At 38.4% G+C, this 144,179-nt stretch overlaps 1 long non-coding RNA gene and 1 pseudogene across 1 annotated transcript; both read left to right on the forward strand.

Moving 5' to 3' along the window:
• Nucleotides 1-19,645: 19,645 nt before the first annotated feature.
• Nucleotides 19,646-94,254, forward strand: LOC147913978 (uncharacterized). Its single transcript, XR_015555945.1, has 5 exons — nt 19,646-19,796; nt 32,239-32,479; nt 80,629-80,812; nt 86,408-86,493; nt 93,987-94,254. It is a non-coding gene; the product is annotated as an uncharacterized LOC147913978 (long non-coding RNA).
• LOC101389022 (suppressor of cytokine signaling 2 pseudogene) lies at nt 92,334-93,344 on the forward strand (annotated as a pseudogene).
• Nucleotides 94,255-144,179: the final 49,925 nt, after the last annotated feature.

The raw sequence follows: 144,179 nt of genomic DNA on the forward strand, positions 1-144,179 counted from the left end.
AAAAAACATGCACAATACCCAGTGGCTTGGGACCACAGAGGAAGGAATGATTAGCTTTGCTTTCCTGGGGAGATAGCATTTGAGTTGACTTGTAAAAGTTCTCAATAGCGTTTTCTTGTTAAAGAATAAGACGTGGGGGGCCGGCCCCGTGGCTTGGTGGTTAAGTGAGCGCGCTCCACTGCTGGCGACCCGGGTTCGGACCCCGGGCTCGCACCGACGCACTGCTTCTCCGGCCATGCTGAGGCCACGTCCCACATACAGCAACTAGAAGGATGTGCAGCTGTGACACACAACTATCTACTGGGGTTTTGGGGAAAAATAAAATCTTTAAAAAAAAAAAAAAAAAAAAAAAAAAAGAATAAGACGTGGGAATGTAGAGATTTGTAATCACAGGTAACAGGAGGTACAAAACAGGAGGTACATCCGTGTGGATGGGAGATAGAATATGACTGGGGAAAAATTAGTCTAATTAGATTAAGGTAGGCGATTTATGGACTTGTCTGCTGTAACATGGTACTTGGGCTTAATAGTTGTGTTCTATGTTAGGAAACCATTGAAAATTTAATTTAGTAGGGAATTGACATGACCACTTTCTTATTGTTTATATCAGCTTTCCCCTCAGCACAGTCCAGGGTCTGGCACACCACTTTTGGCAGACTTGGTGCTCAACAAACGTTGGTGGTAGAAGAGGATTCTGAATTTGGTCTATCTGAGGTGGGCAGAGATTTCTTGTAGGTATTTTCCAATTGGAAGCTGAAACACACGTGACAGCCTAAGGCAGGTTTTCTCAAACATGTTTTCGTTATTGGCACCCTAAGGAGTCTTTTTAGACAATTTTTACTTCTAATCATTCCCACAGAATTTGAATACCACAGATATACCATATATATGTCCATGAACTTTGTGTTTATCTATGCTTTATACCTCTCTCCTTCAAGACCCATTTTTGTCCGCCTGGTGGTGATATCATTCCCATTGAGAGTACATGAGTTAGAGCCTCACTAAAAAAATGTTTAGCTGGGGTAAAATATGCATAACATAAAATTTACCATCTTAACCATTTTTAAGTGTACAGTTCAGTAGTGTTAAGTGCTTTCACATTATTGTGCAATCTCCAGAACTCTTATTGTCCTGCAAAACTGAAACTCTGTATCCAGTAAACAACTCCCCCTTTCCCTCTCTCCCTTGCAACCACTATTCTACCTTCTGTCTCTATGAATTTGAGTACTGTAGGTACCTCATGTAACTGGAATCATACAGTATTTTTCTTTTTGTGACTTGTTTATTTCACTTAATATAACGTCCTTAAGTTTCATACATGTTGTAGCATATGTCAGAATTCCTTTCCTTTTTAAGGCTGAATAGTATTTAATTGTATGTGTATACCATATTTTGTTTATCCATTTATCCATCAATGGACACTTGAGTTGCTTCCACCTTTTGGCTATTGTGAATAATGCTGCTATGAAAATGGGTTTGCAAATATCTCGTTGAGATTCTGCTTTCAATTATTTTGGGTATATACCCAGAAGTGGAATTGCTAGATCATATGATAATGCAATGTTTAATTTTTTGAGGAACCACCATACTGTTTTAAACAGTGGCTATACCATTTTACATTCCCACCAACGGTGCACAAGGGTTCCAGTTTCTCTACTTTTTTGCCAACATTTGTTCTTTTCAGTTGTTTTTGATAGTAGCCATCCTTTTGAGTGTGAGATGATATCTCATTGTGGTTTTGATTTGCATTTTCCTAATAATTAGTGTTTCATATTCTTATTGACCATTTGTATTATCTTCTTTGGAGAAATGTCTATTCAAGTCCTTTGCCTAATTTTGTAATCAGGTCATTTATTGTTGTTGTTGTTGTTGAGTTGTAGGAATTCTTTATATATTCTGGATAGTAACCCCTCATAAGGTATATCATTTGCAAATATCTTCTCTCATTCCATAGGTTATCTATTCATTATGTTGAGTGGGTCCTTTGATGGGCTTAGCCTTTTAAAATTCACTTGGTGTTTAGATTTTCCATGGTCTTTGACTTTCTTTTCCTATTTCTTCTTTCTTTGATAACTAGAATGTCGGAATGGTGGTATCCTAACCCTGGGCAAACATTGAGATCCAACCTGGTACCTGGGATTTGGGCCATGGTGGCTTGGGAAAGTCCTAGATACAGGATCTTATGGATTTCTGCATCATCATTCAGGGAAAGGTAGATAATGTCGGTTCATTAAACCCAAGCAGAGCATGATGGGAAGTGTGAATCACACCACTAAACAGACAGATTTTGCAATAAAAAAGGAAAAGAGGCATGAGAAAATTAGAAGCGAAGTACCTAGACTGAGAGCAGACATTCTCTTCTAAATATATCTTTTTTTCACTCCATTTGTTAATGTCATGGGCTATTAACTGTTAGTATGAAGCTGTTTCTGTCTTGTCCACATAATCAAATTGTCAACCTATCTCATTGGTGTTTTCTAGATGGACATCTAGGCGACTTACTTGAGGTTTCCTTGTCATCTAGAGATTTGGTCAGGAGAATCATTTGGAGGTGTGGTCTCCAGTGGACACAGCTCCAGTCAAAGTCCAGCCAGAAACCTAATACCTCTCAGGAAGTGAGGAGATCTTGACTTCACTCTCAATTTATGTATCAACCCATCACCTTGTATGAAGATTAAACTTCTTGCAATAGGAGGGTAAAAATCTCCTCCGTTATTCCTATGGGAGAGAGGTAATGCATTTAAAAATCTTTCTGATGCCAGGACCATAAGATTAATGCTGTAATCCAGTTTGTTATCTGTCTGCTGCGTCTCCGTGTGTCTAGCATAAGTCAATATAGCTTCACTTCTCTAATTGAAATCAGTGTGCTGATGGAGTCTGTTCATGGAAATGAAAGGTGGCTGCCATAATCTGTTGGGAGTTGAATTAATCCTCTGGGAGTGAGGCCGATCTAATCACTCTACTCAGAAACACTGGGCTTGCTTTCGCTTCTGCAGTATACAGCCATGGGAAAGAGGCCAACACGCCATTTGGCTAACCTTTTCTTGAATCGCTTTAAACTCACCTAACATGTCATTGTGAGACTTTTTCATTGGAAAGTGCTATTTCTTATGTTTTTTACCTTTTTATCTGAAGGTGTTCTTAAATTAAATGAGAAGGCCAATTTGCCAGACACATGCTAAACTATCTCTGCCCTATATTTGTCACACTCAGGTGTTATTTATAGAAGTTATGCCTTTGATACTCAAAAGTAATGCTGCTCAGAGAGATTATTGGGAGAAAAATGAGTTTAAATCCTCTCAGAAATCATCTGGTTTTACCCAAATATTCCAACAACAATAACAAGAATAATTTGTTGAACGTATGTCATGACTCAGGCACCATCCTAAACACGTTGTAGGCATTTTCTCATTTTATACTCACAACAATCTCTTGCAGGAAATGCTGTTATTATATATATGTATATATTTTTTAAAGAAGCACTGAAAGTTTAAGAATTTGCCCAATGTCACACAGCAAATAAGTCTCAGAACCACGGTTGAAACTGAAGCAGTCCAACTCCAGAACTAGGTTGCTTCATAAAATACAGGATGCTCAGTTAAATTTGAATTTCAGGTAAGCAATGAAAAAATTTTTAGTATCTTTATGTCCCAAATAGTGCAGGGGACATTCAAATACTAAAAAATTATTTGTTGCTTATCTGTAATTCAAATTTAACTGAATGTACCATGTGGGTTGTTATGTTTGTTTTGTTTTTGCTAAAGCCAGCAGCCCCATTTAGATCCCATGTCCTGAAGTACTTTGCTATACTGCTATTGCACCCGCATAGTGAGGGCACTGAGCCCTGGAAGGAAAAATGTAATGCTTAGAGTCCCACAGCTGATTCATGGCAGAGCCAGCTCCTCTCATCCCCCCCCACTGCTGGAGAGAGTTAGTTCCTGCCTTCTCTTGTCATTTTAGATCCTAGGTTATGATGCTTAGTTGAATGCTACTTTTACAGTATCACAAAACATGCTACAAGGACTTTGAGGTCTTTGTCCAGGAGTAACTATTCATTGGCACTTATCCCCGCTAAATCTCAGTAACTCTTATTGGCTTATATTTGGAACATAGCGGACCTAACGCTTGTTGGAGGGGGCATTCATCATTCAACAAATGTAGTATTCACATATTCATATATATGGATACATTTATTATTTTTTGAGGTCCTTTGAAGTGTTAAATGTTTTGCTGAATTATTTAAGTAATGATGACATCACAACTAGCATAGAGTATCCAACACAGAATGTTGCTTAATAAAGACTCTGTCCTCCTTTAATTCTTTTCTCTATTCATATGCTTTACCTTACAATGATTAAGACATCTGCATTCTGATCCCAGCTGGGCCATTAGAATTTTTAGACCTTGGCAAGCCTCTCCCTGCATCTTAATTCTATTCTCTGTAAGGTGAAAAATGGGATTGGTTGTTTCTCTCCTAATGTTCCTTTTGTCCTTGATATTCTATGGTTCCAGGACTTGAGAAAGATTGGCTCAGGTGTTTCATTACTGATTTTTTTAACTAGCATTGTGTTGGCATTCTGGGATTTGTTTTTGTTTCATTCATGTGTAGGTCAGTCCTTTAATTATGCACTCAACCCTAGGCTGGCTGCTTCCACCAGACAGTTGGACCAATTTGTCTTCTATGTGGACATAAGAATTGTGTCTAATAATTCTGTCATCTCTCCTACAGAGTTCAGCACAATTCTGGGTAATAAAAGGTGAATACAATCATTTCTATTGATTGATTGGTTAATTATTTAATAGCCTGTGGGCACGAACCAGTTGAAGACCCAGGACAATCTGGCCCAAACCCAGTTTTCTTTCCATGGTCTTTGGTCACCACTCAACAAAGTGTCCTAGCCACATCAAACAACTTTCTCTTATTAAATATGTTATGCAATTTCTTGCCTTTGCTCTTTTGCCTGTACTGTTCTATCTGTAGAACTCTCTGTCTTTCTTGGTTAGCAATGGGAGTGAATACTTTACAGTTCTCACTACTTGCCAAGCACAGTTATATGTTAACTCATCCAATTATCTCAGCAACCCAACAAGGTAGGTGATATTCTTATCCCCATTTTACAGAAGAGGGAACTGAGGTATGGAGAGATTAAGAAACTTTTCCAAAGTTGTGTCTTTAGTAAATGATAGCACCAGGATTCCAACCCAGGTGACATTGTTCTGAATGCCATTCTTTTAGCCATTGCACCAGACTACCTCAGTAAAATGTATTTCTACCCCTCTGTGGTAGGCTGCATAATGGCCCCCAAAGATGTCCACATCATAGTCCCCAGAACCTGTGAATATGTTACCTCACATGGCAAAAAGTACTTTTCTGATGTGATTTAGCTAAGGATCTTGAAATAGGGAGAGTATCCTGGGTGATCCAGGGGAGTCCAATGTAATCACAAAGTAAGCAGGAGCATCAGAGTCAAAGAAAGAAATATGACCTTGGAATCAGAGGTCAGAATCATAGAGAGAGAGATTTATAGATGCTATACTGCTGGATTTTAAGATAAAGGAGGGAGCCACAGCTGAAGAATGCCAGCAACCTTTAGCAGCTGAAAAAGGCAAGGAAACAGATTCTCTTCTAGAGGCTTTGAAAGGAATGCAGCCTTGCTGACACCCTGACTTTAGACTTCTGACATCCAGAACTACACAAAAATAAATCTGCATTGTTTTAAGCCACAACGTTTGTGGTAATTTATTACAGCAGCCATATGAAACTGATATGCCATCCTCTAAGACCCAACTGAAAGGATTCTCCTACTGTGAGCCTTTCCCTGAATCTGCAGGGAGAGTTGGCTGCCCTTCCTCTGTGCTCTGCAGCATGTGGCACTCCATAGCCCTTATTTATTATACGTAGTGGTTTATGGGTCAGTTTTATGCACATTGATGAGTTATTAATTTTTGATTCCTCAGCTCCTGCCCTACTACCTGGTGTATAACATAATTCAATAATTATTCATTGATGGACTGGCTAGTCAAATAGCCCAGAGAGTGTGGATTGGGGTCCAAGGATCACAATGAAAGCAGCTCAGAAACTCTGTAGCATAGAGAACAAAAGCTTTGGGGCAGACAAACCTGCATCACTAATAAGCCGTGTGATGTTGGGAAACTGTTCTGACTCCTCTGAGTCTTAGTTTTCCATATGGCCCTACAATATCCACTTTATATGGTAGTTGTCATAAAAATTAAGAAAAGTATGGAAGCACTTGTCAAGCCAGTCATTTCATGAATTACCTTATCTTCTTCTGTGTAAGAGAAAACCAAATTCAGAGCCTTGGTGTGTTGTCACATTGGACAGTTTCCTTCACTACTGTGTCAGCTCGTGCCCACAGCACCAGTATGGTACCAGGCACCCAAGAGGTTCTCACTGAAAGGTGAATGCATGGTGGAGAAAGAAGCAATCACTGCTCTTAGAAAGCACATACTGTGAGTGGCTAGGTAAGGCTTGACTTTCTCTTCACTTTGGCTTCTTTGGGGAACAAGGGCTGAGTCATGATTTAAAGCTGTAGGGTAATGGTGCCTTTGGAAAAATAAAAATAAGACTGTCACAAGACTGTATAGGCAGCGGGATTTGTTTCTGTTTGAGGGGTAAGCTAGAAAATGCTAGTGCCATTTCTGTGATCATGGCTCTGGTGGCTCCAGCAGTCTTCAGGAATATCTATGGGTCAAATGCATGGCAGGCCTGTGGTTCAGGACTCTCCCTACTGCCCTCCCTACTCTCGCCTCCAATGCTGATGCTCTTACTTATCTCTTTAGAAATGAGGGAACCCAGACTCCGTGTGTAGACAAGGGCTGCCTGTCATTGCTCTGTGCCCTTAACAGGCTACCTAGGGAGAACAGAGATATCGAGGGACAATGAGGACAAGAGGAAGCAAAAACTCCTTTGGAACAAGAAGGTACAAGTTGGTGAGAAAGGAGAAACAACAAAGGGGCAGGAGAAGCCAAGAAGCTGGAGTTTCCTTTTGAATGGACCTGTGAAGCTGTTAATGCTATTTTCTCTGTTCCTCCTAGGTGTCTACACTTTTACCTCTGCCTGCCTGGTACACCCATGCCAGTTGCCTTGACAGAATAACTCTTTCTATCATCTCAGGACTTGCCTCTCCTGATCACAACACTGGGTTTAGGCGTCCCTCTACAGTGTTCCCTTGCAACCTCATCCTACCTCACCTCACTGCTTCACAGTTTAGAGCAGTTTGTATGCACACCTATCTACTCCAATGGACTATGGACAACTTAGAGAGAAGCCTATCTTCACCTTCAGTGTTCAATGACCATACTTTCTAATTCTAACACACCTGAAAGAATGAGTCACTTGGAGATTTCTGCCAACACCACCAATATATGTACTCCTAGTTTGGAACTGTTACTTAGTATAGATTATGGGATTAACTGATAGAGAGCTAATGTACTAGATCCTGGATGGAATAAAATATCAATACCAGTCTATCAACATTTATTTGTTGGAATAGGCCATTCATTCATTTATTCATAAAGCAATTCATTTTTTCAATAAATATTTATTAAGCACCCATAGTTTAGGACTCATTTTGTTCATTCATTCATTCGGCACATATTTACTGATTGTCTGTTAAAAACTATGTATGTATTGGTGAATGTAACAGTAATGTTTCTCCTATGGGTATCTTATAGGCTAGTGGAGGAAATGGACAATACAAATGTAAACACACAAATATAAAATTGTAGTTGCAAGAAGTGCTTTGGAGGAAACTAAAAAGGTGCAGTAATAGAGAATAAAAATGAAAGGGTGGTCAGAGAAGGCCCCTCAGAGGCAGTGACAATTAAGCCAAGCATTCTGCCAGACACCCATCTCAGGAGGAACTGAGACACTGCTGGGCAATATGCAAAGAGGTCTACAATGGGATACTTCCTGCCAGGGACAGTTACAGAAAATAGAATGTGGATCAAGAACAGAGAATGGATTACCAACTCTACTAGGCCTGCCAGGAATGGTTTCCCAGAGGAAGTGATGTTTCAACTGACTCCTGGTGAATGAGAAGCATTTTTCTAACCTTCTGGGCAAGATTAACATCTGGTCTTAACATCTCTCCCCACCTTCTGCATTTCTACACTCCAGTTCATGCTGCAAGAAGGCTCTTTCTAAACCTCATGTCTGAATATATAAATCCCCTAATTAATAAATAGTTTCCCATCCTCTATGCAGGAGACAAAGACTAAACAACATAGCATGGCGTATTTTAAAACCAGATCTCAACGTCAACAGCTGTCCCCTCCTTGCCCTCAACCTCATCATTCTTTAGCAACGAATTCTCAGCAGGGCTCCTTCACACATTGATGGTTATCCCAAGTATTCCCTCTGCTTTGGCAAGTTCCAACTTCCAGACTTCTACTTCAAGGTCCAGATCAACTGTCACCCAGGTGACACCTGCCTTCATCCTCCTCTCAGCCCACTCCATACCTAGAGAGAGTTATTCCTTCCTTTCTTTAGTCCTTTTACAGCATCTTGAACCTAACTCTATTTTAGAAGTTATTTCACTAGACTATGATTATTTTGGGGTCTAAATCCCTCGATAGATTGTGTGCTTCATAAGGGCAAGAATTTGTCTAACAATCTTTGTATTCCCAGGCCTAGAAAACGCAGTGATTACATTATAAGTGAACAATCAATGGTTTCTTCTTGAATGAATGAATGGAGAGAAGGGAAATGACTTACTGGGTGAATTTTTATTAAAAAATACAGGCTTAGGGGCCGGCCCCGTGGCGCAAGCGTTTAAGTGCACACGCTCTGCTGCGACGGCCCAGGGTTCGCCGGTTCGGATCCCGGGCGCACACCGACGCACCGCTTGTCAAGCCATGCTGTGGTGGCATCCGGTGTGAAGTGGAGGATGATGGGCACGGATGTTAGCCCAGGGCAAGTCTTCCTCAGCAAAAAGAGGAGGGTTGGCAGATGTTAGCTCAGGGCTGATCTTCCTCAAAAAAAAAAAAAATACAGGCTTAAAGAGTATAGGCTGGCATGAGGACCAGAAGGAAATAAAGACAAAAGAGACTATACTTAACTCTATGAAGAACGTACAACAAAATAGGTAACATTGGTTCCAAATGGCCAATTTTCTGAATTCATACAAGTCATTAAGGCAAAACAGAATTAAGTATTAACCATGTACATCCATGGATAAATCTGGGAATGAACTAGAGCAGCCTTATCTAATAGTTATACAGTGATAGCCATGTGTGTAATGTTGAATTTTCTAGTAGCCACATTAAAAAGGTAAAAAGAAATAGATGAAATTAATTTTAATTATATATTTTACTTAGCTCAATATATCCAAAATATTATCATGTCAACATGTAATCAATATAAAAATATCAACGAGATATTTTAGTTCTTGGTTTTTGTGGTGAGTCATCAAAATCTGATGTGTATTTTACACTCATAGCACATCTCAATTTAGACCAGCCACGTTTCAAGTGAACAATAGCCCCATGTGGCTAGTGGCTACCACACTGGAAAGCTCAGAGCTACAGCATCTGGGTGTTTCCAAAAAGATGAAATAAAATATTTTTTCTCTTTTAATAAATTATTATTTGCCTGCTCATTTTCATTGCATAGGCAGGAAAAATGAATGTTTACTTAAATAGAAGGTTTAATTATCACTTTACATGATTGCATCAATGTGGTTTGCATATGCAATCCAATGTCTTTGGAACTTGTTTTGCAGGAGGTAGGGTTGGAAAAGCAGGAAGAAAATGAAAAGAAGAAATTAAAATTCCTATTCACAGACACTCTTGAAAAGAGCATTAAATTTGTAAGCCCTTCCTAAAAGGTTACCAAGAACCTTAAGAATGTTCATACCTACTGACTGACCTTGAGTCTTACTTCCAGGAATCAACGATCAGGAAATATTTGGAAATGCAGACTGAGATTTAGGCATCAAGATTTTCATTACCATCTTGTTACACAAATTAATATATGGAAATAACTCAAAGTCCAGCATTATCGAAGCAGTAAATTACGGTACATACTTGTAATGAAATATTGTGTTGCCACTAAATTTATGCTTAGGAAATTTTTGATGATGTGAAAATTGACTGTGATATAATTTTAAGCAAAAAGCACAGGAAATAAAATTGCATATTCAATATTAAACAAGCTATACAAAAGGTGCAATGAAAGACTGGAAAGAAATATGGTAAAGTGATAACAGTATCTCAGAATAGTGGAATCACGAGTGACTCATTTTTTCTTTCAATTTTGATGAATTTTACAATTTTGCTCACAAGGAGTGTATACTAGGTCCATAAACAAGCAAACAGAAACACGGAAAATACTTTACCCATGTTCACTTTCCCACAACCACCACAGCTTTAGCGAGGAACACTTCCCCTCACCATTTCTTTTCTCCACACACATATGATGGATCTCCCCTAAGGCTTTGGGAAAGAATGAAGAGAGGAATGGTTTGAGAGAAGGGCAAGCCGTGAAGGCAGCTGAGTGATGGAACAGCTCACTGGATGACAAGATGGGAGACCAGTCTTCTTGTCTTGGATGTCTAATACTGATTGGGAAAATCTCATCATCACCCTGGTTCCCAGTTCCTCACCTTGAAAAGGCGATGAAGAGCATTGAAATGAATTCCTCTTTGCCCCTTCTGACTCCCCGGCGTGAGCCCTCTGACAAAAAAACTTAAGCTTAACACTTTCTCTTCCCTCCCCACAGCACATCTTTTCAGTTCTAGGTTCTCTGATTCTACCATGACCTTCCCCTCCTTCAAAGGATTACACAAAAGGAATATCTGCAGAAATAGCTCCAGAAAAGGACCTGGTCTAATTCTGTATTATGCATCATTCTATAGTGCATTTTTTTGGAGATAGGTTTTGCCTTTACATTATAGGCTTAAATTCTACATTTTCTTTAAGCAAATTAAATTCAAACAAATGATTTGACACACTAGACTCTGAAATCTTCAGAATATTATAGCTCTATTACCTAAAATGGTACGTGGTATGTGGTAGGTTCTTCATATATATTTATTGATCAGAAATGTTCTTAGATTGATAAGTCCCAACAATGATTTAACTTCTGGTCTCTCCTAAAAATTGTGGGATGTAAGGTTGTCAAGCCTCTATGCCACCATAGCCTTATTAGCTTTCAGAGCTTTTGCTCAGTTTACTTCTTTTATTAAATTATTTACTCACTCATTCATTGATCCACCAAATATTTTGGAGGTATTGTGCCAGTCACTACTTTTCAACACCTGTCAACTAGCAGCAGACTACAGAGGAACTTTTGGGCTTAGAATATTTGGGATTCAAAGCCAAGTTCTGCCTCTTACCAGTTGCATGAACTTGAGAAAGTTAATCTCTCTCAGACTCAGTTCCCTTTTCTATAAAATGGGGATAACACTACCTGTGTCACAGGGCTATTATGAGTGTTCCAAGAAATCATCTGTGTAAGTCACTAACCAAGTTCCTGGGATGAACTTGACATTATTATTTTTTTAAAGTAGCTATATTGAAGGTATGTGGAGACTGTAAAATAATTTTCAGAAATGTTACCTCTTGTAATGCTTCCACCTCCATGGTGGGAAGATGTATTATTTTCATCTTTTGCACATGGGGGATTGCATGAATGGGCTAGGGGGCAGAAATATGGGGGCACGGGGACAACAGAACATTGGTGTCACCAAATATGCTCTTGATGCAATGATGAGGTTTATGGCTATTAGTGAGGTGTGTGTGGGGTTACAGTTGCAGAGGCCTTCTGCAAAGTGAAATTTCAGAAGCAATAATGCTCTAAATATGACCTGGGAAGGGAGGAAGTTAACATTTGAACATTTGCTTTGTGCTGTAGCCTTCATTATCACCACCATAATGCTCGACCGCTAGACCCATGTACAAACGAAGAAACATAGGTTCAAAGATATTTGTTTGTACAAGATTCCCCAGCGCCCAAGTGGCAGTCTGGGCTTTAAATTCAGGTTTGTGTGGCTGAGAATCTCATAGTTTAAATGTTAAAGCAGAAAATCTGAAATTGCTAGGCAGGAATATTATAATAAATGCAGACAACGTGTACTGAGCACTTACTATCTGCCAGGAAATTTCTAAGCCTTTTATACTTATTAACTCATTTAATCCTCATCAAACTCCATAAGATATATAACATTATATTTCTCATGTTAGAGATGAGGAAACTAAGGTGAAAGATATTAACATACTTACCTAACGTCGCAAAACAAGGAAATAATGGCAATGAAATTCAAACACAAGCGCTGTGGTTTTGGGATCCTCCAACTTAACCCTAATAGAATATTTTTAGAAGTCAAGCCTCAAATAGGAGTTGACTTATGACCTTTATAATCTATATGTAAATCCTAACTTAAAGAATCTATCATTTGAAATGTAATCGTGCACTACAGTTTTCCAGGTTTAATCAGAAATGAGAATTGGAAAATTTGCGTTTTCTGGACAACAGGGAAAACTAGACATCTATGAAACCATGGCTTTGATTTGAGTACCCACATTCTGATCAGCCTTTGTCTTCATCTGATTTTTATATTTTCTGTGGAAAGAATAGTCATAGTTGCTGGCTGTTGCCTGCGTGGCTGTGCATTTGGAAGGTCTAAAACATACACATTTATCTCCATCTGATGAAGGTCTTGGTCAGCAAGCTGTGGGAAATTCATCTTGTTGATATCCTTCCCTAATTTCACTTGTTCAGGTCATTACCTCACTTCTTAAAATTCCCCTTGCTTTTTTTTTTTTTTTTCTTTCCATTTCAATTTGTTACACTTGGTGAAAGGCAGTTTTAGAGAGGAAGAAAAACCATACATTTGTGAATTTTTGAATGGGAGAGTAACAAAGTTACCATGTTCAATTGTATAGGTTGAGTACTGCACAACTACAGAAGACACCATTTGTATTGTCTGTGATGTGAATAACATTCCTTAGAGTTGTGCAATATGTGTTCATGTATTTACATGAATATTGATGTGTGTGTGGTTAGGATGGCATTCATGTATGAACACGTCTGTGTATGAATATGTGACTAATGTATCTAAGAATTCATGATTGTGCATGTGTGAATTTGTGTGTGTATATGTGTTTGTGTCTGAGTATGAGTTTTGATGGTGGAGTGGGAGATATGGGGCAAAAGAGAATGAATATCTTAATTTCTGTGAGATATATGTGATTACAGCAAGGAGAGTCACATGTTTCTTTTGCCAAAGTGAAGGAGTAACATTTAAACATGTCTTACGGTACGCTGCAAGACAAAGTGCCAAGTCAACGTACTTGGTGATTATCCAAAGTTCCTAAAAATTTGTTCTTTTTCAAAGAATACACCCCTTTTTGGCCTGAATAATATTATTTAATTTTCTCCAGTATGGCAGAATGTTTAATAGGAGTTGCAATTCTGAGCTTTACTCTTAGTTTATGAACTTTTTTCTTAGTCATACTTGTTCATACATATATATTATTATATATATTATATATATATGTAGTCTTCTTATATCTCAGAAAACAGTTATAAAATAAAATCATAAGATTTTTTTTTTTTTAATTTTTTGTTTATTGCAGTAACATTGGTTTATAACATTGTAAAAATTTCAGGTGTACATCATTGTACTTCTATTTCTGCATAGATTACATCATGTTCACCACCAAAATACTAATTACAACCCATCACCACACACATGTACCCAATTATCCCTTTCACCCTCCTCCCTCCCCCCTTCCCCTCTGGTAACCACCAATCCAATCTCTGTCCCTATGTGTTTGTTTATTGTTGTTATTATCTACTACTTAATGAAGGAAATCATACGGTATTTGACCTTCTCCCTCTGACTTATTTCACTTTGCATCATGCCCTCAATGTCCATCCATGTTGTCACAAATGGCTGGATTTCATCGTTTCTTATGGCTGAGTAGTATTCCATTGTGTATATATACCACAGCTTTTTTATCCATTCGTCCCTTGATGGGCACTTAGGTTGCTTCCAAGTCTTGGCTATCGTGAATAAGGCTGCAATGAACACAGGGGTGCATGTACCTTTGCAAATTGGTGTTTTCAAGTTCTTTGGATAAATACCCAACAGTGGAATAGCTGGATCATATGGTAGTTCTATCGTTGATTTTTTGAGGAATCTCCATACTGTTTTCCATAGTGGCTGCACCAGTTTGCACTCCCACCAGCAGTGTATGAGAGTTCCCTTCTCTCCACAACCTCTCCAACACATGTTGTTTCCTGTCTTGTTAATTATAGCCATTCTGACGGGCGTGAGGTGATATCTCATTGTAGTTTTGATTTGCATTTCCCTGATAGTTAGTGATTTTGAACATCTTTTCATGTGTCTGTTGGCCATCTGTATATCTTCTTTGGAGAAATGTCTGTTCAGGTCTTTTGCCCATTTTTTAATTGGGTTGGTAGTTTTTGTTGTTGAGATGCATGAGTTCTTTATATATTTTGGAGATTAAGCCCTTATCAGATGTATGGTTTGCAAATATCTTCTCCCAATTGTTAGGTTGTCTTTTCGTTTTGTTGATGGTTTCCTTTGCTGTGCAGAAGCTTTTTAGTTTGATGTAGTCCCATTTGTTTATTTTTTCTATTGTTTCTCTTGCCCGGTCAGATGTGGTGTTTGAAAAGATGTTGCTAAGACTGATGTCGAAGAGCGTACTGCCTATGTTTTCTTCTAGAACTTTCACAGTTTCAGGTCTTACATTCAAGTCTTTAATCCATTTGGAGTTAATTTTTGTGTATGGTGTAAGGTAAGAGTCTACTTTCATATTTTGCATATGGCTATCCAGTTTTCCCAACACCATTTGTTGAAGAGACTTTCTTTTCCCCATTGTATGTTCTTGGCTCCTTTGTCAAAGATTAGCTGTCCATAGATGTGTGGGTTTATTTCTGGGCTTTCGATTCTATTCCATTGATCTGTGTGTCTGTTTTTGTGCCAGTACCATGCTGTTTTGGTTACTATAGCTTTGTAGTATATTTTGAAATCAGGGAGTGTGATACCTCCAGCTTGGTCCTTTTTCTCAGGATTCCTTTAGCTATTCAGGGTCTTTTGTTGTTCCATATAAATTTTAGGATTCTTTGTTCTATTTCTATGAAAAATGTTGTTGGAACTTTGATAGGGATTGCATTGAATCTATAGATGGCTTTAGGAAGTATGGACATCTTAACTATGTTAATTCTTCCAATCCAAGAGCACGGAATATCTTTCCATTTCTTTGTGTCTTCTTCAATTTCTTTCAGAAATGTTTTATAGTTTTCGTGTACAGCTCTTTCACCTCTTTGGTTAAGTTTATTCCTAGGTATTTTATTCTTTTGTTGCAATTGTAAATGGGATGGTATTCTTAATTTCTCTTTCTGCTACTTCGTTGTTAGTGTACAGAAATGCAACTGATTTTTGTATGTTGATTTTGTATCCTGCAACTTTACCATATTCGTTTATTACTTCTAAAAGTTTTCTGGTGGATTCTTTAGGGTTTTCTATATATAAAATCATGTCATCTGCAAATAGTGACAGTTTCACTTCTTCCTTTCCAATTTGGATCCCTTTTATTTCTTTCTCTTGCCTGATTGCTCTGGCTAGGACTTCCAATACTATGTTAAATAGGAGTGGTGACAGTGGGCATCCTTGTCTGGTTCCTGTTCTTAGAGGGATAGCTTTCAGTTTTTCACCATTGAGGATGATATTAGCTGTGGGTTTGTCATATATGGTCTTTATTATGTTGAGGTACTTTCCTTCTATACCCATTTTATTCAGAGTTTTTATCATAAATGGATGCTGGATCTTGTCAAATGCTTTCTCTGCATCTATTGAGATGATCATGTGATTTTTGTTCTTCATTTTATTAATGTGGTGTATTACGTTGATTGATTTGCGAATGTTAAACCATCCCTGCATACCTGGAATAAATCCCACTTGATCATGGTGTATAATCTTTTAACGTATTGTTGTATGCGATTTGCTAGTATTTTGTTGAGGATTTTCGCATCGATGTTCATCAGTGATATTGGCCTGTAATTTTCTTTTTTGTGTTGTCCTTGTCTGGTTTTGGTATCAGGGTAATGTCAGCTTCGTAGAATGAGTTAGGAGCTTCCCCCTCCTCAATTTTTGGAAGAGTTTGAGAAGGATAGGTATTAAGTCTTCTTTGAATGTTTGGTAGAATTCACCAGGGAAGCCGTCTGGTCCTGGACTTTTATTTTTGGGGAGGTTTTTGATTACTGTTTCGATCTCCTTACTGGTGATTGGTCTATTCAAATTCTCTACTTCTTCTTGATCCAGTTTTGGAAGGTTGTATGATTCTAAGAATTTATCCATTTCTTCCAGATTGTCGAATTGGTTGGCATATAGTTTTTCATAGTATTCTCTTATAATCTTTTGTATTTCTGAGGTGTCTGTTGTAACCTCTCCTCTTTCATTTCTGATTTTACTTATTTGCGCCTTCTCTCTTTTTTCTTGGTGAGTCTAGCTAAAGGTTTGTCTATTTTGTTGATCTTTTCAAAGAACCAGCTCTTGGTTTTATTAATTTTTTCTATTGTTTTTTTGGTCTCTATTTCATTTATTTCTGCTCTGATTTTTATTATTTCCCTTCTTCTACTGATTTTGGGCTTTGTTTGTTCTTCTTTTTCCAGTTCCTTTAGGTGCATTGTTAGATTGTTTATTTGAGATTTTTCTTGTTTGTTGAGATAGGCCTGTATTGCTATAAACTTCCCTCTTAGAACCGCTTTTGCTGTATCCCATAAATTCTGGCATGTCGTATTTTCATTTTCATTTGTTTCCAGGTATTTTTTGATTTCTTCTTTGATTTCTTCATTAACCCAGTCGTTGTTCAGTAGCATTTTGTTTAATCTCCATGTATTTGTGGCTTTTCTGATTTTCTTCCTATAGTTGATTTCTAGTTTCATACCTTTGTGGTCAGAAAAAGATGCTTGGTATTATTTCAATCTTCTTAAATTTATGGAGACTTGTTTTGTGGCCTAATATGTGATCAATCCTGGAGAACGTTCCATGTGCATTTGAAAAGAACGTGTATTCTTCGGTTTTTGGATGGAATGCTCTGTATATATCTACTAGGTCCATCTGTTCTAGTGTGTCGTTTAAGGCCAATGTTTCCTTATTGATCTTCTGTTTGGATGATCTATCCGTTGGTGTAAGTGGAGTGTTAAAGTCCCCTACTATTATTGTGTTACTGTCTATTTCTGTTTTTATGTCTGTTAATAATTGCTTTATATATTTAGGTGCACCTACATTGGGTGCGTAGATATTTACAAGTGTTATATCCTCTTGTTGGATTGTTCCCTTGATCATTATGTAATGCCCTTCTTTGTCTCGTTTTACAGTTTTTGTTTTAAAGTCTATTTTGTCTGATATGAGTACTGCTACCCCAGCTTTCTTTTCATTGCCATTTGCATGGAGTATCTTTTTCCATCCCTTCACTTTCAGTTTGTGAGTGTCTTTAGGTCTGAAGTGTGTCTCTTGTATGCAGCATATATATGGGTCTTGTTTTTATCCAGTCAGCCACCCTATGCCTTTTAATTGGAGCATTTAGTCCATTGACGTTTAAAGTAGCTATTGATAAGTATGTACTTACTGCCATTTTTTAACTTTTTTTTTTTTTTTCCTCAGTGTTTTAGTAGTCCTTCTCTGTTCCTTACTTCTTCTATACAGAATTGATGGTCACTTTAGTTTGACCTCTGTCTGAAAGCTGTACTCTTTAACTACCCTCCTCCCTCCTTTTATGTTTTTGATATCATATCCAACCTCTTTTTTGTGCATTTGTATCCATTATGTTCTAATCGTGGAAATAGATAATTTTTCCTATTTGTGGTCTTCTCTTTTCCCCTTAAATCAGTCCCTTTAACATTTCTTGTAACCCTGGTTTCTTGGTGACAAACTCCTTTAATTTTTGCTTATCTGGGAAAATTTTGATCTCTCCTTCCATTTTGAACGATAACCTTGCTGGGTAGAGTATTCTTGGCTGTAAGTTTTTTCCTTTTAGCACTTTAAATATATCATGCCATTCTCTTCTAGCCTGTAAGGTTTCTGCTGAGAAGTCAGCTGATAGCCTTATGGGGTTTCCTTTGTATGTAACTTGACATTCTCTTGCGGCTTTTAGGATTCTCTCTTTATCTTTAATTCTGGACATTTTGATTATGATGTGTCTTGGTGTGGGCCTCTTTGGGTTTATCTTGTTTGGGGCTCTCTGTGCCTCCTGTACCTGGATGTCTGTTTCCTTCCTTAGGTTAGGGAAGTTTTCATCTATTATTTCTTGAAATAGATTCTCTGCCCCCTTGTCTCGCTCTTCTCCTTCCGGGACACCTATAACACGGATGTTAGTGCGCTTGATGTTGTCCCAGAGGTCCCTTAGACTGTCCTCACTCTTTTTAATTCTTTTCTCTTTTACCTGTTCAGCTTGGGTAATTTCTTCTAGTCTTTCTTCCAGCTCACAGATCCGTTCTTCTGTATCCTCTACTCTGCTTTTGAGTCCCTCTAATGAGTTTTTCATTTCCAGTATTGTATTCTTCATTTCTGATTGGTTCTTTTTTATATCCTCCATTTCTTTGTTGACATTCTCACTGAGTCCATCTATTCTTCTCCCCAGATCAGTGAGCATCCTTAACACTCTTAGTTTGAACTCTCTGTTGGGTAGGTTGCTCATTTCTGTTTCACTAAGTTCCTTTTCTGGGGTTTTGTCCTGTTCCCTTACTTGGAATGTATTCTTTTGCCTCTTCATTTTGCCTCTTTCCCTGTGCTTGTGTCTACGTATTAGGTAGGTCAGCTACGTCTCCTGCTCTTGGATAGGTGACCTTATGTAAGTGATGGCTTAGGAGGCTTCCAGTGTGCTTCCCTCAGTTCTCAATGTTCCAGGGGTGACCCCTATGTGGGCTATGTGTATCCTTCTGCTGTGGCCTGTTTGCCCTCCCTGTAGGCACCCAGGGAGGCTGAGTTATGCTCCTGGCCAGCTGTTGTAATGCTCAGCTGCTTGCAGTTGTTGTGGGCCCTTCAGTCTCTTTATCAGCTGTGGGGAGCCCCAGCACAGTTGGCTGCAAGTTCTAATACCACATTTGTGTTGCAGTATTTCTTTTAAGTGAGTAGGCCCCCACCGTGGCAGGTTGTTAGGCTCAGGACCTTACAATTGCTGTAAGCCTCTAGCCTATTAGGTCTCTTGTCAGCTCTCTGAGGATTGCAGCTGGGTGGGGCTGCCCTCAGGCACAGGAGCACCCAATTGTTTCAGGTTTTGGAAGGTGGAGCAAACCTCCTATGTGGGTCTTTGAGAAGTACAAGTCTTCTGTGGCTGAGAAGCCCTGCCGCCCACAGGTCCACACACACAGTCAACACAGTCCTGCCCCGTGTGAGTGCCCCGACCTCCCCAAGTGGACCCAGTCTCTCCACGGCGGGAGCCCCACACACTCTGCCACCGCCCCACACTCTCCACCCGCTCCTTGTGCACACCCTGCCCCGCTCAAGTCAGCTCAGTTGCCAGGCTGCAGAGAATCCAGTCACCAATCTATGCAGGCCCACACGTTGCCTGAGGGCTTGTTGTTGGGTGGGGCTAGTCTCTAGGGTGGGCTGCCTGCCCTGGCTGAGCTGGATTAAATCGGTGCTCTAGCGGGTGGAGCAGACCCTGGGCTAGCAGGTCTCAGGGAGAACTCCAATGGCGTCTGTGTCAGCACGCTCACACCAGGCCACAACAATGGCCGCCGCCAATGTCCCAGTCCCTGGAGAGGTCTCACCCCTCACCGAGATGCACTCAGGGCCTATTAGGTGAGTCTCTTGTCACCGAAGCACTGTGCACCTTTCTTTCTCGTGATTTTAGAATGCTTTCTGGAACGGGTGAGTTTATGCGCGGGCCCTTTAAGAGCCAGTTTTAGTTTCTTTGTGAACCGGGTTTTCTGGGGGTGCTACCCAATGCTTTAGTAGCAGGCAAAGTCAGATATTATGCCGCTGGTCTCAATTGTGCTGGGTCCACAAAATGCCCACAGCGGGGGCGCTCCCCGGCTCAGGGCCCCGCGCCTCCAGGGAGGCTGCGTACCTGTGAGCTGCTCCCGGCGGCCGTGAAGCTGGCGGCTTGTGAAGGCGGCGTTTTTCCTCTCCAGAAGGGAGTCTCTGCCTCTTCCACCCCAGTTAGGATTGTCCGTTGTTGCAGGAGATCCTCTTATCCAGTTTTCAGTTCTGTCTCAGGGGTAATTTTTCCAGGAGTAGTTGTAAATTGGCTGTGTCCACGGGAGGAGGTGAGTTCAGAGTCTGCCTACGCCGCCATCTTGACTCCGCCCCTATATCAAAATCATAAGATTTGATGTGAAGCCTTTCTTAATTTATGACAAATCATAAAGACAGAGAATACTAAATTTCTGCTTTTCTTCTGTATTAACGTATTATTAATTCAGTTCATTCATTCTTCAATAAACATTTATTGAGCAGGGACATTCTTCCAGGAATTGTGGTAGATGTTTGGAATACCCATACTCTCCTCAAAGTACTTACAGACTATAGGCGGAGACACGTGCATAAACAGACGTTAAAACAAAATGCATGGTAAGACAAATTTGTGACTTTAATACACTCACATTCTAATTGGGAGAAGAGGCTAATAAAGCATAGAAATTCTAATGGGATAGGTACTACTTTTGACCTGTTTGTGGGGAACATCCAATTCCATCTGGGTTTGACAGTCTGGAAGTCTTTGTGGAAAAGATAACTTTTTGTTTTATTGTGTTTTATTTTATTGCGATATAATTTACAGCTAATGATGTTTACCCATTTTAAGTGTATAATTTAATGATATTTTGTAAATTTACTGAGGAGTGCAACCATGACTGCAATCTAGTTTTAGAATAATTCCATTTCTCCAAAAAGTTCCCTGGTGCCCTTGTATGCAATCTCCACTCCAACCTCAAGTCACACACTCATCAGATTTGCATTTTATGGGCATTTAATATAAATGGAATCATATAATGTATCATTTTTTGGTATATATCGTGTTTCTTTTATTTAGCATAATGTTTTTGAGGTACATCCACATTGTAGAATATAGTAACTTGTTACTTTTTCTTGCTGAATAATATCTCCATGTATGATTATACCACATTTTGTTTATTCACTAGTTGATGGACATTCAGATTGCTTTCAATTTGAGACTATTATGGATAATGTTGCTATGACCGTTTGCCTACAAGTCTTCTGGAGGACATAGGCTGTTACTTTTGTTGCGTAGACACCCAAAAGCAGGAGGAGTAGAATAGCTAGATCATTTGGTAATTTTTTAACAGCTTTATGGAGCTATAATTCACATACCATAAAATTCACCCTTTTAAAGTATATAATAAAATACATTTTAAATTTAGATTTTTAAGAAACTGCCGAATTGTTTTCCAAAGAGGTGGTCCCATTTTACACTCCAACTAGTAGTACGTGAGAGTTTCAATTTCTCCACTTCATTGTCAACACTTGGTATTGTCAGCTATTTTTTTATTTTTTATTTTTTGGTTTTTGTTTATTGTGGTAACATTGGTTTATAGCATTGTATAAATTTCAGGTGTACATCATTATACTTTTATTTCTGCATGGATTACATCATGTTCTCATGTTCACTACCCAAATACTAATTACAACCCAACATCACACACGTGCCTAATTATCCCCTTTGCCCTCCTCCCTCCCCCCTTCCCCTCTGGTAACCACCAATACAATCTCTGTCTCTATGTGTTTGTTTGTTGTTGTTATTATCTACTACTTAATGAGTGAGATCATATGGTATTTGACTTTCTCCCTCTGACTTATTTCACGTTGCATAATACCCTCAATGTCCATCCATGTTGTCACAAATGGCTGGAATTCATCGTTTCTTATGGCTGAGTAGTATTCCATTGTGTATATATACCACAGCTTCTTTATCCATTCGTACCTTGAAGGACACTTAGGTTGCTTCCAAGTCTTGGCTATTGTGAATAATGCTGCAACGAACACAGGGGTGCATGTATCTTTGTTTTCAAGTTCTTTGTATAGATAGCCAGCAGCGGAATAGCTGGATTGTACGGTAGTTCTCTCCTTAATTTTTTGAGGAATCTCCATACTGTTTTCCATAGTGGCTGCACCAGTTTGCACTCCCACCAGCAGTGTATGAGAGTTCCCTTCTCTCCACATCCTCTCCAACACTTGTTGTTTCCTGTTTTATTAATTATAGCTATTCTGACGGGTGTGAGGTGATATCTCATTGCAGTTTTGATTTGCATTTCCCTGATAGTTAATGATGTGGAACAACATTTCGTGTGCCTGTTGGCCATCTGTATATCTTCTTTGGAGAAATGTCTGTTCAGGTCTTTTGCCCATTTTTTAATTGGGTTGTTATTTTTGTTTTTGTTGAGATGCATGTGTTCTTTATATATTTTGGAGATTAACCCCTTATCAGATGTATGGTTTGCAAATATCTTCTCCCAATCGTTAGGTGGTCTTTTTGTTTTGTTGATGGTTTCCTTTGCTGTGCAGAAGCTTTTTAGTTTGATGTAGTCCCATTTGTTTGTCTTTTCTATTGTTTCTCTTGTCCTGTCAGATGGTGCTTGAAAATATGTTGCTAAGACTGATGTCGAAGAGCGTACTGCCTATGTTTTGTTCTGGAAGTTTCATAGTTTCAGGTTTTACATTCAAGTCTTTATCCATTTTGAGTTAATTTTTGTGTATGGTGTGAGGTAATAGTCTACTTTCATTTTTATGAATGTGGCTCTCCAGTTTTCCCAAAAACATTTGTTGAAGAGACTTTTCTATTCCATTGTGTGTTCTTGGCTCCTTTGTCAAAGATTAGCTGTCCATAGATGTGTGGGTTTATTTCTGGGCTTTTGTTTCTATTCCATTGATCTGTGTGTCTGTTTTTGTGCCAGTACCATGCTGTTTTGGTTACTATAGCTTTGTAGTATATTTTGAAATAGGGAGTGTGATACCTCCAGCTGTGTTCTTTTTTCTCAGGATTCCTTTAGCTATTCGGGGTATTTGGTTGTTCCATATAAATTTTAGGATTCTTTGTTCTATTTCTATGAAAAATGTTGTTGGAACTTTGATAGGGATTGCATTGAATCTATAGAAGGTTTAGGATGTATGGACATCTTAACTATGTTAATTCTTCCAAACCAAGAGCACAGAATATCTTTGCATTTCTTTGTGTCTTCTTCGATTTCTTTCAGCAATGTTTTATAGTTTTCAGTGTAGAGACCTGTCACCTCTTTGGTTAAGTTTGTTCCTAGGTATTTTATTCTTTTTGTTGCAATTGTAAATGGGATGGTATTCTTAATTTCTCTTTCTGCTACTTCGTTGTTAGTGTATAGAAATGCAACTGATTTTTGTATGTTGATTTTGTGTCCTGCAACTTTACTGTATTTGTTTATTACTTCTAAAAATTTTTTGGTGGATTCTTTAGGGTTTTCTATACATAAAATCATGTCATCTGCAAATAGTGACAGTTTCACTTCTTCCTTTCCAATTTGGATCCCTTTTATTTCTTTTTCTTGCCTCATAGCTCTGGCTAGGACTTCCAATACTATGTTAAATAGGAGTGATGAGAGTGGGCATCCTTATTTGGTTCCTGTTCTTAGAGGGACAGCTTTCAGTTTTTCACCATTGAGGATGATATTACCTGTGGGTTTGTCATATATGGTCTTTATTATGTTGAGGTACTTTCCTTCTATACCCATTTTATTCAGAGTTTTTATCATAAATGGATTCTGTATCTTGTCAAATGCTTTCTCTGCATCTATTGAGATGATTATGTGATTTTTATTCTTCATTTTGTTAATGTGGTGTATCACGTAGATTGATTTGCGAATGTTGAACCATCCCTGCATCCCTGGAGTAAATCCTGCATGATCATGGTGTATAATCTTTTTAATGTATTGTTGTATGTGATTTGCTAGTATTTTGTGGCGGATTTTTGCATCTATGTCCATCAGTGATATTGGCCTCTAATTTTCTTTGTGTTGTCCTTGTCTGGTTTTGGTATCAGGGTAACGTTAGCTTCGTAGAATTAGTTAGAGAGCTTCCCCCCTCCTCAATTTTTGGAAGAGTTTGAGAAGGATAGGTATTAAGTCTTCTTTGAATGTTTGGTAGAATTCACCAAGGAAGCCGTCTGGTCCTTGACTTTTATTTTTGTGGAGGTTTGTGATTACTGTTTCGATCTCCTTACTGGTGATTGGTCTATTCAAATTCTCTATTTCTTCTTGATTCAGTTTTGGAAGGTTGTATGATTCTAAGAATTTATCCATTTCTTCCAGATTGTCCAATTTGTTGGCATATAGCTTTTCATAGTATTCTCTTATAATGTTTTGTATTTCTGTGGTGTCCATTGTAATTTCTCCTCTGTCATTTCTGATTTTGCTTATATGAGCCTTCTCTCTTTTTTTCTTGGTGAGTCTAGCTCAAGGTTTGTCAACTTTGTTTATCTTTTCAACGAACATGCTCTTGGTTTTATTAATTTTTTCTATTGTTCTTTTAGTCTCTATTTCATTTATTTCTGCTCTGATTTTTATTCTTTCCCATCTTCTACTGATTTTGGGCTTTGTTTGTTCCTCTTTTTCCAGTTCCTTCAAGTGCATTGTTAAATAGTTTATTTGAGATATTTCTTGTTTGTTGAGATAGGCCTGTATTGCTATAAACTTCCCTCTTAGTACTGCTTTTGCTGTATCCCATAAATTCTGGCATGTTGTATTTTTGTTTTCATTTGTCTGTAAGTATTTTTTGATTTCTCCTTTGATTCTTTCTTTGACTCAATCATTGTTCAGTAGCATTTTCTTTAATCTCCACATATTTGTGGCTTTTCTGGTTTTCTTCCTATAGTTGATTTCTAGTTTCACACCATTGTGGTCAGAAAAGGTGCTTGGTATTATTTCGATCTTCTTAAATTTATGGAGACTTGTTTTGTGGCCTAATATGTGATCAATCCTGGAGAATGTTCCATGTGCATTTGAAATGAATGTGTATTCTTCAGTTGTTGGATGGAATGTTCTGTATATATCTACTAGGTCCGTCTGTTCCAGTGTGTCATTTAAGGCCAATGTTTCCTTATTGATCTTCTGTTTGGATGATCTATCCTTTGGTGTAAGTGGAGTGTTAAAGTCCCCTACTATTATTGTGTTACTGTCTATTTCTGTTTTTATGTCTTTTAATAATTGCTTTATATAATTAGGTGCTCCTATGTTGGGTGCATAGATATTTACAAGTGTTACATCCTCTTGTTGGATTGTTCCCTTGATCATTATGTAATGCCCTTCTTTGTCTCTTTTTACAGTTTCTGTTTTAAAGTCTATTTTGTCTGATATGAGTATTGCTACCCTAGCTTTCTTTTCATTGACATTTGTTTGGAATATCTTTTTCCATCCCTTCACTTTCAGTTTGTGAGTGTCTTTAGGTCTGAATTGTGTCTCTTGTATGCAGCATATATATGGGTCTTGTTTTTTTATCCAATCAGCCACCCTATGCCTTTTAATCGGAGCATTTAGTCCATTGACATTTATAGTAGCTATCAATAATTATGTACTTACTGCCATTTTTTAACTACTTTATCTCAGTGTTTTAGTTGTCCTTCTCTGTTTATTTCTTCTCTTGCTCTCTTCCCTTGTGGTTTGATGCCTTTCTTTAGTGTTATGTTTGGGTTCCTTTCATTAGTTTTTTGTGTATTTATTATAGGTTTCTGGTTTGTAATTACCATGGGGTCCATATACAGTAACCTATGTATATAGGAGTCTATATTAAGTTGATGGTCTCTTTAGTTTGTCCTCTATCTGAAAGCTCTACTCTTTATCTCCCTTCCTCCAACATTTTATGTTTTTGATATCATATCTAACCTCTTTTTTGTGCATTTGTATCCATTACATTCTTATCATGGAAATAGATAATTTTTCCTATTTGTGGTCTTCTCTTTTCCTCTTAAATAAGTCCCTTTAGCATTTCTTGTAGTACTGGTTTCTTGGTGACAAACTCCTTTAATTTTTGCCTGTCTGGGAAACTTTTTATCTCTCCTTCCATTTTGAATGATAGCCTCGCCAGGTAGAGTATTCTTCGCTGTAGGTTTTTTCCTTTTAGCACTTTAAATATATCATGCCACTCTCTTCTAGCCTGTAAAGTTTCTGCTGAGAAGTCAGCTGATAGCCTTATGGGGTTTCCTTTGTATGTAACTTGTCTTTCTCTTGCAGCTTTTAGGATTCTCTCGTTATCTTTAATTCTAGACATTTTGATTATGATGTGTCTTGGTGTGGGCCTCTTTGGGTTTATCTTGTTTGGGGCTCTCTGTGCTTCCTGTACCTGGATGTCTGTTTCCTTCCTTAGGTAAGAGAAGTTTTCATCTATTATTTCTTCAAATAGATTCTCTGCCCCTTTGTCTCACTCTTCTCCTTCTGGGACTCCTATAACACGGATGTTAGTGCACTTGATGTTGTCCCAGAGGTCCCTTAGACTGTCCTCACTCTTTTTAATTCTTTTCTCTTTTACCTGTTCAGCTTGGGTTATTTCTTCTAGTCTTTCTTCCAGCCCACAGATCCGTTCTTCTGTATCCTCTACTCTGCTTTTGAGTCTCTCTAGTGAATTTTTCACTTCCAGTATTGTATTCTTCATTTCTGATTGCTTCTTTCTTATATCTTTCATTTCTTTGTTGATGTTCTCACTGAGTTCATCCATTCTTCTCCCAAGATCAGTGAGCATCCTTAACACTCTTTGTTTGAACTCTTGTCAGGTAGGTTACTCCTTTCTGTTTCACTTAGTTCATTTTCTGGGGTTTTGTCCTGTTCCCTTACTTGGAACATATTCCTTTGCCTCCTCATTTTGCCTCTTTCCCTGTGCTTGTGTCTACATATTAGGTAGGTCAGCTACGTCTCCTGCTCTTGGAGAGGTGACCTTATATAAGTGATGCCTTATGAGGCCCAGCAATGTACTTCCCTCAGTTCTGAATGTTCCAAGAGTGACCCCTATGTGGGCTACGTCTGTTCTTCTGTCGTGGCATGGTTGCTCTCCCTATAGGTGCCCAGGGAGGCTGAGCTATGCCCCGGCCAGCTGTTGTAATGCTCAGCTGCTTGTAGTTGTTGTGGGCCCTTCAGTCTCTTTATCATGTTTAGGGAGCCCCAGAACAGTTGGCTGCAAATTCTAATACCACAATTGTGTTGCAGTATTTCTTTTAAGTGAGTAGGCCCCCAGTGTGGCAGGTTGTATGGCTAAGGGGCTTACAATTGTTATAAGCCTCCAGTCTTTAGGTCTCTTGTCAGCTCTCAGAGGATTGCAGCTGTGTGGGGCTGGCCTCAGGCACTGGAGCACCCAATTGTTTCAGGCTTTGGAAGGTGGGGCAAGCCCCCTATGTGGGTCTTTGAGAAACACAAGTCTTCTGCAGCTGACAAGCCCCTCGGCCCACTGGTCCACCCACAAAGTCAACACAGCCCTGTACTGTGTGCATGACACAACCTCCTGACGTGGTCCAGTCTCTCCAAGTTGGGAGCCCTACACACTCGACCACTGCCCTACACTCCCCACCTGCTCCTTGGACCTACTTGCCAATCTGCAGAGAATCCAGGCAGCTCACTTAGCAGGACCACAAGTTGCCTGAGTGCTTGTTGTTGGGTGGGGCCAGTCCCTGGAGTGGGCTGCCTGCCCTGGTTGAGCTGGATTAAATTGGTGGTCTAGTGGGTGGGGCAGACCCTGTGCTAGCAGGCCCCAGGGAGAACTCCAATGGCATCTACCAGTGTCTGTGTCAGCACGTCCACACCAGGCCACAACAATGGCCGCCGCCAATGTCCCAGTCCCTGGAGAGGTCTCACCTCTCACCGAGATGCACTCAGAGCCTATTAGCTGAGTCTCTTTTCACCAAAGCGCTGTGCACCTTTCTTTATGGTGATTTTAGATTGCTTTCTGAAACAGGTGAATTCGCGCATGGCCCCTTTAAGAGCTGGTTTTAATTTCTTTGTGAACCAGCTTTTCTGGGGGTACTCCCCAATATTTTAGTAGCAAGCAAAGTCAGATTTTATGCCACTCATCTCAATTGCACTGGGTCCAAACAATGCCTACAGCGGGGTGCTCCCAGCTCAGGCCCCTGCTCCTCCAGGGAGGGCTGTGTGCCTTTGGGCTGCTCCCAGGCAGCCAAGAAGAGCTGCAGCTTGTGAAGGTGGTGTTTTGTCTCTCCAGAAGGGAATTTCTGTGTCTTCCCACCTCAATTAGGATTGTCGTTTGTTACAGGAGTTCCTCTTATCCAGTTTTCAGTTCTTGCTCAGGGGTAATTTTTCCATGAGTAGTTGTAAATTGGCTGTGTCTGCAGGAGGAGGTGAGTTCAGATTCTGCCTACGCCTCCATCTTGACTCCTGTCAAGGAGTCTTCTCCCTCCTGTCAGCTTTGATTGTAGCCATTCTAGTAGATATACAGAAATATTTTCATTGTGGTTTGAATTTACATTTCCTATTGACTAATGATCTTTAGCATCTTTCTATGTGCTCACTGTCCAATTGTATGACATCTTTAGTGAAGTATCTAATATATGTTCATGTAGTCCACATTTTTAAACAATTGCAATGTTTGTCTAATTAGTTTTGAATTGTAAGAGTTTTTTTTATATATTTCTAGATAAAGTAGATGTACTTTATCAGCTATATTATTTGAAAATATATATGTGAAACTTAGTGACATTAAAAAATCTGTTTAATATTAACTGGTGAAGTTAAATTTATACATATATCTCATATGATCTAGAAATTCTACCTCTAGTTGTATATACAACAGAAGTGTATGCACACATAGACCAAAAGATAGGGGAAAGTATGTTTGTGGCTGAACTATTTGTGTTAGATCCAAAATGGAAACAATGCAAATGTCCATCATCAGTATGGTAGATGAATGCATTTTGATATGTTCATAAAATGGAACTGCATAGCAATGGATTGCATGCATCGTGGCTAAGGCAATAAATTGATAAATCTTACAAAAGAAAACTGAATACAAATGGCTAGATACAGGAGATATAAACTGTATAATTCAATTTATGTGAATTTCAAAGATGTCAAAACTGATACATGGTGTTAGAAGTCGCATTATTGTTATATTTGGGAGGAAAGAGTGAATAGTGATTCAGAGTGGGTGAGAAGGGAGTTTCTGAATTGCTGGCAGTATTCTATTTTTTTGACCCAAATGATGATTACATAAATGTGTCAATTTATGAAAATTCACTTTATTTCATGTTTATGATTTGTGAACTTTTTCTGTACAGTTATACATCAATAAAAAGATTTTAGAAGGAAAAAACAGGAAGATGGGCTCCGGTACTAGATGGATACAAATCCTAGCTCTATTACTCCCTAGCTGTAGGACTTTGTCTTAGTCGCATAACTACTTTATGCTCCAATTCTCTAATTTGTAAAAGGATAATAATAATAGCACCTATTTCCTAAGTTGTTGTGAGAATTACCTTACTCAATTAAAGCATTTAAAAGAGTGCTTATACCTAGTCTGTGCTCAATAAATATTGGCTATTTGTTGTTGTTTTGCTCTGGATGTTTCTTCCTTTTTTAATATTGTCTCCATCATATCCCACCCTAGAACACATCCCAATACTCCACTCATCTCATTCTGCATACCCTCCTGGATCATGTCATCCTCCCTCATGTTTTCCCACCCCCATTTACTGATGGTTTTCCAATCCTTCTCAGACATCTCCAAATACCCGATGACATCTCTTCTGGCAACCTTAAGTCAATCAACTGAAATTAATACTTTCCTGTGAAATCTGCTTTTTCCTTTTCTATTCTCCATTCTTCTCACCATTGACTGCCAGTCCCATATAATAGCAACAATACTGAAATCAAACAGAACTGTGGTCAAATCCACAAATCTGGTTTTGTTTATGCTAGCTGTGAGACCTTGTGAAACTATTAATCCCTATACACTTCTGTTCCTTCTTATTTAATATGTCAGATAATATAACTGACCTAGGTTTGGTTGAAAGCATAAAATATTATCATACTCGAGATTGAGTTATGGTCTGGAACATGGTAGGTATTCAATAAATGTTAGCAATTGTTATTTTTATTATTATGCTGTTGGTTTATTTATCTCTATTACTATAATTAAATCACATTTATTTCTTTGACTATGTCCCTTTTTTTTACTCCTACTACCACTAATAGGCTCCAGTTTAGGTCCTCATCATTTTTGAATGACTACAAATGTCTCCTTACGTTTCTAAACTGGAACACTCAGTTTCATCATTTATGCTACCTTGAACTGGTGTATCTAAAACCAAATCATGCCACTTACCAGTTTAAGATCCCTCGATATTTCCCTCTTGCTTTTTTGGATTAGGTCCAAGTGTCTGAATGTGAATAGCATATGATAGCAAATGATGGAATCATCTTTCTTGAAGAGGATGTACCATATTGCCTTGATGCAGGGGCTTGGACCATATGAACTTGTTAGCTCTCTTTTAGACTTGGGAGTGTTGGTGAAGAGAAACATTTCCTTCCTTGCAAAGGAGGTCAGGGAAAGGGCAATATAGTGTTTTCCACTAATGAAATAACAGTTACAGTAGGAGATCAAGTCCCTCAAGGAGCTTGACTCTTATTTTTAGCTCAGCTCAAAGGGCTGTAGGCTATTTTAGCCAGCCCTGGCACTTCCCACAGCAATCTGAGAGATGGATGGCCTGGCTGAAAATATGCTCAGATATTCCAAGTGAAAGAAAGCTTGTGCTTTAGAGTAGAGAGATGATACTCATCACCAGACCATGGGAGATACTTTTTGACTAAGAAGAATTTGTTTTTTTTTTTTTTTGGAGCCATTGGCCACAAGAAGTTCTATGATACAGTAAGTAAAAGCTTCTATTTGATAGTCAAAGACCTGGGTTCCAATTCTGCCCCTACCAGTTGTTAGCTGTTGAACATTGCAGACAAGAGTTAATCTCTCTGAACCAAGTTTCCTCATTTGTGATATAGGAATAATGATTTCCATCACAAAGTATTATTGTGAGAATTAAATGAGATAAGGCACATAAGAAGCTCTATCACATAACAGATGCTCAGGAAATGTAAGGTCCTTTCTCCAGGTGGTTAGTGGGTTCTGGTGTGGCTACATGGACTTTCACTGGCTGCATTACTGCCACATTACCTTGGGCACACTGTTTAGCAACAAGGGATATGAGATCAAAGTTGGTCCATCCTCTAGACAAGGGCAATTAAAGATTTTATTTTTTATTTTTATTTTTATTTATTTTTTCCCCCCAAAGCCCCAGTAGATAGTTGTGTGTCATAGCTGCACATCCTTCTAGTTGTTGTATGTGGGACGCGGCCTCAGCATGGCCGGAGAAGCAGCGCGTCGGTGCGAGCCCGGGATCCGAACCCGGGTCGCCAGCAGTGGAGCGCGCTCACTTAACCACCAAGCCACGGGGCCGGCCCCGACAAGGGCAATTAAAAGTGTCCCAGGCTAGCAGCTCAGGGCCGTGATCTATTTCTACTGGCATCTATTCCTGCCTCAATTAAGCCTTCACAATTTGTTCCAGTTCTTGTAAAAGAGTCCCTGCCTCTCCACATCTGGGTCCTGTTCTTCATTTGAAAGACCATGGACAGCATATTGGAGGGAGCAGAGTGTTAAATGGCCTCAGATACAGAATTGTGAACACTGAGTCCTGTTCATCACTAAGTCTAAATTTATATATTGGGACAGATTCTCTGCTTCTTGATCTCATTTCAGTTGACTCTTTCTCATTAACCAAATTTGTTTACTTGTATTTCATTCAATAAATTCTTCTGTCCTATGCAACCCTATAGAAACCTGTAATAGTCGTTTAACTATAACATTTTTCTAAAGATAAATTGAATAGAAAATAAAAAAACAAATTTTGAAACCAGATATCTAGTTTTGAATATCAAAAGTTTTTTAGTTTTGAATATCTAAAGTTTTAAAAATACTATTTGGTAAAAAGGAAAATAAATGAATCAAACAATAAACTGGGAAAACCATTTACAACATATTTGGCAGAGAAATAATTAATATCATATATGAAGATCTCTTGTATATTAATTAAAGGAAGATAATTAACCACAGTATAACAGATAAGAGACATAAACTAATAATTATAAAAAGAAAATAAAAATAGCAAATCAACCTGTGAAAAATTGAGAAGACTCACTAATGTAACCACAGACCAACTAGGACCAGTTCAACTGATCCCAGCCCATCAACAGAATAATCAAGAGTTGTTTTTCAGATCTCGAGTCAAGACGGCGGCGTAAGCAGACTCGGAACTCACATCCTCCCGTGGACACAGCCAATTTACAACTACTCGTGGAAAAATTACCCCTGAGACAGAACTGAAAACTGGATAAGAGGACCTCCTGCAACAACGGACAATCCTAACTGAGGTAGAAGAGGCAGAGACTCCCTTCTGGAGAGGAAAAACACTGCCTTCACAAGCCGCCAGCTTCACGGCCGCAGGGAGCAGCTCACAGGTAAGCAGCCCTCCCTGGAGGCACGGGGCCCTGAGCTGGGGAGCGCCCCCACTGTGGGCATTTTGTGGACCCAGCACAATCAAGACCAGCAGCATAATATCTGACTTTGCCTGCTACTAAAACATTGGGGAGTACCCCCAGAAAACCCGGTTCACAAAGAAACTAAAACCGGCACTTAAAGGGCCCACACGCAAATTCACCCGTTTCAGAAAGCATCCTAAAATCACCAGAAAGAAAGGTGCACAGTGTTGTGGTGAAAAGAGACTCACCTAATAGGCCCTGAGTGAATCTCGTTGAGGGGTGAGACCTCTCCAGGGACTGGGACATTGGCGTCAGCCATTGTTGTGGCCTGGTGTGGGTGTGCTGACACAGACGCCATTGGAGTTCTCCCTGAGGTCTGCTAGCCTAGGGTCGACCCCACCCGCTAGAGCACCGATTTAATCCAGTTCAGCCAGGGCAGGCAGCCCACCCTAGAGACTGGCCCCACCCAACAACAAGCCCTCAGGCAACTTGTGGGCCTGCATAGATTGGTGACTTGATTCTCTGCAGCCTGGCAACTGAGCTGACTTTAGTGGGGCAGGGTGTGCACAAGGAGGGGGTGGAGAGTGTGGGGCTGTGGCAGAGTGTGTGGGGCTCCTGCCATGGAGACTGGGTCCGCTTCAGGAGGTTGGGGTGCACACATGGGGCAGGACTGTGTTGACTGTGTGTGTGGACCTGTGGGCGGCAGGGCTTGTCAGCTGCAGAAGACTTGTGCTTCTCAAAGACCCACATAGGGGGTTTGTCCCACCTTCCAAAGCCTGAAACAATTGGATGCTCCCATGCCTGAGGCCAGCCCCACCCAGCTGCAATCCTCAGAGAGCTGACAAGAGACCCAATAAGCTAGAGGCTTACAGCAATTGTAAGGCCCTGAGCCTAACAACCTGCCATGCTGGGGGCCTACTCACTTAAAAGAAATACTGCATAGGTATTTGAACTTCCAAACACATAGGGACAGAGATTGGATTGGTGGTTACCAGAGGGGAAGGGGGGAGGGAGGAGGGTGAAAGGGATAATTCGGTACATGTGTGTGGTTATGGGTGGTAATTAGTATTTTGGTGGTGAACATGATGTAATCTATGCAGAAATAGAAGTATAATGATGTACACCTGAAATTTTTACAATGTTATAAACCAATGTTACTGCAATAAACAAAAAATTAAAAAAAAAAGAAATATTGCAACACAAATGTGGTATTAGAACTTGCAGCCAACTGTGCTGGGGCTCCCCACAGCTGATAAAGAGACTGAAGGGCCCACAACAACTACAAGCAGCTGAGCATTACAACAGCTGGCCAGGAGCATAACTCGGCCTCCCTGGGCGCCTACAGGGAGAGCAAACAGGCCACAACAGAAGGACACACGTAGCCCACATAGGGGTCACCCCTGGAATATTGAGAACTGAAGGAAGCACACTGGAAGCCTCCTAAGACATCACTTACATAAGGTCACCTATCCAAGAGCAGGAGACGTAGCTGACCTACCTAATACGTAGACACAAGCACAGGGAAAGAGGCAAAATGAGGAGGCAAAAGAATACATTCCAAGTAAGGGAACAGGACAAAACGCCAGAAAAGGAACTAGGTGACACAGAAATGAGCAGCCTACCCGATAGAGAATTCAAACTAAGAGTGTTAAGGATGCTCACTGATCTGGGGAGAAGAATAAGTGAACTCAGTGAGAATGTCAACAAAGAAATGGAAGATATAAAAAAGAAGCAATCAGAATGAAGAATACAATACTGGAAATGAAAAATTCACTAGAGGGACTCAAAAGCAGAGTAGAGGATACAGAAGAACGGATCTGTGAGCTGGACGAAAGACTAGAAGAAATTACCCAAGGTGAACAGGAAAAAGAGAAAAGAATTAAAAACAGTGAGGACAGTCTAAGGGACCTCTGGGAGAACATCAAGCGCACTAACATCCGTGTTATAAGTGTCCCGGAAGGAGAAGAGTGAGACAAAGGGACAGAGAATCTATTTCAGGAAATAATAGATGAAAACTTCCCTAACCTAAGGAAGGAAACAGACATCCAGGTACAGGAAGCACAGAGAGCCCCAAACAAGATAAATCTAAAGAGGTCCACACCAAGACACATCATAATCAAAATGTCCAGAATTAAAGATAAAGAGAGAATCCTAAAAGCCACAAGAGAATGTCAAGTTACATACAAAGGAAACCCGATAAGGCTATCAGCTGACTTCTCAGCAGAAACCTTACAGGCTAGAAGAGAGTGGCACGATATATTTAAAGTGCTAAAAGGAAAAAACTTACAGCCAAGAATACTCTACCCAGCAAGGTTATCATTCAAAATGGAAGGAGAGATCAAATATTTCCCAGACAAGCAAAAATTAAAGGCATTTGTCACCAAGAAACCAGTACTAGAAGAAATGTTAAAGGGACTGATTTAAGGGGAAAAGAGAAGACCACAAATAGGAAAAATATCTATTTCCATGATAAGAACGTAATGGATACAAATGCACAAAAAAGAGATTAGATATGATATCAAAAACATGAGGGAGGAGGGGAGTTAAAGAGTACAGCTTTCATACAGAGGTCAAACTAAAGTGACCATCAACTCTGTATAGAAGAAGAAAGGAAAAGAGAAGGACTACTAAAACACTGAGAAAAAAAAAGTTAAAAAATGGCAGTAAGTACATACTTATCAATAGCTACTTTAAACGTCAATGGACTAAATGCTCCAATTAAAAGGCATAGGGTGGCTGACTGGATAAAAAAACAAGACCCATATATATGTTGCATACAAGAGACACACTTCAGACCTAAAGACACTCACAAACTGAAAGTGAAGGGATGCAAAAAGATACGCCACTCAAATGGCAATGAAAAGAAAGCTGGGGTAGCAGTACTCATATCAGACAAAATACAATTTAAAACAGAAACTGTAAAAAGAGACAAAGAAGGGCATTACATAATGATCAAGGGAACAATCCAACAAGAGGATATAACACTTGTAAATAACTACGAACCCAATGTAGGCACACCTAAATATATAAAGCAATTATTAACAGACATAAAAACAGAAATAGACAGTAACACAATAATAGTAGGGGACTTTAACTCTCCACTTACACCAACGGATAGATCATCCAAACGGAAGATCAATAAGGAAACATTGGCCTTAAATGACACACTAGAACAGATGGACCTAGTAGGTATATACAGAGCATTCCATCCAAAAACCGAAGAATACACATTCTTTTCTAATGCACATGGAACATTCTCCAGGATTGATCACATATTAGGCCATACAACAAGTCTCCATAATTTTAAGAAGATTGAAATAATACCAAGCATCTTTTCTGACCACAATGGTATGATACTAGAAATCAACTATAGGAAGAAAATCAGAAAAGCCACAAATATGTGGAGATTAAACAAAATGCTACTGAACAACGACGGGGTTAACGAAGAAATCAAAGAAGAAATCAAAAAATACCTGGAGACAAATGAAAATGAAAATACGACATGCCAGAATTTATGGGATACAGCAAAAGCGGTTCTAAGAGGGAAGTTTAAAGCAATACAGGCCTATCTCAACAAACAAGAAAAATCTCAAATAAACAATCTAACAATGCACCTAAAGGAACTGGAAAAAGAAGAACAAACGAAGCCCAAAATCAGTAGAAGAAGAGAAATCATAAAAATCAGAGCAGAAATAAATGAAATGGAGACCAAAAAACAATAGAAAAAATTAATAAAACCAAGAGCTGGTTCTTTGAAAAGATCAACAAAATTGACAAACCTTGAGCTAGACTCACCAAGAAAAAAAGAGAAGACACAAATAAGTAAAATTAGAAACGAAAGAGGAGAGGTTACAACAGACATCTCAGAAATACAAAAGATTATAAGAGAATACTATGAAAAGCTATATGCCAACCAATTCGACAATCTGGAAGAAATGGATAAATTCCTAGAATCATGCAATCTTCCAAAACTGGATCAAGAAGAAGTAGAGAATTTGAATAGACCAATCACCAGTAAGGAGATCGAAACAGTAATCACAAACCTCCCCAAAAATAAAAGTCGAGGACCAGACGGCTTCCTTGGTGAATTCTACCAAACATTCAAAGAAGACTTAATACCTACCCTTCTCAAAGTCTTCCGAAAAATTGAGGAGGGGGAGAAGCTCCCTAACTCATTCTACGAAGCTGACGTTACCCTGATACCAAAACCAGACAAGGACAACACAAAAAAAGAAAATTACAGGCCAATATCACTGATGAACATTGATGCAAAAATCCTCAACAAAATACTAGCAAATCGCATACAAAAATACATTAAAAAGATTATACACCATGATCAAGTTGGATTTATTCCAGGTGCAGGGATAGTTTAACATTTGCAAATCGATCAACATAATACACCACATTAATAAAATGAAGAATAAAAATCACATGATCATCTCAATAGATGCAGAGAAAGCATTTGACAAGAACAGCATCCATTTATGATAAAAACTATGAGTAAAATGGGTATAGAAGGAAAGTACCTCAACATAATAAAGACCATATATGACAAACCCACAGCTAATATCATCCTCAATGGTGAAAAACTGAAAGCTATCCCTCTAAGAACAGGAACTAGACAAGGATGCCCACTGTCACCACTCCTATTTAACATAGTATTGGAAGTCCTAGCCAGAGCAATCAGGCAAGAGAAAGAAATAAAAGGGATCCAAATTGGAAAGGAAGAAGTGAAACTGTCACTATTTGCAGATGACATGACTTTATATATAGAAAACCCTAAAGAATCCACCAGAAAACTTTTAGAAGTAATAAACGAATATGGTAAAGTTGCAGGATACAAAATCAATATACAAAAATCACTTGCATTTCTGTACACTAACAACGAAGTAGGAGAAAGAGAAATTAAGAATACCATCCCATTTACAATTGCAACAAAAAGAATAAAATACCTAGGAATAAACTTAACCAAAGAGGTGAAAGAGCTGTACACCGAAAACTATAAAACATTTCTGAAAGAAATTGAAGAAGACACAAAGAAATGGAAAGATATTCTGTGCTCTTGGATTGGAAGAATTAACATAGTTAAGATGTCCATACTTCCTAAAGCCATCTATAGATTCAATGCAATCCCTATCAAAGTTCCAACAACATTTTTCATAGAAATAGAACAAAGAATCCTAAAATTTATATGGAACAACAAAAGACCCCGAATAGCTAAAGGAATCCTGAGAAAAAAGACCAAAGCTGGAGGTATCACACTCCCTGATTTCAAAATATACTACAAAGCTATAGTAACCAAAACAGCATGGTACTGGCACAAAAACAGACACACAGATCAATGGAATAGAATCGAAAGCCCAGAAATAAACCCACACATCTATGGACAGCTAATCTTTGACAAAGGAGCCAAGAACATACAATGGGGAAAAGAAAGTCCCTTCCACAAATGGTGTTGGAAAAACTGGATAGCCACATGCAAAAAAATGAATGTAGACCCATACCTTACACCATACACAAAAATTAACTCCAAATGGATTAAAGACTTGAATGTAAGACCTGAAACTGTGAAACTTCTAGAAGAAAACATAGGCAGTACGCTCTTCGACGTCGGTCTTAGCAACATATTTTCAAACACCATGTCTGACCGGGCAAGAGAAACAATAGAAAAAATAAACAAATGGGACTACATCAAACTAAAAAGCTTCTGCACAGCAAAGGAAACCATCAACAAAACGAAAAGACAACCTAACAATTGGGAGAAGATATTTGCAAACCATACATCTGATAAGGGCTTAATCTCCAAAATATATAAAGAACTCATGCATCTCACCAACAAAAAAACTACCAACCCAATTAAAAAATGGGCAAAAGACCTGAACAGACATTTCTCCAAAGAAGATATACAGATGGCTAACAGACATATCAAAAGATGTTCAAAATCATTAATTATCAGGGAAATGCAAATGAAAACTACAATGAGATATCACCTGACGCCCGTGAGAATGGCTATAATTAACATGACAGGAAACAACATGTGTTTGATAGGATGTGGAGAGAAGGGAACTCTCATACACTGCTGGTGGGAGTGCAAAATGGTGCAGCCACTACCAAAAACAGTATGGAGATTCCTCAAAAAAATCAAGGATAGAACTACCATATGATCCAGCTATTCCATTGTTGGGTATTTATCCAAAGAACTTGAAAATGCCAATTTGTAAAGGTACGTGCACCCCTGTGTTCATTGCAGCGTTATTCACAATAGCCAAGACTTGGAAGCAACCTAAGTGCCCATCAAGGGACGAATGGATAAAGAAGCTGTGGTATATATACACAATGGAATACTACTCAGCCATAAGAAACGATGAAATCCAGGCATTTTTGACAACATGGATGGACATTGAGGGTATAATGCAAAGTGAAATATGTCAGAGGGAGAAGGTCAAATACCATATGATTTCCTTCATTAGGTAGTAGATAATAACAACAATAAACAAACACATAGGGACAGAGATTGGATTGGTGGTTACCAGAGGGGAAGGGGGGAGGAAGGAGGGTGAAAGGGATAATTTGGTACATGTGTGTGGTGATGGGTTGTAATTAGTATTTTGGTGGTGAACATGATGTAATCTATGCAGAAATAGAAGTATAAACGTGTACACCTGAAATTTTTCAATGTTATAAACCAATGTTACTGTAATAAACAATAAATTAAAAATAAATAAATAAAAGGATAGATAAAATAGACAAGCAGCCTGAAATCCCAAAAAAAAAAAAAATTGTTTTTCAGGAACTGAGAGTCAACACTTTGTCCAGTTCAGGCCAGTTGAGACCACCAACCCATCAACAGGACCTACATGAATGCCCAATAGGTGTCCCTATTGACGTTAAGAGACCAAAAACTCCACCCTGAGATCATGCTAACACCACCTTTTGTGAACATGCGTCCTATGAAGAGCCATGAAGCTTGACTACGCTTGTACAGATCATCAATTAGCTCAATCCTTCTTATTTCCAATCATCCATCTCCACACTTCAGACTGCCCTGCCTTTTTATCCCATAAATTTTGCCCCAAGCCCTGGATCAGGGAGATGGATTTGAGAGATTTGTCTCCCATCTCCTTGCTGGTCAACTTTACAATAAAGCCTTTTCCTTTCTCAAAAGCTGGTAGTATAATAATTGGCTTTTTATGCACATCAGAAAAGAGATCCTCATCTTTGGGCAGTAACACTAATAGTCAAAGAAATTTAAGTTAACACATCCATAACACACAATGATTTTTATTCTGGGTGCCACATAGACATAGGTTTGTGAGATGGTAACTTGGTGGCCTTTGGGTCAGTAGAGGTAGAAGTTAGGTTGGAAGAATGGGCAGTTTGACCGCATGATCTCTCATATCACCTAAGATCTCTTTCTTATTGTAACGTACTATCTTGTGTTTGTTCACAGACGAATGATAGAAGCAATTTCTTGCTAGAAATATACATCGGTCAAAAGAGATATGGAAAATTTAATTATGCTTTTTTCTCTAATGTTACCCGGCCCATGGTAGATGTCTGGATACAGAGTCAATTAGTAAAATTGTCATGTAAATCTCAGAGTTAGCGAGGTATTAACTCCTCTCACTAGAGGGGCCAGCATAAAATAGAATGGGCTCAGTGCCAGAAACAGAAATGGTTGCATAAATAGAAAAGAGAATAAACATTTATTCAGCATATGCTACAGTGCAGGGACTCTGCTAAGAATCTTACATGTTATCTTATGTAATGTTGACAACAATCCTAAGAGGTAAGGATAATTATCCTTATTTTAAAATGGGGAAAGTGAGGCTCAGAGAGATTAAACCACTTGTTTGAGATCTCAGAGCAAGGAAGAGAAGAGCTGGGCTTACCAATACCTGGATACGTTAAGCCCACCAACCCACTGTCAGAGAGATGAACAGAGTAGAAACCCAAGTTTTACGTTCAGTTTAGATTATTCTTCAAGCTCTCTGTTCTTCAAGGTTTAAAAAATAATGCTGATGTTGTTTTAAGAAACAAATAAATTATGTTTAAATATGTACCTTTTTACTATAACTAATGATTTTTTAAATCACCTGGCAAAGAGTCATGAGCTTTGAACGGCAGAAACAATCATCGCGGCTATATTTCTGCAAGCAGAGAATGTTTGCTGAGAAAAAAGTATCCTTATTTGAAGCTAGAATCTGCAGAGTTTTTTTCTGAGTGACAAAGATTCCATATAATAAGTAAAACATATTTTTCAAATACCTACATTTGAAAAACAATTGAATTTTAAAATAGGAGAACATTTTAAACTTTCATCTTAACATCTTGAAAAACATAGTTCAAAGTTTTGAGAATGTTCTCCATCTATTACAGTGTACATTAGGCTATACTGCCCATATTGAGCTGTAATCATATTGAACTGTGTTATGATGGAGAATTTTGTGTTGGAGAAGATTCTTCATTACTATAATAAAAGGCTATTTTCAAGAATCCCAATGAATAAAACAGTCTTTGGGACCTTAATGGCAAAGAGAAGCATGGAGCTGAGAAATATCAAAGTCCTTAATGCAACAAGATATGAATCAGGCAGACTTAAATAAACATAAAATTTTTCTCCTGGAGTCTCTGCTCAGCTAATAAGCCTCACCTCCTTTACTCATAATTGCCATCTTCCAACAGATGTGGGCCTTGGCCACAATAATTTTACTATGTGACCCTATTCCCCCAACACTCCATTCATACGGCTTACAGAACCAAGAGTGGGCACACGAACCCCCAGAGGGTCAATCATATTCTCCCAATTCAGGATCTAAAATCGGATTTAAAGTCACATATGAGAGGCATGTGAACTTTGGAGGTATAGGATGGCCATCTTTTGCCAGACCCCCAGAGGAGAGAAAACCGTCTTTTAGAAAGAAGAGAATAAAGGAGACATGTCAACGAAACTTGGGGGGGACACATATTTGGAGTATGTGTCATAGAGGGAGGGACTGAGGAATTTTGAGGCTTGATTTTTTTGACAGGTGTCTGTTTCCAGGTTTGAATCTCTTCTGACTGTGTTTCTTTTCTTTGAGTCCCATGGAATATCCCTGTCTCCTTTTTATAAGTTCCACCTTTCCTGTTTTTTCTGCTTCAACTCATTTGTGTAGTTTTTTTTTTACTTACAACCAAAAGACCCTTGATTAAAACCCCAGGCTGTTACCCACACAGATGCCAGCAGAGGCTATTGTTCCTGGGATGGCCACATGTTACACAGTTCTAGAAAGTGAATCAACCAGGAAATTCAGTCTCCAACTTCAAGGCAGCAAACCTGAATGCTGGGAGCCCTAGGCACAGCTGAGGCTAAGATTTGGAGAGAGCAAATCAAGCTGGAGCCCAAAGGGAAAAATGCCAGGGAATTTCTTAAGTGGCTTATTTCCCAGGGTTATTGTGAAGTCAGAGAGACAATATATACAAAAATGCTTTCTTTATTGTAAAGGGTGAGAGAGTTCAGTGGTTTAGGGGACAGATTCTACAATCAAACTCCCCGAGTTTAAATCTTGGCTCTGATGCTTTTCTGGCTGGGTGACCTTGGGTAAGTTAAATTCTCTTTGCCCCATCCTTTAATCTGTAAAATAGAAATGATAAAGAAAATTCCTCCTTCATAGGGTTGCTTTGTTGATTAAATGAGTTAGTATATGCAAAGTGCTTAGAACAGCTCCTGGGACTTGGTAAGTGCTGTTAAGTCTATGTAAGTGTTTGTTATTCTTAGTGTTTATGTAACTCTCTTGTTGGCCTTCATTGTCGCACAGACGTTGTGATACTTGCCGTATAAATAACTATGGCATTCTACACTATAATCTATAGAGCACACCATATGTGACATAAATTTCCCTTGAGCTAAGGTTTTATCGTATAAAAAATAAATCGAAAAGCATCTATTAAGCTCTTTTTCAGTGCCAGGCACTGTACATACACCATTTAGTTTACACAGCACTAACAAGCCTGTGCTGCATTTATTTTTATCTTCATATTCCAGATGAGGACACTGAGGAGGAGAAAGGTTGAATACCTTGGTCAAGATCTCAGAGGTAGATATGGCAGAACCCACTGAAGTCTGAACCCAAGACTGACTTCAAATTGACATATTTATGCCTTTAATCTCAATGCACAGCCATATATAAGGTCATGTAACAAACCTTTATATGGATCCTTTGCTTTCCCAAAGTCAAAGGCAATTTCTCCTGCAAGGGTTCCTCTAAGTCAGCCACACTCTGCAGCTGGCTTCTCTTTTCTCTCCTTTACCAGGGGAAGAGCCAAAAAATGAATAAAGTGATTGCAAAGTATTGAGAAAATGTTGCTGAGCATGAAAAGGGGTTGTGGCAACATGAGAGGATCCAGGAGGGCTGTGTTGCTCAAGATGTATGGCAGATTTGGGAGCATTGAAGAGTTTCATAAAATCCTGCTGCAATGGAATAGCTTTTTATAATTGCTAGAAAGGCTTATCTGGTTAAGAGAGGAGCTGTGGGAGTTCGGATGACAAGCAACAAGCATTTTTCACATTCTCCAGGACTGAACACTGTGCAGGCTCACAATTTATAGTGCAAAATATCACTACATTCATAACGCAAAACAAATTTTGATTGATAAAGCCACATTTTAATAATTTACAGACAGGGATTAATTGATCCTAGAACATTTTTCTCAGTAATGTCACACTCTATGTGTTCCAACTTAATCATGCATACTTAAAGGAGATTTGAGGAGTCCACAGGAGGCCCTTTGCATCTCTTTTTGTGGGGCAAATGACTCTCAATCTCCAGTTGAGTTCCAGTGGTTCAACTGGTCAACCAAGTGAAGTAGCGAAATCAAGGGATGACTTTGGAAATTTGTCATGTTCTTCATCACTTCTCTTTACATGTTGCCCAGGAAAGCATATACTCAATGGGAAAACAGTATGCTTTCTACGAAAATGCAGCTTCTAATCAATTTTTCACTCAGGTGGTGTGAACTCCGCTTTCAGAAAACAAAAACAAAACGAAAGTAACTCTACTTTGTAGTGTTTGCTGATCTTTGTCATGTGAATACCCCCATTATTGCTGATTTAAAGGATGGCTGTATTTAACAACTGGCTAGCAAAATTTCTGGCTAGCAGAATTCCCAGTACAAGCTGGCTTCAGCGCATCGCTGACCATCCTAAGCCATGCCTAGGTAGAAATTCTGGAGCTAATATCACCAAAGATGAATGCAGAACATTCTCTCCTCTAAGATATTTGGACAATCATGGAATGAAGCCCCAGACTTGGCACATCTCAGGCCAGCAACATTTGTTTCTACTTTTTCCCCCCAGCTTTATTGAGGTATAATTGACAAATAAAATTGTAATATATTTAAAGTATACAACCTGATGATTTGATATATGTATATCTTGAGAAAGGATTCCCTTCATCAAGTTAATTGACATATCCACAACCTCACATACTTACCTTATTGTTTTTTGATGAGAACACTTAAGTCCTGCTTTCTTAGCAAATTTCTATGATACAATACAATGTTATCAACTATAGTCACCATGCTATACATTAGATTCTCAGACCTCATTCATCTTGTAATTGAAAGTTTGTACCCTTTTACCAACCTCTCTCCGTTTCTACCACCCCCCAGTCTGGCTTATTTCACTTAGCACAATGCCCTCCAGGTTTATCCATGTTGTTGTTAACAGCAGGATTTCCTTTTTCATTAAGGCTGAATAATATTGCATTGTATATATACACCCTATTTTCCTTATTTATTCATCCATTGATTTATACTTAGGTTGTTTCCATACCTTGGCTATTGTGAATAATGCTGCAATGCACATGGGAATGTAGATATCTCTTTGAGATAGTGATTTCATTTCCTTTGGATATATACCCAGCAGTGAGATTGCTGGATCATATGGTAGTTCTATTTTTAATTTCTTGAGGAACTTCCATACTGTTTTCCATAGTGGCTGTACCGGTTTACATTCCCACTAACAGTGTACAAAGTTTCCCTTTTCTCCACATCCTCATCAGCATTTGTTTTCTATTATCTTTTTGGTAATAGACAAACTTTCAGGTGTGAGGTAATATCGTATTGTGGTTTTGATTTGCATTTCCCTGATGACTGGCAGACTTTGAGCACATTTTCATGTACCTGTTGCCCATTTGCATGTCTTCTTTGGGAAAAAAGTCTAGTTAGATTCTTTGCCCTTTTTTAATTGGGTTATTTGGTTTTTCTGCTATTGATTTGTATGAGTTCTTTGTATATTTTAGATATTAACCCCTATTGGATACATGGTTTGCAAATATTTTCTCCAATTCCATAGGTTTCCTTTTCATTTTGTTGATGGTTTTCTTTGCTGTGCAAAAGCTTTTTAGTTTGATGTAGTCCTACTTGTTTATTTATGCTTCTGTTGCCTTTGCTTTTGGTATCAAATCCAAAAAATAATTGCCAAGACCAATGTCAAGGAACTTTTCCCCTATGATTTCTTCTAGAAGTTTTATGGCCACAGGAGTTCCATGGCTCGAGTTTTTAATCCATTTTGAGTTAATTTTTGTGTATGGTACAAGATAGGGGTCCATTTTCATTCTTTTAAACGTGGATTTCCAGTTTTTCAGGCAACGTTTATTAAAGAGACTATCCTTTACCATTGTGTATTCGTAGCACCTTTATCAAAAATTAATTGACTGTATATGCATGGGTTTATTTCTTTTTGAACTTTCTTTAGAAGGAGAAAGAAAAATTAAAATCGTGGAGTAAATAAATTAGCCAATTTGTGGCTTCTTTCCCTCACCTTTGTCCCTATCTTCAGGCTGAGTGGGTCAGAAGTACCCATCACATTTTGGGAGGAAAAGTTTTCTTTTTGCATTCAACAAATATTTATTGAGTTCTTACATGGATCAGACATGGGGCTAGGCACTGGATATGAAGTTGTTTGCAAGGAGATGGGGAAACGGATGCACTCAATGTCTTCCTGAATCCTACTCTCTAAAATTGAATGACTCCTTTAACCATGACCACCAGACCCTGTCCTGATCCTGGAAATCCACCCCCCTGTCTGATTCTAGTCCCAGTCCTGCTACTTCATTATTAGCCTCCTGCTTGCAAACATCTCTTGCTTCTTGTTTAACAAATATTTATTGAAGACCTACTGTGAGTCAGGCACCCTTCAAGGTACTTGAAACATATCAATAGAAAAAATAGGGAAAGATTTCAGATATTCTGCTGGTGATAGATTCCACCAGCTCATCAGGGCATCATTAAGTACTAAGGTTCCTCAAAATTCCATGCTATTTCTAACTCCTTGCCTTTCCTCCATAAACCCTTCTAGTCCCTTGTCTGTCTGAGAAACATCTAGTAATCCTTCAAGACTCATTTAAGCGTCTTTTCCTCTATGAAGTCATTCCTGACTCCCTCCAAACAAAGCTAATGCCTCTTTTCTTTGTACTCCCATAATATAATCACATGTTTTCCTGTCTATTTTCCACTTTAGACTGTGAGCTCCATGTGGAAAGACATGGTTGTTGTTGTTGTTACATACATTCACCTACTATAGACAATTATTTAGGTGTAACTAACATAAGCGACAGAGAGAATGTCAAATGTTCCAGGTATCTAGTTAAGCCAATTTGTAATATAAACGAGTTAAGAATATACTGCTTTAAAACATTCTTGCTTCTGTCTAACTACATTTTAGGAGTGCTTCAGAAGAATATTAATCACACTCGGATACAGAGAGTATTTGAAAAATGTGGGAATGTTGGCTAAATCCAACCTCCTTCATTATAAGTCTATAAGAATCCCTAAGGGATTTGCATTTTGTCGAACTTGAAACAAAAGAATAAACAGCCAAAGATATAGAGGTAGGTGGTAATCTTCAAATCTCTGTGGAATGCATTCATTTAGTAACCATTTGTCCTCATCCTTCCTGTGCTAGATTACATGGTGTCCTTTTCTTATTCAGAATGTTATGGACAATGTGTTATTCATCTCTGCAGTACCAGCACCTAGTATGGTGCTCACACTCAATGAGTGTTTGATGAATAAATGATACATTAATCAAACAACAGTTTTAATAGGTATTTATTAAATTGACCAGCTGTTTGAACAAAATCACTGAATTACCACAATGTCTTATTATCTAGGCACTACCACAGGCATTACAAACTCCTGCGGCAGACTATAGTCAATTATTTAAGCAAATCTCAGATGCCAAAGAAAATGAGCTGCCATAGAGGAAATATGCTTACTATATGAAATATGAAATGAGAGGATGTGTTTTACTTTATGTCTAAGTAAACCTTGACTATGATGAGGAGACATAATTTTTGTTGGACTAAATCTTTCAATATAAAAACACAAAGTTTATTGTCCAATAAAATATTTTTTAAAACAGCTTGGTTTTGTATTAAATGGCAAACCTACCACTGTAAAATGCACTTTCTGCTACCAAGTCAATGCATTCCAACAAACATTTACTGAGCACCCACAGGTCAGCTCATGTAATGTAAAGATGAATAAAACAGTCCTTTCCCTCCAAAGAGAGTTTTAGAATAGTGTGGTTGCCCCTGGGGTGAGGTGTGGTTTAATTAAGACACAGCGGAATGAGCAACTGATAGATCTGGTTTTTAATTTTTAAAGTATGTTCGGTCTTGGCTGTGGCATTTAGGCTGTGCACCCAGGATACATCTCCTGACTGCTTATCTTGTGCCAGACACTGGACTGAGCTCTAGCCTCAATTTAGGCAATGCCTGGAACATAGTAGATACTCAATAAATATTTGTTGAATGTGTGAATGAATGAATGAAGGTAGAGTGTCAAACAGTTCTCTGTTCCTGCTTGCTAATTGTCAGGATTTGGTGTAAAAAGTGTGATTAGGGAACAATGCAGAAAGCATTATTCTACTTGAGTGATGGTCAAGGAAGACTTAAAGAGTTTTGGCCTGAACTGTGTTTTAAAAATACTAAGTTTTCCAGGAAGGTTGGCCATTTCAGGCAGAGGAAACAAAGGCCTAAAAGTGAGAGAGACAATGGTGGTCTCTGAGATATGCAAATCCTTTGGTTTTCTTGGGTAATAAGGTGGGGATAAGTGTGGAAGAGGATGGAGCTGAACCAAGAGACAGGTGGGGCCAGCTGAAGAAGACGTGTATCAACTTCCTGTATGCATTCATTAAAAGATGCCTGTGAATGGTACGGTCACTCTTGAAAACAGTTTGATGGTTTATCATAAAGTTAAGCCTACACATACAGTATGACCCATTCCTAAGTATTTACCCCCAGAGAAATATAAACGTTTGTTCACACAAAACTCATATATGAATGTTTACAGCAGCTGTATTCATAATTGGCTGAAACTATAAACAACCCAAATGTTCTTCAAGGGAGAATAGCTAAACTATGGTACATCCATATGATGGAATACTATTCACCAACAAAAAGGAATGAAATATTGATAGATACAACTGTTTGAATGAATCCCACAGGTGAGGGAAAGAAGCCAGTTTAAAAAAGTTGCAAAATGTATGATACCATGTATACATTATTCTAAAAAGAACTCTAGTGAAAGAAAACACATCAGTTGGCTGCTAGGGGTCAGGTTTGGTGGACGGAGGTGACTACAAAGGGATGCTTGAAGGAGTTATTGAGGGTGATGAAACTGTTTTCTTGTCTAACTGTGGTGGAGATCACATGAATCTATACATTGTGTTAAAATGCATAGAACCGTACTCACATAAAAAAGTTAATTTTAATCTACGTTAATTTAAAAATTAAAATAAGAAAGGTGCTTGCAAGTGACATGAAGCCTATAAAAGGGCTCTTTTTAAAATTCAAAATTCCATATATAGTCATTTTTAGTCCTTGAACTCACATCATCTCGAACTTAAGATTCACCAAGTACTAGGAACATTTTTCTTGTTGCCAGACGATATATTCTATTTCTGACATGATGTTTCTTGTAGACTACTCACATCCTTCCTTACTTTTTTTCTATTTAAAAATGATACAAGTTGTACCTTGTACTTTTAATTTATAAATTTGTGGGTTTTAAACATCCTCCTGTGAAGAGCTTATGGAAGTACAAATGTGTTGTATCTTGGTGGGAAATGTTACACTGGGGATAAGCAAATATTAGCATATGAAAAAGCTCCTTTTAGGTGCTTAAACTGGAAGAGGAATCATAGGAAAACAGCCTGAGCATGAGATTGAAATTTCCCCTTAATGACCCTGTGGCAGTGGACTGGGACACGAGGACCCTGTGGACTCGTTGACTCCATAATCTCTTGCTATGAACCCCAACTCTTCGGTCCAGAGCTCATCTCCTTACAGAGCAGGAAACCAAAGCTTAGAGGGGCCATATTTCTTGCCGCAAATCACATGCAGACCAGGATTAAAACTCAGTTTACTCTAGTGGCTGGTTGAGTACTCTCTGTTTTATGCTCTGCTGATTGACACTTTAACTGTTTTCTTGCATTTTTTGAGCAACTAGCCCAAGATTGTGGGGGTAATCCTTTTGCTTTCATAAAATAGCCTTAAAAACTGATAGAAAATACATGATTCATTAACCCTATGCTTCATAGAAATACAACAAATCTAAGTAGACTTCTTTTCTTTTTGTGGGTGTTTGTAAGAGTTTCTTCATGTGAAAGTTCACATGTGAGGGAGAAAAAGATCCTTGAGAGGCAGCCTGACCTTGATTTGATAATCACTATTTCTCACACACAGAGAAAATGCCAGTGTCCCTTTTATGAGATGAAACTAGGCTCCGAGTTGCTTTTCAGAAGGTGGAGATGATTTGCATTGAGTTGATTCAGAAAGTGGAGATATTTGCACACTCCCTTGCCTAGTTTTATTTATCACATTGTGGGGGCATATTCCAGATGTCTTTCTTGAGTTGTGATCAGTGGGAGATTGAACCCAATTCAACCTTTGAAAGGGCAACTGTCTCAAGTGTCAATCTGATCTCTGACATAGGGTAGTTTAGCACATTGAAAATGCAATAGCCCAGGAGTCCAGCAACTTGATATGGATTGTGACTTTGCCACTAGCTTACCATATGACCTTGAGCAAGGTATTCTCCTTTGTAAGATCTCACTTTTCCTATTTGGAAAACAAAAGATTTGGACTAGCTCAGAAACGATACACACCTGGCATGTGGTCTACTCTTTCCCAATCTTGGGCCCATGCGGGCATCCTTAGATGACCATAGACTAGATCTTCCTCTCTGATTCCCAGAATCTTTGTCCATAATAATATAATAATGCTATAAATGTTAATTGTAATTACTCATTGGCATATCACATTAACATATGTTTGATGTCAAAACATTTTTTGTCGGATGAAAGATTAAACAAACTGATATTTGTGCTGGAACTAAAATCACTCTGTGACATCTTGCCTGACTTTTGTACCTGGAGCTGCCTAAATCCTGCTTCCTATAGCTTCACCTGGGACCATGACACCATTCTCCACTCACTGATGATTTCTCTGCCATGTCACCTCTCATTTAGCTTCTCTGAGAGTTGTACCTACCAAAACCAATTCAGAGTTTTTTGTGGCTCTTTAGACAAAACCCTTTGGATACTTATGTGAATAAAACAGATTGTGATGAGTATTAAATGACATTAATGCACAGGATGTGCCTCAAATAGGAACTGGCCCAGGGATAATAGCCTATTAGCATCATCATTATTATTACTACTATTGTTATCATTATTATTAATAATTTAGAAAAAAGGCTTTTGCTTATCTATTAAGGATTATTATTAAATATGTATTCTTCAGCTTCTCTACCTTCTCAACAACAACCAAATCTGTTGTAGCTTCCAGATCTGAATATTCATTCTGTACTCTCTGAGGGTGACTGAGCTAAGCCCAATTTCTTTAAGACATTATTTTATTATTTATGGACTCTGCTGATGGGAAGCAGTATGTGAAAACTTGTTGTCTAGGATTTCTTTCAAATGGGACATTTTCATGTTTTTTCTTTTATAACTAAAAAGAAAAGAGGAGAGAGAGAGAGATGAATCCATGTTGCCCTATAGAAAGTTAATTCTTTATTTCTAAGAAACAGTCATTCTCAGAGGCTTTTTCTACGCCTCCACTCCAATCTAAAATAGACCTTCCTATTATTTTTTCATAGCTCCATGTATACTTCTTTCATGATTACAATACATTAATCAGTGTGAATATGTTTTCCTGCATTAAAGTGTAATAATCTGTATGAGAACAGGGACTTATTTCTATCTCATCTTCTTGTCTTCTTTGCTTACCATTACGTGACACAGAGTAGGTGCTTGATATGTATTCGTTAAATCAATGATTCCTAATATGAGGTCAAAGGCGGAAATCATTTGAAGAAGCCCTGTGTCATGTCTCTCTGAGTAGAAAGAAATTGTGTTGGGCTCATCTTGAGAAATAGAGGTACAGGTACCTACACAAGTCCCTTACTCTCCCTTCACAAATTCCTGGGCCTAAGCCTTTGGAGACTATGATGGTTAATTTTGTGTGTCAACTTGACTGGGTCAAGGGATACCCAGATAGCTGGTTAAACATTATTTCTGGATGTGTCTGTGAGGGTGTTTCCCGAAGAGATTAGCATTTGAATTGGTGGACTGAGTAAATCAGATGGCCCTCCCCAATGTGGTAGGTATCATCTGAGCTAAGGCCTGAATAGAACAGACAAGTGGAGAAAGGTTGAATTCACTCTCTGTCTGATTGTTGGAGCTGGGACATTAATCTTCCGTCCTCATGCTTCTAGTGCTCAGGCCTTCAGACCCAGACCGGAATCTACACCATCAGCTTTCTGGCTCTCGGGCCTTTGAACTACATCACTGGCTCTACTTGGCTTGCAGATGGCAGATCATGGGACTTCTTAGATTCCATAGTTTCATGAGCCAGTACCTTATAATAAATTATATATATCCCCTATTGGTTCTGTTTCTCTGGAGAACCCTAACTAATACAGAGACAGACCTTTAGAAAGGATTACTATTCATTTGATCCTTTTCTTTATAAATGTTATATCATCTTCTTTTTCCACTCAGAATATAATTATGCTTTTAGACAGAGCTGAAAAGTAACCTCTGTTGAAGGTAAATAATGTTAAGCAAAGTAGCTGTATCCTCTGTCTCCCCATGAAATCATCAGCAATTCCATATTTTCAAGTATTGCTTTTAGAATCTATCTATCTTTCATCTCCTTATCCAACTCTTTAAAAAATGCAACAATATGCTGCTACGAGTCTCTAGGTGGAGAGCAGGCTGGTTTGCAGAGACCTAATCACATCATGGTTACTTCTGCCACAATCTATGTTGTTGTTTACACATATTATCTTAAACCTCATTTTGGCCCCACTTGATAGGTTTTGCTCCCATTTTGCACACAACAAATCTGAGCATCAGAAAGGACAAGCAATGTGCCCTAGGTTCTAGGCTTAGTCTTTTCTGCTTCCAAAATATGCATGATGTTGTAGGAGTGGGAAAGGAAATAGAATTGTTTTTTAAGTTGAAGGGTCTATAAGAAGCAAGGCCTGAAGATGTGTAAGGGCATGGTGTATCCAGGGAACCTGACGATGTAGAGATCACGTAGAGGAAATATCAGGAAAGGAAGTGAAGTGGTACCTAGTGGGTCTGGGCACTGATCTGTAAGTCTGAGCAATAAAATAGTGATGGCAACCTGGTAACTATTAACACCACACTACTCTCTTTGGGAACAATAGGGTAAAATCTGCTTGTTCCTAAGAAAATACAGCCTTTCCTTTCAACCTTCAGCTGTGTAATTGATGATAGAAATAATTATCAAAGTGTTTAGAACTGGCTAAGAGTCATAGAAGTCTCTCTTAAAAAAAGAAAAAGAATTCCGTGGTAATCCATGTAATATCCAATCCCTGAGTGGATGTGATGCCAATTACTGCCACCTGCCCCATCTTGTCTCGGTTATAACACCCCAGGGAGAGCTGCACTTAAGGCCCTGTCAAAAATGTCAGCTCTGCTTCTGGGGCCAATGCAATAACTTCCCTTGAAGACTGCCGGCGCTGGTCCCACGTGAAAAGCAACATTAAATCTTCCCTTAGGCTACACAGGGACTGCCAATCTAGCATTCTTTTTTCAGCATATATAGGGAGACTGAACATTTCCCACCAAAAGGAATATGCAGATGCTGTACCAGATAGGTTATTTCATTTAATCCCCAACCCCTGAAAGCCTATCTATCATCATTCCCAATTTACACATGAGAATGTTGAGGCTTCAAAGTCACTTGCTTTATGTGAGTAAACAAAGATTTTAACACAATCATTCTGACCCCAACCTCTATTCTCCACCTTTCCCACTATAAATGGTAAGAATTTGCTTAGATTTCTTTTGCATTCTTTAATTGGAAGTCCTCAATAACTTTCTCCCCACTGTCTTCAAAATTCTTTGTTTCCATCCCCAGCTCCCGCCAAAAATCTAACTTCAAGTCTGGCTGACTTGAAACATGCACCGCCTTCTTGGTTTTTCACAACGGTACACATGGAAACAATATAGAGACTAAAGACTGTCTCTGTTGAGAGGGCCCCAAAGGAGACATTTAAAAATGAAACAGTTATTGGCCAGTAGTTGCAAGTTTTAGCCAAAGGAACTGTGAAAAAGAATGCAAATGATTGTTATCATTTTCTGAAAATGATGGACTTCTTTATCTCCATGAGCCCATATACTTGATGAGCACTTAGTGATTTCAAGTTACTTTTACAGGCAATATGTCATTAGATGTTCACAATAGCTCCCTTAGGCAAATAGATTAGGAAATATAGCTGTCCACCTGTAAAATTCCTTGTTCAATGTCTCCAAGCTGTAGGTAGCAGATCGAAAATTTAGCTCTAAGTATTCTAACTACATCCAGTGCTCTTTGCACAGCTATACAATTACCTCCCAAAGCTTTCCTAATATGTAATTATTTAATACTCATTCACTTATTTATTCCTCATATTCTTTCAACAGTATTAATTTTTTTCACCGGACAGACATTACGCTAAGTGTGTGAAACAAACAAACAAAAAAATGGCTGGCTCTCTGCTATCAGTTAGCTCACAATCTTAACTGAAAGATTAGTTACATGAAAGACTGGCATGTAACTAATAATCATAATTTAGTAAAATAAGTACAACAGCCAAGGATAGAGATCATCACAGGGAGCTACAAAGGAGAGAGGGAGTTTTGTTTAAATGCTTCACAAAAGCTGCTTGATGTGGCTTTTGACAGATGATAAGATTTTTCCAGGTGGCTAAACATGTGAAAGAGTTATGTTGTTTTTGCCTGAAAGTATATTATATTTAATTAAAAGAACACTGGTTTCAAAAACATACAATGATACCCATGTCTTAATTTAATTTGATAAGTCATACTTCTGCTCTTCTATATCTCAGGATAACATTTAATTCCATTAGGTCTTCCTTGAATCTAGAAGCCTTTCCAGTTGCTGGGTGTAATTTTTACACATTTGCACATATACATAGTGTTATATTTAAAGGATTATTCTCTTCGTTAATCATTTAAGGATTTCTTTTCTGATTATTAATGTTGGGAAATATGAGTAGTCTTTGCACATTGCAGTAGTATTTGAATTTCACCCCAGGGAACTGGATAGTTCACATACAATTTCGTGCATTAATCACATCAATCGATAGAGAAACCCTTCTGAAGGGCTTTGATTTATGTTTGGAAATGAAAGACTAAACACAACCATGAATAGAAAAATAAACACATGTGATGGTTGTTCAACACTTGCCCCATGAATTAGCCATCGTTCAGTCATTAGCTTTGACATAGTTATAATTTAGTATAGAGTCACGAAAAAATGTTGGAGAATGTGTAAAGATTAGGTATCCTCTCCCCAATGCTCTAAATCAGTGCTCAAAACAAATTCCAGCTGAGGCCAGACAGATAACATGAGTGAAATAGGCCCCGTGCAGAGGGAAAGGAATGTCCCAGCTAAATTGTGTAGCTTCAAGTCAGCTACAGTGAATTGTTTTCATGCAGAAAAGTGGGCTACTGTTGCCAAGTCTTCTGATTTTTTAAAAGAAATTGAAAACCCAGATTTTTATGGAAATCTCTGAATATTAACATTTTAGTATATTATTCATTCATCATTCATTCATTTAAAATATTGAGAGCTAAGCAAAACACATTACAGGGCCAGTTATGGTCCACCAGCCATTAGTTTAGGATTTCAGCTCTTAATGGTGATGCCAAATCACTCAGAGGTTAATAACTGCCCTACCTGGGAGAGTCAGCCTTAGGCCATCCTGAAGCAGGAGCACCACTAACCATTCTGATTCTGCTTCCTATTGCTCACCCTAATGCTACTTTTTTCTAGGCGGGGTCAAACTGAATATTTTCTAGCCGTGGATTTATACAGCAATGATCACATAGATACCCACTGCACTTGATTGAATTCTTAGTGCTGTGGAGGAAGGACGGCTGAAGGAAGAGCTGGGAGGGCTGGATCTGCTGTCATTGCTACACCTGCTGGGCATCCTCTGCTTCCCCAGCTAGATAATGTGGAGATGCTTTAAACAATCTCTAAGGTTTTATCTAAAAGATGCATTTTTTACTTAAGTAATAACTATAAAAGCCTGGCGAAATACCAAATCGTTGTATTCTGAGTCTTAGATGAGTAAGAATAAACCAAAAATCTGACTCTTACTCATTTTGGAGCAAGTGGAGTAGAAAAAGCAACCAAATCAACAGTATGACACACTGTTGAATTGACTATGCACATAGAGCCTATTTAACCCATAAAAAATTATGGTGGAACTCCTTTGTTTGAACTCCTGCATTGTGTTTACCGTAAAAACCATAAAATCTGGCAGTTGACTGTTCTGTGATTGTTTTCACTTTATTATGTTCTCTTTCAGGTTAGTCTATACGTTCTAGGAGAATAACTGTCAGTGTTAAGTTGCTCTAGGCCAGAGTTGTGGTTTCTCATCTTAATTCCAGTGAACTGAAGGCAGGATGGGATTTCATATTCAATGGCACAAGCTCTGGAGTCTGGCTGCCTAAGTTTGAATCCCATCTATACTACGTTGTAGCCAGGAGTTTTGGACAGTTTCCTTAATAGATCTGGGCCTCAGTTTCCTCAGCTGCAAAATAAGATGCTGTGAGGGTTGTTGTGTGCATGAAATAAGTAAAATTGGTTAGAACAGTGTCTGGCACATAAGTGTTCAAGAAATGTCACCTATTATGATCATGCTCTTTATTGCATAGATGCCCAGGTGACTTCCAACTGGTGGATTTTCTCATGTCCCATCAGTGGTTTCAAGCATGTATTGATAAAGAAGGAGGGATGTAAGTGGACTGAATGCCTACAGAGAAAACTCACCCTCAGTGGGGAAAGGACTATAAAATAGGGGATTCCCTGATGGTCTACCCCAACATCCACCGTGGGCTCCAATTCCAGGAGACCACTTTGTACTGTACACCTTCTCAAACTGATAGACTGCTACTTGACCTTCAGAGGTCAACTCAACGCCACTGACTTTGTGTAGCTTTTGTGGAGAACCCCAGGTAGCATTAGTTGCTCCCTCATGCTCTCACAACCTGTATAACACTCCTTCAAGATAGCATTCAGCCTGTTCAATTATGTTATGGTTTTTCTCTCCTCCACTCTAGGAGTGTCCTCCAGAGCAGGGATCAGGTTGGTTTTTTATATCCCCAGCAATTCACAAAGTGCCTAGCACAGCATAGAGACTAGGCAATATTTGTACAATGAAAAATGTTTAGTGGCTGATAATCTGATGGAATTGAAGAATGAATGAGCAAATGAAAACACAAATGAATTATACAAATTTTTGCCACTAAGTTCAAAATTGTATTTTCTTCTTCGTTTTCCCCAGTTTAGAACAATGGTTGGCCTAATCTAATCTAATTTTTTAAAAAATAGTCAAATTCTGTCACAAAATTGTTACAAATGTAAAAAGAAACCAAGTTAGCTGCTCACCATCAGCTACAACACATCCCTTAGTTAATTTCATCTTTTACTCCTGTTGCCCTCAATGCCACTTCTCAGCTTGGCCTCCTTGCAGCTGCCACTATGTCGTGCTGTTGCCCATGTAACTTCTTTTGTCCTTCATGCCATTTCTCTTCCTCTCCACCTAGCCGAATTCTACTCATCCTCTAAAGTTTAACTTAATTCTCACTCTTCCCAAAAGTTGCCCTATCCATCTGGCCTTCATTAAAATTTTACAATCACCATAATTACCATAACACACTATTTTGTGTTTTTATTATCTCTCTGACAATTTGTAAATTTCCTGAGAGGAAGGCCCACATATTCTATTTCCCCTTATAGATCTTATATTTACAGTGACTACAGATTTCTAAAACAGCAACTGGGGCAAATTTTGGAGCAAGAGAGTTTTTTCTTTGTAACAGAAATCATAACAAGTGCTAAATATTATTTATGTCTTATATTTTACTCAAGATCCAAAAATATGCGTTTCCTAACTCCTACCATACACCAAAATAAATTTTAGATATATCAAATGTTTAAGCAAAAATAATGGAATTATAAAAGTGTAACAAGTAATAAAGGTAAACATACTTAAGACCCTGCTATTGGGCAGAAAAAGTCAAGAAAAAGATTGATACTATAAATATTGAAAATAGCATTTTTGCATATCATAGTGGCAAATGGCATGTAGTAACATGTGTCAGAAAAAATAATATCCTGGATATATAAATTACACTTATAATCAAAAAGAAAAAATGAGCATATCAAAAGGAAATTGAGTAAATACATAAATGATAAAGAATAAACACAATAATCTAATAAAGTGTTCATTCTTGCTAGGGATCCAAATGAAAATTACGTGAATACTGAGATAAAAGTCGAGACTGGCGACAAATTACTGCAATGTTTCCAGAGGGTGATTTGGTGATTTGCATCAAAAAGCCTCAGAATGTCTATATCTTCTCATCCAGAAATTCCACTTACGGAGTAAAAATGGGTGTGATGCAAGGGGAAGGATATTTTGGCCAACATTGTAATGGCTGTTTCTTTTTCTTTCTTTTCTTTTCTTTTTAAATAACATATATTTTCTATCCTTTCTATGGAGACTGTATTATGTATTTATAATACAAATATTCTTAAAATAATTAAAAATGCAAAATGCTGTTAAAAAAAGGTAAAGCTAACACTGTTGAAGATATTCACCATCTATGGTCCAGCGTGGACACAAAAGCTTGTTTTCTTTTTTCACTTTATATCATGTGAAATTATGAATTTTATCTTAATACATGGTGAAAGAAAGAGCAAGTTTTGTAAGAAAGAGCAGGGGTTTTTGAATTATGGACTTGAATTACGGCTTCACTTCTCAGCTGTCTGGCTTGGGGCAATTTCCATAGTCCCTCAGAGCCTAATTTTCTCATCAGTAACAAGGGCTTCTAATACCTACCTTTCAGGTTTGTTGGGAGGTTACATTAAGTAAGCTAAGCAGAGAATCTGGCAAGGTTTCTGGTGCTCAATAAGTGGTCATCATTCCATAAAATGAAACCCTTAGAGACAATAGTCAGTTAGTTTTAAATTGAGAAATCATTCAGTCAATATAAAGGTAGACACGTGTTAACATAACTTGAATGGAGACTCTTTTATGAAAAAGTGTGAATCTGTGTGCTTTGCACATGATGGATGCTGGAAGTTAGCTTCTTTGGCTACAGAAGGTGGGCCTATAATTTCCGGAGGCTGGGCTGGCTCTCTGATCTTCTTGCTAGACTCCCACCATCAGAGGAGCATCTTTAGCTTATATTCTGCTCGGTGCGTTTCCTTCACTATTTACGGATCAGGCTCTCTAACTCTGGGTTAGGCGTTGCATGGAGCGAGGGTAGGGCTAACGTCACTTCTTCGTTTTGCACTAACAGCTCTGCTGACAGAGAGCAGAGAGAAGAAAACAGATGCAGGGAGAAGCAGCTTCGATGCCTGCTTGCCAAATCCTTCTCATAAACTTTCCCAATGAAGAAAACCTCTCTAAAGCCACTATTACATTTTCTCTCCTTTTAAAAATTGAGTCTGACACTTATTCTTTATCACATTACCCTCTCTGAATGATCTTCAAATACTCAGAGCCTCTTGTGGCTTTGCCATATCTCCAGCATACGTGCCCTAATCGCCTCCCTATCTGGCCGGGTTTTTCTTAGATGTGCATGATGGATGCTGCAAGATTTGCTAACAGGTGAGGTGAGAATCATCTCCAGGCTCTGTGGAGGCCTGGCATGGCAAACAGAGGCAGTGGATCTAGGATTCACTGCCTGACTGCCTGTGTATTGAGGGCAGGGAACTGGGCCAATGGGGGCTGTTCAACACCATATATCCAGCATGTGGCATAGAGAAAGTGTTCAGAAAATGTTTGCCAATCTAAAGGTGAGCCTTGCCTGTGAAACCAGCCAGGTTACATGCTTACAGTCAATGATCTAGTAAGAGGCTGTGCTCTCAAAAGCAGTTTGTAAGTCCTATCCCTCCTCCCCCACCAAGTAATACCCCTGTTAGTGTTCCTACATCCTCCTCAAATACCTCCACGGCAGCCCCATGGAGACAAATATTTATATGAGGTGGAAAGAAGACTAATTTTGGACACAGACTGAGCTGGGTTCAAGCTGTCCAGGTTAAATTAGTTTATTCGTATAAAATACCAGAGATATGAGAGGCAAAAAAGGAATATTAATTCTCAGTGGGGATCTCCTAGCAGCTCCACTGCTGCATCCTCTAGGAAGCCACCTCTGATTTCATAGGCAGCTTTTCTGCCATGCCTCAGATACAGAAACCTATTCCTTCGCCCCTCTCGCTAACTTCTGTTCCCTTGTAATTTACTCACTCTGGGTCTGGTCCTGAGAAAGTGCTCAATGAACAAAAGTTTCTGGCCCCAGGGCCTGGGCACAAAGCATTGGTGGTGGGTGGTGTGACCGTTCCAGGGACACATCTGTTACTCACTTGTCTATACCATCCGTGTTTATTTTCTTCCCAGAGCTTCAAGGATAATCCAGCCTGCTTCTCGCAACACTGTGTTTCCCTCCTAATCACTGTGGCTTTGATCTTCCCAGAGTGGGTTGGAACTCTTTAGATTGAACCATCCCATGCTTTGGAGTAGTTCAGAGACTTACCAAAGAGATATTCCCAGAAGTCCCCTGGGAGATTACATGGGGAATAAAGCAGATTCCAGGAATACTGCTGATGGGACCCATCTTTAGGGGTAGGAGGAGGGAGAGATGGGGAATGGAAGTAGGACCCAGCTGGCCCCCTTCTTCTTCCTTCTATGCAGTTTCATCCCCAAAGCAAAACAATCCCTGGTGACTTGGGGGATGGTGGTAAGACAGGAACTAATTCTAGAAATTGGAATAGGGAAAGCAGCAGGGGTCAGCAGTCTGTCAAATGTCAACAGAAGGGAAGAGAGGCCCTTTGTCTTGGTTTCTTCTCCATGGTGGTTCAGGTTAATTCTAGAGCCTGTTGGGAGAGTAATAATAACCATAATAACCATGGAAACAATAATAACCGTTAACATAAATTGAGCCACTGTAAACATTAATTGAATACGCACATGCACATACACAAGGCAAGCACTACTCTTACCCCATTTACTAATAAGGAACCTGGAACTTGGAGAGATTAAACAAATTGAGATTCCGTAGCCTGGAAGTGCTGGCGTTGTAATCTGAACCCAAGGTGTCTCGCTCCAGAGCTCCCTCTCAACCATTACACTCGATATTCTAGGATTTTTGCTACAAATTTTCTAAAAAACACATGCACATACATACATGCACAGTTGCAATACAAACCCTTTTTATTACTAAACTGTTCACACGCATCCATCATTTAATACAATGGGAGCAATGGTGGGGACCGAGCAATTCTACGTCCCCACCGATTATCTTTTTTATAACAACTTTATTGAGATATATTTCATGTTATAAAATTTACCTTTTTAAAATGTACATTTCAGTGCTTTTTGGTATATTCACAGAGTTGTGCAACCGTCAACCCTACCTAATTTTAGAACACTTTCATCACACCCAAAAGAAGCCCCATACCTGTTAGTAATCATTTCCTATTTCCCCTTTCCCTCACCTCTGATAATCACTAATCTACTTTCTGTCTCTATGGAGTTGCCTATTCTCGGTGTGTCATATAATGGAATCTATACAGTATACAGTCTTTTGTGACTGGCTTCTTCCACTCAGCATGTTTTCAAGGTTCACCCAAGTTGTAGCATGTATTGGTACGTTATTCTTTTTTATGGTTGAATAATAATCCATTGTAGGGATGTATCATGATTTGTTCATAGATTCATCTGTTGAAGGCTATTTCGCTTTCTGCTTTTTGACTACTATGAATAATGCTGTTATGAACATTCATTCACAAATTTTTGTGTAGACATATGTTTTCATTTTGGGGTATATGCCTAGGAGTGGAATTGCTGGATCTTACGGCAATTCTTTTTTTTTTTTTTTCTTTTGTGAGGAAGATCAGCCCTGAGCTAACATTCATGCTAATCCTCCTCTTTTTACTGAGGAAGACCGACTCTGAGCTAACATCTATTGTCAATCCGCCTCCTTTTTTTTCCCCCAAAGCCCCAGTAGATAGTTGTATGTCATAGTTGCACATCCTTCTAGTTGCTGTATGTGGGATGTGGCCTCAGCACGGCCGGAGAAGTGGTGCATTGGTGCGCTCCCGGGATCTGAACCCGGGCCATCAGTAGTGGGGCGCACGCACTTAACCGCTAAGCCACGGGGCTGGCACATGGCAATTCTATATATAACTTTTTGAGGAACTCCCAAACTGTTTTCCACAGGGGCTGCACCATTTTACATTTCCATCAACAATCTACAAAGGTTCCAATTTCATCACGTCCTCACCAACACTTGTTGTTTTCTGTTTTTTTATTTTTTTTTTTTTTATAGCCATCCTAGTGGGTATGAAGTGGTATTTCATTATAGTTTTGATTTGCATTTTCCTAATAAACAATGTTGATGACCATCTTTTCGTGTGCTTACTGGTCATATGTATATCTTCTTTGGAGAATCGTCTATTCAAATTCTTTGCCCATTTTTAAAACAGCTCTCAGAGAGGGAAGAAAATGCAAATTTAAGCAAGTAAAAAAATGACCTAAATATAAGAGTTCTTTATATGTTTTGGATACAAGTCCTTTATCAGATATATGATTTGCAAGTATTTTCTCCCATTCTGTGGGTTGTCTTTTCACTATCTTGACGGTCTACTTTGAAGCACAAAAGTTTTTACTTTTGATGAAGTCTAATTAATCAATATTTTTTCATTGCTTGCGCTTTTGGTGCCATATATAAGAAACCATCACCTAACCCAAGGTCGTGAAGATTTCCTCCTATGTTTTCTTCTAAGAGTTTTATAGTTTTAGCTTTTTAAATTTAAGTCTATTATCCATCTTAGGTTAATTTTTGTATATGGTGTGAGGTAGAGGTCCAGCTTTATTCTTTTGTATGAGGATATCCAGTTGTCCCAGCACCATTTGTTGAAAATCCACCAGTTAATTGTTTAAATCATGGTACCATATGATATTTAGCATATCTGAGTACATTTTTAATCCATTTTTTCCACTTGCTTAAATTTGTCTTTTCTTCCTTCTATGAGAGCCAGAACCTATCAGTTTTGTTTACCACTGTATTTACAGTGACTAGGACAGTACAAGGCATATATTATGCACTCAAATATTTGTTTAATAACTGGGTTTTTACGTTATGTGAGGCTGCTAATATAGGCATTCAAATTTCAACCAAATTAGAACATTATACAATATTTCCAAGGTGCCAATTGGGTCTTCCATACTGTGACTCCTCACCCCTGGTATCTTAGGAGGTGCTAGTCAAAAGTGGAGGAGTCTGCATCTTTAGGTACCAGGATTTCCTCATATAGGACCCTAGACACAATCCTCTGCTAGCTGTACCCATCTACCACCTCTTAAAAACAGCAACAAAGGTGTTTTCCACCGAGTTTAGGGAAAAAAAATGAGTAAAAGGATTCAAGAATAAAAAATAAATAGAAGTATACATTAATACGTTCATGTGGTTTTGAGGTTCTCAACCAGGGGCGGTATTTTTGTGGTTGTCTCAAGGATGCCAAGAGAGCATCCTTGTTGAGGAATATTAGTGCTGTAACAAAGAGCATATGGACCAGATTCTAAGTCTTTGCTCTGCCTTTTACAATTATATGACCTTGGGCAATGGAACCTATATTTCCACATCCGAAAAGTGGGACAAAAATAATTTCTGCACAGGGTATTTTTAAGAATTAAAAGAGAGACTGTCTTGACTGCCATAACAAAATACCATAAACTGGATAGCTTATAAACAATAGAAATTTATTTCTTGAAGTTTTGTAGGCTGGGAAGTCCAAGATCAAGGTGCCGGCAGATTCTGTGTCTGGTGAGGGCCCAGTTTCTGATTCATAGATGATGCCTTCTTGCTATGTATTTACGTGGTGGAAGGGGCAAGGGAGGTCTCTGGGTCCTTTTTTATAAGAGTACTAATCCCATTTATGAGGGCAGAGCCAAAGGCCCCAGTTCCTAAATACCATCACCTTGGGCATTAGATTTTCAACATACAAATTTTGGGGGACACAAACATTCCATCTATAGAAGATACCATTTACTACAAAATCTCATTGTTGGTAAGATATCAATATCTGCTTCCTTCCCCAGTTACTCTCGGAAGACAGAGCAAACAGTGAAATTGTGAGAAGAAAGAGACTTAGAAATGAGAATGAAACATCCTCTGCAAATGACCAGGGTTTCATACATTGATAATCAGTCTCTTTTCTTGAGGCCATACGATGCACCAAATATAATTCTATTGGTCATAGCAATTTTCTAAATTGCTCTTTATTTGGTATTCTTCCCTATGGCCAGGCATTGCGTAGACATCTTCCATGAGTTTACTCAGCTTTTAACAGGAGGACTGAGTTTCTCAAGTCTCTTTGTACAGCTCATGGACTCCTAAACACTGCTTTCATTTAAGCAGTGTGGTATGTTGAAAACAAACCTGAATGTGAATCCCATGTTTTCTACTTACTAGCTGTGTGACCTTGAACAAATTGCTTCAATGCTCTGAGCTTAAATTTCTTCAGTTATAGCTTCCTCTTCAATTGACTCATAAAATTTAAGGAAACACTGAAGAACTAGGACTTAAAAAAGAATTGAACCAATGTAGCTCTGGGGATCTAAGGAGCCACTGACCTTATTTTTTCCAAGGCTCCAACACAGGCATCAATAAGGTTCTAATTCTTTCTCCATCTCCATATCACATGGTTTAGGATTCAAATTCCCAGGGAAAATATCTGATTGGCCTAGCTAAGATCATGTGCCCACCCCATGCTCCTCTGATTGAAAGTCTTACTAAGACTTCAACAGATGACAGAGAAGGTTGCGCTATGGAGATTTCTGCTTGATAGGGGCTTGACGATAGGAAAAGGAACTCAACCAACCTGTGGTGTGCTGGCAGAGAGAGGGTTGTAGTAATAAGTAGCTTGACCTTACTCCTTTCCAGCCCTTCATATCTCTCACAAGTGTCTCCAACTGGCCTAAGCCAACTGGCAGCTTGATAGGAAGGGAGCCCATTGATTCAGTTTATATGGAGTCAATCTCCTAGGGAACACAAAGGAGTAGAGAAGGGCAGATCTGCAGAGGCTAATGGAAAATACACATAGCAGTGTATTTAATGTACACATAGCAGTGTATATAATGTCCTTTAAACATTCATGATACTGAATTCTTTCTTCTCTCTCATTTAGAAAAAGGCCTCATGACTTCTCTTATCCCAGAATGAAAAATTATGTATGCCATCCCTGGTTCAGGAAATTCCGAAAAATTTGGAAGTAGCCAAAGGCATGAGTCAATGGGTTTCTCTCCCTTCTTCCCTGGTGCAGCCAGATCTCAGCAAGGCCTGGCTCTGGCTGTGGGGTGCTCCCTCCTTGAGGAGCCTCATAGAGCTGTGGGTGGCAGCTCCTCCTACGCTGGTGGCTCTCTGAGCTCCTGCCAAGACTGAAGGAAGCCACTTCAAAAGATGCCACCACACCACTGATAAATGGAATCAGAAGGGCCCTGCTTCAGCCCAGACTGTTTCTAAGCACTTTTCACTAGGCCCTGTTCTTGAGGGTGCATTCCTCTTCTAAGTGGATTTGGGTAATGATGGGGGGCCTCTCCACCAGGCAGCCATTTGTCAAGCACAAACTCATCCCTCAGTGTTAGGAATGTGAGGAGATGGGGGGTTCCACTTGAAGAGAAAGAAAATGAGGCTTCTGCCATGGCATACTTACACATTCCCTCTAGTTCCTATTTGCTAAATAAGTTTGGAATACTTTTTCAGTTTGTTCCCAGAAAAGAAGATAATTTATAATCTCTGAACACATTAAAAATAGACTCAAGTTAAATTTATATTTTTCTTCCATAGTTTTCAAATGAATTCAATCACTATGGTGCCATGGTTTAGGAAAATAGACAAAAGTAGATACTTGTACTAAATGAGTATTTTATTTTTATAAGGCAGCTTGATATAGTGAGGGGAATGCTGAAACGGGACTCACAAACCTGGATATTGTACCAGTTGAACTTGGGGGAGTAATTTCTCCTCTTTGGGCCTCAGTTTCAACATTTGCAGTGAAAGTTGGGTAGGTAAGAAAGGGATGATTCAAATATTCACTGTGACCCAGTATACCTAGAAGAATGTTCCACAGCAGATGCGAAGAGAAGGAATTATGCCTCTAGAAGGGAGGAAGCACACTGTGATGGGGGGGGGAGGGGGCTGCAACCATTTGCGATTTGCCTTTTAAATTTCCTAACTTAAGTTGTGGATCCAAGGTTTACACTCCATTATTCTTTATGCCTTTTCACGTCTTAGTATTTTCATAATAAAGAAACAAGGATAGGATTGTTTGTGTAACATGGTTTTGCTTTTGATCTCAAGGTGATGGAGACGTTGTATGTGGTAATGTAAGGAAACCCAGGGATTTTGGACTTAGGCTCAAATCCTAAAATTGCTACACCCTGGCACTGAGTCCTCTCAACTATGAAAATTAAATGGTAATATTTACTTCATAAGATTTCTCTGAGGATTAGAGATAAAGATGTAAAAGTACCTTTTATGTAGAAGTGGCCATTCATTAATGGGGCTCTTCTTATCTTTATGTTCATATTTGTTCATATTCGTCTAATGACATTCGAAGCTCTTAGGGAGAAGATGATGAGGCCACTCTGTTGATCTTGGTTGGCTGGTGAGCCTGCCCTTACTACTACTCTTTCTTCTCTAGGGCAGTTAATATTGGATGCACCCCTGAATGAATGACAGGGGCATTGAGCAAACCAGTTAGTTTCCCCAAGGTGGTCTGAGGAATGGTGGGAGCCATATCTCAATCTTTTTAAAATTCCAGTTAAAAGAAATGGGAACAAATATCCAAGGGAAATGTGGGAGAGGAAGCCATCAGGAGGTTGAAATAAGCCTGCAGCGGGCTTCTAAGCAACTTTGTGACAAGATTCCCTTCTCTGAGCTGAAAATGAAGAGGCAACATAGAGTAACACAGTGTGAGAGCATGGACTCTAGAGCCAGGCTGTCCAGGTTTGAGCTTTGGCTTTTCATTTACCGACTATACTTTGGCCTCAGTATCTTCAGTTGAGAAATGGTGTCCATAATTGTATCAAACTTAAAGGGTTGTTATACCAATTCTATGAATCAATATTTTTAAAGTGCTTGAACAGCACCCAGCACATAGTAAACAGTACTTAAATATCTGTTAATAAAAGAGGTGGCCAGATGGTAAAATCTCTGGTTCGGGAAATTCCTAATAATTTGGAAGTGGCTAAAGACCTGAGTCAGCAAGTTTCTCTCCTCTATAATTTTAATATAGATATCTGAGAAGAAACTTTAGATTAGTATTCATGGGCTTAGGAATCAACTTCCCTACTATTAATTATTATTAATGGACCCAGATGTCTCTTGGGGCCTCTCTGCCCATAGAGATGTTAGTAACTTTGGCTTAACGCCCTAGGATTCAATCGTTAGGATAAATATAGTCTTCTCTTTGACTTTTGAACATTTCTGATATTGTAGCAGGGACTGGAAATTATGGCTAAAGTATATCTCTCTCTATGTAAAAGGGAGTCTGAAGGTAAATGCCTCAGTATAGGATGGTGGCTGTCCTGTAAGCAGGAACCCAGACTCCTTCTATCATTTGGATCCACCTCATAGCTTCCATCCCCAAATCACTTCATATTCCCAAGATGGCTGCTGAAACTCCAGCCATAACATCCTAGTTGTACGCCAAGAACTGTAGAAGAAAGATTTAAAAAGTGAAAAAAAAAATGCATATTGACTCTTTTTTAAGGAACCTTGGCAGAAATTCTAGAAAATAATTCTGGCTTTACCTCTTTGGCTCGAATTTAATCATGTGGCCTCATCTACCTCCAAGAGAGGATCAAAAACACTCTTTTAGATGAGCACATTGTCAAGGAATAAATATTTGGCAGTAACTAGCTATCTCTGCCATGTAGTTGCCTGGTCATATTGTCTCCCAAATATGCTCAGACCCATGTTCAGACCTAGGTAGACACTCTGTCTCTCACCAGCCCTCAGAGGAAATCCATCCCATAATATTTTTATGGTCTTATTGAAGATCACCATGGAATTAGAGCTATAGGGATGACAGGTGAGTCATTTGGCCATTTAAGCTCCTATCACTGTTCCCAACAACACTTTTTTTCTATGAACTTCCCCTGTCCTTCCAAAAACTCTTATAAAGCCAGAGCTTCCAACTTGTGACTTTTTCTGCTGCACACAGACCCCTGGAACATATTTTCCAGCTCCCGCCCTGTTTCTGCTTAGCTCTTTGAGGGGCTCAGGTGAGCAGCCAGTTAGAAAGCTAGAGAATAAGAAGGACAGCAGCCATTTATCAAGTGGCCACCATGTGTCAAGGGCTGCTGTTATATCCCTTTAATCTTTACAACAACCTATTGAGGAGGCTGCTTTCATCCCATTATCATCATTGAGGAAATTCAGGCTCAAGAAATGATAGAAAACAGCATAATTTTATTTAAATAGGCTTACATTTTTGGTGGGTCATGCATTCATTCACTTATGTGTTCTTTCATTCAGTATTTCTTTATATTTTCACAATAGTTCAGCGAGAACATAAATACAAGTTGGGATTATAACCAAAGTCAAATAGTTGTATGTGATTTTCCATGTAGTATTCCTCTCAAATCTTCTCTCCTCCAGGACAGATAAGCCCACTTCTTTCATCTCTCTCTCAAACTACAACCGTTTCCAGATCCCTTATCAGAAAAGCCTTCTCTACACACATTTGGTTTGCCGATGCCGTTCTTGAAGTGCAGCACTCAACTTGAATCTAGTTTCTAGATATGGACAGTCCAGCAAAAACAAAACAAAAACACAAACACTAATTCATGACCCTTTTAAGTATAGCTGGTCAGATGAAAGAGGAAAACTACTCTAATTTACAAAAAATATTTCTATTACTAGCACCAAGTGCTAAGCCTAGCATAAGTTGAGTATTGGGTTTTTGAAAGAGCTTGGGTTGTACAGTGTAGTGAAGATTATTTTCTTGGAATATGGGCACTGTCTACAGATATCTGAAGGGGGTCGTGTGGAATTGAGATCAGAGTTGCCTTCACTGATTGTACTAACCTTCTACTACTAATAACTATTATTCGTGGAGCACTTTCTAAGTATCAGCTCTTGTGCCAAGTACATGACTTGGAATATCTTTTATTACCTACAACAACTTTATTATTTAGGAATTATTATTTCTACAAAACACAAAAGGCAGTTGAGGGTTGGAGAGTCACAGAAACTACTTAAGAACACTCAGAGAGTAAGTAGCAATAATGAGAATCAAGTCCATGGCTCTGCTGACAAAACCCGAACAGTGAAATTACTGAATTTCAGACCATTCTCAGGTCTGCCCAGGGCCTCAGCTTCTCATCTGTGTAATAAACAGTTTGACATAGGGTCTACATAAGCAGTAGCATTCTGGAGCTGACTCTGAGAGATGGTGGTTTTACTTTCAGAAATTTTGTGAGCCAGATTTAAATGCAGCCATCATTGACAATTCAATTATATAAACTTCAAATTAAACATATTACAGTAAAATAAAAAATAATGAATATTCAAAACTCATCATTTACTAATTATTTTACTTCATTTGACTATTACCAATGCTCTTGAGGCTATTTATATCTATTATATCTGTATGGCAGAAGTATTATAAAATACTGGGTTACCGATATCTTTTCCCAGCTCCCTGTTCAGTGAGGTCATGTTGGTACCTTGATGTCTGCCAGCTGGAAGTATTTACGCCATGGAAATTAGCAAGTGTTACAAATCAAGGCTTGGTTTATTGTTTTCTTCATTGTATTGACTCATGAAAGTGATGGAAAGTATTAATAATACAGATTAAACTAAAAAGTATGTCATATCTATAGGTATGACATGTGAGTAGCACAAAAATTGAGGAAATACTCTTGCAGTATTTGAAAACTACAATCCAATTCAGAAAAGAAGTCACTGAATGTCTTTGATAAATGAGAGAAGTTCCAACAAATGCTGTAAAATTGCTGTTTCCCCTTTGTCTCATTCATTAACATAAATGAAAAATATCAACCAACATTCATTTGTCAGTTGCAACCATAGGTTAGCTATAATGAAGAGAGTTCTGTAAAATCATTGGGAACATTCAGTGAGAATCAATTGTCTATATGAATTTATAATAAAGATATTATATATTCATTATTAATTTGTGCTACACATGCTTTATAAAGTTAAGTTAGGCAATGAAGTATATATGTTTAAATATAAATGCAAATATAATTATATGTGTACACAGATATACACATGTAAAACACTGGAGGCTGGTTGTTAAACGTAGCACATACTTACACTGCTTGTAAGGTCGTTCTCATTTTTGATATATTAGGAGTCTAGGGGCCAGCCCAGTGGCATAGCGGTTAAGTGCACACACTCCATTTTGGTGGTCCAGGGTTCATAAGTTCAGATCCCGGGTATGGACCTAAGCATTGCTCATAAAGTCATGTTGTGGTGGCGTCCCATTTACAAAATAGAGGAAGATGGGCACAGATGTTAGCTCAGGGCCAATCTTCCTCACCAAAAAAAAAAAAAAAGGAGTCTAACTAGGACCCATAGGTGGAGACTGCAGGGAGCCAAGCACTTTGAAGAACTTATCTAATGATTGAAAACGTTTGGAGTTGGAATGGGCTGCCTAGAGAAGTAGTGACGTCCCTGTCCCTGTGCTGATGACAAAGCCACTTTACAGGGGAGAGGAGGATGTAAATGATAACGGATGTTCTTCCTTCCCAATTGGAAAGTTTTTCACAACATTAAGGAAGAAGACATCAGTGTTAGAGTTGGTGTACTCTTGAAGCAGTCGCCAATGGCTTGTGAGATTTATGAGTTCAGAATGTATCGAGTCTCATCTACTTGTTGATATCCTTTCGTAAATGGAAACTTCCCGGGTGGCCAGAGTCGGAATACATCGCTCCTTGAGCTGATTTCCTCTACTTCTGTGTATGCTTTCTTCATGGCTGTGGGTTTTAGGTGTTTATGTATTAGCCTCTCATGTGAGAGTTTATGTCTCGTAGGGCTGAGGACTGTGTCTAGCCATAAATAAAAGAGTTGCTCAAGAAATCATTTTTTCTCTTTTTGATCTGAGCGCATTTTGAAGGAAATCAATACAAATTCAATTTGTTCTCCCTTTTCAGTTCCTTAAGCTCTAGAACTGTGCAGAGATTATAAGAAAACTTTCTCTCAAAGAATTCTCTCAAAGCCACAGCCCCTCTCCACTGCTCCATCCATAAAAACAGAGTAGTTTTCCCTTCATCAAAAGATAACACCCTGACATGTTATCTGTGGATTACAATGTTTAACTGTGGTGGTTTCCTCAAAACTTCAGGACCAAATTCAACTGAAGTGAACCAGTAAATATATTTTTTTTATTAACTTGGCATTGATACTTATTTAGCATCAGCAAAAAGCCAAGTAGAGAGATTTTGAATGTAAGGAAGCTAATTTTGATTGAGTGCTCTCTTTGTTCCAGAATTGTCCTAAACATATTACATACACTATCTGTTTTAATTTTCACCATTCTATAAGGGAAGAAATAGGGTAAGAGGTTAAGATGGCTTGCCTGACACCAAACTAAACGCCTTGTGGGTACTAGAGCCAGGATTTGAACTCTCCATACCAAATACCATTTTTTTCATATAAATCCTATTGCCTCTTTGTAGGAAGCTTCTATTTGAAAACAGATGTTTCAAAATTTATCTATAGGATACTAAACATCGTTCAACTGATATTTCATAATTATCTATAAGAGTAGATTATCATGGTTACAAACGAAGGGGAAAAGGGCTATTTGCAAAATAATCTGGAGATTGCTTTGGCTGTTTTTGACTGATTCAAAGACATGAAAAAGGGGAACCCAAAATGGAGAAAAATAGACCCATTCTGGGCATGAGCCCTCAAAGCCGTGTGACCCAGGTGCACACTATATATCCAGCTGTCAAGAAAGACTCCAGTTCCCCACTCACTGGCTTTCTCTAACCATTGTAGCCCCGTCTCCTTGCACAAGATTGAGTTCAGCTTCCTTCATTCACCGTCCATGTTCTCGAAGTTCATCCTTATCCTCTGATCCTTCTCACTCTTCATCTCTCCAGAGACCCCTTGCAACCAATTCTAGCCTTCAAAACCCTAATGCTAGCTCCAGTGGTCCCAGGAATGAGCACTAAGGCACTAGCTGCAACACGATTGTCCTTCTTTATTCCAACCCACTGTCTCTAAAGTTTTTGTCGGTACCCTGGAGGGTATGATGTGGATGCTCTGCCAAGATTCACATGAACCAGAACCTTATGTTGTCCACACAAGAACCTGAAGAAGCATGAGGCTAAAGCCATTCACCAGCATGTGGCAGATCCATAGCCCTTATAACTTCCTTATTTATAGCCACCCGCTGCATTTCCTCAAAGTAACCTTAGGTCTTAACATCTTGCAAAGGGATATATGTGAACCAATTATTAACTGAAGTATCTGGAAGAACAGAAACTTAAAAAAAACTGTTGCCTGACATTGAGAAACAGGATCCCAGAACTGCTGAAATGACTTTGTGCACCCATACACCCGCACCCAGCCACACACACACACACGCACACACACACTCTTGGGAATTCAGTAATGGAGTAAACATATTTTGATCTAATTAATAGTCTCAAAAATAACTCCATATACATTATTCTAATATAAACTATAAACCACCCTAAACCTGTATTTCGGAAATACTCCACGTGAGTAGGTTTTAGGACACTTTCCTAAAAGAATTGAGAAACCAGCGACTATTATTAATAAAGAGAGTGATAACATTTGATTTACACTTTAAATGCTTATAAATGATGGAGACAGCATAATTTTCAGTAATATTCAGAAAACATATAGTTTCCAAACTTCAAAAAATGATGATTGTTTGTAAGCCAACAGATGAGTCTCCCTAAAGATATTTTTTTTAAAGAATTTTTGAGAGACGCAAAAGAAAGAAATAGAAAAAAATAAATCTCTCAAAGCAGTTACACTTTGTTCTCTCCCTTGTGCATTTCAAAGAGGCCATTCAAAGCTAGTACATTCTAATATATAAGCCAGGACTTTGTAACTAGCCCAAGTACCAATTTACGTTCTTTTTTTGAAACAACTTGTATTTTGCAATCTGCTCTCTCTTTTAATTACAGTCATGTGTCACTTAACAACGAGGATACATTCTGAGAAATGCATCATTAGGTGATTTTTGTTGTTGTGCAAACATCAGAGTGTACTTATACAAACCTAGATGGTATAGCCTACTGCTCACCTAGGCTATATGGTACAATCTTATGGGACCAACGTCCTACATGAGGTCTGTCATTGACCAAAATATCGTAATGTGGCACATGACTGTGTTACAATGACTTAGAAAAATGTTTCTCTTAACTTGGAGGCTGTATTCTCATTACCCACTGCATTGCTGGTCATTTTCTTACCAGCATTTGGCATTCTACAGCAGGTATGGAGTTTGTATCTTCACAGCCCAGCCCGTTTGGAAAGGGCTTTATGGCAGCACTACTGAGTATTTCCCCCCTCAATCTCCATATAGCTGCCACTTCTCGACTTCCTCATCTGCCAATCTAGAATAATGTCACCTTCTCTGGGTAGATGCTAGCAGCAAATGAAATAGCTCTTTGCACATGCTTCTTTCTCTTTAACAGTTATTAATTACTAATCCTTTCCTTCCTCTGTAACCCTTTCCTAACCCTCTTCACTGCCCCGTCAGCTGCAGTCACTTCTGTGAGGAAGACACTGGACTTTGATTAAGAAGGGTTCATTCCCAACCTAGTGATGCTAGTCAATATCTGGGCCTGTTTCCTCAATTGTGCATGAAGGGTCACATTAATTGACCTCTGAGTTACGACCCAGTCTGATTATCTCAGCATTGTTTGCGGTTTGTTTTTATGTGGTCTTTATTGATTATTTTGTATGTACCAAACACTGATCTAAACAATTTACAAATGTTTGCTTCATTTATATATATTTAAGGTGATATTTTAATCTAAAAATTTAAGGTAAATATAGTATTATCCCAGTTGGCAGATGAGGCGGTGAAGGCACTCAGCAAATGCCCAATTCTCCCAAGGTTTTACAACAACGGAGGGGAAAACCAAACAATCTGACTTTAGAATACAAAACTCTGATGAAAATTCTCCTCTACCACCTATCCATCCACTGCAGTGGCCCCTGGGCACCAACATTTCCAGCATCAATTTCCCTGACTCAACGGTGTCGAGCATTCAGCACAGACTCTGTAGCCATTAAAACCCTGTCTATGGTCACTACCAACTCGATCCCACTCACTTCTATAGACACTGCTTTCCTGCCTTTCTTCCCTTCCTCTTTTTTTTATTCTCTTCCTCTGGTTCTCCTTTTTCCCTTCAACAAAAATTTAATTAGTGTCTATTGTGTTCCAAGAGATATACTCAGAGTTGAGAATTCAGAAAAGAATAAGAGATTGTTGGACTCAAACACTGTACAACGTAATTGAGTGGGAGGGCAAAGATAGAGGATTATACAGGAAAATTGTAGGATCATGCATTACATTCCCCTGAGAGGCGGAGAGAGCAAGAGGCAAAGAGAGATTGAGACGGAGAACACACGCCAGGAGAGTCCCATGGCCACGCAGGGGCACAGGGACAGGAAACAGAGTGGACGGAACCATTAACACTCCCTGAGGAGCCTTGAGGAAGGTTTCACAGAAGTGTTCATATTTGAGCTGAATCTTGAAGAAAAGTAAGAGTTGTAAAAATATGGGGCATTCTAGACAAAGACTAAGGATATGGGTCTGTTTTGCCTCAAGATTAGAGAATTCAATGGAACTGGTCTTGAGGAAGGAGTGATGAAACTAAGTTGAAAGAGTGGCTTGTAGGCGACATCAAAATCACGTGTCCACATTTAAGATATTTAGATCTTTTCTGGTGAGCATTGGAGAGCCACTGAAGGATTTTAATCACGATCGGATTTACCTTTACAAGCTTGTCTTGAAGGTAATCTGGAGAAGAAACTGACGTAAGTGGGAGATTGAGTAGAAAGCTGTTGCAGTAGTTTTGTTAAGAAATGATGAGATTCTGAACTATGGGGGTGATAGTGAAGATAGTGAGGAAGGGATGGATATGAGGGAGATGTGTTGATGTGGAACAGGAAGGACTTAGGGGTGGAGGAGGAAAGGGGAGGATGACACCAGGATTCCAAGGCCAGAGAAGACAGATTGTGACTCCTTACTCCCTGTATTTCTTCCTCTTCAGTCATTGACATGAATCTTGTCCAACCTCACTGCTTCCCTCCCTGTCTTCTTGCCACCTGCCCTGTGACATTTAGAAAACAGAGGCCCCTGTGGGCAAAAGAAGAGCCAGCAGATCCAGTTCTGACTCATCCCCTTGCCTGCAGCCCTTTTACAGGGATCCTCCAGCCCAACCATCCTGGAGGCCTGGCCACCATCTCTGGCCTTGTAACCTCCTCATTCTCTGGTTCTGCTCCTGCCAGCCTCGGAAGTGTCCTGATTTTTCTCTGTTCCACAAATCTCAACCACAGATTATGTAGACTAACCTCCAAAAATCACAGTCTTCTATGAAACAGCAATCAAGAGATATTTGCTTCAGATTATGTGGAAATCAAAGCGCCTTTCTGCTTCTGTTAGATAAAGTCAAAAGGGAGAAACAATCATTCATTTGTAAATGTATTTATTGAGCTGGCAGCATGCCAGATGGGTAAAATATAAAGTAAACATTGCCTCTGGGAATACAAGGATGAGCAAGATCCCTGCTGCCTTGGAATGCATACTCTGGTGTTGGAGAGGCAGATCATGACACAGATGGGCAAAGTAATGGAATAATAATAGTCTCAGTGATTGACAGGAGGGGAGTATTCAGGATGCAGTGTTTAGAAATAAGTGAGCAGGGGCAGACCTGCTTGAAATAGGTGCATAAGGGACGACCTCTCTGAGCAAGTGATATTTAAGATCAGAAAGACAGATGAGAAAGTAGCCACAACATGCAAAAACATATGATTAAAATGCTATGTAAAAGATAAAACACAAATCAATATTGACGGGAATAAAGGTAAACATTTAGCCACTCTTCTCATATCCCTCTAGAAAGCCAGTGAGGAAGTCACGAAATGGGAGTTTTTACCATGCCATATGTGGAAGGGACCCTCTATTCTTAAGAATCCTATGTTCTCCTTGTGTATAAAGGCACAAATGGGTCTATTAGAGAGATACTACACCAGGAGTTGGCAAACATTTTGTGTAAAGAATGAGATAGTAAATATTTTAGGCTTTGTGGGCCAAAGGATTTCTGTTGTGGCTACTCAACTCTGCCATTGTAGCATGAAAGAGCCATATACAATATCTAAATGAATGAGTGTGCCTGTGTTCAATAATTTGTATTTAAGCATGCTGAAGCATAAATTTTCATATGTCACAAAATATTCTTTTGATATTTTTTCAGCTATTTCAGCTATTTTAATCTTAGCTCATGGGCTTACAAAAACAGGCAATGGGCCATATTTTGTCTGCAGGCCATGGTCTGGTGACCCTTGGTCTTCAGCAAGGTGGTTCAAAGTGCAAACTCTTAAGCAGACTGCCTGAGTTTGTTTCCAAACTACTCCATCTGCCAGTGGTGCATTTACAAGTCCAGGTCAAAGAAAATTTACTTTGATCCTGCTTTGTTCTCTTTCTTATCTTTCTATCCTTCTCTTCTTAGTCAAACTTCTTAAAAGAGTAATCTATACTCCCTCTCTGTGGCAAATGGTGTTTTACAAAAATGGCTCCAACAATATTTCCAGTCTCTGATGCTCTTCCAGAATCATGCTCTCCCTTAACTCCCATCAAGAGATGGTATTGATGTTCCTTCTCTTGAAACTGGGCAGGTCTTTGTGAATACTTCAACTAAGAGAGTGCTACAGAAGTGATGCTATGAGACTTATGAGCTAGGTTGTAAAAGGCAATACAGCTTCTGGCTGCCTCTCATTCAGGACATGTGCCTGTGAACCCTGGAGCTGCCATGTAAGAAGTATTTAATGACTATTATTTCCTTTTAAAGGCTTTCATTAGACTTCTCCAAAGCAGATCTGGACACAGGCAAAGAAGAGAGAGGTCCATGTGCATTATGTGACTGGAGTATATGGTGTATGGGGCAGAGAGTTGGGAGCTTAGGTCAGTGATGTGTGCAGAAACCATCTCATGGAAGGATTTAATAATAGGTTAAGGACTTGGACTGGATCTTGAGGGCAATATGTGGCCATTGGAGAATTTTATGCATAGCAGTACAATGGACCAGTTTCTGTTTCAGAGGGACCACTCTTATTGCAATAGAAAGGCTAGATTAGAAGGAAACAACAGTGGGTTTGAGAGAGCTGGTTAGAAGCCCTTGATATAGTTTGGATGATGAGGACTTAAGGAGGGCAGTCATAATGGAAAAAGATAAGGGAATAGAGTCAAGAGAGATTCCAGAGACCAACTGGAAAGGAGAGCACTGCCTGTCTCTCAATTGTTTTGATTTCTGTCCATTAGCTAATTTAGTATCTTATACTACTGTCTTGTTAATAGAATAGATGCCTCTTTTATACAGCTAAGCCTCCTAGCCTGCTTTCTCTTTCATGATTTTTCTTTTTCTCCTGTAGATATGCAGTACAGTTCCCACGTGGGTGGTTCATCTCCTTTCTCTTCAGCAGACACTGGGGAACCGTTCCTTGAAAGCAAGATGCCACAGATAAGCTCACAGCTGGCCTGCTACTGGTGAAAAGCCCTCCTCTGTGGCCCCCACCACGTGAAACACCTGCCTCTGTAGGCCACAGACCCCGTCCCCTGAAAATACCCTGGGAACCCCGTCCCAAAGCATCCTCCCAGCTGTTATCTTGACACAATCACTGTGTTCTGAGTTTTTAATCTGGGAGATTAAATCTTTACACGCCTGAGAGGAAAGATCATATCCTTGTAATTTTTCACCTATATAATTTCTCAGCTGCCTTAGTTTAACCTGTTATATTTATGGCTCAACTGTAATTTAGGAGAATACTTAGAAAATGCCAGTTTCAAAGGACAGCTCTTTCAAATTGCCACTCAGAACAGCTTCTCCGAGTGAGTGTAGTGAACTGTGGTAAAACTGATCATTTCAGTCAATTAGATTTTTAGGCCAGTCACTTTTTACTGTTCTGAGAGAAAGAAACCATTTGAAAGCTAGAATCAATCAATTACAGTCTAAATGTAGAACAAGGAGGAAGATGCACAAAAAAACCATATTGCTGCTCTTTTTTTTTTTTTTTTAATAGAGATGAACCTTGTAGAGGTCACTTGAGTTCTATTACAGGAAGTTCATTTTGCATAAAGTAGAAGTCACCGTTAAAAAAAAATGCCTAACAAGATCCTTTGGATAGAATTTGGGGTCAAGGAATTAAAAGGTTGAGATGGGAGAATAGAAATGCCTCAGCTAGGAAAGGGAGGGGCTTGTGAAATGAACACCTAAGCAGATCCAATGACATGGGTTTTTTGTAAAGACCTATTGACCTTTGATTCAGAAAATTCTAAGACTTAGTTATAAATAATTGAAATAGGGCAAGAGACTGCTAGTTCAGAAATTACATAGTAGATATTTTGTGATTCTTCATTTCATTTGTCCAACCCAAGACTGCATTACTATGTTTAGAGATTCTAAGAAGTCAAAGAGATTGTGCTCTCTCCTTAGGCAACTGAAAATCAAAACATCACTAATAGCAAAGTAAGATTAAAGAATATCAAACATATTCTAGTCTTCTTGTAATATGTACTTTGTGATTTCATATTCAAAAGTCTTTCAAAATATTTTCTTACATTAAAAAAAGTTTCCTAGGGACAGTAAAAAGAGGATGTAATCCAGAATTGGATTGGGCCATCCAGCAGCACTACTTATTATGGCATTTTTATCTGCCCAAGAATGCTCTGCATTTAGACACACCCTTGAGACTTGAGACATTGTTTAAATGACACCTTTTCCACGAAGTCATCTGTGACCACTTCAGACCATTCCAATCACTCCCACCTCTGGCCTAAAGCAGTTGTCTGCACCATTCACTTAAAGCCCTCTTTTAAACACCAATACTTCTCGCAGGCTCTAGCAGAAGGAGAACCAGATTTCAATTAATAGGTCTGGATTCTGCTCCTTGTATCACCTCTTGTTGCCAAGGATATTTGGGTAAGTATATCAGCCAGGGGACTGTTGGGAAAACAGAGTCCACACTGGGGAGAGAAATAGAGGCTAATTAATACACAGGCAACCAAGGAGTAGCAACAGCAGAAGACCACTAGCAAGAAAGGCCTTGAAGGGACATAGGGAGAAGGTGGTATGTCAGAGCACAGAAGATGAATAGTCAGGTAGGAGTTAAACTGTGGCGGGGCTACCATGTGGGAGACTGGACCAAAGAAGGAGAGTCTGCCTGGAAGGGATTTGGAACCAACTTCAGAGGATACTGCCTCTGCCACTGTCAGAGATACTGCCTGAAACATAGCAAGAGGGCAGAAATTCCCCGGCTTCTCCCCTCTTCCAACTTTCCATCTTTCCACCAGTGCCACCCAATGGCCAAGTCTACCTGGGAGCCAATTGACAAGGGCACCTCGAAAATGTAATCCGCAGTGCTACAGAGCAGAGGGGACCAGGGGGTGGATTTGAGAGCAATGTGAAAATCACTGGAGCAGGAAGGCATTCATCTTCTGAACAATTGTACCCTCCTCTGTCCAATTTTAAAGCAACGCCTTTCTAACCCACTTCTTAAGAGTATCATATGAGAGCATTTTAATCTGTTGTTGGGAGGTAAAAATTGAAACTTTTTGAGACTACTTTGGAAAAATATTTTAAAGATTTAAAATGTTAGATGATGGTATTTCCACTTCCAGGAAAATAGAAAGTCACAAATATGCATACAGATATAGGTACAAAAATGTATATCTCAATGTTTATAATACTGAAAATTGGAAGCAATCTAAAATAGATGTGATATATTCAGGGCTTTAAAAAAAAGACAGTTTCTGCCTTCAAGGATATCTTACTCACTCAAGGCAGCATGCACTAAGGATCATGAAAGTAAGATAAACTGCTAGGGAGATCCAGGGGTTAAAGGGGATAGTGAATACCTAGCCTGTTTAGGCTTCTAGATATGTGATATACAATGTGTGCATTATATGGAATATAGAAACGCTAGAAGGAATTTTTGATATTTATATCCAAATAGGAACATTCTTCCAGACGAAGATGATATATTACTCTGTTTTCAAATATTCTAAGCTCACACAAAATAGAAACACTGGAGTTACGAGGTTGGATGCCTAGGTAGAGTAGCAAGAGGTGACGTGAGCATAATTAGAATCCAAGTGACCTGTGAGTTCATTCTATCTCTGGTTCTGATTCCTGTGGTGACCTTGTTCAGGCCTCCACTCCAGTTTTCTGATGTGAATAATGAGAACCAGAGACAGCCCACATACACAACTGCTGAGCATTTTGCAAATGAATGAACCAGCGCTCCCGGGATCTGAGGTTCTATGTGTAATTCACTCCCCAGCCTGGCTGGTCTATGCTCTTTGTGTTCACTCAGCTGACAACTGTCAGCACAGTCGGACTCCATCATATTGGAATCATGCAGATGCTTAGCTTTGCCTTTAAGACCCGCCCCCCTGGCCCCGCCATTTGTCTACCCCGAAGTACCCTACAAGCTTTATCTTTCATGGTCCAAAACACATTGTCCTTGGAAAAGGTCAGAACAAATTTTCAATTCTAGCGTCACAGCTTTGTAGCTGTTTGATCTTTTGCAATTAACTTAATTTCACCTATTAAGGAACATGAACACAAGTGAGATGCTTGGCACAGATTTTAGGCCATAGTAAGTGTTTAAGAAATGCTAGTGTTTTTACGTTGCTTCTTTTCTTCCAACATGCCTTTTTTCTGTACGAGGTGAAGATACTATTTACCTTCCCTACAAAATATCTCATTTGTTCACCTCTTCATGCCTTTGCTCCTACTATTCTCTTTGCCTGGAGTGTCCATTCCTGTCCTTTCTGTGTCATTGAGTTGTGGCTTCCTCCATGAGGACTTAACCTGGTTAACCAAAATAGAAAAGACATTAAAAAACAATATCTAACAGTTCTTTTCCTGAACCTGATGAAAGCACATAATCTTTTTAACTTTGAACTATATCTTTTTAATTTGTATTTATCTTATCCTCCATCTTCAATGTCTTACCTCTCTCTCTAACCCTAACATCAAACCAAAAGCAATGCTAACATAGAAATAGAATAGACTTTGCAAATAGACAGACATGCCTGGGTTTGGAAGGCACCACACAGTAAGTGTTTGAGACATTTTTGCTACATGCTGTTGAAGAGAATGTTTTCTTTTCAGCAAGTTGGGACCATTAGCAGGAATGAAAGAAATACCCTAGACAAAGGAAGAACTATCCCAATGCCAGCCTCAAGCTGGAATGTTTTCTTGTCTGTTTCCTTTTCTAGCTTAGCAAGCACTGAGCTTCCTGCTTCTGGTTTGGACCTGAAGTGGAGGATCCCAAATACCAACAGGAAGGTCATACTTGTGGTCTCCCTCCCTTGCTGAAACCTCGCTGAAACCTGAAGAACTGGAATTTCATGTGGGTGTCATTTTCTCAAGAGATTTCCAGCTGCAATTCCCAGACTAGAGGTGGGCCACTGTATGCTGTTAGACCCACAACCATTCTTCTTCTCTTTTACTTTTCTAAGATTCCAATATTATCTTGCCAAGTGTGGGTTCAATAATTAAAAAGAGTTCCTGTGGGGAGTTGGGGAGTGGTGGAATTTTTAAATATAGAATAGAATCTCAATAATTTGAGTTGCGTTAGTAGATTTCTGCATAGAAGAAAAGGAAAAGACAAGATTCATCCATCCATTTATTCATTTATTCATTCACAAATGTTGAGTACTTATCATACACCAGTCATTGTCCTCAAAGAAGGGTCCTATCTAACACTATTCTGAGAATCCACTTCTATGAACTGTAGGGAGTCAACTTAGAAATTCAGATGGATAAATCAGATTATTACATGAATTCGTTAGTTCCATACTCATTTAGGAAGACCTCACGCATGCCAAGAAATTAGGGTAGACGCTGGTGACATGAAGAGGAGCACTTATGGAGTGCTAACCATAGTCTAATGCTTTTGCATATGTGATCTTAATTTTCAGAACAATCTCATGGATAGAATCACCTCCATTTTATAGTTAATAAATGTTTGGAGAGGGGACTGGCTCCATGGCGTCGTGGTTGAGTTTAGTGCATTCTGCTTCGGTGGCCCAGGTTTGCAGGTTTGGATCCTGGGCACGGACCTACACCACTCATCAGCTGTGCTGTAGTGGTGACCCACATATAAAGTAGAGGAAGAATGGCACAGATGTTAGCTCAGGGACAATATTCCTCAGCAAAAAAAAAAAAAAAAAAAAAGAGAAGTTTGGAGAGGTTCTGCAACTTTCACAGAAAGCATAGTTAATCAGAGCCAAGATTCAACTCGTTGTTTGAACATGTACCTACTGATGGACATTTGGATGGTTTCCAATTTGGAGCTATTAACAAAGGTGATGTTATAATCATTCTTGTTCCTGTCTTTTGTGTACACATGCAACATTTCTATTTCATATCTACCGAGGAGCAGAATTGCTGAGTCATGGGATACGCATATATGTTAAGCTGTAGTACACATTACTAGTTGATATAATTTTTCCCTACATCATTTTTTATAATTTAAATTCATTGATGCAGAAAATTCTGTTTCCCAAAGATGGCCACAACAATATCTCCCACCCACATGTTTTTTTTTTTTACCGTAACCGTGACACTTCCTCCAGCAAGTGATGGAATCTAGACCCCTTCTCCTTGAACCTGAGTGGACCTTTATGACTTCCTATGTGAGTGCTGTTCAATAGAATGTTATGCAGTGATGGAATATTCTATTTGTGTTGTTCAATACAGTAGCCACTAGCCATACTGGGCACTTGAAACATAGCTATGGTGATTATAGAACTGAATTTTAATTTTATTTAATTTTAATTCATTAAAAAAAATAGGCATATGTGCCTAGTGGCTGTTGCGTTGGACAATGCCGGCTTAGACCAATAGAATATGGTGGAATTGATGACATGATTTCTGAAGCTAGATCATTAAAAGGCCATACGCTCTGCTTTGTTCTCTTGGAACACAACCACTATGTTTTAAGGACTATCAGTTATTGGGAATCCCAAGCAGACTGTGGAAAGTCTCACATAGAGAAAAACCTCGGATTATGGATGATAGGCACAGGTGAGCTCCCCAGCAGCAATCAAATAAACTCACCAGCTATGTGAGTGAGCCGTCCTGAAAGTGGAATCTGCAACTCCAAGAGGAGCTGTTCTAGCTGACGCTGGAGTACAAACAAGCCATCCCTGCTGATCCCTGCCTGCATTGCAAACTCACAGGTAAAATAAATGCTTTTGATTCTTTTAATCTACAAGGTACCATCAACTTATTAAGCTATATGTCCAGTTGGACTGTGGCTCTGGTTATATGCATGTTAGACCTTTGCATTAGATTCTTCATGTCTTTTATCTTGAACTGTCTCTTCTCTCTTTTTACAGTGTTCTGCATTCTGGAGCGGCGATATGAGAATATTCCCTCAGGACAATGAAATCTTTAGCTTTTCCTTATAGTGCACAGCTCTAGCTGATATTCAAGTCCCTTGATTATTTTACTTATCTTCTACGAGTTCAGCAATGAACTTGAAGTGATGGCTTATCCAGGACCTACTTTTTTAAAGCAGGAGAGCGCTTTTAATTACCTAGTCTTTTATACTTCCAAAGGAAACAACAACAACCAAAAAAAAAAGACACAAGGAAAAATTATTTTCTAAGATGTAAAATATAATTTCCTGAGCTGAAAGAAAAATATGAATATACAGAGTGAAAGAGCTCATGATATTGTGGCAAAAATTAAGAAAATAAAGACTGTGTCTGAATTTATTTTGTGAAATTTTAGAATTGCAAAGATAATGAAAATAATTCTAAATGTCTAATGTAGTGAGTGGTGGGGTAGGAGGAAACAGATTATCTTCAAAGGTATATAAATAAGCCTGACCTAGGACATTTCCAGAAAATCATGGAATCATGAAGGATAAACATTATGATTCAAGCACTCTATAGCAAACCAATACGTTGGAGTGTATGTGTGTGTATATGTGTGTGTGTCTACGTGTGTTGTGTTAAAGCAATAGAAAGACACTCTCAGATATCTAAGGATCCAGAAAGTATATCTCATAGAGAATATGACTTAAGATATATTTGAAGATACATCATTATATACATAGGATTTATCTTGATGTCCTATAGACCCAGGCTTAAGAACCTGCTCTGTTACTTTCTGCTTGAGGGACCTTCAGTCTCTCCATTTTCTCATCAAACCTCAGTTGATGCTACTCTTACGCTTTAATTACTCATGAGCATGCCCCCCACTGGCCTAAAGTCATTGAAGGCAAACAGCAAATTAGAGGCCTTCTTGTGTTCTACAACATGTGCATAGTGCCAAGGACATCAAAAGTGGTCAATAAATGTAAGATGAAAGATAGACTATATTAATCATGACCAATACACCTACCTGCTTGAAATACATGTGTTAGAACTCAGAAAAAAGTTAAAACTCAGAAAAGAGTTAAAACTAAGAAAAATGATCGTCTTGTTTCTTTGAAAAATATATTGAAAGATATAATACTATATAAGCCAAAGAAGAAGACAGAGATAAATATAAATATAAGACATTAGAATAAGCAACCATGTATATTGAGGAGATTAAGAAATACATGAGGATCACTTTGCTTAATCTTATGCAAATAAATTAAAAGCCTTGACTATAAAGCATAATATTCTAGAAAATATATGGAATGCAACAAAAGATATTAAGAAACTTGTCAAAAGCTACCTGAAAAAAGCATCAGCATCAATTTATTTCAGAAATAAATTTTACCAAATATCTAAAGAATGTGATTTAAGTTGTTTGAAAGCATAAAGAGAAAGTGAAAGCTTCTAAAGGGTTATTAGAAATATAGGAAAACATTGGTACAAAACAATAAAGGCAGCACAATAAAATGAAACTATATATGGCTTTCACTTGTGGAAATTGATGCAAAATTCCTAAAATGTGTCAGCAAACAGAATTCAGTAGCTTATTAAAAGATTGAGAGATACTATTCAGATGTGATTCATTCAAGAGTTTCAATATATCAATATATTATTCCATGTTAATTACAGGTCAAGGCAGAAAAATATATTATGTCTGATGATGCTGACAAAGTGCTTGATGAAAAAGCCAATATCATTCTTGAATAACAAGTTCATAAGTAGCAATAAATTAATACTTAATTAGCAACATGTCTAATAGTGAAACACAAAAATGTTCCCATTAAATTAAGGAATAAAACAAGGATGTTGATTATCACTCCTATTACCTAAAATTCTGTGGGAAATTCTTTCCAATGAATTGAGCTAAGATAAATATGCAGGATAAAAATTCTAAAAGAGAAGGAAAAATTTTTATTTTTCAAATACCTGGATAATTTCATAAGCCTGGAAAACTCAAAAGAATCAACAGAGAAAATTGTTATAAAAAATGGAAGAATTTAGTAAGGAGAATTTAGAAATTAATATCTAACACCCTATTGGCTTTACTATGTTCAAATAAGATATACTTATGTTACTTAAAGAAAAATCCAATAAACAAAATCAACAAAGTAAGAAATTAATGCCCCAAAATAGAAGTAAATAGATATGTGCTAGATTTATATGGATAAACTTTAAAATGCTCTAATAGGACATAGAAAGAACTTTAAAAAACTTTAAAGTGACCCAAAAACATTGTAGTCTATATTTTTAGACTACAATTTAAATTAATGGGAATTGATACTCAGTTCTAGTTAATATAATGCAAAATTGTAACAATGCTAATATACCCTATGTGAATCTATAAATTGAATGTGGTTCTAATAAAATTACCAATGGAACTGTTTTCTTGAGATGAGACACGCTGAATCTATAGCTAAAGATTAGGAAGGGGGACAGCCCCGTGGCTTAGCAGTTAAGTGCGAGCGCTCTGCTACTGGCGGCCCCGGTTCAGATCCCGGGCCCGCACCGACGTGCCGCTTCTCTGGCCGTGCTAGGGCCACGTCCCACATCCAGCAAGTAGAAGGATGTGCAACTATGACATACAACTATCTACTGGGGCTCTGAGGAAAAAAAAGGAGGAGGATTGGCAATAGATGTTAGCTCAGAGCTGGTCTTCCTCAGGAAAAAGAGGAGGACTAGCATGGATGTTAGCTCAGGGCTGATCTTCCTCACACAAAAAAAAAGATTAGGCAGGAAAATTCTGAAAAAGAAAGATAAAGAAACAGACTACTTTAGTACATATTGTTATAAAACTTCAATAAGTAAAAGAGTTTGGTACTGGTGCATGAATAGAAATATCAAAGGGAAAAAGCAGAGTATTGAATGAGACTCAAATAATATGGATATTTAGATTTATGATAATATCAGCATTCTAAATGAGTGTGTTAAAGGCAGAATATTCAATAAATGGTGTTGGGACAATCTATTGAGAAAAGAAAAAATTAAGGTGAGTTCCTAATTTATCACTTATACAAAAATTTTGATCTGGATAGCTCAAAATTCAAAATTAAGATGAAAATGAATTTTTCTTGTAATCTTATAGCAGTAAGCCCTTTCTAAACAACATATATAATTCAGAATTCCCAAAAGACTGATAAACATAACATCATAAAATTTTAAAGATTCTACCTGTCGGAAATATATAGACAAAATCAGTATATATAAACAACTTGAAAATATTTGCAACAAATATGATAGACAAAGGAATAAGGTCCTTAAATAAATTTTTCTTACAAATCAATTAAGAAGACACTAGCTCAATATAAATATGGACAAAAAGCCCAAATAATGTTCTATAGAAAAAGAAATACAAATTTTTTTTAACATAAAGGTGTTTCACTTCCCTCAAAATTAGAAAAATATAATAAAGCAGAAAAAATATTTACTTTATAGAATGGACCTAATGAAACATTTTTAGTGCTAGTGACACGATGAGACAATCATTCTCCCTCTGACACTGTTAGTGGGAGCATTAATTGGCATAATCTTATTAGAGGGCAATTTGGCAAGATCTACCAGTATTCTAAATATGTAATTTCTTTTAAGTACGTAATCTAACAACTTCACTTTCATCCTGCAGGCAACCAGGCAACCAGCACGTGTTCAAAAGGATTATATTCCATGACTTTTGTGGCCATATCGGTTGTAACAGCAAAAGTTTAGAAAGTAAGTGAATGTGTACCAAATGAAGACTGATGAAGTGCATTATAGCACATCCATACTGTGGAAAACTTTGTAGAACTTTTTGGAACAATCATCATTACTGAAAAATCACAAGATGCAGTGTTGTGTGTTTTAATAGATGTAAAAAAAAAAAAAAGATGTGTGTAAATATACATGTTACAATCAAAGAGAACAGTTTTTGATAGACACAAAAAATTGGCAACTGCGATTGCTCTAGAAAGGGGGCAAAGGGGTGAATGGAAAGTTCGTCACTCTATAGTCGTTTTTACTGCTTGACATGTTTACCAAGTACACGTCCTATATTTTTCTCTTAAAAACAAAAACAAGATAGTAAAAAAGTTTCCACTTCTTTAAAATATCTCCCTTCTTAGACTGGTACACTATCAGAAATGCCTTCAATGAATTAGTCTTTGGGGAAATTTCAGTCTCTGCTTCAAAGGCAACATTAGAAAAATACATCAAATCCCAGGATCGGCAGCTACTGATGAACTTATAGTAGCTGCCTGTATTTTCTTGCTGTCTATGCAACACTGACCAGGTCTTTAAGGAACACCTCCCATACAGATCCTTCTCTGTGTTTTCTCTTACGGGGCTTATCCCTCCTACTTGCCCTAAAGAGGTTCTGTGAGTCTCTGATCAACTTCATATCTGATTTATCTCTGGCCCCTACAAAATATCTCTTAATGTTCTTTGATATTATAGATGTTCAATAAATATTTCTTAATTGAACAAGTAAATTAAAGTTTTGCTTTTAAAATCGAATTCAATGTAGGGAAGGGAAAGTATCCTTGAAGTACTGCCATAGCACTTACTATGCGTCAGACAGTGTTCTAAATTAACACCCTCTCTCTCTTTCTCATATACAGACACACACGACATATATATATATATTTACCCAGCTAATACGGGTAGAGATGGGACTCGAATCCGTGCAGTCTGGCTTCAGCGTGCATAGTGAGTTTCTTAACCATGAGGCTCCCCTTTTTTGCTGTCCATCACCCTTACCTGTCCTCACTCCCTCTTTGACCAGCGTAGATTCCATTCATGACCCAACTTTATATTCCCTCCCTCACAAAGAGCCTCATCTGTCTGGCCTCTCTTGCTCTCATGGTTCTCTTTGGGCAAAACTCCAGCTTAGTCAAGTCCAACTTGCCATCTCTTTCACATCTGCTGAGAGAGGCTGAAGAGTTGGACAAATGCATGCAGTCCTGCTCATGGATCACACTTTCCATTTATAACCCAAAACCCCAAGAGGACCCTTAGTCCCACCTTGTAATCCTACTGTGCCCCCCTGGGTCTTGTCACTCTCCCACTCTCCTAGATGACTATATATCCCATTTCGCTCTTCAAACCACCAACACCTCCTCCCCAAGTCTTTCAGTTGGCTGATGACTTTGCCTTTTGTTTCTCTAAGAAAATGTCCACAGAGGCCAGGTAGCTAAAATAAAACACAGAACCAGAAGCACTGCATAATAAGGAGTGGTGGGGACCAAAGCTACCTGTTGAGTGCAAAGCCCATGTGAAGGAAGAAACTGCTACTCAGCTTCAGTTTATCATGGCCTTGAAGTGGGCCAGCCTGGGGTAGCCAGGAAGTGTGATCTTTTCAAAAGAATTTGAAGAGTCAGGTTTAGATTTAAATTCTCCTGATTTTAAATACCTTGTGAAAAAAAATTTTTCAGCAAGCTAGGATGTACCTTGTAGGCACCCCTAGTTGTAACTCTCTAGAGAAACGTGAATCAAGAGGAATCATTCATTATTTTAGTATAATTTCAAAGAAGGCAACCAGATTTCTAAGAATAGTTCCAATCTGAGCTACCATTTATTCTCAAGCATTTTAGGATCAGTTCAGGGTCCCAGAAGGAATTTAGGATTATTTGAGACTTACATAAAGAGACTATTTTTAATATTTTGGGTATAGAGAACCCATGGGGTATAGTGCAGCACTCTGGAGCTAATAACAGGATTGTTCTTACACTAACAGGGGGACTGATTAGGTGCATTACAGAACATCCATAAAACTGTAATTCTGTGAGCTGACACTTTTCTTCCAGGAACATAGCCAGTCATGAAACACAGGAGCAAGCTAAGAGAATAAATATTCTTAGCTAATTCTTCTCCCTCCCACGATTGGCAAAATCCAATTGGGATCCAGAGGAGAAGGTATACCACTGATGTGCTCCTTACGTGTAGACCTGTGAAAGTACAGAACAGGGTGGAGAAGTGTTGGGAGTGGGTTTGGAGAGGAAGATGGAAGTTCAACCAGAAACCCCACCATCAATCTTATAAAATAGGTAATATAACTATCCTCATTCTGAAGTTAAGAAAACTGAGACAGGTTTAATAACTTAGTCAACATCACAAACACTAATTGGTGGAGCAGCCTGGTCTTCATAAGTCCAAAGCTTAAAACACTTTTCTATACTGTCTCTTCGCCATGAAATCCTATGGTATATGTAAAATTTATTTGAAAAAAAGTATAAATCACTTAGAGAATTCAATATGCTATACACGTTAAACTAATCCCTTCATGTAGAGGGACTGATTTGCCAGAAAGCTGCAGATTTATACACGCAACACATATTTACTGAATGTCTGTGGTGCTGTGCTCAGGACCCAGGACACATAACATCTCTGCTTTCACAGGGACGGAGATTGGATTCCAGCACAAGACAGTGTAGACACAATATAAACACGTAAGTAGATTTTTAAAAAAATAATAAGTGATGTAAAGAAACAAACTAAATAATATTATAGAACAAAGGGTCAAACCATAGAAGGCTGGCCAAATCCAGCCCACCACCTGGTTTAGTAGGGTCTGTGAGCTCAGAATGGTTTTTACATCTTTTCATTTGTTGGAAAAATATCAAAAGTACAATAATATTTTGTGACATATGAAAGTTATAGGAAATTCAAATTTGTGTCTATAAATAAAGTTTTATTGGATCACTGCCATGCTCATTTGTTTACGTCTTGCCTATGGCTGCTTTCATGTCACAGTGGCAGAGCTCAATAGTTACAACAGAGACCATATAGTTCGCAAAGCCTACAATATTTACTATCTGGCCCTTTACAGAAAGTTGACTGCTGGGGGTGTGAGCTACTTTAAATTGGGTGGTCAGGAAAAACCTCTTGAAATGAATATATATTATGACATGGAAGTCAGAGAAAAGGGCTTTATTCCACATTAAATTGGATTGCCCTACAAAATTTTCTTTAAGAAATAGCCTAACAACCATTCTGCCTGTTCTAGTACCTACCCCCTGAAAGGAAAATAAATGGAATACTTCAGCCATCATCCATCCATAGGCCAAGTTTCCAAAATATAGCAATTTTGGCTCCAACAGGAATATTTCCAAAAGGTTATATAAAAACAAGGAGAGGAATTATTGTTATAACACCACGAGTGAGCTTTTTCAGCCAAGGATTGCATATGTTATTTTGATTTTAGACCATTGGATAGATTAATCAGAACCCTCTATAGAAGTGTTTGAACCAAAGGAAACTTGTCCTTTCTGCCAAAAGTCCACTGAGTCATTAACAGAATATAATAAAGATTTGAAGCTTTAGTTTTGGAAAAGTTGTCATAAATTCTCCCCAGGAGGAACATCCATCCAGGAACTTTTGCAAATTCCACCCATATTTTAGGTAGAGACTGGATTAGGCTGCTGTGTGAGTTGAGGAAGCTAACGAAAACTTCTCTGTCCTCCAACTAATGTTTAATTAAAGAATCACTCTGCAAGCCAAGACAAAGAGAAAAGAGAATGGGTCCAATGAACTTTTAGGGACTTCTGATTTACGTATATCATCGCATTTCATTTTCCTTTGAGCTGAGAACACACAATCTTTCCAACATTTAATCTGTATGAGAATCATCTGGATGAGAAAAACTAGGTACTGAGAGGTAAGTAATTATTATTATCCCCCTTTTATAGGTGAAGAAAGTGAAGCTTATAAAGTTTAAATACCTCGCCCAAATTCCTATTACTAATATACGAATGGCTGGAATATGAATCCTGCATGAACGGTAAACCGGGATTCCTTTAATGGTGATAAACACACACATACACACAGAGGATACTGTTGATTTCTGTTTCTTGGTATGTAGGAAAACAAATTTAATCTTTCCAATCATGGGCTTTTTAGTCAATCAGGCCTAGATTAAAATCCTAGTTAGCTAACCAGTGTGGAAATTCAGTGAGTTATTTAACTATCTAACTTTTAGCATCTTCATCCATAAAAATTATTTTTAGCATGACTTACCATTTGTCCACTTTTATTGAACTATCTTTATTTATCTGCCTTTCCATAATCTACCTTTATCAAACATGTTCAAGCTAATTTCCATAACATACAATAAGTGTGACAAATCAAAAATTAAAAGACCAACACCCAAATAGAAAAAAAGTAGGCCAAAGATAAAAAGATGCATTTACCAGAAAAAAAAAAAAAGGTTGAATATATTAATGCAAAGAGGGTGGAACACTTTTGTAATTAAAGAAATAGAAACTAAAGTAAATACAATTTGAGGTATATCTGATGGATAAAACCTTGCAAATTTACCACTAATAGTGCAGAAAATTGGTAGGAAAACTGGCAGCACTCATTAACAGTTGGTGACTGATCCTGGTATATTTCAAGCCAAGATTCCTTTCTTGGGGTTTCTTCCTATTTATCATCTGCCTATTGAATGTCCAGCTCAAGAAAACTGCTGTTGGCAAAGTACATATGTCAAGCCAAGGATTTTATCCCATTTAATTTAATTATCATATCAATCCTATGAAGTGAACAATATATTCATCCATCATTAAACAAAGCAGCATCTCAGTGAGGTTAAGTAACTCATCCAAGATCTCACATGCTGTAAGTAGGAGATCAGTGTTCCCCTGGCACAACTGACTTGCTGACTGCCCTAGGTAGATGACCTCCACCTGTTCTGACATGTGTACTACCTTTTGTATCCCCAGATAATGTGTTCTCTTTGGGCCTAGGATAATCTTACTCTGTCTCACCTTTGGTATCAAGCCTGGTTATGTGACATGAAGTATTTGTTGAATTAATATACCCCTACTAATGGCAGCCTTTCCTGATTAGAGTTCAAAATTCTGGGATAAAAGAAGCAACCAGTGTCAAACATTGACCTTTTTAAATGCTTGTTGTTTGTACCTTTGTTCATTCTTTTAGGAAATGTATATCATTAGAATTGATGTTAACCTCTCCTTATAGTCTGGCAGGATAGCATATCAAAATTACTTCAACCAAGATTTTCTTACCCTTGATAAATAATCAGGGAGAAATAAAACGTGGTTTCAGATAAAAACCAAGAGAGCTTCTTGATCATAGACTATCATATAACAATTAAAAGAGAGATATGTCAGCTAGAAAAAATGTGAATTCAGAAGTAAATCATGGAATTCAAGAAACAATGCCAAAACTGGCAGCATCAATAAATGTAATTAAAAATCAACTGCGTAGGTCATGGCCATGGCTCCTGGGCCTTGGGCTTTCCCCTGAAGCATGAGCCTGCTAGCTTGCGGTCACCTGCGGTGCCCAGACTGCAGAAGGTGGACACCAGGCCCAGAGGTGTACAGTCTTAGGATCCCTTACATCTGCAGCCCCCTGACCAGAGGTACTTGGATGGAGGCTGGAGGCAGGTGAATTCTGGGTGACTGTGCCTGTGGGGAGAATTTACCATAGTCCAACTGGACCTGGGGAGGAAGAACCAGTAGCTTGCCATCCCTTCCCCTCCACAACCATTTTGGACGCACTGCAGGGTTCCCACTAACTTCCAAGAAGGACATGTGCCCCTCTCTGACCCTAGCTCCATGGACACCTGTCTTTGCCAAGGTGACCCTTCTCCCATAATCCTGCTGTGCCTGGAGGTCTCTAGGAATGGCATAGAAGGGACCTAGAGGTGACGAGGGACCTGGGGTCAGCTGAGGAGTGGTCTCACGAGGCGGTGCATCTGGGAAAGACCCTGCGGGGCTCAAACAGAATACTACTGGAGCAGTATGACTGTTAATGAAGCCAAAGGGCAATTAAAAGGGTCATCAGAAGGAACGTGCTTGACTAGAGATAGTCCACCTTCAGACTACCTATTGAAAATGTCAAAACATCACCTGGACTAACTAATTTGAAAATGTCATACCAAGATGGGAAATTCAGATTGGACTCTAATCATATTTGTCAAGTCCAAGTTTAAACAATCTAACAGCATGCTGCCTCTGATCTGATGCTATGTTCAGATGTGCAAGGATAAGTTGATGAGCTGGAAGCCCCATAGAACAACACTGTTTACCTTTACCTGGCCAAACTGCTCTACATATCAGCACCATCTCAGCAGCATCTCTGTAGACTCACTGTATCAGTCAGCTTGGGCTACCATAACAAAATCCCACAGTCTAGGTGGCTTAAACAAGAGAAACTTATCTTTCTGTCAGTTCTGGGGGCTGGAAAGTCCAAGATCAAGGTCTGGCAGAGTACAGTTTCTGGTGAGAATTCTCTTTCTGGTTTGTAGACACATACCTTCTCCCCAAGTCCTCACATGGAGAGATAGAGTTGCAGGTGGACCTCTCTCTCTTCCTCTTCTTATAAGGCCACAGTCTTATCAGATTAGGGCTCCACCCTTATGATCTCATTTAACCTTAATAGCCTCCTAAAGACTCTACCTCCAGATACCTCCAGATTGGGGGTTAGAGTTTCAACTTATGGATTTGGTTTAGGACACATTTTAGTCCATAGCACTCACCATTAACAAATGTACCTTTACCTTCTCGGGACTGCCTTTGTCTACAAGATCAATAGGTTACTTGGAAGAATATAAATTCCAGGTATAAGTGTTACTTTTTTTCTAAACACGCCTCATGTAGTGTATCTCTGAATGTAAAAGAGAACCAAAACTTGAGTGACTGTGCTGGAATTCTTTCCAACAACAGCTGAAGTCGATCTAATTCTTAAGGGCACGAAGTGGTAACTAGGTACTTAACTTACCCCAAAGATTTTCACCAATGGTGTTTCCCTTCTTAAGGCAGACCCTAGTAAAGGCTGTGGGAGTTCATTATCAGAATTACTTGCCTTTGTGGGGCATCTTTCCATTTGATCAAATGTCCTAGCTCTAGTAATAGATAAAGTGCTCTACATATGAGCACTGAAGATGTGTAAGGAACTGAGTTAACATAAGCTTAACTTCAATTTTATAAGCTTGGTGATCAGAATCTACTTTAGAACATTTTATATTTTGCATTCTTGTGTATCTAGGAGTTTTGTTAAACAGATCATGCTTGTATTTATCCCTCATTTTATCCAATTAACCAAATCAACCAAATAAGGTGACCATGAATCTTGTATTTTTTTGTCTTTTTACTATAGTAATGAACTCTCTCATGAGCATAGCTACTATAATAATGCATTTTAAGGGAGCCTTGTTTCAGAGTTATTTCAAACTGGTGCAACAAAAAGACTTTCTCTTTTCCTTTAAGGCTAAAGACAAGAATGTCATACTGTACAGTTGCAGCTCAGTCACAATTAATAAAACCCATGTAATAGTGACACTGGACGCTGTGGAAGTAGGTGTGTCTCAACCTCTTGCCACTGGATTTTTGGAAAGAACTTTAGAAATTTCCAAGTTGTCCTCGAATTATTTACCATGGACACCAGCTGTTGTCTCCCTTCTACCATGAAGAATACTTGACTTAATTTTCTTCCAGATGTAGAGTGATACCTGCCTGATTTTCAAAATGTTTATTTACTGATGTTTTTATTTTGTTTGAATATATTAAAATTTAAAAATTGACTTAAAAATAAATTACATAAGTACTCTCATATTTTGTGTGTTTAATAAAATGGTAGTCTTTTCAGTCACCAGAAAGACTAAAATTAATGTGACTGACAACTCCAAGTTTCAGCAAAAATGTCAAGCAGTTACACTGCTGGTAGATCTATAAATTTATACGAGAACTGAAAAATCTTTTAGCAGTAATTACTAAAGATGAACAAATACATAACCTATGATCCAATGTATCAGTTAGTGATTTTCACATAATTCTAAATAGGAAACTACCAAAAATTTTTGTGTCATACAGCAACAAGCATTATTTCCAGCTAATATAATTGCAGGACAGCTGGCTATTGGTTGATCTAGGTTGGGATTATATGGACTTGTCTCCAAACCATGGATCGAGTTCAACACCAGTCTTCCCCAGGGTATGTTGTTTTCATAGCCCCAAATGGACAAGCAGAAACAGTGTATGTCTCTTCAGGTTTAGGCTCAGAACTGGTAACTGACACTTCCACTCGAATTCTATTGCCAAAATGAGGTGTATGTCCAAGCCTAAAGCCTAACATCAATAGAGCAAAGAAATACATCCTTGCAAAGCACATTCCTTACATGAATATTCTGAAGATAGTTCAATCTAAACATAAATGCAAAGAGAAAAAAAAAGTAAATAAAAAAATAGAAAAGAGATTCCAAAAGCTGTAGGACAATATGAAATGGTCTAACATATGAGTAATTCCCAGAAGAAGAGAGAGAGTAGTGAAAAACTAAATATGTGAAGACACAATGGCCAAGAATTTTCCAAAATACTAAAAGACAACAAATGACATCCAAGATGTTGAGAAAACAGAAAGCAAGACCATTTTCCAGAAATATAACTTACCAAAATTGAATCAAGAATAAAAGAAAAGTATAAATATCCCAGTAGCCATTCAAGAAATTAAATGATTAATTTAAAATTTTCCCAAAGGAGAACACTAGATGGGTTCCAAGTGAGTTCACACACACACATGTGCACAAACGGCAACAGTTAGATAATTCTAATCTTATACAGATTATTACACAAGATATCCTTGTTTGTGTCACCAATATAACTTAGTTATCAAATGAGTACAAGAAAGAATGAACAAGGTCAATATGGGAGAATTTCACTGTAATCATAGATATAAAAATATCAAACATATCAAAGAAAATACATATTTCCCAGGAATTGAAGGATAGCTTAATATTAAAAAATCTATTGACAAACTAATGAAGAAAGAGAAAGTATAATAATCTACATAGATAACAAAATAAAAAATTTAAAATAAAAATTGCTTTTTATTTAAAATAAAAGAACTGTTTTACCTGACAAAGAACATATACCATAACTCTACAGCACAGGTAATATTTAACAGTGAAACATTAGAACCAGATTCTTAAATGTTAGAAAATAGACAAGTATTTCTATCATTCCAATTTTTAACCAATTTAACTTTTGCCTTAGTCTAGACAGTGAAAAAAGTCATAGTAGTATAAAAGAAGAAATGAAAAAACAAAACTGATTTATATGTAAATAATGATTGTCTATCTACAACATCTAGGTTATACTAAATTCCAAAAACATTAAGAATGTTTAGCAAACTTTCTATATGGATTATCAACAAGCAAAATGTAATTACATTTTTAAACACCAGCCACAGACTGTTCAAAAATAAAATATAAATAGTATATACTATTATAAAAGCATCAAAAAATACCAGGACCAAAGAATGACCCCAACAAAAGATATACATGATATTTATTGGGAAACTTAATTTTAACATTTTCTAAACAATGTTAAACCTAAGTCAATTGAGAAATATACCCTATTAGTGGATAGGAAGAAATACCATAAACATGTCATTTGTTCTGAATTGATTTTGCAAATGAAGCCCAAAATAAATTTTTCTATGGAATCTGATATGTTGATTTTAAAGTATACATAAATGAGCTATGAGTAGTTAACATAATTTTGCAAATGAACAAGTTTGGGGGAATTTTCCTAAATGATATCAAAATTTATTGTGAAGCTATAGTAAATAAATCAACGTGACATGCCTGAAGATAGTCAAATAGATCAAAATAGACCCTATAAACAAATACATGTATATGAAAAAATTTGATTCAAGACATCATACACCACCATACAAACAAGGCAGAACGGAATGTCAATAAAAGTATAATATAACACACAGCTAAGGTTGTACTTAGTGGTAAATTTATAGCCTAGAGACATTTATTTATAAACTAGAAGGATCAAATATAAATGATGAAGATTTAAATCAAATATTTGTGGATATTGGATAAACAGAGTAAATTTAAAGAAAATTTAGGAATGATAGTAATATAATAAAATGGTAAAGATACATTAGATAGAAAACAAGGAAACAATAAAAAAGGACATGCCTGTTATGTTTGGGGTGCTCATTGTTTCCAATTATTTTCAACTTTCTACTTACATTTCCTGACTGTTCAATAAGACAATTTTACAAAGAGGTACATGAATTAGAAAGGAAAAGACAAAAACTGTCCTAAACTGAAGATAATATAACTGTCAGCATAAAGTAAATATAAGAAAATGTGTAAATAATTGTTAGAAATAGTAAGAAATATCAGAGAGTTTTCTAAGTACATGACAGTCATGTAAAAAAGCAATAGCATTCCTATTTGCCAATATAATCGATTGGGAAACTAAACCAATGAATGATTAGTATGAAGTATGGACATCTACAAATCAGTAAGATAAAAACAAATAGGAAAATGTGCAAAGGATATGAACCAGACACAGACAAACAAATCTGAGTACATAATAAACATATGAAATATCCTCCACTTTGATAGTAATCAGATAACTTACAATGAATATATTTTATACCCATGTGAATTACAATATTTTAAAAGTATTAAAAGAGCAAATATTGGTAAGGATGTCATTGTGTGGAACTCATCCCTCTTTGGTGGGAGTGAAAAATGGTATAACTGATATGGAAACAATTCTGTACTATCCAGTAAAGTTGAGGATGTGTGTGTCATGTAACCCAAGAATTTGTCTCCTATGTATGTAACCTCAAGAAGCTCACCACAGGTGCACAGGGACCCATGTTTAAGCATGTGTGTTATAGCAGTGTTTGTAATGACGCAAGTTGAAAACAGCCTAAATAGTCTTCAATGTGACACTATTAATATCGCTGTTATAAATTGTGGTATTTTCACGAAATGGAATACAATACAGCAGTTAACACAAATAAAAAAGAACTACATGCATTTGCAGGCTATGTTTCAAAAGCAATGTTCATCCAGAAAAAAGCGAAAACAAACTGAAGAATAATATGTACCATATGATACAATGTAAATATAGTTTAAAATATGCAAAATAATTTCAGATACATAAGATCAGTATTAAAAAAAGTTGTAGGAATGGGAAACATGAAATTGAGGATAATGATTAACTCTGCTCTGTTGGGGAAGGCATGAAGTAGGGAGTACCCTGGGAAGTCAAGTCCATCTGCTATGTTTTATAACTTTAAAAAAATTTAAACAAATATGGCAAAATATTAAAATTTTGGTGCTGGCTCCATAGATATTATTTTATTATTTTATGTAATTCTATGCTTGTATGAACTATATTATAATGAAAATGTTTTTTAAAAAGCAACTAGAACTGTGTTAGCCAAAAGAAATAACTTAGCTATTTCAATCTTGCCCCAAATCCACAGATTTTCAATGTTTTAAAAAAATTTGTTTAGCAACTGAGAATTTTTCCCGAGTGTTATATAACAAACTATTGCTAGATGGAACTTCTGTAACCAACATTCTAGGTCCAAAAGAATTCTGTGTCCAGCAAAATGCTGAATTCCTATTTCAGGAATTAATTGTATTTAGAGGCACTCAAAGAAGAAGGGATTTAAAAATTATCTAGATAACTATTTTTTAAAACATTTTTATGGTAAAGTTTTGCTTTATTTTCAAATGAATGCTTACTCATAGTCCTATACATAAAGCATGTATAGATGGATCTGCTCTGCTCCTCTAAATCCCTTCCTGGCTAAAAGGAACCAGGGCTCCCCGCAGAAACGGCTGATTCCAATCTGAGTCAGGGAACATACCAGATGAACCTGGGACACCTGTGTCAGAGTAAAGAGGCACTCAGAGACTAATGGTGTCACATCAAAAGGACAGAGGACACTGTTCGAAGGAGCTCTCACTGGCCTAAGATAGGACATTTGGGAATCAAAAAGAAAAATCACTTCAATGCATTAAAACACATCAAATACATCACAATCTACAAGTTGCAAATGACACTAAAAACCAAAACAAACACAAACAAAATCAACAAATCTCAGTGGTGACCATAGACAGTTACTTGAACACAAACACTACTCTGAAAATTTATAAGTAATGGGAAAGATTCACACAAGCAAATAAAAACAAGAGACCTAGTGCATGTCTCTTTATATGTTATTTCTTGATCTGACAAGCTATGGTTTGAAAATCACTGATATAGGCCACCCTTCTGTAGGACACTCACGTATCCTCTTAGAAAGTTCCAGCAAAGGGCTGCTTACACTGTCAGTCTCTGCCAGTGCTGGGGAGTCCTATCTCCATCCTTTTGAGCCACCTATTGAATCTTTAACAGCATTGCCTTTAAAAATACTTTTCCTCAACCCAAAATTTGACAATGTTAGAAACCATTAAAACATCAATAAAAAAAAATACTTTTCCTCAAATAAAACTGAAGTTTGTGTTTCTACAGCTTCATCTGTTGGGTCCTTTTCTCCAATCAGGCATTGGAAACAAAGAGCCTAATCCTCTTCAACATGAGCGTCTTCTATGTGTGCGCAGGCAGCTTTCACATGTCCACCTGTCAGATCCAGGTTACATCCAGTTCCTTTCTTTAATCTTGACCAAATGACATAGTTTTTGTTCCCTCCCCATCTGGGTCTACTGAATAGACTGTATTCCATTTTATCTTTCCCTCTTTTATATTATGCATTTAGAATTAAAAAGGAGACTCCCTCCATGTGGAACATGACCAATACAGCATAATGAGGAATTATTGTTCGTACTTCTTAATGTATCCCATATGATCATTTGGTTATATAATAAGTTCACAAAAAAGAAGCACTGTACATAACTTTTTAGGGTTGGAAATCTGGTGCTACTTAGTAATCACCGTACAGTTTAAAAAGTTACCAACAGAAAGAAAGAGTGATTTCACCCCCAGGAACTCATCATGGGTACATTTTACACTCTTTGCAAGAGGATAAAAACCTGATGGTTAGGATGAGCTCTTGTTTTCCTTCATGCCATGCAATTTGTGCCTGAGACTTAATACTATGTGAGAGGTGCTGAGAACACAGCCATTTTCTATACTTCCTGAAAATAATTGGTAGGATCTTAGTGAAATAATTACTGTGCTCTATTGCTTTCATGAAAAATTGATTTGTTGTATTTTATTATCAGTTTTTACGTGCATAAATAGGAAACAAGAATAATATGTAATTGGGCTATTTGTACGATGGCTGAATATTCTAATTTTGGGAACCTTTATGCTTTAGGTGTTTTAGAAGATGGCTTATGCTCTGCAAAACTTTTCAACACTATGGAAGGAATTACGTTGTATGGTTCCTTAATTTATGCTATACTCAAGAAAGATGAGATTCCTGGGAAGGAAGTGAAAGTTGAGAATAAATGCCCCTCATACAGGAGACATTTCATACACGCTAGCTATTGTTTATTATTCTCAATATAGCATAAACAAAGCTCACCAGAAAAGGACCACTGGAGATATATTCTGAATCAGAATAGATTGTGCCCACACTATCTTTTACACAATCTTTCTAACGCTTTAAATTGTTTAAAATTATTATTTGATGCTATTTAGACATTACGTTTTTCTAAAATAACCACTGCCTTAGGAGGTTAGAAATGAGAAAGAATGGGCTTAGGAAATACACAGCAATAGCAGAAAAAGAAGCAAATAAAGTATTTTGAAGGACTGAAGAATTAAAGGCTATGGTGTCATAGAACAAGCATAAATACAAATATTTCATTCATTCAACAGTTTTTAAAATTAAATGAATACTATGAGCGGAATACTCATGTGAATACTGTGCAAAGTGTACGATATAATAATGAATAATGAATAAGTTTTGGTTTTGGCTTTCACGCAGTTTACAAACTAGTGGAAAAGACAGACATTGAATGAATAAATTATATATAAAACATTAATTAATTGATTAATTAATTGCTGTTATACACGATATGAATGAACTTTAGATTTCCCATGAGAGCAAAAGCATGAGCTTGAATCTAATCTGGGGTGGAAGGTGACACCAATCTTCTTTAGGGCAATAAGAGTTAAACGGAGAACAGGGGTTAGCCAGCGAAAAGGGCAGGAGTGTGAAAACGGAGCTTTCTCCAGCCAGAAAGAAAAGTATATGTGAAAGCCCTGAGAACAGCTTGGCAGATTTGGGAAAGTGCGTCCAGATCAGAGTGAAAACCTACAAAAGAGACATAAAGAGAGGCTGCAGGGACAGGCAGGAACTAGATCACCCAGGGCTTCGCAGGCCATGTTAGGCTTTGTCTTAAAAACAATGGCAGTCAATGAAGATTTTTAAGTGAGTAATATGGTTACACATCTTCATGTTTAAAATATAATTTTGGCTATTATAGATTGAAAGGAGGGGAGATTTATTTTTTGTGTTGTTAATTCTTTCTCTATAGAGTGACCTTGGGCAAGTATCTTCAGGTATCTGATCCTTGGTCTATACACTGGCAAAATCAAGGGAAGAAATTAAATAATTTTGAAGACATCACGGTTCTTTAAGTCGTGACCTGAATTACCCTGACATTCTTACTTTGTTCCTGTGCCTCGGCAAATTTGATTTCCTTTAACCATTAGCAATAACTCCTACACTAGCTCTTAAGATAATTTGCTTTTTGAGAACCGTGTCTCAAAAGCATGAATGTCAATTGCAGTTATGAATTGAAAAGGAGGGAACAAAATTATCATTTATGCAGATGATGCGATTGTCTCAAGAAATTCTAAGCATCATTTAAAAAACAATAAGAACTAAAAAGAGCTCGGAAAGAAAGCTAGGTCCAAATAAATCTTCAAATAATTAAGAATTTTTCTACATATCAGCAATAACCAGGCAGAAAACAGAAAAAGCAATTTATAATAATAAAATGCATCTGTAGTGGGTCAAATGGTGACCTTATGTGTGAATCTGACCTTATTTAGAAAAAGTGTCTTTGTAGATAGATCTTGAGATGAATTTACCCTGGATTAACTGGGTTGGCCCTAAATCCAATGGCAAATGTCCTTATAAGAGACAGAAGAGGAGAAGAAATGACAGAAAAGAGAAGGAGGCCATATGAGACGGAGGCAGAGATTAGAGTAATGTAGCTACAACCTAAGGAATGCCTGGAGCTACCAGAAGTTGGAAGAAGCGAGGAAGCCTTCTCTTCTAGACACTTCAGAGGGAGTGCAGTCCTAATAACGCCTCAATTTTGGGTTTCTCGCTTCCAGAATAAATTTCTGTTGTTTCAAGCTATCAAGGTTGTAGTAATTTGTTGTATTATCCACAGGACACTAATACAGCACCCAAGGTCCCTAACTCCTTCGTCCTATGTTCCTTGTCCTGGTAAAGAGGAACATTATCCCTTTGAGCATGGATTATCTGGTGCTCTTTGCTGCAGGGACTGAATGAACCAATGTGCAGCCAGAATTCTTCTCTCCCCAAAACCTGATGCAAAGGGTTCTGGGTTACAGGACAGTTAACAGTAAGCTCAAATAAAGAAAATTACTTCCCAAATACGGGGCCAGTCTTTAATAGCCATTGTACAGTCCTTGACTTTGGAAGTCTTGGCCTCTCCTTGCTGCAGCTCACATCATTTCATTTTGCATCAGGACTTGTGAGAGGGGAGAGAGGATATATTACCAAAACTGAATAGCACTTGTGTGCGTGTGTGAGTGTGTGGTGTGTGTGTGTGTATAAACAGAGATACAAAGAATTTGGAGTTAGAAGACTTGCTTTGGGGTCCTGCTTCTGTTGCTTTTTTGCTTCATTCCCGCCAACATTTGCTTTGTCTCCTTAAGCCTCAGGTTGCTCACCATATGACGGAGTTAATATTCTCTTCAATTTATCTTATAAAGTTAGTTTTGAAGATCAAGGGAATTAATGAAATTGAACATGCTTTAGTAAACTATGAAATGTTGAGAACCATTTGTTAATATTAGCCAGCATTTAGTTTCTAGCATAACTTCAATTATTGTTGGTCAAACACATATAATTTAAAAAAATAAATGTGAGGGTGGCTTTGAGAAGAGTTTGGGATCACTGATCTCAGTGTTCTTGTGTGTTCTTTGAGAGAATTGTGTTAAATCAGTGCTTCTCCAGCTGGCTGACAATTAAAATTATCTGGGGAGATCTGACCCAGGAAAATCCAATGATAATTTCTTGGAAAGGGGTTTATACATAGGTGTTTTTAATAGCTCCCCAGGTGGTATTCATGTGAGCAGGCCAGCATTAAGAAGCACTATGCTATCATCGCTAAGGCCTCTGAAACTCGCAAGCTCAGGTTTGCCTTGGCTTTTCATTATTAATATCATTCCTATCTTTTCTGATTTGGTATTATGAAAAATGTGATTGTCTTGAAAAATTCCAAAATCACCTGAAAAATGTAAATAAATGTAACTATTCTGAATGCTCCAACTTATGTGATCCTAAGTACCCAGATATTCTCAACTATCTAGATGTTTGTCACCGGGGTTGACAAGATCTCTAACTGTATGGATTTGGTTTTCCTTTTTCTTCTGAAAAAGGGGAAAGAGTGAAACAAATAGCACCTCTTAAACTTCAGAAATAAGTCAAGACATTTAACAGGTGCTATGATGCACAATATCAAAACTACTCTATGGGCAATATTAGACACAATTTATAAAGGACTGAGGCTGAGGGAAATTCAGGAAATTTAGCCTGATAACTCAGTCAATAGGTCACTGAATCAAGAGTCAAGTTTAGCATTGCCTGCTCCAAAGAATGTGCATTTTTATTTTCCACAATACTAGTTTTTTGTAGTGGTATTGCAAGATTTTTCATCCATAAAGAGAGTCTGGAAGTTATTCTGGGAAAGAGAAAAATTGATCAGGTGAATAAATCCTAGTTTATTTGGGACATTACAACAAGCTTAGCATTCATTTATCCATTTCTTTATAATTTATATTATACTTTCCTTCAAAAACCATGATCCTCTTCTATACCTACATCTCCTGATGTTTTTAAAAGAACTATAAGGATATGATTGTGTTGGCATTGTAGTGTTCTGAGCTGATCACAGACTCTGTCATATAGACCTACATTTAAATTAACCATTTTTCTAAGACAGTCCCCAATGATCCCTGCCTACTGCCCTTGTGTAGTATTTTCCCACAATGATGAATAGGGCTGATCTGTATAACCAATAGGATATTATAGAAATGATGGTATATGAGTTCCAACACCTGGTCACAAAAGGCTTTGTGGCTTCCTTCTTCTTCTCTTGGATCACTTGCTTTGTGGAGAAGTCACCAGCGATATATGAGGATTCTCAAGTATCCCTGTTGAGAGGTCCATATGATGAAGAACTGAGGTCTCCTGCTGGTAGTCAACACCTACTTGCTAGTGATGGGAGTGAGCCATCCTGGAAATGGACCCTTCAACCACAGCTGAGCCTTCAAATGACTACACTTCCAGTGGACACTTTGACTAACACATCTTGAGAGACTCTGAGCCAAGACTACCAAGCTAAGCCACTTTTGAATTCCTGAACCAGACAGTGAGAAAATAAATATTCACTGTTTTAGCTACTAAGTTTCGGGATAATTTATTATGTTTGAATAGATAACATAACTTCCTTCCTTCCCTCCGCCTCTCTTTCTTTCCCTCCTCTCCTTCCTTTTCTTCTCTTTTTCCTTCTCTTCTCCTTCCCTTCTTTCTTCTCCTTCTCTCTTCCTCTTCTTTCCCTTTTTCCCTCTCTGTCTCTGTCTCTCCTCCCAATTTTCCCTCATCACCTCTTTTTTTGTCCTCCCAACCTTTGTCCCTCTCCTCTCCTCCTCCCACCCCTCCTTCCTCCCTGTCACAAAGTTACAATGAGTGTTTACTTTATGCCAGGTGTCCCAGAGCTATGGATAAAAAAACACAACCCTACCCTCAAAGGAGGAGTAGTTCTTATTGGGTTATGGATTCAAAAACAGATAATGACAATGTTGTTTTGTGTCTTGTATGATGAATACACGAAGAGGGAGCATAGAGGAGGAAGAGTCTAAGTCCCTCTGGGGGAGTCAGCGAAGGTTCACCAGAGGGATTGAGAGGGATGGTGGAGCTATTCAGGAAGGGCCTGTCCAACCAAAGGTAAAACCATTTACAAAGATCCTGAGAGCATGAGAGAGAAGGACCAATTCAGGGAACTGCTAGTAATTCCAGTGCCAAAGCATAAGTTATTGAGCATAGATTGAGAGATTAAGTTATGATCTAACCCAGGACTAAACAGTAAGGATGGTGCTATCGTAAAAGGTTTAGACTTGAACTACTCACTTGAAGTTCTGAGAGCCTTAGGTTCTTCACCTCCAAAGCATGAACCCAGTACCCACTTCATAAAGTTGTATGATGACTTAAGAAAACACCTTGTAGGATGCTTGATGTATAGCAGGTGCTCAATTAGTGTTTCCCTTCCTCCATAATATACCTTTAAAATTTTAGATCTCAAGTTGTCCTAATTTCTACCATCAATTACAGCGTGTTGAGAGAATGACACTCTATGAGAGGTAGGATATTTCTCCATCAATATGCATTGAAATGAGTTTTCCCCCTTTTAGTGGTCACCACTTGGGTCATGAGGCAGAAGAGCTCTTTGTATCATTTGACTTTGGGGAGAAAATGACTTGAGGATGGGAGGGAAAGAAACAACTTTTCTGAGAAGTCTTTGCTAAAAGAGCTTCCCTTCCTGAGCACAGCGATGCTGGATCTTACTGCAATATAGTGCATGCAGAACATTCATGCTGAAAGCATTTCCTCTGGATAGTAATGCCCCTGAGGGGAGTGAAGTCCAGGTCAGTACATCCCTTCTTTATTAGAATTCACTGAAGTTGCATTTGAAGTCTGCCTTTTGAACTTTTTGGAAGAGGAGGCGTTGCGTGAATATGAGCAATTCTTAGGTTTTCTATATGAGATACCTATTTGTGCAAAAGAGTTTATATGTGTGTCTCATCTTTTCTTCAGACGCTGTTCCCAATTCTCATTTTCAAATATTTTTGCTCCAGCTTTTTCCAGGTCTGTCTTCTCCATCTTATGTCTGCTTAAGATTTTAGTTTTCTGGCTGTCAGCCACCCAGTCTCATTTGAAAGGAATCTAAAAACTCTGTACATTTCCCAATCAGGTGCAGAGTTAATGAGCTGAGGTTTTCCTTAGATTGTGTTTGTTTTTCTCATATCCCTTGTGGGTGAGGACATATGGAAAATCTTAGCTGACATTCACATTCTGGGTTTTGGGGAGACCTGGCTGTGACATGGTCACCTCACTGGTTGCCAGACTTGATTCAGCTGATTGGCCTGCTGGCGGAAAGGTGTGGGGAGCAGAGTTGTATCCCTTCAGCACTGATGTACATAATACGAACCAAGGGCTCATAGATTGTTGGAATGAAAAGCAATACTGAAGATAAGAATGGCCAATCCACTCATTGTAGACATAAGAAAATTGAGACCTAGGACACTGGATAGCCTCATTCAAAATCTTGCCTAGAAAGAAGCAGAAAGGGAATAAAATTCTTGGTTATTTTGACTCCTGTTTTGGAACCACAGTCTTTGTAAGTTTGCAAAACAATGTGGCTTAATACGAAGAAAATAGATTTTGTAGTTAAACAGACATGGCTTTGAATCCCAGCTCTGCTCCCTTCCAGGGACGTGACCTTCTTGACAGGGTTGTTGCATGAATTGTAGACAATTTATGTATAACACTTCACATATTATAGACTCTCAGTAAACGTTAGTTTGATCAGGGCCAGCCCAGTGGTGTAGTGGTTAAGTTCGCATGCTCCGCTTCAATGGCCCAGGGTTCTCAGGTTTGGATCCGGGGCACAGACCTATGCACTGCTTATCAAGCCATGCTGTGGCAGGCGTCCCACATATAAAGTAGAGGAAGATGGGCAAATCTTCCTCAGCAAAAAGACGAGAATTGGCAACAGATGTTAGCGCAGGGCTAATCTTCCTCACCAAGAAAAAAAAAAAGTTAGTTTGACCATTGACCAGGGGGAGAATGTCTGGAGAAGAATTATGTGAGCTACACACTGCAAAACCAATGTGAGGCATGATAATCCATTTTGTTAATTGATTAACAGAATTGTGTCTAGAAGCCTTATATATGCTTGCTGGAAATTCTTCCTGTGAGTACTGATTTTATTCTCCAAGTTGAAAGAGATTCATTGCTTGCCTACCCTGCATTTATATTTAAAAGAAGAAATCAGACTGAACCATGTAAGTTCCTTACACTATCTTTGGAGAGAAAGATCCTGAAACCTGAACAGGACCAACATCCCTTTTTCCCTTCAGAGGGAGTCCAGGCTACGGCCAATCTTTTGGGGATAAGACCAACTTCTCAGGGTATCTGGACACCTTGTAGTTCCCCTTATAAATAACTTGCTATTATACGTCCAGGAAAATGAATTCTTCCTGCCCTTTATCCTCCTTTACAAATCATAAGAAACAACCTTTGCATAGGAGCTGATAGTTAATGAAGTACTTTAATGTTTATAGGCTCATTTTTGATTCGCAAAATAATCTCATTAAGTAGACAAGGGAAAGGTGATTATCTTTCCCATTTTACAAATAAGAAAATTCCTGAGTAAGCATCTGCATTATTGGAGTACTACATTGACCCCCATGCATATTCTCTGGTATTGTGTGTGTATACTGTCATGCGTGTCAACCCAAATATTTGATGACGATGTGAATCCTACCTATCTTTGCCTCATCTCCTGCATCTATCCCTCCACCTCCCGTTTCACACAGTAACCATGATGAACTCCTTGCAGTTGACTTCAAATTACTCTACAGCTGGGCTGTGGTGTGGATGATGTCGAAATGCTTAAGATAGTGGCTAGCCTGCAGTAAGGTCCTAATAAGCATTACCTTTTATTACTGTGTTTGTGTTCTCTCCATCTAGAAAATCCATTTGACCCTCCATACCTATCTAACTCTTACACATCCTTCAAGGCATCCCACGTGCCACCTCTTTTTGTGAAACATTTAATGATTCCATTAAACCCAGCTATCTGGCTTACGTGTTTTCACACTAAGATCATTACAATCCTTGTACTCGTTACACTGTTTTGTAAGTGTCTATTACCATTTCCATCTCCCTCTCTGGATTCTAACACAGACATGTCTTGTTCTGTGTCCTGTCCAGGTTCATATACTCGTGTCTTTTTCATGTCTATACACTTGTGATGAGTCCAGAGTCCCTTAGGGAACCTTTAACAGGAACTCTTCGGCTTGAATCAAACTATCTTTTTTCATGAACTGAACTGGAAAGTCAATGAGAAAAGAAGCTGTGTCTTGGTTCCTTTAAACTCCCGCAGCTCATCTAGCACAAGTTCTTGGCTTATTGGGTCTTAAGACCAAGACTTGATTTTTCCTGGTTTTCAGGTCCTAAATCAACTTTCTATCACAGGAACCCTCAAGATGCAGACAGCCCCATGTTCCACATGGGCCTTTGTGTTGCTTTTCTCAGGCACAGAGGTCATGGGCCAGATATCTTGGTATCTTCTAGTAAAAGGAACCGAATGCCTCGAGTTTCCTTCCCACCAAGAGGCAGAAAGTTCACAGGGTCTATGTTCTCTCTTCTTTGCTTCTTTCACAGGGAGAAAGCATGTGCCCAAGGCTCCTGCTGCCTGAAACACCACCTCTCCATCTTGTCACTGTGTGAGTTACTTGACTTCCGCCGAAGAAGATTAATTAGCCGTGAAGCCAGCCTCTACCTAGGCTCCCTGATTTGGGTTCAGTCATGGTACTTTGGGACTAACTGGAGACAATGCAATTGATTCAGAACATGTGCAGGCTTCTCAGGAAATCCTCTGTAGAAGTCATCAATAATAATAATTAAGAAACTCTCTGCTTGCAGACTGACATAAATATAATTACGTGGGTGATTTCAGCTTTAAACACGAATGTGCTTCCTGTTTGGGATCACACAACAATCTGTGAGCTATCCATCTAATTATTTCTTGTAAAAGATGTCAGGAATAATAAAACGCTTCAAACAGATTTACAAAGGGACTTGGACTTCCAGGAAGTGTGAAGAGTAAATGCATGTTTACATATTTTCTCTCCCCAAAACCTATCAAAAGGAACCAAAAGTGACAAAAGGATAAAAAAGAACTAAAAAGAAAACATCATTAACCCTGAGCCTAAGGAATGGGTGCCTCCAGATTACCAACTCGAAGAATATTTTCCGGATATAGTACCATTTGAATCAAACAGAAAGATCATCTCTTGCTAAAATTAGGTATTAGGAAAATCTGCCTTTGCTAAAAGGAAAAGTTGGCTTCTAGCTCACCGTTATTTAACTTTGTTCTAGAAAGGAGTAGTCAATGACACTTGTCAAGAAGAAGAAATAATTTCAAAGATTGGAAAGAAGATAAAATTGTCATTATTTTTATGTGAAATGATTGTACACTTAGAAAAGAAAAATGAAAATCTATTTAAAAAAATTAGAAACAGAATTTTAAGGGAACTGATGTATTATAATTTTACACACAAGTTTTTCCTAAAAAAGACTTAATGATATAAAGCTTTCAGTTCTCTATTAATACATAAATTTAGTAATCTATGAGTTTAATATGAACACAATAAAAATACTAATTGATTTTTTTCTTAGAAGTAGGTGGAAAAATGAGAATCTATAGAAAAAGGCAGCACAATGGGAATGGAGAGAATCAAAGCCTAACCAATATTTTGGTGTGTTACAAGGCTGTAACAAATTTAAATATTTTGTTCTGGTCCAAGAATCGAAAGACAGTCATTCAATTACACAAAATAGGAAGTCTGTCAACAGACTACATATATGTGGAAATATAATAGATGATAAAGAAAGCATTTTAAATGAATAGAGAAGAGAATATTTAATGAGGGGTGTTTGGACAAATAATTAGTCATTTGGTTAAAAAAAAGGTTAAGCTATACCTCCTAGCTCACATTTACCTAAAAATCACTTTTGGTGCATTAAGCTTTTAAATTTAAATTTGACAATCACAAGAGTATCATTAGAAAATAGGGCAAGAAATTTATAAGAAAATCTAACCCAAAGTCTTTGAAAGAAAAAATATAAATTTGACTAGATAACAATTTGAAAGGATTTCTTTGCGATAAAGCTATAATCCAAGTCAAAAAATGAACAAAAAATTAGAGATAGCTATTTGCAGCACATGAAGAGAAAGGGGTTAATTTTTATGATGTATGAACATTGAGATGTTTTAAAGTCCCTTACAAATCACTGATAAAATGACCAAAAACTTAACAACAAAGCTGAAAAATGACATAAACGGGCAGCCCACATATCAAATGCCCACATTCCATCAGCCAGATATCACTCACATGGTTGTACACATTCATAAGGGAATGCAGGAAATGTAGTTTAATTGTCTGCTCAGACAAAAAATAAACAGATAGTAAACAACCCTCCAGATTGTTCTACAGTTACTAATCAGAGACTAGTTAAAAAGATTGTAGCACAGCTCTAAAAAGAAATAACATGTATATACTAAAAAGAATGAGCTAGCTTTGTATATATCAACGTAGAATAATCTCTAAGATATGTTTTAACAGAACCAGAATTGTGGAAAGCACTTCTTAAATATTTGTTGACTAAATGAGTGAATGGTTGAAGGAATGAATAGATGAAAAACTGATGGTTGAACAAATGAACATTCCCTGTTTCCTACACGTATTAGTATTACAACCAGCGACTGGGCCTCCCAGGAATGGGTCATCCATGAACCAATACTGTGTAGTTAAAGGATTTGTACCTGCCTTATTAGGCTGAAAGGCAGTCATTGGAAGGTGCTTGATATTTTCGTGGCTGTGTAGTTTATTGTGGCTGGAAACATTTGCCTTAGGCAGACACTGCTTCATGGAAATTTTCCTGAAATACTGGCAAACTTCTTTAACTGTAAAGATTTGTTCCAGAAAAGTTGGGCTCCTATAAAATCATATATAAATACTGAACTAGACAAAAAATGCAATTTTGTAGGCACACTACAGTGGCTTCTACAATGATACGAAAATACCCAATGTGGAAGGAATCACCATATATTCTAAAATGAAAAAGGCAGGGTACAAAACATTATGCCCTGTATAATTATTGATATATGAAGGATACTCAAATATTTATAAAATCTTTATATTGTTTAGGATGATTTGGATTACCTTATTTTTGTTTATATTTATTTCATAACTAAGAAAAATAAACATATATTTGTCATGATATAAGACAAATCTTATTACATTAAAAGAAAATAATTACCTTTCTCTAAGCAAGGCTTTGCATTCAGAAGCCCTCATCCAAAAATCTTAGAGAATCACTAAATCAGTTTATACAATATCATGTGCCCACTAAGCTTTCTCCAGCTATGACATTATTGTGCCTTCTTCCAGAGAAAATAATATATTCCCCTCCTACGATCTCATATTGAAATTGTCTATCTATACAACTAGTCCATGAGGACTCTGAGAGCAGAATTTTACTGTTTTCTCTGTCCAGCATTTATAGCAGTAGCTTCATTTTGGTCGGAATTAGTACTTGCCTGTTTAAAGTATGAAAAAACTGCTTCATCTACCATGCAAGCAAACCAAAATCTAAGCCTGTAAATGCCTCAAGGTTAAGAAATTGAAACCTAAGGAAAACCAATCACAATCACCTAGATTTTCCCAAATGAGGCAACCACTTAAGCTACAGCCAATCAAATAATTTCCTTGCTTTGTTCCTGTGTCTTCTTTATAAAAGTCTTTCCCCCATCTTCTGTGAGTGAAGTACTCCTAACCACTTCTAGTTTGGTGTTGCCTGATTTGAACAGATGTTTGCTCAAATAAACTTAAAAAATTTCAATATGCTTCGGTTTATTCTGTAACAATACATTCTTTACACACCATCGCGTCTTATTCCTTTCCCCTTTCTGCAGACCACAATCTCAGTTCGTTGTTCTGGCACAGATATTTAGTCTCCATTTTTCCATATCAAACAGTCTATCTAGGACCCTTCTTCATAAGTTGGTTAGAAGTAACTTAGTTAAAACTTTTCAAAACGTAAGACAAATTGTTACCCAGATATTATTTCAAACACCCTTTCACCTTCTGTTTTCATGTAGTCGGATTATTATAAAGATCTTTTATATTCCTTTAGCACAATATGCATTTTTAAAATACTTTCACAAACAGATTTTATTTAGTCTTCCTGAGGACCTTTATGGTTGGCTTAGCTGATGGGGCATAATTACCCCATTTTATATGTAAGAAGATTGAGGTTCAGAAAGTTGTATCTCACTGCTTAATCACATGGCTAGGCAGCATCAGACTATGGAGTAGAATTAGGTCTCTTGAGTCCCCTGCACCATGTTGGATTCCTAATTTAGAGCTAGAATGGATCTTAGAGATTATATTTTAATAATCATTGCACTGTATATTTTTTGTATACTTACTATGTCTCTGGTACTGTGCTAAACTGTGTACCTGACCCTTCTCAATACTGTGGGAGGTAACCATTATAACTAACTTGCAAAAGTTCTTGAAGTTAGTTAGTAGCAGAACTGGTACTCCAATCTAGATATTCTAGCCTGGGGAAGTCTCTTTCTGATTTTGCGTAGACAATCTATAGTTTCCTCGTTACTCTTAGAGACCATGGAAAGATTCAGGTTCCACAGGTTGCCCTTTTTTGGTTTATTTTCTCTGCCATACAGTGAAATCTGGGCTATATATTTATACAATATCTCAGGTTTAAGTAGGAGATACTTCATTTCAAAATATTATTGAGTCCAGGAGTAGATCCATACATATATGGTCATATTATTTTTTACAAAGGTGCAAAGGCAATTAGATGGAGGGATAAAAGTCTTTTGAACTGGAACATTTATATATCCATGTGCAAAAAGACACTTTTTCATTACACCCTATATAAAAATTTAAATATAAAAAAACTATATGTGTAGTTTAAAATGAATCATACAACCAAATGTAAAATTTTAAATTGTAAAAATTCCAAGAGAAAACTGAGAAGAAAATCTTTGTGAACTTAGATTAGGCAAATAATTCTTCAATATAACACCAAAAACACAATCCAGAAAGGAAAAAAATTGGTAAATTGGATTTAATCAAAATTAAGAACTGCTACTCTTTTAAAGACACTGTAAGAAGATGAAAAGGGAAGCCATAGACTAGGAGAAAATTTTTGCAAATCCCATATCTAATAAATGACTTGACTATATAAAAAACTTTTTGAACATGTAATAAGAAAACAAAAAACCCAATAAAAGATGGGCAAAAGATTTGAATAGACACTTCACCTCAGGAGATATATAGATGGCAAATAAGTACATAAAAAGTATTCAACATCATTAGTTCTTAGGGAAATGCACATTAAAGCCACAACAAGATACTATTACACACCAATTGGAATGGCAAGACAAACAAACAAAACACAATCTGATAATACCAAGGACACGAGGATGCAGAGCAACAGAAACTCATACATTGCTGATATGGATGCAAAATGGTACATCCACTTTTGTAACCAATTTGACATCATTTATAAAGTTAAACATATACTACTCATGATCTGGCAACCCTACTCCTACATAAATATTCAAGTGAAATGAAAACCTATGTTTACACAAAACCTGTGTGCAGATGCTTATAATGGCTTCATCCCTAACAGCCTAATGGCTATCAGTTGGTGAATGGGTGGAAAAACTATGGTATAACCATATATTGGAATACTATTCAAAAATAAAAGATAAAGAACTACTGATATTCATAACAACATAGCTACATCTCAAAATGCGTTATGCTAAATGAAAGAAGCTATATTCAAAAGGCCACGTTCTGTATAATTCCATTTCTGTGGCATTCCTGCAAATGCACAAGTATAGAGACAGAAAACAGATCAGTGAATACCAGGGACTGGGAATTGATTACAAGCAGGCATACAGAAATGGTATTAACTTGACTGTATACATATGTTAAAATTCTGTAAAATCTGTAAAATCAACGGTAAATTTTTCTAAATGTAAATTATAGCTTGATTTTAAAAAATCAAAATATATTATTGGGTGATGCACACAGCAAATTAAGGCCTTTCAAGAAAAAAACAAAAAACAAAAAGAAAAAAAAGAAATGAAACAGAAAAAAGAATTGAGATGAGAGGCCAATGAATGATCATGAATATTCCAGAATGATCAGTATGAAGATCCCAGTGAGGAATAGGCTCCCAATCCTTGTACTCCCCTCTTTGAGCCAGCCTTATAAGTTCAGTCCAGAGCTTTGAAATCTCTCTTGATGAGAACCTGGGGGCTCTACAGAGTATCTTTAAGGAATATTTCCAGGGGTGGAGTGAAGGTGGTGTTGGCCGTCCAGCTTTTTCCACTCGTAAATACTCTTTTACTTGTATTATGCTTGTGTTTCCAAGGAAAGTTTTAATAACAGAAAGCCATCAATGGCTCAAAAATAGTTTGAAAACTACTGACCCCATCAAATTCTCTCCAAAAGATTTTTCTCTGTTCCCCCAGCCAGTTAATAGCAGAGCTGGCTCTGGAATAGGAGTGGCAAACTCAAGTATCAATGGACCAAATAACCTGAATGAGTGAAGAGGGCAGGGAGGACATTCTAGCAAGCAGGAGCGTCCATCCTTCTCAAAGGGCCTGGCCAGTACCGTGCAGGTGTGTAAGCCCAGAGCCACCAGATATTTTGAGTTTTTCTTTTTTTTTTCCAAAAGAAGCTTGGAATCTGAATTTTCTTGTGACATCTCTTGATTTTTTTAAGTTGTCAACCAGTTAAGTTTTTGTTCACATGCTGTCTTGTTAAAACAAAACCTATCGGTCTGTTAGCTGGCACTGGCTGCAAGCCCCTGGTTTGTGAGCCCTGGTATGAACTGCACTCTTGTACCCATGCTTTGTTCTTTGCATCTGGTCATCTACCTCACTAGGGCTGTGAGCTCTGAAACAACAGAAGTGAAATGTAGAACTGTTCAATGTCCTACGAATCATCTGAGTAAACACCTTCAACGTGAAACCAAATGTTGGAGCTTCTGAATAGAGGAAATCCCTCACTGCATGCCCTTTCCTCAGACAAGACCAAACAGTCTGCTTCTTCTACCCACCATTAGACAAATCCTTGCCTTACAAGGCAGCCTGCTCTTGATTGAAATGGCAAAATTCTTGCCTAGGGAGACTGTAAATTATGTTTTCTCTTTGAATGGCAGTGCTGATCGTGTAAAGGGCACATGCTTGGGCGTGAGACAAGCACTCACTAATCTTGGCAGTGTACTTAAAAAATCTCAAGACCTATTTTCCTCAATTATAAAATAAGGGTGGTGACACCTAAAGGATGGAATTGTTATAAAGATTAAATGATATAATATTTTGAATGCCGTGGCTGGTCACAATTATTTTTTTGTCATTGATATCATTATTACTTTTATTTTTATTATTATAATAAATATAATTATAAACACTTGGGCCAGAGTCTAGACTCTGCCACTTACTAGCGGAGCCACTGTGAGCAAGTCATATAACCTCTCTGAGTCTGTAACCTCCTCTAAAAACTGGGAAATGAAATACCTAGCTCACAAAGCTCTTGCTCATTCTTGTCAGTAATATTGCATCAAGGGGGATTAGCACAGTCTGTGGCCTACAGTAGCTCTCAATAAATAACTTTTATGAATATATCACTGTTGTAGATATGTCTTTGTCAGTCTCACTCAACAATGTCAATTATGTGCTTACAGTTTCTTTTCTGCAAGGGGTCAAGCTATGCAATCCTTTTGCAGGAAGTTAGGATGATGTCCAAGCACTCGTTTCCCAAATAAGAGACGTGCTGGCACCATGCCTGGACATTCAACCTGCACTGGATGTCAGTGGAAGATCACTTTGGAGCATCTGTCTCTTTCATTTTGAAATGGAGCCAGTGTATTTTTCTCTACCAGGATTCTGGGACGAATAGGAAGGCCCCTGGAGACTCCTTAATCTCTTAAATATACTAAACTGAATCTTTGCATAGATGTACAACTGAAACCTGACGTTGGGATAAAGTCCATTTAAACTTTTAAAGCTCTCTGTGTGGGACTGGACAAAGCTCTTAAACATTTTATGGACCCCTAGGCAGCTACTTAAAGCAACTATGGCTCCCTGAGAGCCAGACACAGCAGTGAGTTGTGAAAACACAGCTCGATAGATTCCGTCTATTCATGTAGCACTTAATCTGCCACAGCCTCATGTCATCTCCTGCGATGTTTCCTTGCATTTCTACTTGACTTTTCATGGAACTACACTTGGTCTCCCCCATTGGAGGGTAGGGCCCCAGAAGCAAGACCATGGCTCCAATGTCATGATAATCATTAACATATATAAGAAGGTAGAGTTGAATACACTATCCGTCTTCCACCTTGATTTTTCCCTACCATTCCATCAATAGAAAATATTATTATTGTATTATCTTCTTCTTATAGATGAAGAAACTCAAGCTCAGACAAGTTAAGTGACTTTCCAGAAAACATCATTTGAGAAAATAGCAGGGCTATGTTTTACCCAGACTCATCTGATTTCAAAGCCAATGCTTAAGCTACATGGTGAGTCAACACTTCTTAGGATGTATTAGGAAGAAGAATTTGGTTTTTGGTAATGTCAAGGTAGCTTGGCTGTGGTTTATCATGGTCATCTGATAACCGGGATGGAGCCCTATTTTTTGGACTCAAGTCTGCAGCATCTTGTGTTAATGTGGTTTAATCTCTAAGATGAGCCAAAGGGGATGCAGCCCAGCGGGCTTTTTGCTAGATTTCTTTTCATAATTTCCATAATCATCAGTATTCTGCTACCCATAGACTCAACCATAGAGGATATGAGTTCCAGGTAAATGCAACAGTAGACCTGTCTTCAACTTTCTTCTATCCTTATGTAAAATCACAGAAAAATAATTATTAATAAAGATAGATCATCATAAAGAAAAATATATATCTAAAGGAAATAGGTGAGATGGGCAAAGTCCAGCTTTCTTTTGTTGAATGGGATAGTCAGTTGAGACCTATATGAACCTCTAGCGTGTGTGTGTGTGTATGCGTGTGTGCGTGTGTGTGTGTGTGTATGTTTTGCTACAGTTGGAAGAATTTCTTCTATCTGACTCCCACTGCCTGTCTTGCATACGCTCCCAGCAACCTTCATTGTAGCAAGATGGGAAGCCTCAGATTTAGCCATTAAATCATTCATTCTGCAAACTTATAGGCAACACCTTCTGAGAGTAAGACATTTGCCAGAGGCTAGTAATGCAGAGATAAAGGAGCCAAGGTCTCTGTCTTCAAAAAGTTTCTGGTCAATTGAGTTGTTACCAGTTTGTACAGGATTCACTAATTGTGGGCAGAGTAATAAAATATTACAGATGGAGAGACTGAAGCACAGAGAAAAGAAGAGCTCTACGATGGTCACATAGTTAACAAATCTGGGCCCAGAACGTGGACTCCAATCCCCCTCCTCCTAATCTCATGCCGTTGCCATCACACCATGTTGTCTCAGACTTTCAACAAAGATTTGTTGGAAGAATGTATGAGTTGGCGGCAGAGATGCGAGGAGGCAGGGACAAGAGGCAAGACCAGGGAAGTGAGGTCATCTAAGCTTTTGAAGCTGAGCTTTTTGGCTCCAAAACCCAACGCAGCAGGAAGCTACTGGACATATGTCAGGAAAGTGATGAGGTTTTAAAGGCAGAGGATGGAGGCCCTCTTCTGTAGACAACTATACCGTTGAACAGTATATTTTCCTTATATTCCCCAATATTAAGTTTTCAGAAGTGAGGATGTGCTTCTATTCATTGCGTTAATTAGACTTTAATTTTATGCTCCCAATCCTGAAAGAAAATTTGAGGAAATGGATAATAAACCTTTTGAGAGCTACCAAAATGCAAACATCAAGAGAATGGGGGAAATTGAGGGAGGTTAGGGGAGATAATCTTCCTAATTTCCTCTGTACTGGGCACTCAAACATTTCCTGAATGAATCATTTGGCTCCTCAAAGAAAAGAGATTTGGAAGGATGTCTGCAGCCCAGAGCTGTGCCAGTTCCATGACCACCTCTTTTCATCTTGCAAGGAAAAGATGCCTTCGCACTTCATTGAGGGTGAAATGTTACTATTAAAAGAGGAACTGACAAACCATTGAGTGAAGAGCACTGAAGCGTTGGCTCAGCTCCCACAGAGTTCAAGCAAGCATTCAAAAAGAGGTGGCTGAATAAATTACTCAACATCTGTATCCTCACTAGAAGCAGCTCAGTGATTCTGGGGGATAATTTTGTACCACTGTGTTTTATTTTTGAATTAATTGATGTCTTAATTTTTTCCCTGTAACTAGACAATAGCATTACAGAACTCAAAGGGGCCTTAGAGATGAACTGTTCATTGTCCTCGTTTTGGATAAGGGCAAACTGAGGCAATAACTAGAGAAGGGAATATCTTACCTTTGGACATTCAACAAGTTAGTGGTAAAGTTATAACTAGAACATAGATTTCGTTACTTGTGCTCCAATAAACTGTATTTCTACTCCAAATGCAGAGATTAAGATTCTCAATGTTCTTTTATATGTTCTCCACTTTTCCATAGGACTTACTACAGTGTAGAATGTATTGTAAACACTCTACTAAACATTTAAAATGATAGAAATATCAAAGTTAAAATATTTTTTGGTTGAAAGAAAACTTCAGCAAATCATCTAATCCTACTTCCTTAATTTCCACATGCTTGAATAGAAGTTTGGGAAGCAGAAATAATTTGTACAAAGCCTTGTAGTCAATTAATGGCAGAGCTCTGCCTCATAGCTAGAATGCAGTATCCTTGATCTTAAAGCAAGTGTTGGCTGATGGATAATAGTTTCTTTCATCACAACCCAAAAGCTGGAATATGATGTGTTTATCATCCCATAGTTGCTTAATAGAGAGAATGAGAAGTTTTGAATCAAAAGATTTTCGTTTGCCTTTTAAATGCTAATACTCCTTTATAAAAGACTCTGAATATATCATGCAAAAACTTCCATTAGTTCTTCAGCATCTAGAATCTAATGGCATCTAGAGGTTGGTCATGTGATATAGTAGAAAGATCATAGAAAAAGAAATAAGGTTATAAGGTGATAATGGATCAAATGTTGGATGCTCAATTTGGGATATACTGGTGGAGATATACAAAAGGAAGAGAAGTATGATCTGAAAAACAAATGCTGCAGTGATCAACATGTAACATATAAACAATATTATGAACCCTCAACTTTGCATAGAAAGAATGGGATGAGTCAGGTGACCTGGAGCAAATTCACATCTTAAAGGAAGGAAGCAAAAATCTTCTATTAAGAAAAATAAGAAAAGGAAAAACATGGTTGTAGTAGAGGTGTTAAAGAGGATGGAGAAAATTTGAGACAATTGGTTGGGGGGTGTCTTTGTCAGTTTGGGCTGCTACAACAAAATAGCAAAAACTGGATGGCTTAAACAAACAAAAAAACACTTATTTCTTGCAGTCCTAGAGCCTGAGGAGTCCAACATCATGCTGCTGGCAGTTTGGTGTTTGGTGAGGGCTTACTTCCCAGCTTGCGGACGGCCACCTTCTTGCTGCGTCTTCATGTGGCAGAGAGAAAGAGAGAGAGAGGGAGTTTTGATCGCTTTATCTTCTTATAAGGACACTAATCCCATCATGGGGGCCTCAGTCTCATGATCTCCTCTAAATCTAATTACCTCCCACAGGTCCTACCTCCCAATACCATCATATTGGAGGCTAGAGTTTCAACATATGGATTTTGGAGAAACACAAACATGCAGTCTATAACAGGAGGAATGGGGGAGTACCTGACCAGAAATACACAAAGGAATCCGCATGTGGCATTGTGTGACTAGCTGATCTCATCACAGAGTATAAAGTAGTGATGGTGCTGATCTAGACAGCTGTGGCACCTTCTTCAGGACTGTACAATACCCGGGCATACAAGGACATGTATCATGAGGACGTTAAGGATTCACTAGAGACGTGTCAATGGACCTAGGTTCAATATGCACTGAAGGGAAACTAAGAGAGGGATAGGAATTTTTCTGGAGCAAAGGGAAAGTTTTAGAGACTTAGAGGACCAAACGAAGCCAAAGAGCAGGCTTGCTGGAAATATGGCAGAGAGAAATCTCAGAGGAGAGGGAGTCACGGTCAGAGACTAAATGGCTGACATTTAAGATTTTAGATAAGGGAAAACTTGTTTCAGAAGTGAAGTGGTTCCAGTTGACTATAATAGAGATCTTTCTGAAATGGAGTTAGGGAGGTGAAGGAAAGTTAAAATAAGAGAGTGTAATGAGTTATCAACATGGGTAATGAAGTTTCTTATGATGACATTAGATGTGAAAATGGAGAGAACCGTCATAATCTGTGCTGCTTGACAAAAGCTCTGCTGAATTACAAAGAGCTGGCAAGAAAGTAGTAGATGCTGGCAAGGGAGAAAGGTAGAGGCATGGCCAACTAGCATGACAGAAAGTCAACGCAAATTACTGGTCTATTACTCCTCTGTGGAAGGAGGACCTTGACTGGCTGCATTGCAAGTCAATATAAATCTGCCCTTGTTAAGGAACCAATAGTTCACAAAGAGGCCCGGAGCATAATTATATTGAATATCAATACAAATCTCTTCTCATGGTGGGGCTACACATCTTCTGGATTACGTTGATTAGACAGACTGATAATGTTTAGATCTTGTCTTTCCTCTAGATTTTAAATTGCAAGAGAGTAGAGGCAGCTTCTTTCTTATTTCCTGTGTTTGAAATATAGTAGATGCACAATAAATGCTTGTCATTAGTTGAACAAATAATGATACAAACAAGCGTGATAATGAATGGCATTTATTAAACTCTTTCTGTGCACCAGGCACTCTTCGAAGTATTTATGTGCATTAACTCATCTAATGCTCGATATAATCCTCAATGAATAAATGTTAATGCTGAGCATAATAAGTAATGAAGTTTACTTTATTACAGGGAATATTGCTTGGAAATAAAGTTGGTGATCAGCTGTGAGGAAAGCATTATACACACACACACACACAGACGTACTTTGTGTGATACACATATATGTATTTATTACCATGTTTTGGCTTTTTTGCATATTTATAAATATAGGAAAAGAGAAATGTAGTTTCTAAATATGTGAGACGCATCAGATATAATTTTCTATTGGTGTCTAAATATAATTATGACTTGATTTACAATGTGAAAAATCATTTGTGATTGGTTAATAAAGACTAAGTCACTATAACCATATTTTATTCTTTTTATTAAATGGGGATACCAAGGTAACTTTGAGATTTGGAGGATTCTTTCCTGATGGGATGATGCTAGTACTGGTTGGAAGAGTCGAGATCCATGGCTAGGCTGAGGAAGCAGCTGTGCTGGATCACGTCTGTATAAGGGCACAGTTTGGCCATTATCAGCACACAACTCCTGTGTGTCGAGCACACGTTGCCCCTTATTTATTTTAAATATCTTCTTGCCCTATTTGATGAAACTATTGACTTATTAACCCTCAATTTTCTGTAGCAACCATGAAGAGGATATTACAAAGAAACAAACAAAAAATTCTATATATATCTGTGTTTATTGTTGTTCAGTTCCACTAACCAGGCACAGAGTTCATGGTGTTAGACTGGGTCAGAGTGTTGAAGAGGAGGCAGATAAAACTTCTTTCAAACCCCATTTATTATCTGGAGTCTTGGAGTCTTGTCTCCTTTGCAAATTTGCTTTCCCCTCTAAAAGTCTCCATCCTTGAGACGTGCTTGAAATGAAAGCCGGTTCTTGCTAGACTTGCAAAATCATAGCACAGGCAGGCAGAGCCCCTGGGAGAAGCCATCACATCCATCAGACCCACTGGCTTTTCGAAGGGAGGGGCCTGTGAATAGTCAAGATGATGAATCTCAACGGCTGGCAGCATCCAGGTTACAGATACTGGAGGATGCCACTGCATATGTGATAACCCTTGGCATGCAGCAATGCAGGGATCCTTTGAGATCAGCCCTACCTGGTTCCAAAGTATCACACGTATAGATAGGGTACAGATTGTTCTCTGCTTCCATAATTAGATCACTACATCCAGATGCAGGCAGAACAGAAGTGAGGAAGATGGAGCCAATGTGAGAAGGCAGGTATTTTAGTAAGCAAATTTCTGCTTCAGTAGCAGGGAAACTCAGCATCAGAAAGATCTTTGTGCCAGCTTTCTGCCCTCCCCTCTGCCTGTGACCCAGGTCCATTCACGGATTCAATTTAACAAATTTATTAAATACGTATTATGTGTCAGGCACTGGGCTTGCTACTGGGGATCAACCCTGAGCAAGACTAACATGATCTCTGTTATCAGGGAGCATAGTTTCCAGGGTTAGAATACACAAATAAAAATTTACAATGCAGTACAGTGAGTATTATGGGACCCTTGAACTATGCAAAGAAATACAACTGAGTCAATATAACCTGCCTACCTCCAGGTGTATTTACCTGTATGGTTCCCAAATTATACTCCCAGCCTGTATTAGTTTCCTAGGGCTTCTGTAACAATGAACCCCAAGCTAAGTAGCTTAAAACAACAGAAATTTATTCTCTTATATTTCCAAAGGCCAGAAGTCTGAAATCAAGGTTTTGGCGGGGCCATGTTTCCTCTGAAGGTTCTAGGGAAGAATCTTTCTTTGCCTCTTCCATCTTCTAGTGGATCCAGGCATTCCTTGGTTTGCGGCAGCATAACTCCAATCTCTGCCAACATCTATACAAGGCTTCCTTCTCTGTGTTTATCTCTTCATGTGTGTTTTCTCCTCTTCTTATAAGGACAACAGTCATTGGATTTAGGGCCCACCTCGATCCAATATAACCTCACCTTATTGTAATTACATCTGCAAAGACCGTATTTCCAAAAAAGTTCACATTCTGAGGTTCCAAGGATTAAGACTTGAACATATAATTTGGAGCACACTATTTAAACCATTATACAGCCTAAAGCTGTTTTTCCTTTGTGAGTAGTTTTGAACCCTTTCCATTGTCTTTTTCCAGCCCTGGCTAGTCCTTTGGGCAATTTATTTGGCTTGATGCTCAACCCTCTTGAAACACTGGGAACTAGGCTCTCCATTACCTCTGTCTCTTTGTGCTTTTGAATCCTTCAAGTGGAAGACTTCTTTCATTCTCAAAGGTGATTAGTGCCTCATGTGATGCTAATGTCCTGGGCAGGTTCACCTTAGACCCTGGGTGGAGACCAGACCTAGCAGGGCTAGTTAAGGAAAGCAAATAAGGGAAACTAACAAGTACACATGGGCTTAACGAACGACATACAATGGAAAGTGGTCCCTGAAGAAGAGAGTGTTTTGGAAGGACTCTGTCTCCAGCCCCGTTGAAGATGCCCCTACTTTACTTAAAGGCACGTAACACATAATGCCTTGTGAACTCCTGACTATTTCAAAATCTGCATTATTATTTGGGGAGTTGACTCTCTCCATTTGGCGGAGATGTGATCTACTAACTACAACAGCAAAATCTCCAAACTTTACTATGGTAACGCAAGGAAGAAAACAACATATTTGCCTGATGTACCAGGCTGCAACAGTCAGAACATTATTTTCTAGGATTAATCTCCACAAGTCCTCTAAATTCCACTGCTCAGGGATGTACAAAGTCTTTTCCAAGATTTTCGCAAATGCCCAAGAACTAGCAATTCTATTTTCAGCTCCTACCTCTGAATTGGTACCATGTAAACCTAAAGGTAGGTCTAGCCCCTTTATCACTTTCTAAAAGGAACCCAATCATACCCAGCAATGGACTGGAATTCATTGTTTCATCAAAAGGGGCTACATCACTGAGAACATAGAATCCCAGAATTTTCTCTCTCCCTCTTTCCTCTTGCTCTCCTTCCCTCCTATAAAGCAGAAGGGTCCCCTATATCTGAAGCCACAGCATGAGTCCCAACAACATCCTCTAGGAACCTCCCTACATCAAGGGGGCATTTTTCTATACATTTTCACTCTACCAACTGGTCTTTCCCTAAGAGGAATCTTCTACCAGACGCTAAAAGAATAAACATTTTCTCCATCTCATTATCCTGAGATTGAAAGCCATTATGATTTTAAAGGTTTAATTTGCAGGCTTCAATTACTTTACTTTACAGCCTATTACCATCTTCCCTCCAACAAGTTGTCACTTCCTGTTAAAAAGGAATGGGACTTTAAAGACCTCTTTGACATTTACTAGTATTTTGATAATTTGGAAGTTTAATGTTTAGAAAACATGATTTCATCAGTCCTCCCTTTAAACAGCTCTAGAATATGAATATAAAGCAAAAAAGCATTTGACAAGTATTTTATTTCAGCTAATTCTAAAAAACTGACATTCCTCAGAGTGACATTAACAGAAACAAGCAGTCCTCATAGTAGGCTTTATTTCAATAGCAGAATGCATATCAGTAACCTCTATTTGGGTACACCAAGCCTCTTGTAATAGGAGAGTTCTGTTACCAGAAGAAGGATTAATACATTTACCCATAATAAGGTAGAATGGTGCACAACAGTTGTTCTTAATTCTGACTGCATGTTAGAATCATTGGGTGGAGGGAAGCTTTTAAGACGCACTAATGTCCTAGCTCCACCCACAGAGATTCTGACTTAATTGGTTTGGAGTGGGACCTAGACTGGGGATTATTTTAAACTCTCCAAGTGATTCTCATGGGCAGCTATGGTTGAGAAACACTGTTATAGCACAGTGCTTCTTAAAATTTAATGTGCGAGTGAATCACCTAGGGAGTTTGTTAAAATGTGGATTCTGGCTCAGTAGGCCTGGGGAAGGCCTTGCCAGTCTGCGTTTCTAACCCGCTCCCAGACGGTGACCATGCTAGGTGTCCTGAGGACACACTTGGAGTAACAAGGGTGTGATGCACTTGGCATTATCTTAAAAATTGGACAAACCTGAGTCTAAGAATCAATTTTCTCTTTGGTTTTGTTCATATTACTAGAATGTGCTGAACTTGAATCCTGTCTTCTATAAAGTGGAAACATAACTTCTTACCTTTCAGGAATAAATGCAATGAATATTGTATGAAAGGCAGATGGCAAAGGGCCTGGCACTCAGTAGCTAAGTAAATTCTGCTTCTTTTTCACTTCCCTCCTCTCCACCTTTCCAAGCACCTCCAACCTTCCAAAGGGAAAGAGAAAAGGGCTGTTGTCCAGAGTGTGGTTGCTATGGGAACAGTATCCTTTAGGGAAAAGAAATGGAGGGTATCAGTAATCACAGTGGCTTAATGGCCGTCAACCCAGGTGTCTGAAAAGAAAAGATGCCTTGAGATCACAGTCAGTTTAGAACCACCAAATCAAAGTCATCCTTTAAAGGTAGTGAGAAGCTGCTAAGCAGGTAATTTAAGGGGTGTTGGCTATATGGGTTATAATAGTGGGTCCGGTTAGGGGGATATGCCAAATCAATCTGGAAAGGATGGTTGAGGCCAGAGTTCAAACATCACCCTGAGTTTGGACCATATGCCACAGGCAATGGGAAGACCTGAAGGATTTGGTAACAGTGGATAAATGTAGTATTTTTGAAATATTTATCTGCTTCAGTGAGGAGTGGATGGAAAGAATGAAAACAGGAAAAGGGAATGTGACCTATTTGGCAATACTTACTGATTGCTGATTGTGTGTAGGCCACCATGCTTGATGGAGATGTATAGTAAAGAAGACACTTACCTTTCCTGCCTTCGGGAGACTTCCATCTTACCACTGAGACAAAGAGTAACCAGTGATTAATTAAAGTTATGACTTGTGTCTGAAAGAAAAACGCAGAGTGCAACGAGAAAAAATCAGAGCACCTGACCTCTTCGTTGAGGTCAGGGGATTCCACCCTTGGAAATAACTGTCAAATGACTTTCAAGCTGAGACCTTAGAGTCTTACATGAGCTCTCTGAAGATGGGGTGAAGGTGAGGGAGAAGTGGAAGATGTATTATTTACATCCCCACTCTACCACTTACTAGATTCGAGACTGCAGGCAAGCGATACATTTCCTCTTTCGTAAAATGAGGATAATTATGTGTACTTTTACGTACTTTCAAGGATTGCTGTGATGTAAATGAGACAGTGCATTGCTAGGAGCACAGTGCTTGGCATAGAGTGAAGCTCAAAAGTGGTAACTATCTGCTCCTTTGTTTTACAGTCCCATTTACTAAGCCCCCACTACACCTCTGTCACAGAAACGGTCAACTGCCGACTGAACACCTATCTGGTCCCCTGTCTTCCAGCCCCTTGTGAAGGAGCATGTGATTGGTTCTAGTTGTAAGCAGAGTGATGTGCGTCACTTTTGAGTGGATTTGCCACTCCACCTTCCTTCCCTTCTGCGGTGAACATGTGGCCACAGGTTGAGATGTTGTAGAATCCACCTGGGTCTCTGTGTATACTATATGAGGCACAGCATCACCCCCTCTCCAAACTTCATTGCACACGTAGCTTCAATAATAAATAAACCTTGTTTAAATAAGTCATCCTGAAGCAGTAGCTTCCTTACCCCAGCAGAACCTAGCCTATCCTTGCTAAAAAGAGTACCCAACACCAAGAATTTTTCATGTACTGTTATTTAAAGTGATATAAGTTAGGAGTCTATTGCATTTATACACATGTAAGATAATAAATGACTTAAGAAAATGCAATTTTAAGCCCATATTAAAGGCACTAACAGTAAAACCTGAGAAAACAACCCTTTGCTTGCTGTTGCTGTTTGTACAACGAGCTCAGATCAAACACATCAAACATTGGGAAGAAGGGAAATAACATCTTGTGTCGTTTAAAACAAGCTGTTTTGCATTTTGTGGTGCTTTCAGTCTTTGCTGATGTGCTTTTCAGTCTTTTGCTAAAGTGACTTGTAGCCTCACCCCCACCCCAGGCCCCCACCTTCCACACAGTAACATTTAAGCACAGACTTGATTTGTCCACTTCCTTCTTTGGGAATGGATTCAACGTTGTCTGGGCACAGGGTCACCAGATGGAGTGTGCTAGCCCTCTGTCTTCAGCCTCCTCTCCAGGGGGAGCTTTCTGCTTCTCTTCCCTTTGGCTTCTTAACTTGCCATGGATGCACCTCAGGCCTTCAGGGGCAGTATGTGCTGTGGGCTTGTTGCTATGATGCTCAATAGGCGAGAGAGCATGGCTGCTTTCTTGGGAAAAATGAGGCCACAGGTCTAGAGTGCCAGAGTCCATCTCTACTCCTTCTGTCTCCATCTTCAATCCACTGCCTCCCTTTCACCTCATCTGCCTCACACTCCTTCCTCCTTTCCCATGGGTATGTTTTTGCTGTTTGTGGTGGATACAGACATACTCCTATCAGGTATGACGATTCTTCTTTCTTTACTTGATGCAAAAATCTGCTGCAAGCTGGATTTCTATCACATTCCTTTTTTCTGTCTCCTGAGCATTATGAAACCAGCTTCAACGTAAACTTATGCTCAAATGATGGTGCTCTGATGAGCTCAGACAGTGTTTGTATTCATATCTTTCTCTTCCTCTGTAAATAGTAGGCACTTTTTAAGTATCTTCTCCAGCAAAAAGACATATCTACATGCATATATCTACATCTATATCTATGTCTATATCTATATCTATATCTAATCTATATATGCCAAAAAGAAAAGAGAAAAAGTTACTGTCTTTTAACTTGAATAGAAGTGATTTAACTTTTTATATTGGCATACTGGTATTTTTTAATGAAGTTATATCTTGTAGCCATGTTGTGAAAGAAAATAGAGCTGGATGATAGACAGCAGGTTGGGTACTGATTTTGGCTCAGGCACCAAGTGAGATGTAGTCATCATTTGTTCATTTGTTCATTCATTCAGTCACTACTGATTGAACACCTAGCATGTGTTAGATACAGATCTAAGTTCTAGGGTAGGGATACAGCAGTAGGCAGAAAACATCCCTGCTTCAAGTAGCTGTCATTCCCCAGCAGAGATAAACTATAAACCAGTGGTTCTCAAGCTTTAGTAAGAATCCAAATTACCTGCAGGTGACTGTAAAACACAGATGGCTGGACCCCAGCCCCCGGAGGTTCTGACTTCCTAAGTCTGGAATGGGGCCCAAGAATTTGCATTTATAACAAGTTCCCAGGTTCCACAGACTGAACTTTGAGAACAACTGATATAAACAAATAAATGGCTAAATACATAATATAATGCTAGCTAATGATAAATGCTATGAAGAAAAATAGTGTAAGAAAAGGGAATAGAGAACGATGGAGTGCAGAGTGTGTTGCTATTTTAGGTCAGAGCATCAGAAAGGGCTTATCCCTTGGCAGAGACCTGACTGAGGTGAGAGACGAAAGCTTTTGGGTATCTCGGAAGAGCCCTGCAGGACCAAGGGCAGGCAGCACATGCAGACGCCTTGGCAAGGAACACTCTGATGTGGCTGCGGTCCTCCCAGCCTCTGCTCTTAGGATGCCACATGCATCTCCCTATCACTGCATTTAACCTGATGTATGGTTGGATCTGTTTTATGTTTTAGCACTTTGTGGCAGGAACAGTACCATTTTCATACTTGAATCCCCAAAACCCTAGTACCGAGAAGCTGCTCATTAAATGAGCCGGGTACTCTTTGAATCACTTTGCAGCAATTAACTCATTGCTAACAATGAGCCAACACAAGGGGTGACCTGTTATCATTCCCATTTTACAGATGAAGGAGCTGAGCCACAGAGAAGCAATTTGCTTGGGATCACAGAGATAGGAAGTGGCAGAACCAGAATTTGAGCCCATCTCTCATAAAGATTGGAAGGATGGATTGATGGATGGACAGATGGATGGAAGGTTGAAATTGAGCCAAGAAGAGTTATCTTCTGCCTTCTATATTTTAAGAGAAGATTTGTAACCCAATTAGAACTGAAAGGCAGATGTTTGCCTAGTAGAGGAAGAAGAATGCTGTCGGTAGAGGAGTCCAGGTGAGAGAAGTTGTAAGAGAGCCAGGTCTAGAAGGAATATGATCAGGTGTGTGGCAAAAAGGCTTGCCTGGGCAGGTACAGGCTCCCTCTGTGTGAAATCAGGACGTGCCATTGGAAGCTGGAGGGCAGGAGAAAATGTATTCAGCAAACCCCTTCCTCTCAAGGGATCCTGACAGGTTGTGTTTAATCTAATTAATACATTCAGGAAGTTGGGCCATGAAGAATGTGATTATGTAATTGTTTTGTTCAAAGAGTATGAATCTGGCTATTAGTCTGGGGTCATGACTCCAAGGTTCATTTCAGGTTATTATTTAGGAGGATTTTGGAACAAGAGTGGCTGATTGATTCTTTTCCGCTATCTTCATTAATTAACAAAGATTCATTGTGTTGGTGCTAATTTGCAGAATCTGGAATGAAATGTAAAACAGATTCAGACTGATAAGAATTGTTTTATATCTGCTGTTCTGTCTTGTTCCTTACCCTACATTTTCCCTTCTAAAGATTTTGAGGTACATGAATTTCCAGCCTGATTATAATTAAATCTTTTTCCACATGACAAATACTGTCTCTAATGATTAAGAAGTGAGCAGGAAGTAGATATTTGGCATTTCATTTCCAATCCAGCAAAAACTTGGCTCTCCTATTACTCTCCCTCTGACCCAGGAAAAATCATCTAACCTTTGTGGCTCAGATTCCCCTTCTGGAAAATCTGGATAATAAAATGCAGATCTGAACACCTTACCTCCCTCTCCCCATTGACATTTTTAAATAGCTCCCATGGCCTGCAAGACAAGATTCAAGCTTGATCCTTTAGAAGCCTTGACGGTTTGGCTTCAATTTTCTTTCCTAGTCTCATATTCTGCCATTGTCCAGCAAGTATTTTCTGTCCTATAGTATCAAACTATGTTCTGTGTTTGCTCTACTCTTTCTCTGGAAAGTCTTCTCCTACCTTTGAATATTTGTCAAATTCTTTTTCTTCTTTTAACTTCTCATCACTTTGTGAAGTTTTCTGGCTGCCATAGGCAAATTATTTAACAACTTATGTGTGTTCTTTGTTCCTCCATTAACACTTGCCACATTTTATGGTAATTATTTGTCTAAATATATACTTTATTGTGATTATTTGGGTGAGTGTGTATGTATCAGTGTGTGTATGTATCTCCTCCACTCTATTGTGAGCTTGAGGGCATGAGAGTAGATAACCTCTTAAGCAGTTCTATTTGCCAAATTGCTAACAAACTGAGTGGCAATCACAGAAACTTAACATGTGTTGATTGAGTGAATAAATGAAAGAGTATCTGGCCTGCCTGACGTCTAGGATTATGTTGATCAAAACGTAGTAAATGCTACAGCTCTTTGTAAACCTAAAACTACAAAATAGTGTGCTGATGTACAGAATCATTTCTTTATTGACGTGCTCTAAAAATGTTTTCTAAATCTATTTTGATCAGGAGTTTTAAATATTTTCTCCTTTTTTGTCAGAAGCAGTCATTGTTTATTCATTCATTTATTCATATAATCAACAAATATGTCTGCCAAGCTATGTCCTAGGCACTGGAGATAGAGTGAAAAATAAGAGAAAAGTGGCCCCAGGGGTCATCGATCTCTGAGAGTCAGAAGGATGAGACTTGAGTAACTCCCTCAGGGTCTGGGCTGGGTGCTATTTCACTTCATGCCTGTGGGATGCATTGACCACAGGTCATGTCCTTCTTACGTGGGCTCCTTATTCAGTGTGATGCTTTGATCATTGCTTGGCTGGATCTTGCACCTGAACGTGTTATTTCTTTGCATACAGGTGATGGATCCAGGTTGTTCTTTCACAATGCCCCCCAGGGTGGATAGCAGACCATTTTCTGGGCCGGTCAACCAGATTTTAGCTGCTATGTGCTGCAAAAAAAAGTGTCGAATGAATCAGTTCTTAGGAAATTCAGCCTGGGACGTCAATCTAGGATCATTGATTGCATTTCAGCCTTTACCTTTCAATCCCACTATAGCATCAAAATCGAATCAAGGTATTTGATGTAAAATTTCTGAACTCCCCTTGATAAATAGTTATAATACAGTGAGAAAAGCAGCCTGAACACATTTTTTCTTTCCAGTCTCTGGTTTCTTATCTGAAAGAGAAGCTTTGCTTCTATGATCACTAGAAACTGCTATGAATTTCTTCACTCAAAATTGTACATTTCAACAACTCACTAGCCTTAACTACTCTTGGCAGCCTCCGGCTATGTCAAACTGGCTTCTGATGATCATTTTCAGGAAAAGTGGCCTGTCTTTCATTGCCTCAGTCTGGATCCCTGCTCTCCTATCGCCTCTACAGGGAGGGAGTTAGCTGAGAAGGAGGTGGGGAGAGACAAGGGGTCAAATCTGTTATTTTTATAGAGGAGGAGTGAAAATAATTTCCTGTGAAAGCTGAGGACATTCTTTCATTAGTTTTGCTTCCTGCTCGGAGTCTTATAGGCTGGGTGACTTTTTTTTTTCCTTTTGGAACTTCTTTGGGCCAACTTCCTGTGCCTGAGGCTGCTGCGAGATAGAGTTTTATGAGTTCAGCCCACCTACACAGCGGTGAGCCAGGGGATAGTGGTGAATGAACAAAAAGAGAGCTGCCTAAGCCATCTCTGAATATTCTGGACACGAGTTCAAAGGAGAAACCTCGACAAGGTGTTTTGGGAAGCAGCCAACCGTAGAATTTTAGGGTTCAGGAAGACTGAGTGGGGGGAATACGTTCCAACTTTCTGCCCCTTGGATTTCATTGCTAATCTTTCAAAAATTGCTCTTTCATACATTTGTGAGTGTATATTTCTTGAGAGCCAGCTGTGTGCCGCACGCTGCTCTACATGCTGGATGGATCAGTCGCTTGCCAGAAACACAAGTCAAATAGACTTAAGCAGAAACGTACTGGTTCATGTAACTAGAGTCAGGGTTATCTAGCTTCAGGCAAGGCTACATCCAGACGCTCAATATCTTTAGGAATCCATCTCTTCCTCCGTATCTCAGTATTGAATTTTTGTGTTAGCTTTATTCTCATTCAGGCTTTTCCTACTCAGGAACCAGATGGCCACAGGAACTTCAGGTTTACATTCACTCAGCTTCAACCTCATTGAAAAAAGGCTTTCTCTTTCCTAATACTTCTAGAAAAGGTCCTAGACATGCTTCTCCTAGACACAGAATGGATCTTATGTTCCATCCTCAACTAGTCAGTAGGGCTTTGCATGGCCAGACCTGATTCCTATGCCCATCCTTGTAGAATTGGGGGGATTATATCAGCTTTACCTTAATCACTTGACCTGAGAATGGGAGAGCAAAAAAAAACCAAGTTCTACTGCCAGAAGAAAAAGGGAATAATATCGAGCAAGAAACAGCATAAAAATATATAGCCATTTTCATAAATGAAGACATAGGCTGAATGATATTGATTCATTTGCCCAAATTCATAGAGCTAGTAAGGTTTTTTTAAATGACCCTCAAATCCAGGTTTTATAACATTGAGACATTACTGTTTCAATGTTTATATTCCTTCTTCACTCAAACATTCCATATGCATTTGAGTTGTGTGACAAGCAGACTTTGATAATGGACCCCAGTGATGCCCAGCTCTTGGTGTTCACAGCTTTATGCCATCTCCTCAACTTCAGTATGGGTTGAACCCAGTGACTTGCTTCTAATCAATACAACGTGGCAAAGTTGATAGGATGTCAATTCTATGATTTGATTACAAAAGATTGTTACTTCCATTTTTCTAGAAGATTCTCTTTCTCTTGTTGCTTTTGATGAAACAAGCTGTTATGTTGGAGAGGCCCATAGGGCAAGGAACTGAGGGCAACCTCTAGCTAACAGCCAGCAAGGAACAGAGGCCCTCAGTCTAACATCTGGCAGGGAACTGAATGCTTGAAAAACTTCTGAGTGAACTATGAGGAGCATATCCTTGATGGATTACCCTGTATGATGGTAAATTTTATGTGTCAACTTGACTGGGCCACAAGTATCCTGATATTTAGTTAAACATTATTCCAGGTATTTCTGTGAGGGTGTTTTTGGATGAGATGAGATTAACATTAAAATCTGTAGACTGTGTAAAGCAGAGAGCTCTCCATAATGTGGGTGGGCCTTATCCAATCAGTTGAAGGCCTGAGCAGAACAAAAAGGCTAGCCCTACCCCTAGTAAGAAAGGATTCTTTCTTGCCTGATTACCTTTATACTGGGCCATCTGCTTTTTCTCCGCCATCAGACTCAAACTGAAACATTGACACTTCCTGGGTCTTAAGTCTGCTGGCCTTCAGACAGGAATTACACCATCAGTTTTCCTGGTTCTCAGGCCTTTAAACTCAGAATGGAACTAAACTTTTGGCTTTCCTGGGTCTCTAACTTGCTGAATCACCCTGCAGATCTTGAGACTTGCCAACCTTCATAATCCCATGGGCCTATTCCTCATAATAAATCTCTTTATATATATATCTCCTATATACGGGAACTGTATCCTGTATACATCTCCTATTGGTTCTGTTTCTCTGGAGAAACCTGACTAATGTAAGCTGTGAAATCCCAGGCCGGACCATAACCACTGCTTTCAATACCCAGAGATAATGCATCCATCCATTACACATAGGTGTGATACAGGAGTGATTCAATCTGATACCACGGCTTGACCTGATTTCCCGGCAGCTTAGCAAGGCTTGAGAGAAGATGCCAGCATGAGGATGAGGACTGCCCGGAGGTGATGAGCTGTTGAGAATAAAAGATGCCATTGGACACATCTTTTATGCTTATCTAGATACTTAAAACACTCTAGTGAAGAAATTACCAATAGCCCTTCCTTACCCTTTGACAAAGGACTAAAAATTTTGTAAAATACAAGCCGTGAATGATTTAACTTGATGTAAATCATTGTTTTGGACACCATACTTGTTTTTTTTTTCTTAATGATGACAGAGGAGCATCAACTCACATTTTAGTCTGCACTTGCCATAATCTCCTCCAATAGAAAAACTTTGAAGTGGATAGAAGAGCAGGTCAGACAAGGAGGATGGCTGTGAACTGCACCTGAATTCTGAAGTATGATGTCCTTTCTCTTACTGAGGTCAGCTCTTTCTACTTAATATACTTCTGGAAGTATCAAACTAGTGATAAATTTCATTCCATTTTTCATGTCACAATATTTGGCCAGAAAAGAAATAAAAGATTTAATCACAGAGCAGCTAAAGTCGAATTCATAAAAATTTATGTCATAAAAGGTGAGTCTTTCCTATTCGACACAAATGGCAAATCCCTGCATTATTCACATTTGAGTTGATCTTGTCTGAATTCTTAAATTTTCCTCTGGGTTGGGGGAAAGACATTTCTTCTTTGAAAAATCTGTCTTGCTTAAAAAGTCAGTTGATTCCTCTGGGAATATGTGGCATGTGGTGTTACTGTGTTTCAAAAGATGGACTCGGATAATACGTCAATTGATTCCCCTACTCACCCTGCTAATTTTCATTAGGCATGCTGTGTAAACAAACTTGTACTTCTCACATGAAATTACTGGAAAAAGAGGATGAGGAATTCAGATTTAAATTCTAAGATGATAAGCCTAAGAAAAGAAAAAAAACACTGAAAATTCTTCAACTCCATAACTATAATTACTGGTCTAAATTCTACTTTTCAATTTGTAGACTCAGCAGCTTTTGTTGATTTTGGAGGGGGCGGGGGGCACAAATGTTTAAACCACTAAAACAACTTGCATTCTTTTCATTCCCGACTACCTCAAATTAGTGAAAAAGACAGAATAAGGAAACCAAAAACGTGTGGAAACCCGGAGAAAGGCAGTGAGGTGAGAGACTATTGAAGTGTGCAGACTGCATAGTGATGGTTAAAATTACATAAGGAATAGCTGATAATGTGAAACCTGACGTCTTAGAGCAGAGTCTGAAACTAAGTGATAAAAGATGTGAGTTTTTAGCTGAATTTTAGTATTTATTATCTCTGTGCCATGGGCCTTAGTTTCCTTATATATTTAAAACGTGCAGTGGTGTGCTGCATAACGACGTTTGAGTCAAGGACGGACTGCGTATATGACAGTGGTTCCAGAGGAGTAGTCCCATAGAGCCTGGGTGTGCAGAAGGCTATACCATTTAGGTTTGTGTAAGTACACGCTGCAATATTCGCACAATGACGAAATCGCCTAGTGACTCATTTCTCAGAACGTATCCCCATCGTTAAGTGACGCATGACTGTATATAAAGGGAAGACGAATCCTTAGCTGCCATGACCACCTCACTAGATGAGTGTCAAATAAGAGTATGAAAGTGGATGCGTCTTGTGAACTTTAACTTGTGGGGTATCATTGATGTTGGACATTTAAAGAAAACAATCCAGGCAGGAACAGTGCCTGGGGCATGAAGACCTGCATAAGGCTTGGGAGCAGGGAGAAGCCAGATCTGAGGGAATAGGGCTTGGAGATACCAGAGCAAGGATGTTCAAAATCCTACAGGGACCAGGGCCATAAAGTACCACTGTGAAGCAGGCCAGGTGGGCACTATGGAGAGCACATGACCATTTTAAAGGAGGAAATAGCTCCTCAGTCCCAGCCTACCACTACTGTATAAGAATCCAAGCCAGAACTGCCGACTATTCCAATTATTCATGGGAAGCTCTAAATACAGATTCTCATGTGATATAAACTGAATTTAAAATTTAAAGAGAGGTGGAAGTTGAGAAGTACCAGTGGATGAAAAAGGGAGATGGAGTGGGCATGAATTACCCATTCTATAAAACAAAGACTGATCACTGAGGGAACAATGAGACACTCAGTTTAAACATATATACTTGAGTCTAGACAGCGGGTATCTCTGAGTACCTGTGTGTCCCATATACACTGCATCAAAACCAAAAACAATAGTAGTAACAAAATAAGCCACCTTGGCTTCCTTTACAGTCTATTACATACATGATATCTGCTCAACACACATCCTCCTCTTGACCATGCTCCCTGTGCTTCTAACGCATCAAATTGCTCAATATTCCTTGGACACAACAGACTTTTCACAGCACTCTGCTTTGTCAAATGCTGTTTCTTCTGCACAAAATTCTCTTCTGAATATTCCATCACAGAGCTAAGAACTGTTTGAAGCCTGTGGTGTGGAATTATTCACCTTGTTCTGTACTTCCACAGTTCTCTGCTCGTATTTCCACAAGAAAATTTACTAAGTTGAATGAAAACGTGAAACATGTTTGTCCCCAGACACTGTGAGCTTCATGAATGTTGGAACTAAAGTTTCAACCTGTTGCTCCATTACAGAGAGTGGTTATTGAAACACCATGGGTTCTCCAGAAATGTTTGTTGAAAGAACACGTGGTAGACTTCCATTTTCACCAGGATACAGACAACTGGAAAGAGTGTTGCTTGGCCTACCTTAACAATACATAACAGCTTGATAGGGTACAAAATAACTTTTCTTCAATCCAGTGAGGCCTGAAGCTACTGCCACGCAGACTAAAATCTGGACGACAGCTGCTTCTAAAGAGAGATGGGATACAAGCATTTGTTCACTGGTGGCAAAGAATGAGATGAAATGATGCTGAGCATCATACAGGCAGGTAAGAAGAATTCAGCTAAATCTTCTAGCAAATTATTAAAAGCCAAGTGTGGATTAGTGTGAGACTACAGAACCCCTGGGAACCAAAGATAAAGGAGACACTATTAATACTATTTACCTAAGTCTACAGCATTCTGAACAAAAGTGCTGTAAGTGGTCTTTAGGCGTACTTACAATAAAATCCAACACTTACAATGTAAAATGATATCACTTGGAACATTACCTGCTTTTTTTACTGATTGTATTAGGTGGATTCATTCTAATGATCTTTCCTAATTGGTAATATCTTATGCAAAATAAAAAATAATTGAGAAAGAATCCCATGTTATAAGATGACTTCCAATTTTACAAGGGATATATACATATACTTGGGAGGGGGATTGTCTCCTTAGATTCAGACAGATACACTTAAGTTTTAAGAGACTGACATAGAGTGGGTTTTAAAATGTGAGATTGTTTCCTTGTTTGTTTTCATTAACTGTTAAACACGTTCAAAGTCATTCTATAAAATGAGTTCAATTCTTTTCCACCAGTCTCTTTAGTTGTCTTTAAGATCTACCATGCCGTTGAGGGAGAGGGGTGGATACCCTCCAGGAATTGTTAAGTAGAAGCAGCTGACTTTGGAAGACCAAACTGCATTCAAGAGTCTGATGCTCTTAGTGTGAAGATTGGGCAGGCTGAGTATGCAATCTCTGCACTGAGCTTTTTCCTGCCTGGTGTATCATCCATCACTGGAGAAAGTCTGAGAAACAGCTATAGTTGTCAAGGATATGCAGGGTGAGTAAGTGTTTGGAATGAAGTCAGTTTGGTCAAGGAGAGCTAATTTCCATTATTTTCTTTGATCTTTCCAGCACAGCAGGTGGTAATGTACACCTAAAACTTTTTCCCTCTAAATTGCCTTTCTAAATATATTTTCCTTTCCTCTCCTGTACAAACTTTTTGCTCTAAGTTAACTTAGTTTTTAACTATTTTCCATAGAACTTTACTCTTGTCTGCCTCTAGGTTTTCTTTTCTCCCCTCCAGCTTTATTGAGGTATAATTGACAAATAAAAATTGTATATATTTAAGGTGTACAATGTGATATTTTGATCTACATATACATTGTGAAATGATTACCACAATTGAAATAATTAACATATGTATTACCTCACAGTTATCAATTTTTGTGTGTGTGAGTGTGGTAAGAACATTTAAGATTACTCTCTTAGCAAATCTCAAGTATACCATACACTATTATCTAGTCTCTAGAACTTATTCATCCTACATAACTGAGATTTTTTACTCTTTGACCAACATGTCCCCATTTCTCCCAATATCCAGCCCCTGGCAACCACCATTCTACTCTCTGCTTTTACGAGTTTGACTTTTTTAGATTCCATATATAAATGAGATTGTCCAGTATTTGCCTTTCTGTGTCTGGCTTATTTCACTTAGCATAATGTCCTCCAGGTTCATCCATGTCACTGCAAATGGCAAGATGTCCTTCTTTTTTAATGCTGAATAATATTCCACTGTATATATATATATATACCACATTTTCTTTATCCATCAACAGATGCTTAGGTGGTTTCCATATCTTGGCTATAGCGAACATGAGAGTGCAGATAACTCTTCGAGACACTTATTTCATTTCCTTTGGATATATACCCAGAAGTGGGATTGCACTGGCTCTGTGCTACAATGGATTGTGCATGGGACTTCTAACCTCCCAATCTTTCTTAATGCAATTCCTTCACCAATAATAAAAGCACATATATCCTTGAATGACTCTCCATATAGCACTAATCAGTTAAAAACTATTTGTGTCTATAATATTTTTATTTGTACATAAGTATCTCAACACATTACATTATTCTCTTAATATATATTTTACAGTAGTCCCCCTTTAACCACGGGGGATATTTTTGAAGACCCCCAGTGGATGTCTGAAACCATGGATAGCACTGAACCCTATGTATACTTTGTTTTTTCCTATACATACACACATATGATAAAGTTTAATTTATAAATTATGCACAGTAAGAGATTAACAACAATAACTAACAATGAAATAGAACAATTATAACAATATACTATAATAAAAGTTACTGTAGATCTCAGCAACCTCAGCATATGATTTTTTTTCTTTCCTCATTGAGTTGAGAACTTTCACCTCATCACATAAAGGAAACACTTTACAGCTTCTCTTTGGCATATCTGAATTGCCAGCATCACTACTCTTGCACTTTGGGGCCACTGTTAAGTAAAATAAGGGTTACTTGAACACAAGAACTGCCATACCACAACTGTCAATCAGTCAATCTGATAACCAAAAGGGCTACCAACTGACTAACGATACACCAAGGATGCACTGAAGAGAGGAGTGATTCATGTCTGGGCAGGACAGAGTGGGACAGTGTGAGATTTCATCATGCTACTGCGAATGGTGCACAAATTAAAACTTATAAATTGTTTATTACTGGAATTTTCCACTTAATATATTCTGACTGAGGTTCACCTCAGGTAATTAAAACTATGGAAAGCAAAACCTCGGATAACAAGGGATTACTATACTTATTTGTGCTCTCAACCAGAGTTAGTTGGGGCGATGAGCTTGGTGCACCACATTGTAAATGGTCTCAGCTAATGATGCTCTACCATGTTAACATGAATTAATGATGGTCTACAATGTGCAATATGTTGTTCACTTCACTGTGAGCTTTCTTTTCTCCACTTATACTGTTACTCTAAGGATTTTTTTAAGGTGTGTTAGACGTGCTAAATGTGTTGCAAAGTAACTAAAAGAACATCAGGTTGGATGTTAACCTCTCTTTCAAGCACATGATTGAGGAAATAGAAGGTAAAGATCAGGAGGCAATTAGAAATTGGTGGAAGTCCTTTGACAATATGATGGCATCATAACATCACTACAACCTGGAAAAATTATACAACAATTGTTTTTAACAGTAGTTGGCAGGAACATTAGTTAGAGGTATGCTTCAGGGGACTTCAAGGAATTGAAGAGGATAATCTCCGATATATAGTACTAGAAACCAGTTAGCTCTTCCACTCTCTAGAATGTACCCAGTCTCTCCTACACTCTTAAAACTGGTCATATGGTCATTTGTTGAATGAATGACTTAATAAAAAATTCATGACTGGGTTATGAATGAAGGAAAAATTAATGGGAGCTGTAGGTGGTCACTGAAGACTATGGCTACACATTTAGTCTTCATAGTTTGTTGCTTGTGTATAAACACACTTCTTATGTATAAACATATCTCTTTCACATCCCGGTGTGAGGCCATCTGATAATATCTTTAATAAAATAGAGACAACATTAGATTCTACCTCATCGACTAATCAGTTATTCATGTTGAGTCCAATCCTGGCTTCTTAGCTTAATCGCTTTCAAGGTCACACTTTAAAAGAATTTACTTCCATATGTTACTTGAAACACTGATTCTAAGAAGATAAATCTCCAAATGATGGTTTTTCAACCCTGCCAGTCATTTTGTATTAGGGAGGATTCTTTTATTGAAAGTGCAGAGACGAAACACAAACCAGTGAGCGAACGAGTGAGCAAGAGAGAGAAAGAGAGGAGAGACTATTCTCTAATGTAACTGGGAAGTTGTGAAATTTTGAAGACTGGGTCTCACATAATGTTTGTTTCTCTTTCTCTATTTATTGGTTTCATTATCAGATTCTTTTCATTTGGTGGGAAAATGTCATGGTCCCTGATCCAAAATGAAGACTCTTTCTCCCAGAACTCATTATATCATCTTAGGGGTGATTCTGATTGGACATCTGCCCTTCCCAGGCCAAATTAGTGAAGCCGGGTTGGTCAACCTGAATTTTGTGTCCATCCTTGTAGATTGGGAATAGGACCCTTAACTGATAGCCCCTGTTGAAACTTTCCAAGGTGAAGGGAAATATGGTTGGCCAAAGAGCAGTTGAATAACATGATGCTAGTATATACACCTCTCTAATTATGTGCCTCCTAGAGCCCAAAGGATAACTCCAGTGGGATTAGAAGTGCATTTGCTTATGCTGTTTGCTCTAATTTGATTCCTCTCTACCAAAAATTAACTTACCAAAAAAATCTCTTGATCCTTTGCCAGTCCAGTTTAAATCTCCCTGAATCCTCCAGAATGGAATGAATAACTCCTCCCTCTGAAATCCTATAGCACTTATTATCTAAGTCACATTTGCAATTCAAACCAACTCATCAAACATTTCTTGTACTTATAGCATCTGTAAGACATTCTGCTAGAGAAGTGCAGAGATGAAACGGTCCCCTCCATTAGGACATTTTAAATATAAGAGGTGAAATCAACATTCACCCGACCAACTAAAGACGAGGCTCTCTTTGCAAATATGCTCTCTAAGGCACCATGTATTTTTCTATCTTTGTCTCGTTCGTGATTTTTCTTATGTCTGCAATGCTCAATCCCTAATCTTTCTTTCAGATAGAGCCCAAATATTATTTCCTCTGCAACACCAAGAAGAATTTATCCCTTCTCCTAATATGCTTCCTCTATAAAACCACTAGACCTGCAATAGTTATTTGTGTGTTTCCTTTACCTCACTGTAAATATCTGAAGGGCAGGGGGAGGTATGTACTTATTTAATCCTTATTTCTCTGCATCCAGTATATCACTTTGCACAGAACAAGACCTCATAAATAGAGAATAAACATATCTCTTGCCTCTTATGTGAGAATTTCAGATCCTTAGGAGCTAGGAACATGGAAGGCAGTGTGCTACAGGGGAAATCATACATGCTTCATAATCTCAGATGCCGTTGTAATCTTAGCAAGAACCTTATATACTACTATTAGTATTCCAGTTTTATAGATGCAGAAACCAAGGAACAGAATTGAATTGATTTGTCCAATGTCCTGGGGCTTGTAAGCGACAGCTATGATTTGAACCAGGTAGTCCAGCTCCATAGCACGGCTCTTCACCATTTTATACTGCCTCTCAAATAGAATATTATATTTTTAAAGTGCACACTATATTCCTGGGGTTTGACAACTATTATTTCATTTTTTTCCCCTTTTTTTATTCTGATTTACTTCTCTCCCTGTCTTAACTGGGCAGAAATTAAGAACCCAGTGCTTAATGGAAGTAGTGACATCTTGCAAAGATAATATTCTTCCAAATAAATAAGTAAATAAGTAAATAAATAAAGGCCATGGTTGGAAAGCTCATCTTAATCTTTGCTTAAATGCTAGAATCTAATTCTCTTGGTCCACTTTACATCATTCTGGAGACAGCACTTCCATTTGACCACATGTGAATTTTACTGGAATACCAAAGATTCAAATGAGAGTGCAGCCCAGAGACATTCACATATACGGAAAATAGACAGAAATCAGCAAATGCCAAGTGATGTAGTCAGAGGTCTCTGGCACAGACCCCTGTGGAGCTTTCATCTGCTGGAAGCATGTCACTCATCACAGCATTTTGTGGGGAACCACAATGAAAGGGCCAAGGCACATTCCCATAAAATGGCTATCAGATGCAAGTCTGCAGTTTCTCAAAGAGCACGATGTGGTTTCAAATTCACCACAGAGCTAAAGACAATTCCAGGGGCCTTCTCCAACTCGCCATAGAAAAAGGAAATTAGTCAAATATAACTGCGGAGATAAGTAGTTTATTCCTGTGATTGTCAGCTACATTGACTTACCAGAAGTACCATGCTGGAAATGAGAATAACGTAACTTTTTACAGAGTGCACTAGACAGTTATAAGACAATCTTTAGCTCCCAGTGACATTTGAGATCTTAAAAAAAATTGTATAAAATTGGAAAAGGTTTAAGATGCAAATAGCCATTCTTTGCCATCATTTACAAATGAGGAAGTGTAGACCCAGCAAGATGACTTGGCTTTCCTAAGATCACCTAGACTCTGCAAATAAGCAAGGGCTCAAACATGGTCCTCCTAACTCTTAACCCAAAGTTTCTTCTACAATGAGTACAGTTTGGAGGCTTGAAACTCACTTTTGCCGCTAACGACATGAACCATGAGAATGGCGGGGATGTTCTCTAACATCTTAGAGCGTTAGTTTCATAACTAATGTGTGTGTACGAGGATGTGTAGTGGCCAGTGGGTAGAGGTGCTGCAGATTTAAAAAGGATGGTTAGGGAAATCCTCCCTGAGATTCTGACGTTTCAATAAGAAGATGTAGAGTCATCCACATGGATTACAGGGAGAAGAAAATTTCGGGAAGAGAAAACAGCACAATGAAATGTCCTGTAAAGAGAGGAGAAGGAGGATCCCTGATACACATTTAGGAGCAGTAAGATGCCAATGAGGTCTAAATCGATGAGCCTGGAAAGAGTGATGGGAAATGAGGTCAGAGAGAAGGGAGTAGATCATTTGGTTCTTATTCTGCGTGAGATGGAAACCATTGGAGGGTTTTTAGCAGAGGACTAACACGATCTGATTTAGAATTTGACAGAATTAGACTGTGACACGACATGTGTGGAAAGATAGAGATGAGCAAGGAGGTTGTTGAAATCATGCAGTATAAGATCATTGTTGCTCATTGCAAGAAGTCTCGGAGGAGCGGTTGAGAGTAGGTTCAAGAAAAAATTGGAGGAGAAAAATTGGAGACTAAATGTATAAACTCTTTAAATAAATCTGCTGTTAAAGGAAGAAGAGAAATGGGGCAGAAGATGGGGTTTGAAGTGGGGTCAAGAAGGATTTTCTCATTTAAACTCTAGAAATGTGTATCATTAAAGGTCCTCTCACATAAGGACTCTGAAGCATTAAAAAGTAAAGACACATGCCCCAAATCATAGTCTGCCTGTCTCCCCAAACTGTTTGCAATCCTGGGAAAGTCACTTACAAATAAGCACCTGAAGTTCCAGAACCCTTGAATGTAACTTGTAATGATACAGACTTCACAAAACTGTGAGAATCAAACGATTATACAAACTCCTTAAGGACTGGGACCAGAATTTCTTCAAAGGTGGTTGTTTGAATGAGATAATATGAGTCCAGCACTCAGCAGAATGAATGGGGTTTGTGAAAGTTCTTGGTGAATATTTGTTGAATAAATAATAACTTATTTATTAAGTTATTAATGCCTATAGGAAATGCCTATGACGATGTTTTGTAAGCTGTGACACTCAGCTGCTACTGTGTCCCTTCTTAGTTTTATAACTCCCTCCGCAAGCCTCTTAATAGAAAGAAAATGGAGAAGAAACAATTTCCTAAGCTCTCTTTGACCAGGATGCAGTCACCTAGTTTGACTACAGATGCTTAACTCGCAAACAATAAATTCAACGAGTTTGGAAATGAGATAACGTCATAGTGGGCACATTCTCCACGTGCCTGGAAAGGAAGTGTGAGGGATTGCTGTTGGCCTGTATAGAACTAGGCATTGTCACTTGGAGAATTAAGTGCATCCTACATCTCTTGGATTAATGTTAGCGCATTCTCCTAACCAAAGGAATTTTGCATTCGAGTACGCAGCTGTTTTCACCTCTCCAGCTGCACCTCCTCAACAAACGCAGTTGATATTCATGTAGAACACAAGCTCCGATTTTGGGATAATTGCTAGATTAGCTAATAATAGAGGTCCCTCTTTCCTGCTTCTATTACCCCTTGAATAGCTATTATGATTGTTAAATCCATCTTTATTCCAGACAGAAGAACAAATTCTAACAATTAGTGAACATTTTATAGTTCTTGACCTGTTTATAAGAGCATGTTTCTGTTGTACATATTACATGAAAAGTCAGTAAGCAGAGCATGCTTCATTAATTGCAGCTGCTTTTATGTGTGCCATTTTTTTTTCTACCACATGCACTAACTTAAAATGCAGTAGCTCAAAAGACAAAATAAAAAATGTTTATTATTTACAGCCAAAAGTAAATAACTAAAGAAAATTATTCTAAAATTCAGTATGATATTTTTGAAGAAAAAAATTTAACCTCAGCAACTGCTTAAAGAAAGATAGTAGTTGGCTAGGATTTTGCAAATATTTCCACATTGTGTCACATCAATCATTTAATAGTGCCTTTGAAAATGTTTCATTCTTGTAAGCATAATTCCAAGGTATCATTCATTCCATTAGTTATACATTT

Source organism: Ceratotherium simum, chromosome 23 (assembly GCF_057802395.1).
Source record: "Ceratotherium simum simum isolate JZ-2026a chromosome 23, ASM5780239v1, whole genome shotgun sequence".
NCBI lineage: Eukaryota > Metazoa > Chordata > Mammalia > Perissodactyla > Rhinocerotidae > Ceratotherium > Ceratotherium simum.